At 34.5% G+C, this 144,179-nt stretch overlaps 1 long non-coding RNA gene across 1 annotated transcript; it reads left to right on the plus strand.

Annotated features, from left to right (window-relative positions):
* The first annotated feature begins 11,585 nt into the window (after positions 1-11,585).
* Positions 11,586-105,640, plus strand: LOC110470575 (uncharacterized). The gene is made up of 3 exons (XR_002465440.2): positions 11,586-13,085; positions 24,898-24,967; positions 87,188-105,640. It is a non-coding gene; the product is annotated as an uncharacterized LOC110470575 (long non-coding RNA).
* The last annotated feature ends 38,539 nt before the right edge of the window (positions 105,641-144,179 follow it).

Below are 144,179 nucleotides of genomic sequence, written 5' to 3' on the forward strand. Positions count from 1 at the left end.
ATGCTGGAAAATGTGTTACTTAATTCTCAGCTTTGTTATAGCTCCAGTAGTATAGTAAAAACAGAAATCAAAGTAGATTTCCAGGCCTGCATTGTAAATCTGAAATTAGGCCACCTGCATAAGAAATCTTAGCTATCTAGAAAGTCAGTGAGTCTTTTGCTCAGACCAACAGCATATGCTTTTCCAAGTGCTTTCACTTATCAGAATAAATGAACTTGTTTATCCAAAGAGTTCAGGAAATTAACTATATCATTTGATATGGATTTTCAGATGACCACAACCCAGCACTGACACTGGAGATCAGAGATATTTAATGAAGCAGACCAAAGGGTAGAAACCCACTTGATGGAGGCTGTTGCATTGTAGTGATGGCTTTTGCCAAGTGAGAAAAGTCCATGACTGTGTTTGAAAAAGAGCTGTATTTATCAAAAGTAATTTTTAAAAATGAGAACACAATCCTCTTGTTATTTATATTTTGCTTGTATAGCTGTTAAGTATGTATGGCTATTAATTGTACAAACAAACCTTACAGAGAGGGTGCAATGAGGAACCACCACAAAGAAAGCTTCTTGCTGGAATCTTGCTGGAATTCCATAGGCTTCTGGGAACTAAGTTCTGTAGTTCAGAGTCCCATAAGACGGATGTTTCAATTTGCTATCCTATGGAAATATTTTATTGCACTAATTTTTTTTTTTTTTAAGTATTCTTATTTTAAATATTCACAGCTGAAAGAGATGAAAACAGAAGAAAAAAAAGAACTCAAAAAGGTCAGAAGCAGGAAATAATTCAAACACTTAATAGAAAATTCTGAATTTGGAAACCTGTGTTGTTTATATAGTCAGTGGAATTTTTATAGAGAGATTTGGAGTATCTAAAGGTTAGAAATCAATCTCTGGAGGCTATAAGTAAAGAGCCTAATATTAAGGTGCCCACATTGATATTATCATCTCATATTACTCTTGCTCATCTTTTAGGCTGAGCATTATAAGTACCTTTATAAAACCATTGATTTCTCATTTCTAAATAGCAGGTTGATTTGAATATTTCATGGTTCATGGATGTTGAGAAAAGCCAGCCAAGGGTAAGGAAGATCTGGGATTAACAACACAATGCACTGCTTAAGGAAAGTTAATGCAGCTAAAAGGGTAATATCTTTCCTGAAGGTATCTCCTGGATTATGATTACCTCCTCTGAGAATTTTATGAAAATATTTTTGTCAGTCATTACATTTCCATGCCTTCAAATCCAGAGGATAATTAAAAATTAGTTTGTATTGGAGGTATTTTCTATTATCTATCGGCTGAGAAATTATTTAAGAAGCAAAAAGCAGGCAAAAAAAAGGTGCTTTGCTGCATCTTAGAAGAAAACAATCCTACAAAATTTGAGAAAAGATGAAAAGCTTTTATCTCAACAAGCTTCAATAATATAAGAACTAATGGAAATAACATACCAATACCTGCAATTTTTACTTGAAATATCTATGGCAACAACATGTAGGATACATTGATTTAGCAAGGGCATAACATGGAGACATGGAATATCCATCTCCATGAGATTCTGCATGAACTGCAATCAATCAGCAACAACAGGTCAAAGCTGCAGCATGTTCTCTTTGTCTATACAAAGATATTGCTGTTGCTGTCACCTTAAACCTCTCTTCTCCATCTATGGATTTATTTCATCCTTATATGCCATCTAGTCATTATCAGCATAAGATTTCTGCAGAATGGAGATTGCATTTTTTTAACTAGAAACCTGGATGCATTCCTGAGGCTGAATAGGGCCCCTGGTTATTCTTGTGATATAGGCAAAAAAAAAAAAAAAAAAAAAAAAGAAGGACAACATGCTTTCTTCAAGGTTAAGCTGTAAATTTCCATAGACATAATTTCACATATAAGTGGGGATATTTAAGAATCTAATGGTTTTACAAGATGCAGAAGTGACTGTGGGAAATCCAGACATCCTTTCCAGTTTCCATGCAGAAACAGCCACTGTCACTAGCATGATCACATTTCCACCTCCTCAGCGAAGCACCTGGTATCAATAGTAAAAGGTGAATCCTGTTTATCAAGGAAACCATACACTGTTCATGCAAAGGCATAAAAAAGTCCACTGGCTATTTCAAACTTTCTTAAATAAAATATTATTTGTAGTAAGTGGCAGGTATGACTTTATGGAGTAGCTAACAATTCTGCCTAAGCAAAGTATATGAGCGACTGAGAAAAAAAGATGTTAATAGATTTTTTCATTTATCAACAAATAATAAAAAGATTGTCTGCAAAAATGTAAGCTAGTTGAAGAAAAATGCTGGATTTTTTCAATTTTATTTCCTCCACCTTTTTCCCTCTCTTCCTTTCCCAATCCCACCACAGGATAAGATTGCTCATGATAAGACTGCTCAGACACTTTTAAAATAAATAAATTTTTATTTATCAGTTTGGATAGAACATTGCAAAAAGAGGATTTAAAAACATCAAATACCCTTTTAAAATCTAATTTCACCTCTTATTTGGCTGCAAAGCTTTCATTTTGACTTTTGGAAACCAGTAGCAGTCTTCTTAATGGCATAAGATTATTGAGAATAGTTAAATCTAAATGTGGCTGTAAAGACTTGTGCAAAGAGCACTGAATAAGGAGGTCATCAAATGAAGAGGTGACACATTTGTAAATGAAATTACTTTTGCATGAAGTAAAAAATAAAAATAATACTAACAATATATGTCAAACAGGAGACTCTAAATTACTTCTAATTGCCAAGAAGTTCTGCAAGTCATTTCAGATCTCTGAAACTGTCAGCAATGGTCAGAAAAAGACCTTGTAGAAATGCCAGAAGAATGGCAAGTATGACCAGCTATTTCTGGGAAGGCTAAATAGATTAAAACTTTTTGTTTAGAAAAGAACAGCTGAAGAAAGGAAGAAATGCATTAATAGTTTCTAAAAATAATATTCCAGACATTATTCATTTGGTGAAGAACTGAAATCTGAAACTTGGCACAAAGTGACACAAGGGCAGTTAAGTATCAGCAGGTGTGGGCAACGCAGTATGAGTAAAGAGCACCACTCATCTGTATATTAAAATGGTGTAATCCAAATTCAATGTTCAGTAAAATATCCAAGTATTCTACCTACCAGAGACTGAAAGAGTTATTCAATCAGTTCCCTCTCTGTTTTTGTTTCTTTCTTAGTTATTTCCTTGGCTGTTTGGGGTTTTGTTTTGTTTTGTTTTGGTTTTGGTTTTGTTTATTTATTTTCTTTTTTTTTTATTTTGTAATTTTTGCCTTAGGTATCTCTCACTGATAATTAACATCAGAGATATGATGCTTGTATGTGGGGTTCCTTGTTCTGATCAAGCATGTCAGTTCTTATCCTTTTCAGATTTTTGTGCATAGCATTTAGAAGTTCTGAAAAAATATAAAATTCAAAAAATATAAAATTCAAAAAATCAGAAAGAAATCAGAAAAATATACGTAAAATACATTTTTTTTCTATGCCATTTCAGCCTTAACTGTCTCTGGGAAGTTTATAAAAAATACTTAAGTTTAGATTGACTCATCATTTTCTAATTTTTGTTCAAATTTTTCTACTCAGACTAATTTCATAATCACTTTGATGTATAAATACAGATGTATGCACTTTGTGCATAATGTGTATGTATATGAATGGGTATTTATGGAATGTATGAATGTGTGCATGAAAAATAGGTTTGATTTCACTGTTAGTGAAATATCTTTTAAATTAATAGATATGGAAAAAACGTCTATAGGTATCACAGTTAGTCAAAATAAACCTGAAATATTTCTAAACAAACTCAATTTGAAAGGTATTTGCCAGAAAATTAGGCTCATGTTTATGAATAAGTACTAAACTGAGCTATAAATTCATATCTAATGCTAAAAGAAAATTAAAATCAGTGTGCCATTAATTGCATTACATTTTCAGGTTTGACTTGCTGATAGTTTGCATTAAACAGTTCTAAAATTCCTTTTCTGTGGAGCTCAAAAAACAAGCCAGAAATTCTCTGGATTCATCACAGCTTATCATGTTACAGTTCCTTTCTGGAATCTGAAACATGATTTGACTCTAATATTTGGTGTTAACATTTCAAATTTAGCGTTTTGGAAAAGTCCAAACTAGTTTTATCTTCCAGTGCAACAGTATATTTGCCTCTGAATCTTTCAGAATTACCACGTTCTCCAACAGTAGTTAATTTCAAAGAATGTAATTTTCAAAATGCTAATGCATGAATATTGCAGCTTTTCAGGAAGTGCTTTCCTTTTAGAATGATATTTCTGGGACTCCTACAGTATTTTATAGCAGTAATTGCAGGTTAAGCCTGTGAGAGGAGGAGGGGAATACCCTATAGAGAGATAACATTTCACTAATAAAGAAAAAATACTACAATATCTTTTCATAAAAAACTTTACCACAGGTGTATTTTCTGTAAGAGAACACATACTTCCAAATTAGAATCATATTATTTTCCTGCATCCATAAAATTATACTTGTTAGTCTTGGCATCTATGACCTTAAAGAAAACATGCTTCTCAGAAATACTATAGAGTAGCTAGTGGTTCTGGAAAAAGTAAAACATCAAGGGAACTTTCAACTTAATATATATTGGCACCTCATGACATTTTAGGCAGTACTGCTTATTCAAGGAGGTAAGGGGATTTTGAAAGACCATTTAGCAAAAATCAGACTGGTGGTGGATTTATAAACACAGTATGTTATAACTGTCTGGCAGAAAGATAGAAATAATATCCCATTTGCCATCAAAGCTGCTCCAAGAAAGAGAAAAGGAACAATTCTGTCTGGGCATGGTCAGTTTTAATTTTGACAAATTCTCAGAGCTCATCAGATTGCCAAATGACACTGAGAAAGAACAGATACACCCCCTTACTACCCCTCCTTTCCCTTCTTGGTTCCTTAACATATTGGACCTTTTCCACCAGTCAATTACACTGCAGAACATTGTTGTTGTTGGCAATACTCTCAAAGGGAAGGATTAAACAATTTGGGTTCAGAAGCATGTTGCACTGTAAAAATCAGACTTCCATGAAGCTTTTGACTTTCAATATTTAGTGTGCTCAGACACCATTGGAGATGGAGCTCAATCATTTCATTCACTAATAAGAGGATATGGAGTCAGACCTAACTGGACAGGCATCTGTTGCAGAATCAATTTGGAATTCTTTTTACGTATTAAGCAGTTCAACGGAAATAAAACTAATGGGTGTTGGGATCGAAAAGCTGAAATAACTACAAATGGGCTCTGTCTTTTCTTTACTAGCTAAGTTTATCTAATGTGCTCCTTTTTACTTTCTATACTTTGCATTTTGATTGTCATGGAGATGACAAAACTATCAGCTGGAATGAAGAAGTAGTATTAACATTTTACCATATATTGAAATATTAGTTAGTAAATCAAAATGCATTTTCATTAGTAGAGATATTTCACCAAAGCAAGGTAATTTAGGGAAAAGCCCAATGTTTTTTTTTTTTTTTCAATTCCTTTTTCCTGGAAGACAAGGCAATTTGTTTCAGTTCATTTTATATTGTTCTGCAAGCATTATCTTCCCCCTCTTTTAAAGAAATGGGCAAAGAATTCTCTTGGAAACAGATTTAGAGACAAATATTATAACATATTTTGCTACTTTTTTTCCAGGTTTCACATAACTATAAATAGCAATTGCATTTAACAGTTTTAGAAAATCCATGTATTAAGAGTTAAATTTCCACAGACATTGTCACACAGTTGATTTTGTACCTTGGATGAATAATTTTGTAACAATTTTACAACAGCAAATTTAAAATCAGTGTTTTCCAGAACTCTTATTCATAAGTCCCCTCAAAATTTCAGTTTATGACTTTTAGTCACAAGGATTCAGACACAAAGAATTTAGGTCAGAGTTGAAACCTGGAAGAATCTGTAAGTTCAGAACAGATTTTCAAGAGACAGTCTCCTCTAGTTGTGCCAAAATTCCTCTCCCAGCAGTGGATTGATTATGCCCTGCTGAATAAGTGTCTCTTTTTATTGTCAGGTCCATGAAAAGCAGCAGCAATATTTCAAAACCAGGGGAAAAAAGGACAAAAAAGAGGAAAAAAAAGAAGGAAAAGTCTCAGTTAAACTTCACATCCGATATTTTTTTCTTTTTTTTTTCATCACGTACTATATAATTAAGTTATTTTTATTTACTCTTCTGGATTAGTTTTAAAGCATAAATGTGAAAGTATAATGGGAATAGCTGCTAACAATTAAAAATCCAAGCTAAAATGCATTAATCTCTAGAATGGTAACACCAAGTGAAGCACATCTTTATTTTGCCTTGGTAACATTAGAAACAAGTTCATGTAAAGGTAGTTATCCAAACTACAACCAAAAAAAATAATAAGAGGATGACTGAAATTACTTCTGTGTTGAGTTGTGTAGGCAGTGGCATAATTCATGACATTTAAATATCACTATTTATTTAATTATATTGTATTGTGTGGGTTTTTTTGGTCAGGAGCTACAGTCTGGTTGCCAGTTTTTGAGGTTTTGTTTGTTTGTTTTCCTTTCAAGGAAGCAAAATATCTTTTTGAATTATGCATTCATTTATATTCAGAGCCTCTCTTTTCTGGATGGCTAGTACAAAATTATTCAGTGTCTCTTTTCAGAAGTTTGATCTGGAGACTTCTGCTAAAATTTTATCTTGTATGAATGACAGCAAAGAAGATAAATGGGGAGAGATTTGGTAAGGCAATATTGGTAGAATATTTTTACAATAATGTGTAGAATACTGCTCACTTTTGTCTTAAATAACTAAGTACAAATATTTGAAATAAGTGTCGTATTCCTTTTTCTTTTTTAAACCAAAACAGCTGCTATAGTTAGAAAAAATACAAATATAATAGGCAATGGAACAAAAAAGAGGCTCTCATTTGCTGAAGGATAGTCAGAGAGCATGTTTTGTACTTGACTACAGAATATTATTACTGTAAATCAGGATCAATATCCCACATGATATGATCTCCATTTAATATATCTTTTTCTGATGTCATGCCTGTGCTATTACACTGGGTTAGCCATGTTGGTCTGGAGACCTATATTTGTAATTGCAAAAAAGCCATAGGAAAGCAAGATCATGGTCAATGCTACAGTGCAATTACATTTCTGGAAAAGGTTTATTTTTTAATTTTTCCAACAGTTTGATTACACTCCTTTATTAATTTTTATTCTAGTATTGTCACTTGTGAAAAGATTCTTTACTCCAATCTATGTTAGGACACAGCTGAAAAGATTGAATCAAATTCACTCCTGAGACAACTCTGTTAATTTCAAAGGAGATAAATTGCGAGTGAGTTTGTCTAATGAAGATTTGCTCAACATCTGTTAACAAAAATAAAATATTTCCACAATTATAGGTCCTGGCAAAAAGCTATTTGAATTATATAGAAAAAATTGTAACATATTTGAAAGAAAAACCACATATAAGTAACATATGCACACATCCTTTCCAGTGCTCTTATATTCTTTAATTTTTGCTTTCACTAATTGACATCTGACTTTAGAAGTACTCTTGCAGCTTGAAGCTATGTTTCCCATCATTCAGGCTAAGAGCACTGGTCCATGAATTTATCCACTACTTAATTCCTCCTTGCTTTTTTTCCCCCTGTTTTTGCCTGTCCTAACCCAGCACAGTATGGGAGAAAGCAAGGTCAGGAATTGTCCATCACAGCCTGTGTGGGCCAGACCACCCCATTCTGAGGGGAGAAGAGATACTGCCTTCAGGACCAGAGAAAAGGCACCCTCATCCATTTTTATATTAATACACATGTGATTTTTATGGCCATGGAGAACCACCACTGGGTAGAAGCCTGCTCATCATTAGCAAAGGTCAGTTTGTTGTCATGATACCTAAAATAGTTTTTTAAAAAATATTCTCTCATGTTCACTGATGGAGGTTGTGAAAACTCCCTTAGGCTTTCCAGTTTGCCTTCTTTTTTCTTTCTTTTACAGAATTTTGATGGTCTAATAGCAAAGTTTGAGCTGGCAGGTCCTTATTTGGCTTTCTGTGAGAATGATTGCCCTTTGTTTAAAAAGGAATCTTAATTGATGATAGAATATATACCTACAATATGTTCTCAGTCTGTTCACATATAACAGTGTGTATGTCCTGGAGAAATGTAAATGACAGAACCTCTGTTTCAGTGAAGTAATTACTGTCTTCATAGAGATTGGTAAATGTAAAACTCTGTACAAATGATAATAGTTATTGCTACTATTATTTGCTTCCAAAGCACATGGTATATGTCCTTGGAGAGAAAGTTGTACTGCGTGTTCAGATTAAGAAGAAAGAAGCAATATTTCCTTTTACCTTTCTCTTGACTATCCGAAATTCAGACCTCCATTAGTAGATATTTTCTGGTTATTTATGTCTTGGCTAAAAGGGGAAGATGGATAAAAATATGGGTGGAATTAAGATTCTAGTTCTTGACTTATGTAGCTGAGATAGTTTTGATCAACAAATCCCTGTATTCACTTTAAAAGAAATGAGAGGCAAAAAATATTTTCTCAGAAAAGTACCTTCTCTCCTTCTTCTTCTTCTAAGATAAGAAACTTAGATTGTTCATTAACTTTTTCTAAGAAATTTTGTTTGCTGTTCAAAAAAAAGTGTGATCTTTGGTAAACACCTGTTATCTTTTATCTATCTTTTCTTCTGTACATTTTTGTAGTTATTTTGACAATTTAATAATTTTTCTAATAGTTTTTCAGTTATCTAGTAGTGGGTGGAAATGCAAATAGGTACTGTATTTCAGGGTTATATTTCTACTGTAGTGCTGGAAATAATTGATCCCTCTCAGATCTGGTCAATGAGAGACAAAGCTATATTAAAAAATTCTGCACTGCATACCAACAGTCTTTCCCTCTCTTTGTTATGTTGTTGCCTCTAATATTGTGACATTGATTTCAGCAATGCATGGGCGTTTTCATAGAATCATACAACCACAAATTGGAAAAGGTCCTTAAGATCATCAAGTCCAAGTGTAAACATTACATTGCCAAATTCAGCACTGAACCATGTCCCTAAATTTAATTTCATTTGTCCCATTATCTTTCCTTAGGCATACCTCCTAGAAGAATTGTCACAGAATCACAGAATAAGGTGAGTTGGAAGGAACCCACAATGATCATCGAGTCCAACCCCTGGCCCAGCTCAGGACTGCCGCAAGAACATTGTCCAAATGTTTCTTGAGCTCTGTCAGGCTGGTGCTGTGATCACTTTTCTGGGAAGCCTCCTCCAGTGCACAGCCACCTGCTGGATGAAGAGCCTTTTCCTAATATCTAAACTAAGCTCACCCCCACCTGACACAACTTCAGGACCTTCCCTCACTGATCCTGTCACTGGTCACCATAGAGAAGGCATCAGTGCCTGCCCCTCCTGTGACCCTTTCAAGAAAGTTGCAGACTGCAATGAGGTCTCCCCTCAGTCTCCTCCAGGCTGAACCAACCAAGTGACCTCAGCTGCTCCTCATAAGCTTCCCCTCAAGGTCCTTTGCCATCTTTGTTGCCCTCCTCTGGGCACTCTCTAATAGTTTAATGTCTTTCTTCCATTGTGGCACCCAAAACTGCACACAGTATTCAAGGTGAGGCCATTGTAGTGCAGAGCAGAGGGGGACAATCCCCTCCCTTGCCCAGATGGAGTTGCTGTGCCTGATGCACCCAGGACACACTTGGCTCTCCTGGCTGCCAGGACACTGCTGGCTCATAACTTTTGCAAAACTGTCATGTGCATAAAACAATGATATCAAAGCTGCTGTTAAAGTTGCCGTTTTATGGAAGTAAAACTGGCATTAGCAACATTTTCAATATAAAAATAGGCTTACTCTTTAATCTTGCATATAATCTATTAATTAATACTTTAAGTGCCTCACTGGAGAAAGTATTGCAGTAGTTTTATATGGATAGCACTGGCAACCTCTCTCCTTTTAATAATAAAGATAATTAAAAATATATGTAACAACTGCTATAGAAATTCTGTAAAATTTAATCAAATTTGACACAAAACCCCTATTGCTCTACTGAATAAAATGAAAATATAGATATGATCATTTCAGCTTGATCATGACATGGAGTTTTATACCTCTCTCACCCCAAACAAAAAGCTGTCAAGTGTTTTTCTTTGTCTGGGTAAGTCTCAGGCACAGATGAGAGCAAGCTGGCCAAGTCTCGTACAATTCAGATTTAAATGATTAGTGAGGGATGTGGAAAGCAACAGGAGGCTTTGGATGGGGTTATATCATCTCCTCTGCTTTGAGTGTATGTGCCTGGTTTTTGTTCATGAAGTTCTCAACATAGGGATCTGATTAGATTTGCAGTTTCTTCTAGATGATCAAACAGTGCAATAGTACTAAGCCTTCTTGCTCCACCTGCATCTGTTTAAGAGCTTGTGTGATTTCCTCTCTGAGCAGAGTCCTTCTCTGGTGACTTAAAATTTTATTACGATAATGGTGGAATACAGCAAAAATAGAAAGACACTTTAAATTCATGCTGAGGATGTAAGTGACAGAATACATCTGGCCACTAAATAGAAAGGAGCATTTTATAGTGAGCAAAATGATGTTTGTATATAAGGATATATATATTGATGGCCATTTGACTTTGTCAAATTCTGAGGTCAGTTTTCACTCAAAAAATACACAGCAAACTTGGCAATGATCCATATGGGACACATTTGCTCACAGTTCAATGTGCAACCAAACCAAAGACAGAAGTATAGTCTGGAATTCATGGATATTTCTATCTGGATTGCCCTGAAATAATCAGATATTTTACTTTTCAGTTTTACAGTATAAGGATTGCAACACGTGTTTATAATCTAATGCACTTGTACTGATTTTGGCTGGGATAGAGTTATTTTTTTGCTAGGAACTTGTATGTCTTTATGCTTTGAATTTGTGATGAAAAGAGCGTTGATAACACAGGGATGTTTTAGATGTTGCTGAATGGCACTAACACAGAGTCAAGAACTTTTCTGCCTCTCACCCCACCCCATCAGTGAGCAGGCTGGGGGTGCACAAGAAGTTGGGAAGGGCACAGCTGAGACAACCAACACCAAATGGCCAAAGGACGTTGTTCTTCATCCCATGCCATATGGTGGCACACTCAGCACGTAATACAGGGGAAAGAAGGGGGACATTTGGAGAGATTATATTTGTCTCCCCAAGTCACCACTACATGTAGTGGGTACCTGATTTCTTGGAGGTGGCTGAACACCTTTATGTCCACAGGAAGTGACAAAGGATTTCCCTTTTTTGCTTTGCATGTAGCTGTCAGCAAAAGCATCTTTTGCTTTACCTATTAAACTCTATTTCGATCCATGAATTTTCTCACTTGTACACTTCTGATTCTTTTCCCATCCTAGCAGTGGGGAGTAAATGAGAAGTTCTGTGGGGCTCAGCTGCTGACTGGGATAAAAAAAATGACAGTAGTCTATGTAGAATAGTAAATGTGTCACTTCTCTGGATTTTAATACAGAAAGTGTATAATACACAAAGTATATTATAATAGAGTGTATTATAATAGAGTGTATTATAATACACTTTTAATACAGTATATTCATAGTGTATTTTTTTTAACCCATACTAACTTATTAATAGAAAATACGGCAGAATTAAATAAGGTCACCTATTTTTAATTTAATTTGCTTTTAGATCTGAATGAAAATATTCTAAGTTTCCACATTATTGTCTTCCTCCTGTTCCCTTTGCCTGTATTTAATATCTGCTTAGTATGGGAAAATGATAGAGTTTTAAATAATACCTACACATTCATCGACAGATGAATCTACCCTTGAGTCAGAGGAACAAGGCAGAGGTAGGTCCTTCAAATGGTGCAAACCACCAACAAATTTAGTCAAATATTGCCCCAACATCATAATTTTTACATTATATATACACAAGCTTAAGAAAAGAGATGATCCTTAGCTGAATTCACAAATGTGCCTTAGAAGATGTCCCTTGTATACAGAGTAGTGCTTCTTTTATAGTTGTTCTTTGCACTCACAGATGTTGATTTTATTTCTGTGGAATTTCCCCATCTCAGGTATGTAATATACCTACTTTTGTATAGTCTGAAGTCCAGTGATTATGTCCTTTGACTAAGGATTCAATAAAATATAGATTGTTTTAATTTTTCAGTCTCCATATCATAGCTAAACTATGATTGATCTATCTACTCTTTTGTCCATTTTTAAAGTATAAAACCAGTTCCAGCTGCAGTTTTGGAACATCCCAACACCTGGAGCTTGCTGTGCACCCTTTGCAAATTATTTTACCTCAAGTGCTTACTCTGTGTTCATTCATTGTACAGGAAGCAAAAATGGATCTTCTATACCCGACACAGTTTAGCAAGGAAAATGCAGACACATAGAAAAATTTCAAGCACCTGGAAATATACAATATGAGGGCAACCTGCAACTGGTGTCTCATTCTTCTTTTGGATATGGCCTTAAATAAATTGTATTTGCTTTACTCACCAGTTCAAAACAATTTCAAGCTCATCATATTTAGTGTTGTTAGTTTCAGTTCAGTGTTCTTCTTATTAAGAGCTGTGATGTTAAAATTATGTTGTGATTATTTAAGGTATTTTTTAAGACTTTTCAAGGAGTTATTTTTTATTTTTATTGATCATTTCATGTAGAAGGCAAAACCAAACTTTTCTGCTTGGTAGGGCATAAAAATTGGTTCATTCTGCCATTTCCCCCACTTATTATTAGCAGTGCAGCCACTAAGTCAGTTAGAGGATGCTATCCTAGCAGTAAAAATTGCAATTTTGCAAAAAAAAGGAAGTTAAGCATTGAAGGCTTTTGTGAGAATTGCATTGGATAATAAAATGCTGTTGGAATTTTTGACTAACTAAGCAGCAATGTAATTATGTGGTCCTTACAAGAAGTATCAGAAGCAAATGAATGCAGTAGTTTTATGTTGCTTTTTTGGTTTAGTTTCTGTTGGTTTTTATTTTTTTTTTTTTCTGCAGAGAACAAACACGTGAGAACTGGCTGCAGATTTATTCGATTTAAAGAATAATGAGCATCATGTATCAGGTACTGGAAACAAGAAATGTGTTGCAGTTGGAAATATGAGTCTGTTAATTCACATAAGTATTGCTACTTAGGCGGAGGGGTTTCTTTAGGTTGGATAGAAAATGGTTTTTCTTTCATAATTTCTTGACAAGGAGTCTAATTGTAATTGTTACCAGATGGGTAGTCTCAGGTGAGTTTAAAATAGGCAGCCTTCAAGCAACACTTTAATAATCTGACCTTCTCATTGGGAAAATTTCATCTATAGACCCTCTAGGAAGTTGGTTTCCACAAATAATATATTGGGGGTAGAAGGAAAATCCTCCCTCAGATTCTAGTAAGTTAGTAAGGCTAGAATTACATAGCTTGCCTTAATAGCACTAAACTTTATTCATGTCTGATATACCAAACTATTTAGAGTCCTTTTCAAAACCAAATTTGTAATTGCCATTTTCTTGTAATCTGCCTGTCTAGCATAGCGGTAGAGAAGGAATTGCAGTGATCTCCTTAATTCTTTCTGCAGTGGATTGATACCAGTCAAAAACATCACATCCTTTAAATCTTACTAGCATAGGCAAGCTTGCTTCTTAGACTTGTGGAATATCTACACTTTCACATGGAAAAGACCAATCTTTAATTATTTTATGGAACATAAGTTTCAAATGAACTAAAGCAACATTTTCTACACATTTGAGCTACCTCAGATGTCTAACCAGCTGCCTGGCTACACAGACATTATGAATTCTTCCACACTAAATCATAGTTCCAAGCGGAATCTAGTTCTTTCTGATAGCTGGTGAATTTGTGACTTCCCTGGAACAGTTGGAGCTGTAAACCACTGAATGGATAAATGATGCATAACAGTAGTTTCTTCATCTATGACAGATGCAAGAATGGCCTGAGCACATGTTTCAGGTAATATGAGTGAAAACTTTTTCCATTCTTCTAACCCAGAAGTCTTACTTTTTGGACTTTTGTGCTAGAAGTAGCTTGTACTCTCTGCTTTTAGAAGCCCTTAAGAATATATCTACAATGGCCATTTCAAAAAGTATAAAACCTCATTTAGCCTTATGGTAATATTAAGATCATTCTTATTTTCAGGTTTTTTTAGCATGTTATACATATTAATTATATAATACCCCGTGACAGAAATTCATTTAGACATATTTTAGAAGAATCTCTTTTTCAAATTTTAAAATGTTTGCTATACTAACAATGCTTTGAGTATTTTTATGTTTTCACACTTAATTTATATGACAGACATATAAAGCCTTTTATCTATGACTGAAATATCTCCTACTGTGAACAGTGCTAGTTGTATTGCCAAGTTTGAAACTAGGACTCAAGCAGAGTATTCAGTTTTCACTATTTATTTACTTTGATTTACTTGTTTTCATATAGTATTTCTCTTGAAGTTTTTTAGTTTTGTTTTTGGTGGGGTTTTTTTTGACATTTAATTGAAAGCGTTTTATAGGTTGAAGAGATTTCATTCCTTTAGACAACCTAGAAGGTCTTTCCAGTTACAGGCATAAATTCATGCCTGCTTCTGCCCTGCCTCCACAAGGGGGCAAGGTCTTGATGTAGAACCTCCTCTTCCCCATACCTATGGAAATCCAGGAAAGGGATTTGGACAGATTTATACAAAGTCTTGAGTCCTACGGCATCCTTATTTAATGGTCTTAATCCGTGCTGGTAGGTTTGACATAGATACATTCGAATATTTACTTTTAAATTGATGTTTATCTGCCAGCAACATTATTTACTGTAATTGGCACAAAGTTTAAGGACAGAAGAAGATAGCTAGAAATTAATTTAACTTTAGTTTAAATGCCTGTTGACATTAAGGCCTGTCACACAGGAACTCTTTCACTAGCAGGAGATACCAACGGGCATATAACCCCATGAATTTTTCCTTTTCTTGTCTGCATATAGAGGACGGGTTATATAGTAATTTTTATAATATAACCAAAGGAGTCCTATTTATCAAAAAAATATTGTCTAATTATTGTCCAATTATTATGCAATAATTATTTTGCATTATAAAATGTAGGATTTTTTGCAGATTGGTCTATTCACATTTAGTTAGTTATTTGAATATATAATTTTATGTGTTTTATTTGGTCGGGTTTTTCTTTTCAATATACATTGAAATAAAAAAAAAGTAAAATTCTTGTAGGAAATGAACACGTACTCATAGAGAATGCTAGAGCACTAAAAATCCTAGAATATCATCATCTGCTGATGTCTACATCATCTGCTGTATTTAGGCAATGCTTGAGAATCCAAATAATAATGAGTTATGATCCTTCTCAACCATGTGGTGTGAGGTAGAACTAAAGTATTTTCTTGCTCTGGTTGAGGCGACAGTCTTTGTACTGAATGCAGATGAAAAGAGAGCACTGCAAAAAGACCATGAGACAAACACTGCTTAGCAATATAGACTATGTTTTACTGCACCAATTGCTTAGGGGCTTTGGTTTCTTTTATGCATCATAGCCAATAACAGCTTTAGGAAGAGAATTGATGGTGGATTACAAGATAGCTCTAGGGGTTTTTTAAAGGAGATCTTCCCAGGCATGAAAGGAAGTATGAAAGTAAGCCTGAAATTACATGCTGCAAAATGTAGCAAGAGTGATGAAGGTATGCAGGCTTGGGCTCATAGAAAACAGAAACTAGGTGTGTAGTGTGAGGATTGGCCATTAGGGTCCCTGTTAATAAAGAAAAATAGTGTATATTTGATGAGATAGAAAAACCAGTGAAAGGGCATAAAGGGAAGAGAAGTGAGCTAGGAAAATTCCTTATGGTAGCATTCTGAATAGATTTGACTGAGGCAAGATCATCTCTCAAAGCTGAAAAGACTTTCCAATAAGCAAGATATGAGATGATGAGGATCTTGGGAGAGATTTAACTGCACAGACAGAGAGGATTATGGTATCTTATAGCCATTATGCAGAATGAATCAACAAAAATTAGATGTAGCTGGGCTATGAGGCTCTGGAGAACAGACTGAGTCAAAGATGATGCTTACATTATTGTCCTTGCTCTTATGCTGAGCCTAATAGGTTCTTTATCATTAAATTTGTTGTTCATCACAATTTTAGAGTAATCATGTAAAAATATTTCAGTAGAATAAGAAAAGGACAAATGTCTTTTTCAAAGTAGGAAAGGAAACTGCCTAGAAGTGTGGACAGACCAAGGGAAAAATCTCCCAAAATGCCTATGCTAAGTAAAACATATAATCATCTTCAACCATTTGTGACAACGGAGTTCTGGGACAACTAAGGTAAATTTGAAAACATGAACAATAACTCAACTTCACAAACTCAGTTCAGCAGTTCAGCACTGACTTTGAAATTTTTGTTCTCTGTCATGTTCACTATCAGGAACATTTTATTAATTCCCTGCTTCCCATCCCAAGCTGGGAAGTAGCTTACCTTTTCTCATACACCAATTCAGACCCTGAAATATGCAGCATCATATAGAAACTTCTGTGCTTGCTTTTTGCATTGATGATTTGGAATGGCTGTGCCATAACATGGTCACTGAAGGACACTTTGATGGGAGGCTGATTGAAACTTACCATCTAAAATGGTAGGACAATTCTAACTGTGGACAAAAATGAATACAGTTTTTTTTAGATATAAGCAAACTCAGACTTGTTTTTCACTTTTTTCCCCAACCCTTATCTATCTAAGTTTCACTTCTTAATTTTTACTTTTATGTTATCTATGTGTTTTATTCCTCATTAATTCGGGTTATCTTGCTAACATGTATCTTTACTGTCAGAGCCATGGATTTTCTTTCTCAGTATGCACAAATGAAATAGGAACCCTTTTTTGATATAAATCTGGCAATGTCTACACCTACCTTTCAGACTAGAAAATTGTAAAATTCTATTGCTGCTTGGGATTATATCTCCCTTTATTTCTTAATATCATGTTACATAACCTTAATTAAACTAGAAGTTAAAATGTCTGGGTAGATCTTTGATAGGAATTTTATTTATTTATTTAGTCCCAGAATTTTGACACAGAAAATACCTAGGTCTAAGTGTGAAAAGACAGGTCTAAACCATGTACCAGGTACAGTTCCTTTGTCAAAAGGAGGTTTTGAATCCATATGATAATTCTCATCAGTAGAAACTATTAAATGGGCAAGTGACCTTTTTAAGAAAAACAAAACAAAACTAATCCTCCCAAAACTTCTTGAAAACCCACCTCCAAAACACAAAAAAAAAAAAATCTAAAACAGTCAAAAGCATGATGCACAGTAACTCAAGTCCATTAACTGGTTTGATTTATTTGAGAGGAATGGTGCACAGTTCTGTGTGCACAGTATGATTCCAGATACTTACTTCTTGATTTGTTTTTCTATCATTTTCCCTGTTGCTTTCCATTAGAAATCAGATTATAAAGGCTCACATAAAAAAAAAAAAAAGTTTTCAATCAAGTCAGCCAAAATACTAAAATAGCAATGACAAATAAAAATCCTTCAGACACATTAGGACCAGTGTGTATTGGTTTGTATTATTTATTCACTCCTTATTTAAAATATTCTCACAATGCTGCTTGTACTTACTCCTGAAAATAATGAACTGTTACATGGATTTTACATGCTGGCCCTCCCATGAGTGCTTTTAGCAAGCTTTGCCTTTTGAGCAGACTGTTTTAATGGAGATTGAGTCAGTGGAGAGAAGAAAGCAACAGAAAAAGGTTACAAGTTAGGAAAAAAGGTTGTGATTAACTACCACTTCAGTACAAAGTGGGGAAAAAATGTTTCCTGTGAAATAGCTGCAGTATTTAGAGCTGTTCATATTTGTTGTAAGCTATTCTTCTTTGCTTTTTATCTACTATTTTTGTATTGAACATTAAAGTGCTAAATATAATTCATAATAATTGACTAATATTTTAAATAGAAATAATCTTTTTTTCTAAAGTTCTTTGAGTTAAGAGCCTTTCCTTCATCTTCATAATTCTGATTTTTACTATTTCAAGTCTATATTCACTCCACATAAACTTTACAAAGGGTAACTTCTTTTCATAAACTGTGGATAAGGAAAATGACTTATTGAATACAATTCACAAAATAACCATACAGGTAAATACTAAGGTAACATTTGTGGTGTAAACTTATGAAAAGACTGATTTAAGTCACATGATTTAAATAGAGTGGAACTCAACCTCCAGGTAAGGGAGGAATTGCTTTTTACAGACGTGAGTCTAAATTTGCTATCTCAATTAGCCATATTTAGCACTCAACATCTAAGAAAATCTGACTAAAATTAGGTCTTTGACTAGTTTTTAACAGGAAAATTTAGGAGACCTTAAGTTATGTCATTGTTGAAGGTGCTCATTAATGTTGCCTTCAGGGAAGGCAAGGCGACCTGGTTGCAAGGAACAGCACAGTAGCCCGGTCTTTCCCGGGCTACTCGGGCTAACAACACACGCAGGCACCAGTGTGGTGGACGGTCAAAAGCCTTTATTATCTTATCTCATGGGTTTAAATAGTCTTGGGGGACTTTGCTACGTCAGGGGGGGGTTTGGTAGGGTCCCTAGGGTTAGTCAGGAGTGGAAAACTACTGGGTTAGGTGTGGTTACATTCTTTGGGGTAATGGATAATGTGCTGCAGGAGGAGAGGGGGAAGGGGGTCTTTCTTTCCGTCACATCCCGAGATTTTCCATTCGCCTGCCCCTATCTACTACATCTCCCCCCTCCTTTTCATAAATAAAATGAGGTAGTCGTAGATATAGGCACTGGAGTGAGGTACAAACTTGTAACTTGGTAAGGAAAAAGGGGTTTGGTAAACCTGAGTAATTCTCGCAAGGTGAGTTTCTAAGGCTTTTGCGACTGACTGTGTTCTCTGTGGTGACCTCTTTGAGCACCTTGTCACTTGAGAGATGCATGACCTACCTAAATGGCTGATGAGGGTAGTGGCCTGGGTCGGCTTGCCCCCCAGCCACAAGCCCTAACAGCGAAATCGCACAAAGACACTGTGCATGTCTGGGTCTCACCGGTGTGGGAATCTTGGGTTTTGTCTGGCAGCTTGGTGGTTCGTCATTTCTCTCTGGAACAGGGGTGTACGCGTCACGGGGACGGTTCATGAACATGCCCTGCAAACAGAAACTCACAGTTTTTCGTTAGTTTCATTCTGAAGGTCAGATTCGATTGACCTGAGTGGACACCACCTGATTCTGCCCTCTTTTTTGACTGCCGCATACTCTCATCCCATAGGCACCAGTCTCTAGCCCCGTTCCCGTTCGCCTAGCTTGTTTTTGATCATGACCTGTGGGCCCTCCTCTAGTGTCTGGGTGGCCCAGTGCTTTCGAATGGGACTGTTTGTCTCATCTCCCCTAGGGAATTGGTTCAGTGCTAGCAACGCGGTTGCCAGCATGCGTGTTTGGTCTCTTGAGGGAATGGAATTGGCAAAGCCCTCTGCCTTTGCCAATACTTCTAACTTGGTTTATAGGGTCTGATTTGCTCGCTCAACAATGGCCTGTCCGGTGCTGTTATATGGGATTCCCTGTACTAAGGTGATGCCCCACACCAAGGCGAATTCCTGCACTGATTTGGAGATAAAATTGGAAGCATTGTCAGTTTTAATCTGCTTGGGGATACCAAGCCGTGCCATAACTGTCAGCCAGTACTGGATTGTGGCTTTAGAGTTGGATTTGAGGTGCTGTTTTGCTATGATTACTCCGCTGGAAGTGTCTACTGTCACTGCAAGCCATGCTCGTGGCTTCAGCAGTTCGCAGAAAGTGAAGTCTGACTGCCAGATTTCTGAGGCCTTGAGACCTCTCGGGTTGACCCCACCGGTCCATAGGGGTGACTTCTGGCAGTGAGGGCAAGTGGCCACCACGTGCCTCGCGTCAGATGCTTGGGCTAATAGCTTTGTACAATTATCCTCCCGTTCATGTCTAAACACAATCATTCCTGCACCATCAAGTATCATGCGACCTATTCGTTCTATACCAAAGGGAAGCAAGTCGTCATTACCAAAAAGACCATCAATTAAAGTGGAAACCATGGCCAAATTGATTCCTTTTTCTGCAATGGCTTTGACAATTGACTGTACATCTTTTGGGTTTACCAGGGTATATACCCTTTGTTGGTTTCCTTCTGGGCCGGTGATCCTCACCGGGAAGGTTTGTATGGCAGCCGCTGGGGACCATTCAGCACAGGCTATTTTTATTTCTCTCCAGTCGGTAAACTGGGCTTGTTCGTATTGTGGCTGCTTTTCGGTGCGGCTTAAAGCTTTACTCGGTTTTGTTTCAAATCGCATTGGCTCCGTTTCCTCTGTTTCAGAGTCCCAGCTGGCTTCCGTCAGCTCTTCCAAGCTGGCGGAGCTGCTGCCGGACTCCGAGTCGGAAGTCGAATGCCAGCGAACTTCCGGGGCTCGGTGCCTTTTTGTCCGGCTCCAACCCTGCTCCTCCCCCTGGGGGTGGCACCGCTCCCGCCCCCTGGGCTTGCCCTGCCTCCTGCAGGGGGGGTTTTCTCCCTTACATGGTAGCAGCGTCTGGCATGGCTGCTGATTAGCTCCGAGCCCTCTGCCGCTCTCCTCCTCTTTTTCCCGCATACGCTCATTCGTAATACCCCGTGCCTCCAGACTTTTCGCGCCAAGACCGCCCACGCCCCGCCCCTCTCCTCGGCTGCCAGAGCCATTTTCAACGGAGTAGGGTGGCAGCGTGGTTAGGATCTTTTCCCGAGCTGCGGTTTCTGTGTCTCTGGCTTCCCTCGCCAGTCCCTGCCAAAAGGATTCTGAGCGTTGCTGCACCTCCGGCAACGGGTCACCGATTGGTGGCGGCAGGAGGGATGGGGAAGCTGCAGATTTTCGGGAGGTTTCCGCGGGGGGGTTTGGGCTCTGGCCTGGGGAGGGGGGTGACGTGCCGGGCCCCCCCGGATCCCCGCTCCCGGGCGGATCACCCTCAGGGGCGGTTTGCGTTGCCGCTCCTACGCCTAGTTTGGGTGTAACCAATAAACATTTGCCCGCCGCGCTCCATGCCTTCTGCTCTTCTATTGCTCTGTGTAGGTCTTTCTTGACTTTGCCCCATGCCTTAAGGCTTCTGCCACTGCCTGAGGATTTCGTGTCCTCGGCCAGCGTGGCTGTGCATTTCTCCCATATCTCCAGATGCAAAACATCCACAGGACGTTCAATTGCCCCAAGCTCAAGCAGCCTTGTTATAGCAAGATAAAAGTCTTTGAGCCTACACTCAATACCCCATTGCTTATGCATCGCACTTAGGACCCTGGCGATGGCATCCATGACGATCGCGGGTCCCGGGACGTCTCCCTCGCCGAGAACACGGTTTCACCGGTTTGGCCGTTGTTCTTGTCCAGGTGACACCCACTACCCGAGCGAATTTTTCCCGGGTTTCGGCATCAGATATGTTGCCTTCAAGGAAGGCAAGGTGACCTGGTTGCAAGGAACAGCACGGCAGCCCGGCTTCACCTGGGCTACTCGGGCTAACAACACACTCTGAGAGAGGGGGAAGGGGGTCTTTCTTTCCGTCACACCCGAGATTTTCCGTTTGCCTGTCCCTATCTACTACACATTAACCACCAGTATTCACGTTGTTAGAAGACAGAACTTTCTAATGTTATCTGAATTAATAAATCTAGAGAAAAATATTGATAGAAAGAACTAACACTGGTATTTGTCTTTTCCTAAATATGTTACTGTAATACTGAATAATGTCTAATTTCCTTCTCTATATCTCCCCAGTGAGTATTTACATATTCAGTACTCATGCTTATACATACCACACAAAATTAAGATCACCTTCACAGGACCATTCTGTAAATTACAATATCACTTTCACCAGATCTCTTTGCCACCACTCAAACTGTTACCTTTCCCTTTATTCTTGCTAAGCAAAGAAACAATTTATTTCACAAACCTGAAAACCTCTGTTTTCTATATAACAGTGGGTTGATCCCATCAGGCACCTAAAAATCACACAGCCAACTGCTTTTTCCCCCTGCACCTGCTGGACAAGGCAGTAAGCAAGAAAAGTGAAACTAAAAAATTCCTGGGTCTAGATGAATACAATTTAAAGGGGGGAGGAATGAAGGAAATAACACCAAACAAGCAAGTAATACAAAGGTAATCCCATACCACTTCCCACAGGCATGACAAGCTATTCTCTGAGCAATGACTGTTTCCCCACAGTTTTTAATGAGGAGCATAAATTATGTTATGTTACTTCAAATATCCTTTTGATTGGTTTGGGTCATCTGCTAAGGTTGTGTCACCTCCCAGATTCTTTTGCATCCTCAGCAAAATTATCCTCAGCACACTCATTGTAGGGAGCAGATTGGAAAAAAAAGAAATTATCCAAAAAATCCAAAACTGCCACAACCTTAGAGTTATACAAGAAATGATCAGAAATAGTCACAATACTGTTTTTATCAACAGTGCTTTAGTGAGAAATCCAAACCACAGTACAATACTGGCTACTATGAAGAAAATCAACTCCAACCCAGGCAGACCCATAAAGTGAATATATTTATAAACATATTTAAGTTATATAAATTTAAGTTTGTTCATATTACCTGACTGACTGAGAGACACCTATTCAAGTATTTCCCTTTCCCTTTCAGTTTTCACTTTCCCTTCCCTTCTCCCTTCCCTTTTTCCCATTTCCCATTACTTTGTTCAGATCTGGATGAGTGGTACAGTACACATGATACAAAACTGGCAAGGTGTTATTCCTACACTTACATTTGCTGCAGAATTTCTATCAAATTCAAGAAGCATAAAATTTGTCTGTAGGTAATTACATGTATTATGGTGATGTTTTTGGTTTTCTTATTTGGTTTTTTCAATATGCTTTCTCTCTCTTGTAGGAGAAAAAATAGGCAAGTACTGGGAAGATGAATCATGACAGTGTATTAAAATTTTCACTTTTGCTGTCTATCAAGAAAGGATAGTCCTCTGGAGCCATAAAATAATAATAAAAACATCATTCTGAAGAACTGAGTCTCAGTGCTTAACACTGTTTCTCTAATGGCATTTCACCTTTCATTTCTATTCAACTGAAAGCATCTCCTGCAGTAAAGCAAACTGTGATACTGATGAACACTGACATTTGCTAACAGTATCAAGTAGTAAAACAAAGGCTGAGAATATAATAGACCCAACAGGAGAATACCCACAGATTAGAAGAGAAAGAATACCAATACCTCTTAATTGTTAATTCAGCCTGCTAATCTTGGATTAAAAAAGAATAATTAAAATTGGTTTATTATTCTTTTCTTTTGAAGTTAGCACCTTTGGCCAAAATAGGAGTCAGAGGAAGAGTGGCAGAAGTACTTTGAGTATTGTAAGACACAGAGAATACGAGGCCCAGGGATAGGGAACAACAGGAAGAAAGACAGCTCAGTTTTCAGAAGTCCTTGATTTGTTACAGTGTTAAACCCTTGATTTGTCACAGTTTTAAACCCTGAGCTGTACTGTAAAGCCAATCATAAGTAAACTACAAATCTTAAATTGAAAACCAAATAAAACTCTGGATTTCTTTGCAATTAAAATAATACAATTAATTTTCCTGATCTATGACGAGTCCTTATTTTTTGGTCTGTTAACAAAACATAAGTAGGGGCTTTAGTTAAGCTGTGTAAAAATTTGGACAGCAGCTATTATAAGACTCTTTCAGGTCTCAAGCTTGTTTTGTATTCATAAATGTCAACTTCAGCATTCTTTGAGAACCAATTTAAAGTTAAAAATACTGTTTCTGTACACTTTTTATAAAAACTTCATTTATTGAGTAACTATTAGACGTTAAATATATTTGCAATAATAAATGTGGGCTCCAAAACTCTGTTTGCACCCACCTGTGCAAGTACAGGACACATTTATGTGGAATTGAATATTTTTTTTAAATGTCAATGACTTTTTTTACTGCACAAGGTTGTATAAAAAAGCTAATTTGTGAAGCATTCTTTAAAAAAACCCCAGAAATCAAAAAATAGAGACATGTGAAAAAATGTCTTAGAGGTACAAATATCTGCTATGGAAAGGCAAAATAAAAAACATTAATATGTGTTTTAAGTTTCCATTCTTCTGGCTTCTCAAACTCAACTCTCAATTTTCTCTATTATGATGTTATATCCGAGGATAAAGTGAATCTCTGTTCAAGGAGGGATACTGTTAAGTTTCATCTTTGTATTATGTTGCATTCTAGTTTATTTTATAAAAAAAGGTTTTAGTGTGCCTCTAAGATTGCTGTATAAATAAACGGAAATAATTTTCAGACACAAATATTTTCCCTAACATTTCACTTGAAGGAAAATTCAATGTAAAAAAGGGAAATGTCAGTCACAGAAGGAAATGTTATCACCTGAAATGAAACCCTGCTGCTGTAAGATAATATGTGAAGATGTAGCATAGATGACTAAGATTATGTTGAGCTAGAGGTATCATAAGGAAGAGCATGTGGGAGAAAGGACAGAAAACCAGAAAGCAGAGATAATAAGCATCTAGAAGAAAGTAAATTGAGCAGTTACAAGTGTGAAGGCAAGAAATCTCCATGTGGGATGGAGAGGTGAGAAAAAAAGTAAAAAACAACTAGAAAGACAAAGAACCAATTGGGCCAGAATGTGTAGTCACCAGATCCCTCTACCACCAGTGAAGGTTCCATGGAGTGAGGCAGACACTGAACCTACTGCTGCCTCAAGGGAGAAGGCAGCTACTCCTCCCTGCCACTGCTGGGAGGTGATGAGTAGTGCATACCTCAGAATCCAGAGCAGTGATACATGGCCTGTTCATCATAGCCAAGGAATGGTATGAAATCCACTCATGTAGGAAAAATGGATGCTGATTTTTTCATTTATTATTTCAGAATATCCATTCTTCATTATTCAGATGAGAAATAATCATGGGAGGAGTCAGTAAAATCCTTTACATAATAAGTAAGTAATTTCTTTGGAAGACTTTTACATCAAATATGTTCATCAGTTTTTTCTTCAATATACTCTGAATATAGATGCTGGGTACTAATTATTTAATTAGGAATACTAGTGGTCCTTTGCAGTGGGAGATAAAACCATACTTCTAGTCTTCAGTATTTTGAAAAACAGCATATTACACTGACTGCTCCACAATTTCAACTTTCTGATCAGCTAAACTTAGCAGTCGATTCTATTTAGTCAGATGACATTAGTACAATATGTTTTCTTCTTTTGTCTTTAATTTTTTGACTTTTATTTTTCAGCCGCTCATTCTGTTAGAAAGAGGAAGCAATTGAGTAGTTGCTGCAGTATCAGCATTAGGATTTGACTGGGATCCCAGTGTTCTCTTGCAATAATTTACAATTAAGCCTTCAGAATTCAATGTATTTACATACTGGATATCCTAAAGAATTCACATGCATATGCCCTAATGCAATCTGATTTTCTCATGAAAATGGACTCACTGAAGCAAAACACAATTCCCTCTTAGAGCAATGTTTCTCTGCATCTCCTTCACCCCATGGCCTGGTCATTCTTTAAGGAAAAGAAACCAATACTTCCCAGATGATAAGCATTTTTAGACAATTAGTAGTGCTTGCCATCTCAATATACCATATTATTTGTAAAGGTAACTAAAAGATGTGCTTGCATCAGCAAGCAGTGCCCACATATGATTAGTAGAGGTATTTACACTTTCAGGGTCTGCAAAGGCGTTTAAGTGCACAGTTCAGTGAACCAAATGCTGTAAGTCAAACAAATTGCTGTAAGAAGGATTTTTATATCAATTTTGTACCTTATTTATAACTTCTGACTGCAGAGTTCTAGCAGAAGTATTGCTATTATATTGAAATTTGTATTTCATTAATCTTCACCATCACAAAGCTTCTGCGATTTCAATTTACAGTAAAAATACTACCAGTTCCACCACATAAACAAGCTTTTAATGTGTAGAAGGTCTCCTCCTATAATTATAAATTCATATGATGTGAATGTTGGATTTAATATTTTTCATTGTTAGATACTTGTGCAATTTGGAAAATGAGTGGAAGTCATTTGGGTTAAGTAAACTCGGTGTTTTTTCTCTGTTTTACTTCTGTTCTCATATCCAAGGAGCAGCAGTGCACATGTCATAATGGAGTGGGGAGACCTTGAAGAGCCCTGCTATTAAACAGTGCATTAAGCAAAGCCTCTTCAGACAGTCCATTCTGAGGAGAGATCTGCTCCACACAAACAAAGCTCTTGAGATGCACTTTGTTGTGTTCTTGCCATTCAGAAAGTGCTATTATCCTCTGCCTGTGACTCTGTGCTCAATATTTCAATTGGTTCCATTTCATTGGTTTTACAGGGAACAATAAAAGAGGCCTCTTGTTCCTGGCCATTCAGCATGAGAATAGACCATGCTGAATCTCTATCATCAAGCATTTAAAAGCCTCGTAAAATATTTAATGTATTCATTCCTTTTAGAAATCATAGACAAACAATCTTGCACCACGAAACCATTTTTTTTTTAATTACAGCAGTACTAGTAATTTACAATAAACCTAAACAAAAGTTTTTAGGAATTAGTTCACTTAAATTTCCATATTAAACATCAGAGGAAAATATCCATGATATTTTCTCAAAGTTGTTTATGTTGCAAACATGAGTAGCTGCTTTCTGACTAACTTGAGAAATTAGGAAAATAAGTCCCTGAGTCTCTTTTCAAGGAAAGCTGTCTTAAAAGTACAGAAAAGGCTCTATGGTGTAATGTTAGAACTCTTGCTAGTTTCAGATGTAATTAGAAAAGAAATTATTCTCATTAGTATGATGCAAAATCATACAAGAGTATTTTTATTTTATAATACCAGTGCATTTCAGATTTCCATAAGGTTATTAGGCTGATAATCCCCAAATATACTGCATTCAGTTTGGAAAGAGATGCCAAGGGAAAGCTCAGGTGACGAGGCCTGGTTTTGGTACTCAAAATGTCTTCAGTGCAATGTGAGGTGCATCTGGACAAGCAGGCATTTACAGCCTGGGGTGATGGGGCAACCCCTCTGCAGAGTTGGCTGACTTGCTTCCTCCCACAGCTGGAGGCTGAGACTTTTCAGCAGCTTTCCTGTCAGACACATGGTGCTGTCTCAGCATGGGGAGGCACTGGAACTGCTTAAGAGCCACATGCTGCTCAAAAGACTTTTGCCAACTATCTTGCTTCAATGATAATCTATATTTTGCTTCACAAGTAACATGTCCAGTCAGGAGGAAATCTCTCTGTCCTGCTCTTGTTTTATAGAATTTTCTGCTTTTTAATGAGGAAAGGAAATATGTTTTTAAGAACAAGTATTCTCATAAAAAAAAAAAAAAACAAAAAAAAAAAAACAAAACAAAAGCAAAAACAAAAAGAGAGACAGATAGAGGCGAAGAAAGCTGTGCCTTCTTTCCTACAGTATTATCTTTCTGAAGTGCTACATGTTAGAACAGGTTTACACAGCTATGCAGGATTGTTTTATTCAGTCACTAGTGTTATAAATTATGGAACATAAATGTCAAATACATTCTCTAGTTTCATGTAATTACATGGTAACTGTTGCAGAACACATAACTATTTTTTGTTCTCAACAAAAGTGCAGGCTGGGCAGTTTCCACTGAGGTCTGCTAAATGCAGCATCTAAGTCAACTGCATGAACATGTATAAAACTGTATTTTTTAATTTTTTTTTTGTAAATCTGTGTGGTCATTAGCAGTGAAAACATCTCAATTTATTTTTCAAAATCTTAATTTTCAATTTGCCTTCAATGCCAAATTATTCTGTAAAAATCCCGTTCAGTAAACTAACAGCATTCTTTCTTCTAACAAGTTCAGTCACATCAAAATGGATGTCCTGAGTTCTTGTCAAGAACTCCACTAACAGGGCAAAGCAAGGTATGAGAGATATGAAATATATTTGAGAAGCAGGATTATGTTTCAGACTTAATTTTTTTCTGCCAAAGACAGTGCAAAGCAGCTAATCTGCCATATTTCATAATTTCAATTAACCCCAACAGGATATGCCTCTTTAGAGATCCAGCAAAGGGCCATATTTTAATTTTTTAAGTAGCAATGCTTTTATCATGTGGGAGGTGATCAGGGTTAATTACTACTAGCAGCTGATCAGGTTGTGTTAGAAATTCATAAGGTGCTTATGGTATATGTGTTGCTCTTTAAATGCATTCTTCACACTGTGGGGTGTGAGCACAGAAGTTATGTACTTTTTCTTGAAAATTAATGTGTTTCTATGTATGAGTTTTCCATGTCTATCTACATCTATCTATATGCATAATTTGGTTGATTCCATATAGAAAAACCTATAGAGACTTAAAAAGTTTATTTTTCCAGTCATAGAACCTAACTGGTTAACTTTCACATGAAAATAGTATATAGTGTCTCTAAACAAGACCATTATCCCCACCTTAACTGCAGAGAGTATTTTGCATAATAATTAATCCATAACAAACAAAGGCCATCGTGAAGCTTCTCTATTGTAAATACAGTGGTTTCCCAGACACTCATAGCTACCTTGGGAATGGATCTTTCAATTTAAAAGAACAGAGTAATCCCCCACTCCTTAAAAGATAATAAAATAAAATAAAATAAAATAAAATAAAATAAAATAAAATAAAATAAAACAAATCTGATATTGTAGAGATAGAATGATTTAGTGTTTTGCTTTTGTTCTTTATTTTCTATTTTCTTTGCTGTATTAATCAGTTTTGCTGTTCAAAGTATAAGCAAAAAAAAGAAGTAATTATATAGAAGTATTATCTGGTTTCAAATAATAGTTGTATTTGTTTACCTATAGTAATTTTGTCTGGAATACTTAATTTCTATATTTAGTAGGCTAGAATAAGACTCATCATGTTGATATTTCTGAAAGATTGTTTTAAGTACAAGAAAAAAAATAAATTAAAAAATTAAATAGGTGCTATTTCTTATTTTGCCTGGCTCCACTAAAAAGACTTCTGATTAATTCTGAGAAAAAGACTTGGACAGACTTTTACAATGCATTGCTTGACCTACATACCATGGAAACCATTTGCTCTTCTATCTTAGAGAGGGTAGTACAGCTTACTCTGGAGACACACAAGGACAGACTGTTCTTCCTGACATAACCCAGAAGTGCTTCAAGCAGGACTTGAGATATGGCTGTAAGTAATCAAAGAGGATTGGTTGGTTTTGAATCATTCTGTGAATGTCTAAGCAGTTCGCCTTCCATTCCTGAGCTCTGAAATGCTTAGGGCAAGCTGATACTTCCGAATTCAATGAGCACAGCGACATAGATGAATATGTGAGTACTCAGATTAGATTTATTTAGAGGAAGCTATCATTTTTAACAGATGGAATAAATAAAACCATGATGCAAACTGATCCACATAGCAGAAGAATGGGTTCTGGTTGTAAAAGAAAAAAACCCAGAAAAAAAGTAGAACATGCTGCTAATTTAGTCAAGTTTTCTTGACTAATCTAAAGCTATGGCAGTCAAGGATTTAGCATGGCAATGAGAAATCATATCTCTCTACTACACTGTAGATAGAGTAAATAAATCCTTCAGAAATCCATGAGAAATGCCTGGTCTAAAAGCTTTGAACTTTACAAAGCCAGCCAGCCAGCTTGTCGGTCTGTCTGTCCTGTTCTTCTCATTATGTTGTATGGTCTGTAAACTAAATTTCCAAAGTCCTGAACAGTGTTGTGTGAAGACATATAACTAATCTAAGGGATATCAGCTACAGACCAGATTCACCAGGATGATCTCACTGCTTTGTGTCATGATGGCAGCAAAAAGCAGCTGCAAATCCAACAAGCTCAGAGAACTTAGAGCTGCTTTACTGTGTCAGAGAGATGCAAAACAGCAACAACTCATTGATGGATCCTTCATATAATCTCCAAATAAAATTTGCTATCATAAATATAACAGTTTAAGATAATCTTTTGAATAATTCCTTGGCCTAAAAAGAAAAATTATATATACAAAAAAAAGGCTGCTGTTTCTGTTATGACCATTTACACATGGAAATTCTTTGGAGAATGTCAAATAATAAGAAATGCCATATAACATAGTCAATCTCACAACCATTTTGAGGTAGCACTGAGACTTACAGATGAAATGAGAATGAAAATAATTGTAATTTAAATTAAGTTTTATGGGAGGCTTTCTCTGACAAAAAAAGTTACAAAAGGCAAGGGGAGAGAAAAGAAGATAATAATTCTATTTTTCTAGCAAATACAAACACATTTAAAATTTTGAAAATATTTCTTTTGGAATTATGTTTTTTATTTTCTAACTAACATCACAACCAAACTAAGCTAAAAGATAACTTACAAAGAAAACGTACAGGAAAAATTATTAAAGCTCATGAAATGGCATATCTCTGCATTATCATCTGTTTTATTTACAGATCATAGATGCACATGAATGTTCTTTTCCCTTTTCTCTACATTTTATGATTTAGATTGACATTTTGGAAACATGAATTTTCTGACACATTTTTGTGGCACTTGTTATGAGTATAGTGTCTCATAAACTTGTGCTAGTGTTGAAGGTGGTACCTCATGACTATGTTCAGATTTTACAGTTATGTGTGACAGAAACAAATGATTAATTCAGAAGAAGGTCTTGCTTTGGAGTTAGAAATTTTTTTTTCATATCTTATTTCTCATTAAGCATTAAAACCATTTTAGTACTTACATCTAAGTAACAACATTGATAATGTCCATAATTTTGTGATGATAACTTATCAGAGTTTCCATTGGAAATTAGAAACATTTTGATAATTTTTTACAGACAGAAAAGACACTTATGCATCTTCAGGCTGTGAAGCTGTGTTAAAGAGTACGCATCAGACTATTCCAGTCTATATTTTTGCTAACTTCCCCAACTGAAGACTGTATCATATAATGGTAGAAATGTAATTTTGGTGCAAAAGACTTAACTGATCAAGGTTTTAGTCTCAAAACAGTAACAAATATGGGATAGTTATGTTTTACAATTAAAAAAAAAGAACAAGTGTCACTTTTTAAAAGTTGTGGATTTGGTGGGGGTTTTGGTGGGGTTTTTTTGTTTGTTTGTTTCATTATTATATTTTATTTATAAGAATTTGGTACATGTGTTACTGTCCAGCCTTAGGTGCAATGGCATAATTAATCCTATCACAACTTTTAACATTGTCTTAAAAGAAGAAAACTATTGGGTTTTGAAAAGATTGTTTAAACAACTAGAGTTCAATAAGGCTTTGACATCCATGCAGACATGAAGAAATTCCAGGAGAGAATTTCTGTGTGTTTCTATGAGAAAGCTGATCTTAAATATTCATCAAATCTACATCACTCATCTAGCTTGCCATGCCCTGTTTGTCTGAACAAAGAGGCTATGTTGAAACAGAACTAAGGTACAGCTAGGGCTTCTGGATATTAATCCTTTCTGTAGAGGTTCACACTATTTGCTGCAAAACTTAAGCATGGGACTGCTTTCTCTTTCACCATTCTTTATTCTTCTATTGCCATTCCTCAAAGCTGCACCAGATGGAGGATCCAGAAGCCCATAAGTGACATTGCCTGTGCTGGGTTCCCAGTGAGTCAGAGCAACTCTGCTTCAGCTGTGGAGATGTCTCTGGTCACCTGGGAAGCCAGCAGAATACTCAATCTCTTTACTACCTATGAATCTAGTGTATATATTCATGGAAGCTTGTGAGTGGTCCCAAGGCTCATCATTTTCTTGGTTTAACATAGGTTTGTAATCTCCTCCTCTGTCAGAAGCAAGCCATAAAATAATGTTTGATGGCAATCTGTGAGCTGAAACAACAGAGCTCTTTCATTATTCTTTTTTTTTTTTGCCAAATAACATGGCAGTCACCTCTAAGATTTCTTCACAAAAGAATGTTCCAGTTGATATAATTCTGGATTACACTCAATGTATCACAGTCTGCCAGCAGAAAAATATAATGACTTGCTACTTTTTGAACCTTTTCAAGAAAAGAAGAATGAAAAATAATACTGTGAAAGTTGAGTGACTTTAACAAATGTAAACAAGGTTATGTTAAAATTCAAAGATGTAGAGCTGCACAAATTTGTAGATATTTGATCTGCAATGAAGTCCGTGCTTCTGTTGCAGTATAGAAAATACAACCTCTTCTCCAGTGTGAAAAGGTTTAGTGAAAACCATGCTTTTTAAAAAGTCATAAAAGATCTGTAGAAAACTAAATTCCACTTCTTCAGAATAAGAACTGTGATGGTCCGAGCAATATACCTTATAATGACTTTTAACTCCATTCTCCTTAGTTAAGCAAATAAATATTTACGGAATCAAATCTGTAAGATTTGCTTTCAATTTTTTTTTGTCATTTCAGGGTATGAAAATGTTGAGTGCTAATTAATGCATATTTTTACAGATGGATAATGATATAAAAGTTAATTGCTTTAACTTTTATAAACCTGGTGCATACAGTGAAAGTAAGTTTGATCAAAATGTTTGCACCTTCATTGTCTTATTTGTGTTGGAGCTTCCTTAAGACTGTGGTAATACTTGTGGGTGGGCAACATTTAAAAAAAAAAGATAATAAAAAAGTATAACTATTTTAGAAAGATATTAAAATTGTGGACACAGTTGTAACTTAATTTATTGAAATACAGTCGGGCAGTATAAAATAATCCATGTTAGCATCCAGCTGTCAGTGATAAAAGTGCCTGAATAATCATTCCCTGGGCTCGATTTCATAATGTTATAATAATTAACACAAAAGAACTTCAAAAAAAATGCAATTGTGCTACACTTATTAGCAGGAGGCCATTGTGTGTATTCTCAAGAGTTTTCTTTAAATAATATTAGTGTATCCATATCCATGATGGCTCTCACTGGGATAAAAAAATCTCTCTCCCTGAAAACATTTACAAAGAGGATTCAGATCTGATTTTTAAATGTGTTTTAAAGCAGCTGAAGCTAAGATCGCAGATAATAAAATAAATAACAAATAATAATCCATCTAATTCTCTGTCTGCAGACATTCCCAACATTCAAAACAACTAGTTTTTCTTCAAGTTTTTATATTGTAAGTCCTCTGTATGTAGTTGAATATTTTACTGTACTCTTGACAAGCTTTAAGAAATATTCTCCCTGATATTTGCATAACAGCAACATGGATGAAAGACTTTGTGAACAATTTATATAATTATTTAATACAACCTTGAATGTTCCTCATATTTCTAGATAGAAACATTATTAAAGTTTGGAGATGGACAAGATCACAACAAATGCTAAGATTCATTAAAAAATAAAATTATGTAGTAGAATTCCTGGAAAAAGCATGTCCTAAAGTAAGTGTTGACAATAATAAAAGTCAACTTTCATATGAATAAATCCAACATCACTCTATGGTTAACAAACATCACAAAACTGATATATCGTGTTATATATGTTAATTTCCTTTGAGATACATATGTAATTTTAAATAATAGCAAAAGTAAATATTTTTAAGTCTTTATAAACAGGAATATCATTGTTTGTAATTGTCTGGCATAAGAGATTGCAATGAGGAGGAGTTTTATTATGAAAAGTTAAATAAGTGTAATCTATCATTAATGTGAATAACTGTAAATGACTTTAGAAATGTTTGAAACTATATCTGCTCAGGTTTGTGGTGGTTGTCAGATGATTAGGTAACATGTTAAAGCTGCTACAGGTACACATCCTGAATTTTTATTTTTCAACAAGGACATTAACTTTTTTCCTCCATAGTACCATGTCAATACTGTCTTACCTGTCAAAACAAATAGATAAAATGTTATTGTCAATCACATACTGCATATGGCCTGAGGCTAAAAGATCAAAGTTCTGTGAAACAAGTCTGTTTGAGGGAAAAATACTGAAAATGACAATGCATGATCTCATTAATTCATGACATCACTGTAAGTAAGCAGCAATGGTGAATTACAGAGCTAGCACATTTCCACACTAAATAGGATGGAACACTGAGTTCAGAAAGTTGGGAGGGCTTATTTTTATTTACTTGTTTCTTTTAATGAATGGAAGAACACTCATAAGCTGCACTTCCAAAAGTCAAGCTAAATTTGGTGTCTTTTTTCTATTCACCCTCAAGGTTAATAATATGAAACATTGATAATTGTTACTCATGTTTTGAAAGGACATGCAGAGAGCAATCCAATGACAGAATCTTTAGAAACAGGATATTTAAGGCACTGAAGTTGTTACATTATGATTAGCTGCATGAGGATATTTTTATAACAGCCTTCAATGGAGTTGTAGATTGGAACATAATAGCTTAGTGCTAGAAAGAGGCATAAAATAGAATTATTCTCCAAAAGAGTCTTGTACTTGCCACATTGACTAATTTGTCACCATTAGCTCCCTTTATTGATGATGAGGATAGATTTTTTTCCTTGTGGCTTAAGTGTTTGAAAAAATAAGATTTTCAGGTAATTCACTAGGTCAGCATGGAACATGCTGATAGTTGATGTCTTTAGAACCCCAAGCTGCCAAGCTAAAATTTAACATCTTATTTCATTTATCAAGGCAGATTATTTTAGTGAAAAATGCATCAAATTGCCAATGTAGGTAAGCAGGTGGGATCACACATATAAAATATCTTTAGAGCTGGGAGCTCTGAATGGAGGTGCAGCAGCATGACATTATCTTATTTCCAGTTGACCACTGTACATAAAATGTTTGACTAGCACAGTCAGAACTTTCAAATTTGTGCTGTATTATGCTAATGGAATTGTAGTTTCTTACCTTTTGTCTTCAATAGCTTTCTGTCTCTTTCTAACTGAAAGTTCATTCTTAGTTCATCACAAATATATGCCTGGATGGTAACACCATATCCATTTATCCTTCCCATGGCAGTCTGTCTCTCATACTTTTGCGGGGATGGAGTGGCTGAGTTGAGGGACTGGGTCCCTTGCCCAGGGTAGAACATGCCTTTCAATGAGAACAGACACTCCTTTATTTCCAGCAGTGGCAGCCTAGCTGTACAAGCAGCAGCATATCCTGCTTCCCCAGGAAAGCCTTGGGTTTTTGTGGAAGCAGTTGTATCTTTTCAGCCATCCTGCAAAACCACCGCCACTTTCTGGTTTTCCCTCAGTAGCTCTCCTGCAGTGCCTGGCAAGTTTCTGAGCAGGAAAGGAGGTAGCAAACCAGAGTGGGCCAAGGTATATTTGCTGCAGCCAAATACAGTAGATTTCCTGTGGGTGCTGAGAGTAACAAAGTGCTGGCACTTTCATCCTGTCCCTCTCCCTTCACAACCTCCTGCCAGTTTCATCAGATGGTTCAATTGTTGCCTTCTGATCTTGCTCTTTTTTCTCTCTCTTCAAGGCTGATCCCATTGGTAAAATTCAGCACCTAATTTCAGGCAGAAATTTTTCTTTTGAATATAGCTGTGATTATGGTACAGCATTCAGAATTTGCTGTAACTGCTCACTTCATTGGCAGAATGAAATTGAAAGCAGTTTAGTCCTAGATCCACAAATGTATGCAAATATCTAATATCTGCTTAATTTGCTTGAAGTCAGATACTTAAGTACTTTTTGGAGTCTGGATCTCAGTATTTGCTTTCTTCTGAGTATGTGTGATTTTCTGTAATTGAATTACAGGGGAAGTGGAGTTTCATGATCTTTAGACATCAGAATGAGACATTTTGTGATTGGCTTTGAATGCTGATACCTTATACTAATGCAGAGACTTTTATTCATATGATTATGAATTCATAGGTTTACTTGGTATCTCCATAGTCTGAATATACACAATAAAATCACAGACAGAGCAAATGAAATAAAAACCTTAAATGCCAATTTACTGGTAAGACTTTATTACCATAAAATTGATTAATGTTTACATTTAATGTGAAGTTTTGGTTCTTACTATTAAATTGGATAGGGATGGCTTAAAGTTCTGATTAGCTCAATGAAAAGTGTTAGTCAGTTTTGCCTTAGAAATCTGAAATGGTAAACATTTATTTGCTTCAATATGTGAGTATAATAACCAAACAGATCACCACTGAGCTGCTGAGATAAGTTAAAGAGGACCAGATAAATATTATAAGAACAGAATCTTTTCATTCAATTAGATCTTTGCATTTTGAAGACACTCAATTACTCAGTTTTGCATTGCTTAGTTATTTCATAAGAGACACCAATCCGATAATTACAGTTTCAGGTTTTTACTGATTCTGTTGAATCACATGGCTATAGAAGAGTGTTGTCAGGATCATCAATGGCAACATGGTAAATAAATTGGTAATATGAGAGACAGATCAGAACAGGTACTATGCAACACTAGTTCCATTAAATTAATCCTTTGCCAGTTTCCAATTGAAGAATTATTATGCTTCTCAAAAAGACTGGGACATAAACCACATGAGACCTCTTTTCAAGCCACTTTCACTCTCATACCTCCTATCTTCACACCGATCAGCATGGAGGACGGATGGATTGATCTTGAGATGATTTTATTTGTTCACTCTTTCCGCAATTTTAGAGACTCCTAAGACTTTGAAGCAAGGCCTAAGGTAGGCCTTAGAATTAATACACAGGGAAAGAGGATTAGGCAAGGACTGTCCCTGTAAGTCAAAATACTGTGTACAAAATTACTGAGGCTCAAATCTTGGGTAGATTACCCCAGAGACGCTCTTCTTTCTTTGGCTGTGATATGTGGTAGCATATAACTTCAATATTCTGTCAACACCTTTAGATTAAATCTCTACCCTTTTTTCACTTACAATTGCAGTGGGCTGAATGGGATTCTCCAATTATCCTTTCCCTGTGTTTTGATCCAATTTACATATGTAGACATATACTTGCCAGTCAAGACAGCACAAGAAGTTTCAGCAGTATGAAACTTTTTCACTCCCAAGTAAATTGGGCAGTGAGAGACTGGCAATAACATTTGGCTTTTAGATCTATGATAAAGGCATGTTATCAACCTTATTCAAGTTTAATTTCAAGGTGACTTTGGCCAATAGGGCAATAATTGCTTTTGCATTCATTCTGGTGGTTGTTTGACCCAAAACCAGTCATCTGAATTAGTAAACAAATAGCAGCCACATTTCACAACAGAGACTTTTCTGCTCTCAGCAGTTGAAAACATTAAAAAGATAGTGTCCTTTCTTTTTTGACTTCATTGATTGGGCTACTTTCAATTCATTATGTCCTAATTATTTAATTTGATAGATTAGGTGAATGGATAAAGTGCTGATATTCATTAAGTCAATTGGGAGTATGATACTTAGGAATCAGCTGTGGTTTAATTTGCTCACTTCTGCTGACAAGAAGGGTATGGTGGGATGTCAAAATTGAGTGGACAAGATCTATATAAATGTAATTATGAATTTCCCAGGTATTTACATACATGAGAAGGGAGTCCCTTCTCATGTATGTAAATATCAAGCAGTGTGAAATAGGTGGAATTACACTGGAATGCCAAAGTGAGATACAGAAGCCAAGGACAAAAGTTTGAAGTGGCTGGATGGGTTTGGAGCAGAAAAAGCTTCAGGCTCTTTGGTAATGGGATCCTTAATCCTAACCAGAATAAAAACTCAGTGCTACACCTGAGGTCCCCATCACCTTGGGTGACTCAGATCTGATAAGTGTTGAGGCAGCTATGTAGATGTGCTGCTGTGATCCTGTTGGCATGTCTTTTCCAGTAGCAGTACCCCAGGAGCTGTAGGCTCTGAGGCTAACTCAACCCCAAACAAACCCAAAAATGCTCTTGAGCTCCCAGCCTCCATGGGTATTCTAGACTTGAAAGACATGAAGGCAGCATGTTGGTGCCATGAAATGACACACTGAGCATACATTTACCAGCTGCATTTTCTCTGGGATTGTGGAATTTCTGGCTGTCAAAAACCCTAACCATAAATAAGTCTGTTCTGTTCCACCAGAGGTGTTCCAGATTAGAAAGCTGTAGATGCAGCAGTGTTGGCGTTCTTTCACTGTTTTTCTGCATTTGTATTCCAGCCTTACTGTTGCTGGAGGTGTAGGCTCAATGACCCTCTGAACCCTAACTGATCCTAGCCACAGTGGAATTATGACACTGCAGGTGAGGTCCCCATTACAGCAAGTGGCCTAGAATGGAAAAACATGGATGCAGCATTGTTGGTGATTCCCGTGGCATGCCTTTTTTGGTGCCAGTGTTCCTGCAGCTGTAGGCTCTGTGGCTAGCTGAACCCCAACTCTAACCCTAATGGGATCTTGGTGTTGCTATTAAGTTTCCAGTCTCCATGGGTGTTCTAGATTTGAAAGGTGTTGATGCCCAAAAATGATGCACTGGGCACATTTTCCAATCCCAGTATCCCTGGAAATGGGAGCTTTCTGGCTGGCAGTATTGTTAGAGGTCAGTGAATATTTTTGAAGCACAAGGAATGTTTTTAATATTCCTTGTTTCTGTAAATGCCAAATACACAGTGTAATACCAGTGCCTATTCTGGAAGACAGTCTTAAGCTCAAAATTTATTCTTCATAACATGGCTTTCAATATGTAAGGCAGAATGAAATAGGGTGCAAAGTAGCCCCTCATTCTGAGTTCACTATATTGCAGTGATGTGTAAAGCTCTATTTAATTATGAGTAACTTGTGAGCTAAGCTATTTAAAGTGGACTGATTTAGATCAGGAAAGGCTAGTAAGGTTAAAATTGAAACAAAAAATACCACAAACCAACAATAAAGTAAAACCAACAATACCCAATTAATAAAAAAAAAAAAACAAACTCAAAACCAAACCCAGCCAAACAACCACACAAAAAACCCAAAAAGAAACCCCAATCCACAGTGCTGTGGGCATTGTAGCAGCTGAACTGATCTTTCCTTCTGGCTAGAAAAACTCCCTAATCATATGTATACATTAGGGATGGTCTTGGGATTGTCCCATAGGATAGACCACAATGTGGAAGCACAGCTGTTGATATGCTGTGAATGTATTAACTAAGTTTTAGATGCTGTAGATCTCTGTGTCCTGCAGGACAGAAAATGCAAAGCATGCCAAGGAAATTCCAAGGAAATGAAACGGAGCTGAAAGTCTGCAGTACCTATAATGGTTAATGAAATCAAATTTTTAGGCTTCTAAATAGAGATATAACATGAGTCATCTGTATTGCTTTCTGAATATTTTAAAGTTATTACTTATCAGTGGCCATTATTGCCCATAACATGATGAAAATTTATCTGTGATTTTAGTAGGATTATTTATACTGAAGACCTACTATCAACTTTCTTGCTGATAAAAATTAAAAATTGAAAAGTGAATTAAAAAGTTAGTATTATATTCTAAAGACTTATTTTCTGATTTTTTTCTTAAATTTTCAAATATCTTGTCATACATCTGATTTTGCAACTATGAGCTTGTATTCACTTGCTCTCCTCTTCCTCTTTAATAGGAAAAGTACCTTTTTTTTTAATTATCTCTTTGGGAGAGGTTTAAAATTTTCACAATGTCACATTCAATTGCATTACACTTCCTTGATGAATAGAAATAAATGAAATTGTAATTGTCTTAATTTTTTTTTGTTCTGAAAAATATTTCACAAAATGTGAAATAACATTCTGTATCAATTTTTTAAAATTTAAAATGTATGTGATCACCTCCTTTTCATGCAATATTGAAAGTGTCAAACATTGAGACTAGAATAGCAAACTGCAAATACAACTTTGTGCAAAACACACAAAATATATATAAAATAAAACTAATTGGTATTTCCTAAAATTGAAAGCAAGTGCTTGAGATGCCATAAAATAAATCCTATAAAAATTGTTAGAAGTTCCTATAAAATCCAGGTCATTATCTGAATATATTTTGGGGAAAAATATCACATATTAGCCTAAGTTTCAATTATAGTATGCAGACATATACACTTGTATCTAATGAGCTCATAGAATCATAGAAAGGTTTGGGTAGAAAGGGACCTTTAAAGGCCATCTTGTCCAACCCCTGTGCAATAAGCAGGGACGTCTTCCACTAGATCAGGTTGTGCAGAGCCTCAGCCAATCTGACCTTGAAAGTTTCCAAGGACTATGAATCTACCACTTTTCTGGGCAGCCTGTTCCAGTGTTTCACCACCCTCATTGCAAAAAAAACTTCTTTACATCTAATCTAAATTGGCTCTCTTTTCATGTAAAGCTATTACCTCCTGTTCTTCTGCAATAGGTCCTGCTAAAAAGTTTGTCTCCATCTTTCCCTTTAGGTACTAAAGGAATCTCTATAATGAATCTTCAAGATCTTCAATCACAAGTATAGATAAAGGTGACTAATTCTACTTTCCTATAGAACCATTCCAAATACTGGAAGGCTGCTATAAAATTTCCCTGAAACTCTTCTCCAGTTTGAACAGCCCCAAGTGTCTCAACCTGCCTTCATGGGAGAGGTGTGCCATTCCCCTGATCATTACTGCAGCCCTTTCCACACAGTCTCCAACAGGTCAATGTCCTTTCTGTGATGAGGATGTCTCACCAAATGCAGTGCCCCAGGTGGGGTCTTACAAGAAGAGAGCTGAAGGGCAGAATCCCCTCCCTTGACCTCCTAGCCCTACTCCTTTTGTTGCAGCCTAGGATTAATTCATTCATCTTGCTTATTTAGATTTTTTACTTACAAGACTTTCCTGAATTGGAACACTGAATTGTGAGGTTTAAAAAAAAAAAGAAAACCACTTTAATTGAATTGACTTTAGAAACATCTGAGAAATATTTTTCAAGTTGTCAGCAGTAGTAGCTGCTGTTTATTAAATCAAGTCTTTTAAGCCATGATATATCAAATATGTAATGCAACAATAGTGTTTTTCTACATTCTGGAATTCTAGCTTTCATCTGTGGAAGATCTCAGGAATTTTAAAAATTAATAAATTAATAGGTAGGGATTTTTGTTTGGTTGGATGTTTTGGGTTTTGTTTTTGGTTTGTTTTTTTAATTTTTTTTTGGTTTTTTTTGTGGGGTTTTTTGTTTTTTTTTTTTTCTTTTTAATGGTAAAATTACTTTAGAAGAGGTGAATTCAGCCTGAGTAGAGCTCAATTTCTAATTTCTAGAGCTATTCAATTATTCTGAAGTGCTGAGGCAATGATTTCTTTTAGTTAATTCTTATGATTATTTTTCAGGATATCTAAAAGCATAGATAAAAGAAGGTACAAATATTTTTAAGATTTCTTTATTTCCAATTCCATAAAAAATGAAAATAATACATTTTTATAGATTTGGAAGGGAAGGAAATTTTTCAAAACTTCTCACTTTTAAAAAGTGAATTGCCAAACTTGGTTAGCTTGTTGCCTAGAGTAAAATACAAAATCTTTCCAGTGTTAAAATCATAACATAAAAGCAAATCTTTAATTGAAAGTCTTCAAAGTGCACAATATGGTGATTTGCACATGTGATATATTGCATTTCTACAATTTTTGAAAGGTTAGTTAATTAGTATATCTATCAAATATTGTCCAATTAGAAGAGCAGTTGGTTAGGTCATTTTCCCCTGATTTCTGCCCTATTGGAGTCCTCCCTCCTGATCCTCCACCCCTCCTCCACCTCCCCGATAAAGTAGCCCTGAACTTTACTGTGTTTACAATGTATACTGCAAAACAAATATCCTTGCTAGACTAATGGAAAGACTAAACAGAGTTTCAAGAACTGATTAGTAACGGTTTGTTAAAATATGGGAAAAGGCATGAGAAGTACTACAAGTTATAACTATGTATTACCAATCGACAAAGCTGCAAGTGTATGAAAAATATTTAAAAAGCTAAAAATCTTTAGGCATCAAACTGAGTAAATTTTATAATTTCATTTTTGTTTCATCTTGAATTTTCATGGAAGAATAAAGACATTACTTTTTGTCCTAACTATTTGCAAATAATCACACACATTAAAGATTTTCATAACAAATATGGTGTTTTCGAGTAAAACTTGCTAGGAGAAGACATTTGTACTTTCCTCAAAATTTTAATGATCTAAATTGTTCTTCAGTATTCTTATATGATCAACTGAGGAAAGATTTTACAGGTATGATGCTTCTGTCTAGATATTAAAGACTTTGACATATTTCCTTGCTTATATAGTTTTAGGGACAAAGATTTTACAATACAGTGTGTAGGGAGAGTGGATTTATACTGCAGATGGAGGATGCAATGTAAAATAAAGCAGTTACAGCAGTAGGCTTGTTTAAACTGGTTTCTTGCACAGCTGTTTCTGGGTTGGTACAGACAAATTTGATTTTAAGGCTCAGCTCAAGCTCAAGAGCTATACTTTATGCTTTTTCTGCCAGGTTAAGACTTGCTTGATTTAGAGACCAGAATGTGGAGGAATCTCTGTAGGCAGAATCTTGGCAAGAGTCTCAGACAGACACTATGTAGGAAGGAAATAAGGGCCTGTATAAATACAGTCTGGCTGTAGAGGACTAAGGTTCATTAAAGAAAATAATTATGGAAAAAAAAATTTGTTGCTTTAATAACAAAAAAATTAGAAGAGATTATCAGAGATAAAAACTGTAAAATATGGTTCAAAACTTGAGATATTAGAACCTTGATCTTTACATCAGTGTTCCATGATGCCACAAGTGCTCTTTATGTGCTTATTATGTCACAATTCACTAGCTTACCTTTTTGGGGTAGGATTCACTCAGATGAGTGCAGTGGAGCACAAGATGTAGTCCAACCAGGGTCTTCAACTCACACAGACAAGAGGAATCATATGGGATCACTGAGCTGACACTGCTGCTTATTGCATCTTTTTTTGTTTTTCTTTTTCAATTTTCTGCAAAGGAATTTTTTTAAAAGCATATCTCATTTATTGTCAGAATGACTAACAGGTGCCACTTTCAGGTGGTCTCTTTTGGAAGACACAGGAAAGTACATTTGTTTTCTTTATCTTATAATAACTTCTGTGAGGATATTTCAGAGGAATGTTTGGTCTAGCACATGAGACACTGTAGTTTTTTGATTTCTCTTGAATCAGATTAGAGTAAAAGCAAACAAACATGGGCAATTCCTCTTTAAGCCTGTTCCAAGAATTTACCATTCCAGTGTTCCATTATGCAAGATACATAAACACTTTGATGGCTCCATTTCTTTTTAATTAAAGTTTCATTATCTGCCATTGAGTTGCTAGAGATGAAAGTACATATGTAGGGCTTTTAGGATTTTCATATACAAAGGTTTGAGAAAAGAGTATGCCCATATAGCCATTAAGGGAAAGCACTCAAAGAGCAGGAAAGCAATCTGTAGAATTGGAAAAAGAGGCAGTGGTGGCCAGCTTTATGATGTAAGAACACTAAAGCTTGAGTATACAAGGAAGACAAAAACAAACAGCAAATAGACAATGCTTTGAGGGCAGCATAACCAACATAACTGTAGTGCTGTGTTGCTGTGGTTAGGAGTAGAATGCCCTCCAGAGAAAGAGAATATTTTTGAACTAGCAGAAAAAAAGATTATTTTGGTTTCTGTCTTTGATATGAAAGATTTGAAAGCAATATAAAAAAGCAGAGGAAGAAACTGAGAATATAGATGAAGGCATCCTTAATCTTAATGCCTTTATTTTTTGTTTTACTTATTTTTTCCAGTCTTATGGAGGAAGAGCAAACATATTTGACTGAGGTTTTCCTATTTAGGTGAAGAAACATTAAGACATTCTTGAAAAAAATGACAACCCTTTATACTAAAAGATTACTGAGACCTTGCTGCCTGGGAAACATAACTTTATGATTTTGTACACAAAGATAATAAGTATTAAAAGAAAAGAAACAACAATGTGCATATTAAACTAAACAGAAAGCAGTGGAAAATTATAGAGAATAACTATTTTTTTTTTTTTTTTCCTGCAGTATAAGTAAAACCATGTTCCATAATACATTATGAATACAGTGTGTTGACCAGGGGAATGTGGCATGAATATTGTCATGTATTTATGATCTGTTTTCAAATTTTAAAATAAACCAAGATTTAAGTGACATAAATGACTTAACAATTATGCCTGCTAGAAACTGCAGCCTGATCAGCTAAGAAAAAAAAATCTGCATTGACTGTTAATTGCTGAAGAGTTATGAACCAGGTGGGTCGATTCAAAGCCTTCAGATAAAGTACTTCCCGTAATAGGGGAACTATAAAAAATAAGAATAGAAAAGCCTTAAGTTAAAGTATAATACTATGCAAGGTAGAACAGAAATGAAGTTCTAGTGTTTTGTGGCCCAAACTAGCATCACAGAACTTCATGGATAATCTAGGTATCCTAGGAGCTTGGCAGACTGCCAGAGTTGATCAGTCTTGCTTCCTAATCTGGCATAGCACAAAAAGTCATAGCACTCCGTATTCCAAAGTATGCCTTTTGATGCAAATCTTTATTCTCTGATGCATACAGAATAAGTGAGTCATGAGAGAGGGTGGATTTGCTAGAAAAGCCAAGTGGTGCCTGTGACAGAATACAGCTACTCTCTACATCCTCTACATAAAGAAGCAGGAAGGAAAACTACTGTGCTAAATAGCAGACAGTGCTGGCATAGGAAAAAATCATTTATTGGTGGAAAACTCCCTTTGAGAACATTGGACAACTGTGATTTATTTGAAGCATTGGGAAGCAATAATCACAACTAACTTTTGCAGGATACTTTCTTACCAGAGGAAGAAAGCAGGCTTAATTCTTTCCTCTAAATCTATACCATTTTTTTTCCCTAAAAATTCCCAAACAACTCTTATCTTGAGATAGCTTGTCATTTCATTTAATTTTGTTATATTCCTACTCCTAAAATCCCTTTCTCAGTCTCTGCTTTTTCCATAATGCTTTATTTATAATCTGTTTCAGGAAGACACTGATTTGTAACAAGGAAAAAATATGCACTGGGAGTCAGGTTTGGACTCCAATGAATAGCAATAAACACTGCTTATAAAAAAAGGAAGGAGAAGACAGATTGCATTAGGTATCACAGAATAGGTCATTGAATGCCTAAGAAATCAGTAATATGATTTTGAGAACTACAGGATTGACTGTGGCCAGATGCCAGACACCCAGCAAAACCTCTCTATCATTCTACTCAACAGCTGGACAGAGAAGAGAATATATTATGAAGGATTTGTGAGTTGAAGTAAGGACAGAGAAAGATCATACACCAAATATTGCCACAGGCAAAACAGACTCAAATTACAGATATTAATTGAATTTATTACTAAAAAAATAATAGCAGGATAGTAAGAAGTAAATTAAGTCTTCAAAAACACCTTACCCCCACCCCTGCCTCCTTCCTAGCTCTACCTCCTAGCACTCAGTGGTGCAGGGAGATGGAGAATAGGGGTTATGGTCAGTTCATTACATGTTTCTGCCATTGCTCAGGGAGAGGAGTCCTACCCCTGCTCCAGTGTGGGACATTCTTCCATGCAGTGCACTCCAAGAACAGGCTGCTCCTGAGTGGTCCCACAGAGGGTTGGAAGACCTTCCAGGAAACCGGCCCATGAATTCCTGTCTCCACAGGTTGCAGGTCTCTGCCAGGACCTTGCTCCATTGTGAATTTCCCATGGACTTGCCGGCATCCACCTGCTCCAGTGTGGGTCTCCTCTAGAGGCTGCAGGTGGATTTCTGCATCCCTGTGGTTTCCTATGGGCTGCAGGGGAGCAAACTTCTTCACCATGTACTCATGGTATCTCAGCTTGGGCACCTGGAGCACCTCCTCCTTCTCCTTCTCCTTCTCCTTCTCCTTCTCCTTCTCCTTCTCCTTCTCCTTCTCCTTCTCCTTCTCCTTCTCCTTCTCCTTCTCCTTCTCCTTCTCCTTCTCCTTCTCCTTCTCCTTCTCCTTCTCCTTCTCCTTCTCCTTCTCCTTCTCCTTCTCCTTCTCCTTCTCCTTCTCCTTCTCCTTCTCCTTCTCCTTCTCCTTCTCCTTCTCCTTCTCCTTCTCCTTCTCCTTCTCCTTCTCCACTGACCTTGGTGTCTGCAGAGCTCTTCCTCTCACATTCTCACCCCTCTCTTCTCTGGCCAGGAACAGATCTTCAAAATAGCTTTTTTTTTCCTTCTTCTTCTTTTTTTTTCCTTTTCCTAAATATGTGTCATCACAGAGGAATTATAACAATTTTTGACCGACCTAGCCTTGGCCAGCAGCATGTCTGTCATGGAGCTGACTAACACTGGACATGGTTCTACTGGACACAGAGGAAGTTTCTGACAGCTTCTCACAAAAACCACATCTGTAGCACCTGGCGACCAAAATCTGGCCATGCAAATCCAGTACAAGGATAAATAGGATTTGGAGAACAAGAAAGGGCTAGAGAATAAAACTATAATTTAAGAGGAAACACAGAGATTTGGTGACTAATTTTCAGTCCTGATGTTTGCAGCTCATCTTTGACAGAAGTTTAGATTAAGTCAAATGATGCCATTCCTTTCCGAAGAAGATTATTTACTTTAGAATTTTGCTCCAAATCAGTTTGAAACTGTTATCCTGTTGATGCTATCATTTACCTAGTGTGTGTGCAGAAATATTGTCCTATTTGATTTCAGCAAATTTGGTCAGTGAACTAAAGTTATGACACTTGTCTAAACAAAGCAACTGTCAACTCATATCACAAACTCCTTCTAAATAAAGACCTGCACAGCTCCAAAATTTGTTTTTCTTTAATGAATCCAAGCCTTTCCACTGACATTATTCATTCTTTCTAAAAACACTAGGAAATGCAATACATTACTCAACTGTGACCCAGCATGTCCTAAGGTGCATATTTAATTGATGTAAATAAATGAGATTCTAGTCTACTCAAATGCTGATGTTTTGATTTAATAGAAACACTGTTTACCTTAAAAGTTGTCATTACTGCAACGATTATTTTCCCTGGAGGCCCTGACGATAATCTGGAGGACAACTGCTAGAAGCCTGCTTAGTATCTACAGATTCACTGGGCAATTAAACTATTTGATTATGGAGTAAAAGGAGAAAATAGTTAACATGCTTACAGCTTTCTGTGGTTTACTATAATATATATTTTACCTAATGTTTAAAGAAAGACTTTTTAAAGTTCATTAGTTTCATGCTTGCATAAATGCAAAACTTTTTAGATAAAATTACAGTGTTAAACTCTAGTATTGCTAGGTATTAAATTAAAATCAACCAGACATTGTGAACTTGCTATTATTTCAAATTAAAATCAAGTATAAATGTATATTTTGCAGTTCTGAGAGCTAGAATAACTGTTGTAGATATTTTCTCGTGCTTTTGATGTCAGCTGTCGTTCTAGTTTTCTTCCTGGATATCAATCTTGAAAACCAATACACATATAAATTCTATTTCCCTTCTTTCTGCCTTTAGGTGGTATCCAGTTTTATCAACAGGAATTCATTTTATAAAGGTCACTGACTTAATGAAATAGTTTTCAATGTTTATGCCCATACATTCCTTTGAAAAATAGATTTACCTTAACTAGGTATTCATCAATACAAATTAACTGGATATATTAAATGCCATATCATTGCATGGAAAAAAATAAATGAAAAATGTGCTGTTATTGCTCTGGGAAAAAAAAAAAAAAGAAAAAAAAAAGAGGAAAAGAGGTAATATGCTGCATCAAATAAAAGGAAAAACTAAAATCTTTTATGGGTTGGACATCCAAGGAGCGTATCTTACTCCTAATGGACAATTCTTCCTGTGGTTGCTGGAAGCTAAACAGTAGGATAAATTTTGACAAAAGTTCCATTTCTCTTTAAAATATAGCTTTAAAATACATGTGGCATATAATGTTGGAAAATTTGAGGCAAATTAAAAAAAAAAAGGGTCATACCACCATCAGTTTTCCCCACAGTTAAATCCATCCCAGCAAGAATTGTGGGTGACACTAGGCTTCTAGCAAAGGCATAAAATAGGAGATAAAAGGGAATTGATTTCTGAAATTATTATCCATTCAGAAGTTGAAATTAATTATTATAAGTCTTACAGTTATTTCAGTATTTTTGAGAGTTTGGATAGGAAATAAACACATAGACCAATCAAACTGTCTGTCATTTAAAAAATCAAATGTGATCAAAAGAGCAAAAATTCTAGAGTTTCTTCTTAAAGACCCTCTCTTAGTACCGAAGTACAATAGAGTAAATATAATCTTGATGATTAAAGTACATATCAGACCCATAGGTCTGATAGCATAGGATGATAAAATCCATCAACAAATTTTTTGTTTCACAGTCTGTGAATATTTAATTCTTTCATATGGAATTAACTTTTTGTGTACCTCATATTTACAGTAAAAATAATGGTCTCTGCTAGTAAAAAGTAATCTTTATGACAAGATATCAGATTCTAATATTCTTCAATAAGGATATTTTAGATATTCCATACAGGAAGGGTATAAAATTCAATATGAAATGCACTTAAGATATTTTGTATTACATGAGATCTTTGATTTAGCAATGATACCAAATATGCAAAAAATACAATATAAATTTAAGTTGCACTTTATAAAGTACATGAATTACAATATACAATTCAATCTCAACACCAATGTGATTCACAGAATGTTTGAAATTGGAAGGGTTCTCTGGTGGTCATCTGGTCTGAGCCCCTAACTGAGCACAGACACCTAAAGGCAGGTATCCAGAACCGTGCCCAGGTAGCTTTTGAATATCTCTAAGGATGGAGAAGGCATAACTTCTCTGGGCAACCTGTTCCAGTGCTTAGTCAAATAGTGTTTCCCAATGTTCAGGACAAATCTCTCGTGTTTCAGTTTGTGCCCATTGTCTCTTGTCCTCTTACTGGACATCAGTGAAAAGAATTTGCTCTGACCTCTCCGCAACTTCCTTTTCTTCTCTAGGCTAAGCAGTCACAACTCTCTCCATCACCAGGTGAGACTGATTGACAGATGATTCCTTGGGGCCTTATTCTTGCCCTCCTTTAAAATATGAGTTGCTTTTCTCCAGCCTTTGAACACTTCCTCCTGTTGCCAGGATTGATCAAACATTACCAAAAATGACTTGGCAATGACATCTGTCAGCTCTTTCGGCACTCATGGGAGCATCCCACAGAGGGCCCATGGACTTCCCAGGCAACCAGTGACAGGACAAGAGGACACAGTCTTAAGATATGCCAGAAGTAGTTTAGGCTAAGCATTGGGGAAAAAATTCTTCACAGAAATAGTGACTTGCCATTGGAATGTGCTGGCCAGGTAGGTTGTGGAGTCACTGTCCTAGATGTGTTTAAAAAAAGACTGGACATGGCTCTCAGTGCCATGGTTTAGTTGATAAAGTGGTGTTAGGTCATAGGTTGGACTCAATGGTTTCAAAGCTTTTTTCCCAAACTAGTGAACTCTGTGATTCCATTACTTAGGTATGACCATCCCTAAACAACAACAGTCATATTTGTCTATCTCTATTGACCCTTCATGCAATTCTGGGGAGTTATTAGTCAGTCATAAAAGAAGGAAGCAGTTTCTATACATTTGTCAAATAGAAAATCTTTGTTAGATTACAGTACTAAAAATTGCCAGATTATATACATTCAGAAAAAAAAAGAAATTGCCAATAAAGGCTTTGCCACTTTGAAACTTGATGTTTCTGGAGTAAAAGCTGTTTTTCCTCTTTGAAAATTCTTTATTTCACTGGTTTGATTATAGTACTAAGTATTTGTTACCACAGGAACAGAACAAGACAGCAGCTATTTTTGCTGACTTTTACTAAAACTTGAAAACATTGCTAATGCACAGCAATTGCTGAGATTTAAAACACATCTAATTTGCAGGTGATACAAAATGCTTTCAGCAATTTAGTATTACGAAGTTTATTATACAAGTCAGATATATAGCTCAAGTGAGAGAAACCCATGGAAAATGCATATAGGTTAGAGATAAAAGACTTATTTAATTAAGCCCTCATCATGAAAAAAAAAACCCAACCAACCAGCCAAAAAAGAAAACAGACCCAGCACAATCCCAAAAATCTCCAAAGCCAAACCAACCAACAAAACAAAAAATATCCGGAACAAATAAGCTTAATTTGTACTTGAGAAATCAATTCTTATACACGTAGGGCATGATCACAGCAGCAAGTAGGGAGATAACAGATCATGGGATGTGCCTTTCTGTGGCATTCATTTTGCATAAATTTACTAGATCTCCTTAGATGGTTTTAATTGTTTTGACCCTAGGTCAAGAATGAAGAACTAAATAATTGGTCTGTGCTCATTTGCAGCTTGATTGGTGTAATGCCATGCAGCTGTGCAACACCATATAGGTTGAGATTTCTAACTGTTCCAATGGGTAGTATTAAGACAAGCTAAGCCTGAAAAAGTAGACTTACCTCTTGCCCTTCTATTACTGCTCACCCTAGAAAATTAAGCATAATCTGACCTCAAGATAATTAAGTAAAGAGATTTAAATGTATCATATACTTTGAGTCATGATCTCTTTTACATATTATTTTTACATCTGACTTCAGAATAATTACTGTCAATTCACCATGGTATAGAAGCAGATTGAAATCTAAATTGATTTGCGTGTAGAAAAATGGTCTTCCTGGAGGAGACTGTGTGCTGCTAACTTTGACTTATGTTTTTGCCAGAAGTATTGTCATGTTGGTCACTCCAATTTGCACAGCTAAATTTCTGTTTTCACTTGGCCATGCTGCTACCATTGTAGAGCAAACATATTGACGAAATAGTGTTTGTTTCTTTAACTCATATTTGAAACAATTGGGTTTTGGGTGTCCAAGCAGTAACTGAAATGCATCAAGGCTGGGTGCCAAGGCTGCTAAAGAATTCTTAAAGTTAAGGCTGATTAATTAATCTTTTGCCAAAACAAGAATGAAATTCCGCTGGAGTTTTCTTCTTATAATATTGTAAACAATGTAAGTTGATATAATATATTTCATTCTTCCTTATAAATTGCTGAAACTATTTTGTATTTCTAACTAAATTATGCTTTACTGTACATTTATTACTTTAGAGCAAAATTTAAGCCATTTCCAGACCACAACAGACAAAAGCTGCTAGCTAAAGATCAGAAAAGGTTTATTTAACAGCAAAACAAATCTGTATTTTCCTAGATACATCTAAGTATCTAGTGTAAAAAGAAATAAATAATCAAATCATTATTCTGCAGAAGTATTTTTTCCTTTACCTAGTTCTCTGTCAGTTCATGATCTGTAAGATGTGTTTTGATTCTAGAAAGAGTTTTACATGTTTTTATGCACTTACATGAGTAACATCATTTGGACTCCTGTGTTTAGAGTAAAATGAGTGGAAAAATATTTTAGGCTTTAGTTTAGTAAAAGGTGTGAGAAAGTAAGACTCTCCTGGCTAAAATGAAACTGGAGACTTCTGAAAAATAATTAAGTTGATGAAAAATTGGATAGCTAGATAAAGATTGATTGACTAATTTACGTTTTCAAAAATTCAAATAAAAGAAGTTTTGCTTTTAAGAGATTATAATATACTGTTGCTTATTTCTAACTTCCTTAAACTAGTGTAGACAAATCTATCTCACACAGTTGTTCTTCTTATCCACAAATTATAAAAAAGATATTCAGAAACACATTTTTAATGTAACTTTGGCTCTTTTTGCCATTAATATTAGAATCATGTTTGGTTCTCACCTTGTGAGCACATATGCATAGGTAGAGCAGGTTGTACAGTATCACCTTAGTAACTCCAAGAAATTTTGCAACTTCCAGCTGCTAGTCTGGGACATAAAAACTTCCCTTGAGGTTTTACATCATATATCAGTCTGGTGCAGATGTCTCAGATACTTGGATGTCTCTGATGGAATTAGCTGCCTCTGTTTAGGCTCCTGAAATCTCACTTGACAAATCACAGCAGATGAAATCTTAGCTGCAGGTGTGTGGGCTAAGGATTCACACTACATTACTGTATTTCCCTATCCAAGTCTGCAAGATTTCAAATGGGAAATAAGTTGTCCAATTCTTCACATAGGCAGGAAAAGGACTTGTAATAATGAGAAACAGGACAGCAAATGAGATTTTGGAACAGGGAATAGGAAAGAATGAAAGATTCTGGGGCAGGAGCCAAAAATCATCAACTGGTTATTAATATTGTTCGATATGGAATTTAACACAAATGTTATAATCAGTAATGAATTAGCAAGATCTTTGGCAGGGAAGGTAAAAAACTTGGCATAGGGAGACAATAAGATGGAAACTAATGACCTCTCAATTCCTTTTACCTTTTTTCCAAAAATATGATTTCAATTATGAGAGGTGTTTGTTTGTTTCTTTGTTTTTTTTTTTTTTTAAATTAAAAAAAAAATTCTACCAGGATTTTTCCTACATTGCTAAATTCCATTTTTTCAATACGTTGACTGAGATAATAGCTCATATGTTATATCTGAGCTGTTCATATTTTTTATATTTGGGCTATAAGAGTTATTTTACAAAAAGATGCTAGCATTTCCTAAGTCTCAACTGTGTGTTTTGTACAGAGTTCTTGCCCAGAGGAGTCTAGATTCTAGTTGGGCTTAGACAAAACAATTTGAAGATCAAAGTAAAAGACCTACTTGCAGCAGAAGCCTAGGGATCTGGAAATTTGCCTCCATCAGTAACACAAATGCCTAGGGGCTGATTTAAAGACAAGAAAATAAAAGGTTTATAAAAAATTTACTCCACAAGGAAAAAAAAAAGAGGCAAGAATTAGAAAAAAAAAAAAAAAATGTGCTGGTTCTACTGATTATTGCACATTTGCAACAACTGCATTAATTCACAACAGTCTCCCATCAGTTGACCTGCTTAAATGCATGCTTGTTGAATTTTTCACCATTACATTTTCCATCATGTGTGAAAAAACATTTCTTTTTTCTTCATTTCTTCTTTGAAATCTCTTTAAAAGTTTATAGAAACCTTGACCACCTGTAGATAGAGGTGTGATAATGATTAATGTAGTGTTCCATGGTCTCTGTACTGCCTATAACATTCTTGCTATAATCATGTGATCTGCACATCTGGTTTCAGTAGCTATTGGTTGACCCTACCTCTTTAAGCCAACAATTTGTCATCTTTAAAAAGAAAAAATGTGAATTCATTAATTCATGACAGTCTATCAATGTTTCTACCCAACAAAGTACCAATAATAATCAAAACAGAAACTAAAACCAAAATATTTTGGGTGTGTACTTTTTCCCAGAAAAGAACCTAACAGGAAATATTAAAAGAAATTAAAAAACCTAAGAATAGTAGTAAATCTAAAGAATGAAACTGATTGCTGAAAAATAAGAGGAGTTTGGGGGTTTTTTAAAGACCAGAGGTGCAACTGGAAAATGCAATAGCATTTCACAGATACTTTTATTAAAATTATAATCTAAAGCAGGGAACTCAGACATGATCTTGAATAACTAAACATCATCGTAGTGATATAACATTTCTTTTTGATATATTCCTATTTGTAGATATGTTCCTAAAAGTATTTTTTTCAGAATTAAAAATACTATACGAATTGTTTCCCAATGTATAAAAAGTTTCTGGAGGAATGATTAATCACAGTAGCATGAAGGCAAAGGGGAAGGGGAAGGGGAGAAAAAGGAAAGGAAAGGAAAGGAAAGGAAAGGAAAGGAAAGGAAAGGAAAGGAAAGGAAAGGAAAGGAAAGGAAAGGAAAGGAAAGGAAAGGAAAGGAAAGGAAAGGAAAGGAAAGGAAAGGAAAGGAAAGGAAAGGAAAGGAAAGGAAAGGAAAGGAAAGGAAAGGAAAGGAAAGGAAAGGAAAGTTCTATATCTGTTCAAGTGATACCTACAACATGTAAGTAAATAGTGGGATTTTTTTTAGAATAGTAATTGCAGTAAATACAATAAGTGATATCTGTTCATGCATGTTTTTCTTGCTGTTACCTGCAACATCATTCAGATTTGATTACTCTAAACCATGTAATAAAATCAAAATTAAATCTATGACAAAATGGGGTACATAGGAGTGGACATTATAATCTTCATTTCTATACGGTAGTTTTGGGGCAGATACGTCAAAGAAATTTAAGAAGCAAGAAAACATCAATAATTCAGTTTTCATATTGTAATTTGTCTTTCAGTGAGGGAAGTAATTGCCTTGAGATTAGTCTATAATCCAATATACAAATGGCAGGTCAAATGCAGGTCTCTCAACCTTTCTCTATGGGTGTATGATTGCATATCTCAAATTATTAGCTAGACTGCAAAATCATCCTGTGCCAATTAGTATCTTTTAAGGGCGGATCTGTCTTCTGATCCTTGTTTTGGAAAAGATCATGCCAGGTGGTTTTGTGTAATTGACTAATGTAAATCTATATTCAAGTAGCTGCATAAGATGCTTTGTGTTCTAACACTAATGCATAATAACTGCATTCTCTGAAAACACTTGAGAGCAGTTCACTGTTCAAGATGACTTCCATATGAAACAGCACCAATGGAATCCTAGCTGAATTTACAAAATTCCCTTAGAAAAACACTTACCCAGGTAAACATGCCCTCACACAAATTCAGTATATAGAAACTAAATTGTATTGTGCAGCAGAGAGGTCGTAATGCAAGTTTTGAATGGTTTCTAGCCATTACAAATACACGGGGTATAGCTATAGTGGCCTGTAGTTTCATAGGTACCAGCTGAAGGACCTGTATTCCACTATAGTCAATTTATTTGAAAAACAAGTTTCAGATCACTGTGGACATATTCATCCTTTGTGCTGGACAACCAGTGTTGCCAAGAGAAAAAAAATAACTCAATTTGTTCTCTTCAGTTTATAAAAGAGTTAAAAAACAGTTGTTCTAAGACTTTCACACATTATGCAAAAGTAACTCTGAATCAATCTAATAGTAAAATTTTAATTTAAAGATAGTAATTTAAACAAAAATTTGGCTTATTCCAGGCAAGGATAGGAGGACATGGGGTCAAGCTGTGGCAGGGAAAATTCAGGTTGGACATGGGAACAGACTGCTCAGAAAAATGGTGGACTCATCATCCCTGGAAATTTTTAAGAAACAACTGGATGTGGTACTTAGTGCTATGGTTCAGTTTAAGCTGTTCAGTCAAAGGTTGGACTTGATGATCTTGAGGTCTTTTCCAACTTTAATGATTATATGATTCTATGATTATATTTTATGGTTATTGCCAATGTATCTAAAAATTCATTTGGATGAAATTTTTCTTTCAGTAATACCACTGTAATTCTAATTCTACTGACATCAGCCCAATTGACTCATGCCGGAATTGACTATTAGGCTCACACCTTGTTAAAAATCTGTTTACACCCTTTTATGTATTATAATGAAATTGCCACTAGAAACCTGACACAGTATAAATTATAAACTCAAATGTCAGAAAAGAGAAGCACAATAGTTAAAGCCACTAAAAAAAGGCAGTGTGACTGTGTGAGTGGTAAAGAGATCTATTCTTAATTTAATTGCACTTCCCTGTATAAGATTAGGATGCACTTGACCAATGTAGAATTGTGTCAGTAAAGAGGTCAAAGTTTGCAGCTCACAGAGCCTAAGTGAATGCAATGGTGCTTAATTGTGTCCATTTTCTGAGTCTCTCAGCAGAATTTTGTGGTATTTTTGTTTTTTCTAATGCACAAGGTATAAAGTGCCGATGTCTTTACATTTCCCTTCAAGTGCTGTTTTATGCAGTGAAAAGGATTTTTTGCCTCTGCATGTACTGCTTACTTACATTTATGATAACTGAACCACCTGTGTTCTCAACCCTTGCTCTTCTCTCAGTTGTCACATCACACACTTGTTCAGTGGCCCAGAAAATCCACTGCCATGTGTTGTACAAGAGAAATGTTAATGGGAAGAACCACAGATTTTAAAGTAACAGCATGTCTGTTTGGAAAATGGGATTAATTCAGAACTTCAATTTTGAATTCTGCAGTTGGCTTCTCTGGGCTATGAGGACATGAAAAAGCTGCACAAGAGCAGCGCTGGCAGACTCTGCTATTTTTACCTGGAGTCAATACAACAGATGACCTTTCTTTTTAAGAAAATGCCATTTTTGTGATATGCTCCAGCTTCTATTGCACATCACCAAGGTGACTTTTAATGCAGTCCCTCACAGAGTTTGGTTATACTCTGAAAAGAGTAGCTCCTTACAACATTCCTCAATAGTGGGGCAGTATTTTCTCACCTGTCAGGGAAGCTACATAAATTTGTTTTTAACTTAAGGCTCTAAAACGAGGAATCTTCTATAATAGAACTCATGGTATGTGGGAATCTGGTTAGCAGAATCACTTTTCTCTCTTATTTCTGCACTCAGGATGAAAAGTGAAATGTGACCTAATAAAACCTAGTGGTAGCTCAACTGGAAAGTCTGAGGGCTGATTTAGGTCAGGAATCAGGATTCATCACCTCAGAGTGTGCAGTTCAGTAGAGTCTGAAGTTTTGATACAGATTTAGCCAAGTTTATGTGCTGTTTTGATAAATGTATAATAGCTGAAGAAACTAAGTAATGGATGTGGCTGGTTTTTTGTTCATTTTTGGGTTGGTGGTGGGTTTTTTTTATTTTATTTTTGTTTTGTTGGGTTTTTTTTTGTTATTTTCTACTCTTGTGGTTGTGTATAGAACTTTAGAAATAGAAGATACACCTGAAGTTTATGCATTTTACTTGGACATAATACCAAAACAAGTAGTCATAATATAATATAATTCTGTATGGGTTAGCTGTCTTATAATTTTTATTAATCTTTTCTTCTAGTTCCCAGAGCATTAGAGTTTTATATTTGTGTTGTCATATGAAGAAGCATTTTCACTGTGTTATAATATTACAGTTATAATAGTTATAATATAGTTAATCTTACAAGTTCCAGGTTAGGTGAGGCATGTTATTAAGAGAATGATGTTTTGGTGGGGCAAGTAAATAAGTGTACATTAGTAAAGAAGTTTCGAATTTCACTGGAATCTTCAACCAATTTTCTTTACTGATTCCCTCTAATCCTCCATCTCAATACCAGACACTCCTATTTGGATTGATCAAGAGACAATATGGAGGTATATTGAGAGACAAATTGTGGACATACTACTAGTCATTATTAAGTCATTATGAAAGGGTGAGTGAGGGAGGAGAAAAATAAACAACAAAAGCCCAGAATATGCTAAGCCATAATTTTTTTTCTTTCAGAAGATTCCAAAATAATTTACATGGAGACATAAGGGGAAACTGATGAAGTGCAATGACTACCAGTTTTCTGTACTTCTGTTTGTTGCTCCATTTGCAAGTATTTCATTAGCAGTAGAAAATGAAGGAAAACCAGAACTGAAATCCTAGACAATTAAATGAAGAATGAAAGAGGAAAGGATATCCCAGAGGGAAAATTGTGACTCCAGATGTTTACACTGGACTCCTATAAAATGTGTAACAGTGACTTAGGCTAGTGCAACTGTTCTTAACCATGCAGAAGAAACAAATTTCAGGAAAGCAAGTGGGAAATAAAAATTTCCATAACATAGCAAAAAAAATAAAAGTGTACTTGTAACTACCACAGAACTAGTGGAATTTTAGAGAAGAAAAACAAGGAAAAGCATCTGAAATGAGAATAACATCAAAGTTTACTGTAAAATAGACAATATGTTTATTTAATTTGTCTTAATTTCTGTCTGGAAAAGACCAAATTTAATGATATTTTTAATTAGATTTAGAAGGGATTTCTGTTCTGTCACTACTAGTCTCATTACCTGTAAATTTTGTCATTAGCAGGCAAGCAAAAGCTAAGTTTTAAGCTTACTTGAACTTAGCTGGTGCTGTAAGCTCAGAACTTGTAAGAATAAAAACGAAGTTTAATTTTTGCTGGCAGAAAGTTGGAAAGTGAGATGCTGAGTGCTGGAGAGAAAGTGACCTGGGAAAATGATTATTTTGACTTCTGCTGGACTGTGGATAGAAACAAACTGCTGTACATTAACATGCCCCCAAAAATATAAATTATCCAAAGTCTCTTCTTTGAAGGTACAGAACTTTACTCATATCTAATACAAGGCTGGGTGTAAAAGCACCATTGTTGTCTTGGTGTCTTTAGGCATCTGCTTCTTCAATAACTTCCTACTGTGCCTGCTGTGATATTGGACCTGACTGATCATCCAGGTGTCTGGGGATAATAAAGAAAAGAAACGTAACGGGAAAATTGGCAGTGTCTCTGGCTTCCTTCTCGAGACAGCCTTCTAGGAGTCTATTAAATGTGCAAAGCCGCATGTTGCTTTTTCAGTAATCAGCCTAAATGTCTGGCGTATGACACAGACTAGGTTGAAGAAACTGCACTAGGGTTTCTTAGACCAGATAAATATAGGGGCTTTGTAAACAATTTCTGTTCACTCAACACTTCTTAGAATCTTTCTTTCTAAATAAATGTGAGAATTTTCTGCATTAACTATTATTTTCAGTGTAATTGAAAGTTTTTATAATATCAGTATTCACTCTGAAAGTTCTTGTAATAACACATAGCCCAAGAACAGAAAAATACTTTTTGATTTGTACATCTGAACAAACCTTCCACAATTTGAATACTTGAAATGAAAGGTGAGTCACAAGCCAGGATTTTTAGAAAGAAAGGCTCTTTTAGTCTTTTAGTTTTTATTGTTGTTATAGGTGGGTTTTTTTAATAATGCAATAAAAATAAAAATAGCAATAAGAATTGCTTTCAGATATTAAGAAAAACATATTTACTGTCATAGAGACATTATATACTAATGTCTTCTTCTAACTAACTACTGATAGATTTGAGCAAGTTATTGAATACTCTGACAGAGACTAGGAAAAGTATCATGCACAATTACTTAACTCTTACATTTGTAGAGGAGTGGTATCTACATGCCTAGTAGAATAGGCATGAAACCAGCTCTAGAAAATTGTTTTTAACTGATGCAGTCTTGTTCAAATCACTGTCATTATTTTAGTTTCTTGAGTAAGTCTCTCCTCTTCTATACTTCACGGGAGTAATGTGAGAGTTAAATTATCAGCCTCAAGTGTACAGATTTTACAGAAGAAGAGGAGAGCTCAGTTAGGGCTAAATTAACCCTGCAATTAGGTAGATGATCTGTCTTGCCACAAAATATTCCTCAATATTTTCAGAATTCTTGTCTGCTATTTCTATCCAAACCATTTCACCAGGCCTAAATAACCTAATAGATCTTGCAGCCAAAGGAACCAAGCACTTGTTTTCCCATATCTAATCTGCTTTTCCTTTTTATTTTGGCTTATTTTTTTCTACAGAGTAAACTGAGGCTCAAGTCCTCACCCACCTACTTTGTACATCTCTTAAATTTAGTTCCAAACCTCAGGCTCTACATTTTGTTACCAAGCCAATATATATTTTGATCTGCCAGAACATGCATTATAACATAATGAGAGCAAAGTTTTATTTTGAAACATGATCCTGCTTAAAAGAAGATTTAATGTGAGTCAATAAAGTAACCTATGACGTACATGAGATTAGTTTACTTAATCTAATGGCCTTACAATCTCTATCAAACACCAAAACGATCCTGAAGATTTCAGGATATAATTCTATGGACATCATCATATGATTCACCAAGAATCAATGTCATATTTACTTACAGTAATACAATCATAGGATTGTTAAGTTTGAAAAAGACCTCTAAGGTCATCAAGTTCAGCTGTTCACCCTGTACTGCCACATTTGCAACTAAACCATATCCTCAAGTGCCACATCCATAGGTTACACAAACATTTCCAGGGATGGTGACTCAACCAGTTCCCTGGACAATGTGTTCCAATGTCCAGTGACTGTTTCAGTATGAAAAGTTTTCCTAATATCAAATTTTAAACCCCCCTTTTTCAACTTGTGGTCATTTCCTTTCATTTTATTGCTTGTTACTTGGGAGAAGAGACTGCATCCTCTCTTCCCGCCTTGTGGTTGTTGAGAGTAATAAGGTCACCCTTGAGCTTCTTTTTCTCCAGGCTGAACACAACCAGCTCCCTCAGCTGCTGCTCATAAGACTTGTGCTCCAAACCCTTCCCGAACTCCACTGTCCTCCACTGGACTCATTTCAGCACCTTAATGTCTCTCCCAGTGAGGGGCACAAAACCAAACATGGGATTTGATGCATCCTCTCCTCACTAGGATATGCAGGTTTTTTAGCTGTAGAGAAGCTTCAGAGTTTAGTTTTCTACAAGGCTTACCTCAAGACATCATTCTGAACTACAATATGTGTTTTTCAGTTAGATCAGATTAGACTAAACTACATTTTACCTTGTCTAGTTGTATAATGAATCATACAATTGCTGCTTCATACAATTTTTTTAATACAAAAATCAAGAAGTTCATGATCTTCATTGCAAAATTTAATGTTTATCTTTAGCATTGCTTGACAGAAACTGTACCATAATATCCATTAGTGGGACTTCTCAGGAGAGAAGGAACTACTCTTACAATATTTCTTATACCTTTTATCTGTTTATTTTTTCAGTGCTCCCCAGCTTTATGTATAAAGGCTGATTCCTGTAGCTTGCAGCAAGAAAATGTCTTAAATTGATGCCAGAATATAGTGTTTTACCAAGCTTGCAGAAAAACCAGCATTACTGTATTTGATTTATATATTTCTGCATTATCAAGAAAAACAATGCTAACAAGCACTGAAAAAATGTAAAACTTTATAATTTAAAATAGTATGCTTTTATTTTTTATTCTGAATCAACAAATAAGATAAATTTCATTTTTTGAAGGATATTATTTCAACAACTTTTAATTTATTAATATCAAGTTTCATTTCTTCATCCTTCATTTTTCTGATTGAATTTTTGCGGAACTAAATTATCTCCTGTGGCAATACCATATTTTTAAAAAGCGTGGTTCCTGTGTCTGATAAAACCCCAGAATTATCTAAACCCCACAAGGATCCTAAATCCTCTATGCAAAGTTTTTGTCTCTACCTTTAGATATCTACTCAAGTGAATTATTTTTCCTACACATGAGAACCCCTGGCTACTCTTTTCAAAATTGGTCTCCAACTAATAGCCTACATATGGAAAACCTGTGAAAAAAAAATCTGTTTTTAGATACTACTGTTCTTTAGCCAGCCTCCCTTCTGCTTTCTGTGGACCCATTCAAATGTGATATTAATCATCTAGGTACCTTTGTGTCTAAAAAGGCAGACAGTTCATTGCTGTAAATACATGTTAATGTCATTCTTGGTTGGTGACCTTTCAGTTACCATGAAGATAAATAAAATGTCTGAAAGTCTTTCTGTAGAGTCCTTTTATTATGTGAACTGCACACCCACAATTATATCTTTAGTGCATATTTTTAGCATTACAAAGTGCATTGTAATTGTTAGCAGCAATGCTTTACTGTGGAGTGACTTGACTTTATGAAAATAAACCAAAGGCAAATCTCAGTTTTACATGAAATGGAGATTGATGGTTTTGAAGAGGAAGATATTGTAAAGCTTTTGTAGTTTTGTACTAAGTTGCAGTGAATTAGCTGGAACTCTATGCTTTGTGATTTGCATCATGAAAGATGAAAATGTGGGAGACATTGATACACTCCATCTTTGCTTGAAGTGGTTTTTTTCTGACCTATTCATACTTCTGGGCATATATCAGGCAAGTGTGTTTCACCATGTTTCTTGAAAATAGTAGAACTTTATACTAAACTTTACTTTTGTTTAGCGGGAAGTTTATATAAACAGAATAAATACTTATCCATTTGGGAAGTTTTTTCAAACACTAGGGCCTTGTACCTCACCGAGGTCTCAAGTTTTTAATAGAATATTTTCAAAAGAAGTTTGTCCTGTATCCCATGATTTTGTTTAGGGATTTTTTAATATAAATCTCATTGTTGGGGGTTGGAGTGTTTTTACTTTTGTTTTTTGCAAATGTCTGGTTTGTTGTAAACAAGACATTTAAAAAGGTAAATATTACAGCTAAATTTTACTCTTATCAGTTTCTAGATTTTATCAGAGAAATTCTCTTCACAAAAAGATGAGGTCCAAACTTAGCCGAGTGAATAGATACTTAAAGTTATGTTTTGAGTTAATTTTACCAAAAGAAATGGGAAATTTTACATAATTGGGTAAGAATGAAGAAAAATGCAATGCAGTTTTTAATTGTAGAAGAGGAAATACAGGTACGATTAATGCCATATATTTTCTTTGGGTGTAAAGATGGCTCTGTTTGTACTTGACACACAGACATTTTCAATGTCAGTATCATTTTAAACTTGCATAGTTTTTATGAAACCTTTACAGTATAGCCCAATTCTTGAACTTGTCCAGGTCTCTCTGGATTGCATGCCCTCCTTCAGGTGTTTCAACAGCATCACTCAACTTGGTGTTATCTGCAAATTTGTTGACAGTGCACTTGATCTATGTCACTAAGAAGATATGAAATAATACCAGTCTCAATAGAGACTCCCAGGGGACACCACTTATCAGTGATTTCTACAGGGACTCAGCCCAATCAACAAAGTTGTATTTCCAGTTGCAATTTTATGGCTGAAAATGACAGACTGAATTAGTTTTACATTTTTAACTTTTGTTTTTACATTTCTGTTACTGATAGGTAAGGCTTTATAAAAGAGAGGTCTGGTAAAATCATGGCTCAGGCCTGTTACTTTGGCTAAGTAGAGAAGGACTATGGGGAAGAGAATCAGCTGAATTAGGGGTAGAAAAACAAGTTATATAACCATCACGTGTTCACACCGTGGTGTATGGTGGTTGGTAGAATTATGTTATGATTTAAACTTGTGTAGCTGATAACCGGCTAACTGCTTAAAAAGGCTGTTTTTTTCAATAAAGCATCTCTCCTTTGCACCTGCCTGGGGACTCTGTGTCATTACAGACCCTCACCTCCCACATTTCTATGTAGCTATTCAGTAATTTTTTATAATCTGTAAACATTAGTCACTTAGTCTTATTCTGCCGCAGAAGGAAGAGGGACTTTAAAGAGGAGCTGTACACAGACATGGTCACCTTACTGTAGGAGGGGAATGAAGAAGTAAGGTTGACATAAGACTTAAATGTATGGTTTACATATCAGTAATAAGCATTTTCAGACATATATATTGATTAGATATTAATAGCTTTCTCAAAAGTCTATGTTCTTTATGCATCAGAGCTTATGCAGTTCCTTATGTGTTAGTGACATAGATGTGAGAAATGTTGTTTTCTACCCTGAAAGAGCTGTTACACACTTTAATTTTCAACTATATATAGTTGAGGTAAGCTAAAACTGAGGTTTATGGCTTCACCATAATTCTTACAGGAAAAGATGTGAAATTTAGTGTTTTGAAAATGGTAGCACTTTAGTAAATATACGTCAAGAGCCACAACTCAAGTGTCTTTTCTAAGTTTATAATACCTTAAACCACTCATTTCCTCATTTCTTACATTGAAACTTCAGAATTGTAAGGAATGTTATGACGTCTGGTCATGTCTTGTACAAATAAAACAATATGTGACTAGAGAAAAATGATTAGGAGGAAAAAGAAGCCATATGCCAGCTGCAGTGGCTGATGTGTTGATATACATACTAAATGAGGGGCAACATGTGGCACAGGTTGTGCTGCTTTTATGATATACAGAACTATTTTATTCCCTAGCTTCTTTTTTGTTTCTTCAAAACAATCTTCAAAATCCAAAACTTAATAAACAGCATTACCTTTTTGCCATGAAGGAAATTTCCTGAATGGGAGTTTAAGTAAAACTGAAAAGCTGTAACAGTTGTTTATTGTTATAAAATAACTTGCTCAACTCCTCTAATTCAATGTGTCATAAGAATTGTGGTTAAATAACCATGGCTTATTTTGAAACACAAATTAATTATCTATTACAAGCATGCTATTGCTTATCTCTTTCAAAGTCTCATTAGTATGCAAATGACTCTAATTAGGTCACCGTCAGACAATATTTGTGTAGAGTCACTTTCCAAGGTTTTATGTGATGGTTTTGGTTCTTAACTATTCATAAACAGTTCTCCTAAAATCAGCTTTACTTAATAGAGAGTCTTATTAGATCAGTGGAATTAATCTCAGATGACAAAGAAGGAAAAACATTTTTTTTCTTTTTTTTTTTCCAGAAGATGATATCTTCCAATTTCCACACATAGTATTAACAGATTAGAGAAAGAGTATTATATTTTTAATAGGAATTAAATTTTAGAAGTCTTGTCATAAAAACTGGATGTGTTGCCTTTGATCTCTTGCTCGCCTTGATAAAGAGGTGAAGAGAAGAAATGGAAAACTTTGTGAGTTTGGAAGGAATTCTACTGCATTGAAAAATAAGTATTGCAGACTAGAATAGGCAGGTGGAGTTGCAAATATATACTTATTGTTTTAATGTGCATAATGTTTAGCATATGGAACTTTTATGACTTTTTAAAAATCTTGTACAAAGACAGGGAAACAGGATATAAAACATTTAGGAATCAAAGAAAATTGCCCCCAAAAAATAAAGTTTTGAAAGTTAAAACTTTGTGATAATACCTTGCAAAAATAGAAAGCAGACATTTTTCCTGTCCTTCAGGAAAGGGAGAAGGCAAGGGGAAGAGAAGGATTCTTTCTTTGAGGAAGTCAGTCTCTGGATATGCCATGATTATGAATAAAGTAAAAATTAATTTAGAAAAATTACAAATAAAAGAGAATTTTTCACCATCTGTAGAATTTCATTTTAATGGTCTACATATATGCACCATAACTAATTTTTTTAACTGATAGAATGGATATCTTGATAGCAGAATTTTTTTTTTTAAGAAGTAACAAACTATGCTGATTTTGGCTGGGGTAGAGTAAGTTTCTTCACAGTGGCTGGTGTGGAATTGTGCATTTTGGATTTGGGCTGAACACAGGGTTGATTAATAAAGAGATATTTCTGTTACTGCTGAGCTGGGCTGACACAGAGACAAGGCCTTTTCTGCTTCTTGTACTGCCACGCCTGTGGGAAAGTTGGGGATTCATGGAATGCTGGGAGGAGACACAGCCAGGACAGGTGACCCCAACTGACCAAAGGGATATTCCAGACCATGTGGCATCAGGCTCAGTGTATAAAGTGAGGGGAAGAAGGAGGAAGGGCATCACTCCACACTACTTCTCCAAATATTTTGGGCTCAGTATCATCCAGAAACAAAATCCTTCTTCCTATAAAATAAATGGACAGTTTCTACTATCCCTTCAGAATTCATAACAGGATAAAATTTGCAGATAGAGAATTTGTATTGAAATAGTACAGTGATATACTTCACTAAATTTTAAAGATAATTTGAAGAAAGAAAACTACCTTTGATGCTAAGTGCCATGGTAAAATAAAACATAAAGTACTATTTGAAGATGAATACTTCTTCCACAGGATGTTGCAAAACTGTAAATAGAAGTAATTTGAAATATCTTGCTGTATTCATGATAAGATCTGTAATTTAGATGCTGTAGTAAAGAAATCACAAAATAGTTCCAATTGTGTTATATTTACTGTTTTTTTTGTGGTCTACTGTCAATTGTTAAGCACAGTGAAAATATTCTGCATAGTTTGTTCACAGTCATGGAGCTGTAAAGGTTCATTTCTTTCTCCCTCTCTCTCTTACTCTCTTACCTAAAGAGTACTTTGGTGTTCCTCTAGGAGATGGATCTGCCCCTCTGAAAATAAAACAAATCTTTAGACAGCTGAGAATGGAGCAACACTGCTGCATTAGTGCCTCATTACTAAAACAAATAGGGTTTGAATACTGTGAATGAACAGTCTGTCATTGAAGTTAGGATTCCAAAGGGAAAAGCTTAGAGGATTAACAGAAAGAAATTTAATCTTAAAACCCTTCTTGAAATCCTACATCAACTCCCAGAAGAATCAATGAAAGATAGGGGCAAAGAAACCATGAAGGAAATGTGGACAACAGAACTACTTTATTTCACTGTTGGGTTTTGTTTGTTTCTTTCTTTGATTTTTTTAAACGATGTTTTTATTCTTATGCCAGGAAAGTGTTTACTTTTTAATATATTACATATCCATGGTCTCTGGGAACCAGCAGACCTTAATGATATGTAACATTTAGAAACATTTGTGTGGTATTTCTACAGCATGTATAGCCAGCATTTCCCCATAAAGAGAAAATTTGACAGCAGGTTTTGCTTGGTCCATTTCTTAGACACTTTTGTCTTTGTCCATATTGGAAAGATGTTACAAATATTTCTCTAGTGTCAGTGTTTTTACATGTGAAAGGTACACACAATTGAATAGGTGTCCTTTTCTTATACTAACACCATATTTGAGACAGGAATGTCCTAGTGATTAATATTTCCTTCCCTTCCCTTCCCTTCCCTTCCCTTCCCTTCCCTTCCCTTCCCTTCCCTTCCCTTCCCTTCCCTTCCCTTCCCTTCCCTTCCCTTCCCTTCCCTTCCCTTCCCTTCCCTTCCCTTCCCTTCCCTTCCCTTCCCTTCCCTTCCCTTCCCTTCCCTTCCCTTCCCTTCCCTTCCCTTCCCTTCCCTTCCCTCCCCCTCCCTCTCCCCCTCCCCCTCCCCCTCTCCCTCCCCCTCCCCCTCCCCCTCCCCCTCCCCCTCTCCTTTTTTTTCCTTTTCCTTTTCCTTTTCCTTTTCCTTTTCCTTTTCCTTTTCCTTTTCCTTTTCCTTTTCCTTTTCCTTTTCCTTTTCCTTTTCCTTTTCCTTTTCCTTTTCCTTTTCCTTTTCCTTTTCCTTTTCCTTTTCCTTTTCCTTTTCCTTTTCCTTTTTTTTTCCCTTTTTTTTTTTCTTTTCCCTAAGTGGCATCTATTTTAAACTGTGTTCCAGTCTAAATGGTCAAAGTATTATTGTGGGAATTAACAGTCATCAATTTAGCTGCCTATATTCAGGATTAAAATGGAATTTGGAAAAAATATTAATCATTATTATAAATGCAAGCAATTAAGTTGGAAGATTTTCAAAGTTAGACAACACCCCATTTTGACATGGCATGAAACTATAATGTATTTCTGTCTTTCATCTGAATGAAATGAGTCTATAACCCGAAATCTCATTCCATACTTACAGTGTTGATTGCAGAAATAAATTTTTCTGCCTGAGTTACCTTCCTATCTTTTATTCTTTCTTTGCCCCTGTCATTCTTTCTCCCTGCTCTCGTCTTTCCTTCTGAGGTACTTACACAGAACAAAATATTTCCAGACTGGGACTTGTGGAAAAAGTTTAGGAACATTGAAATGCTTTCCAGTTTTCCCTAGATGACATTTTAATGCAACATTCTCATTTATTAAAAGAAGTGGTATGAAGACACAGTCCAATAGCTACTGAATTGTACATTTTCAAACTGTGCAGTTTAGATGCTGAGTTTGAAATGTTCAGGATTCACAACTGTTTTCTCAGACATTTTGGTGATATCTGGCATTGTAATATTACTTCTCTTAGAAGTGGTGATTTTGTGAACTTTACTATGTATTAATTGTATGTTAGCTGACTGTATTGCAAATTAATTGCTAGATTTTTTTTACAGAAAATATATTCAATATGAGAATTCTGTAAAAAGTCACAGAGCACCTTAACTTTATTTCCATTACATTTTTTTCATATAATTTCAACATTTACTTAGAGTGCATTTACTTAAATGGTCAATGTTAAATCAGGGCAAAGTGTGACTTACCTTGCATTTCACTTGGAAATTGCTCCTAAAGGAAGGAAGGAAAAGACAGAGAAGTAAGAGAATATGAGTAAGTAGAAATAAGAAAGTACATTTAAGAATGTAGCAAATTCTTTACAAAGACTGTGGCCCCAATTTGAAATACTCTCTAATTTGATTTGCATATTAAGAAATTTAAAAAAACTTGCAAATTTACTTTTTTCCATTTTTTTTTTTTTACAGCTAATATCTGGGTTTTGTACTTTTTAGAAAGATATTATAACAACATGCAGAACAAAAGTAGGTAAGCCCTTTATACTGAAAGTGTAAATAAATTTTCATGTTCATAATACATGATTGATCCAGCCTCAGGAAAGATTAGGGTGATGTTCTTCCTTTTAATTCCTGGAACAACAACCCTGTCTCTGCTTCTTTCACATTTTTCTGTTACTTTTTCTCACAGGCTCTAAAGAGCTGCACTGCAACTTTTATTCACTGTGTCTGGACAAAAAAAAATCCCAAAACATTTGAGGGCACAAAGGACAGTTTTCTAGTCAAGAAATCCTCTGTAGATATTATTTCTAATCATTCAAAGATAGCCTTATTTTTTGTAATATGCAGTGTAAATTCTTATAGATTGGCATTTTTTATAAATTTAATTTAGTTTTAAATAATCAAAATTTATTAAATATAACTACTGTAATGACTGCTATGCAGATATGGACTGGTTTCTGCATTTGATACAAGATTTCTTATTCTCCTAAACTTTAATTGCAAGAACATTTTATTCCCTGCAACTAATTGACTTGTCTGTTCCAACTGCCCTACTTGTTCTTTCATAAATAAATAAATAAATAAAATATCCTCCCACTTTCCCTCTCTCTGTAAACTACACTCCTATATACTTGCCAGCCTATTTTGTGCTAGATAATGAACTCAGCATGAGTTGTCAACAGTGTTTTGAACTGCTCCATTGTTCACATGTGTTATGCAGATGCCATGGGTCAATATCAGGCATTATGTTCATTAACTTGCTGCCTGTCCTTTAGATGTTTAGCTCAGAGTTCCTGCTCAGCCAAAGCCAGAGTTAGACTCATCTTACATGGGCAAGAGGAGAAAATACAAGGAGATACATGTCATTTCACAATCAGAAAAAGTTCTTACCAATGCAAATGAAATCACCCCAAAGATCTTAGTTGTTGAGAAAAATATATGCTTGAGTAGGTATTAATATCTGGAAAACATCCCTATGACTATGGAAAAAACAGTGAAAATTGCTTAAACATGGCAAAAATAGCTGCAAATTTTTTATATAATTTTTTTTTCAGTTTTGTAAGCAATTTTATTGTGATTTTAATTGTTTTATGCTTAAATTGATTTTGTAAAAAAGCCTGTTTGTTTCTGAAATTGCTACTATACGTGGAGTATGACAGTGTGATGAGGTCTAAAAGTGCACAGTGAAGACTACCTAATTTTTGAATATAATATGCACCTAAATTTTACTTACCTCTTGAGAGCCTGATTGCTTGCACTCATTTGCTTGTCAGTGAAGATGAGTGGAAGTCACACAAAGCTTCCAGCACGAGACAGTGTATGTAAATGAGGTCTTTCTTTATGAGAGTTAGGTTAGAAGCATTTTGGTTTGGCTTGTTCTGACTACCTATTATAAAACCATGGCTTGTGTTCAGTGTTCATTATCAAGTGCTCCCTTCACCAGCAAAAAGAGCCCATAAAGCTCCACTGGGTTTGGCTTCAAGGACTGTTCTTCATTCTCTTCCTTTGCCTGATTAGCTTGGATTCAAAAATGCTTTCTGAAAAAGCCATTCTGGGGATATTGTGAAAGAGAAGGAGAAAAATCCATTTTCAAAGGACATATTTTAGCTGATAATGGAGAGTCAACACCTAGCTCTATGCAAGACCTAAGCAAAACAAGACACAATACTCACATTCCTACAGTGTGCAATATTTCATAAAATGAGGACCAGGAAAAAATAAATCCTAATATTTTAGAATACCCAGGGATTTATTTGGAATTTTTTTACTTTTGTGTATGATGCTTCACCTTTATAGCAATGCTTTGAGCTTCACAGAAAAGGACTGTAGCATCCCATGAACTCTCCCACCTCAGTCAATTCCCAAGTCCTTGGCTCTGGCAATGGCAGTAATTGCTTACCATAGAGTCAGTTCTCTGGAGGGCAAAAGGGCAAAAACAGACTCCCAGATGGAGTTCTGGGCCACAGCTTCCCCTGGTTTCTCCTTTCCCCGTGCCCTCACTGGATAGGTATCCCTAGTGGCCACCCCCCTTTCCCTGGAGACCAAACCCTTGTGCCCAGCCTTAGCTCCACCCCCACCCCCTACCCTCTATTAAAATGCCTTCTCCACCTTGTCACCCCCTTCTGCCTTGCTGGGCTCCTTTCAGCTGAATGTGACATCCTTTGCTGGAATAAAACCCTGCAAAAAGAGCCTTTCTTGCCTCTATTACTGAGCCAGCTGTGGTGAGTGTTGAGTGAGGGTCTGACTGCGTTGCCTGGAGGTTATCTCAACTTGCTTTTCTACAGGAGAGGCTTGTTGGGAACAGACAATAGTCAGCAGCAACCACTACTCCAACACTCCCATTTTTAAAGGATTCTCAAAGAGCACTATAAACATCTGTTAAAATTAGAGATATTTTTTCAGTACATAAAAATGTCACAATGCTAAAGTTCGTTATCTCTAGTCCTGTAGGACTAGAAGTGAGAACTAGCTCGTATTTGAAAAATGTTTTTCCTTCTACAGTGAAATTGCTACCCATAGGTGGGAAAATCTAAAATGTCTTTTTGAATATACTGCACCCATATTTTTATATGACATTTGAAACAAACAAACAAACAATAGTTAAACATCTTATATTCATGTCTAACACCAAAGTAAATTATGGGTTAGAGTAATTTGCTTCTGTACCATGAAACTCCAGCTTTTCAAATTTGTTGTCTTTTACAGACATATTGCAGTCTTGTAATAGTACATGATTATACATGGACCAGTGTAGAAATCAGCACTAATATCTGAACAGAAGAGTTCCAGGATTTTCTGGCTGTCAAGAAATTTTATTTTGGAAAAAAAAAAAGATAAATATTTCATAACTAAAACACAGCTTAGGAAAGAAATCTTGTTGAAAATGGCCTTCTGATACCAAAATAAAAAGAGAAAAGTAAATTCTGAATGTAGAGGAAAGTAAAAGCAATGATTCAGAAGAATAAAAATAATTAGATAAAATTAAATGTTAGGTAAAATAAACTGAGGATAAGCTGTATTTCCCCAAGGAATAAATTATCAGTGATAACTCATTAATACATTAAAATTAAATGTACATGTTAGGAATGTCTAAATTATTGATCAATTCTTCAATAGCAGTAAAATGAAACAGTGATTTATTAGACATTTTCCATCACCCATTTTTATACTATGAAAAGTCACTTAAGTAATGGAACCATTTTGCATCATGAAATTACTTTTATCTTACTGAATTTTTCAGTGATTACTGAGGGAAACAGTCTTTGCAGTCTGTTAGGAGGGTGGCATGTGCATATGATAGAGTCATGCTCATCTTGTGTCTTACCAAAATAATATGAAATATCAAAACTCATATTATATTATATGTTTGACTGTCTTTTCTATTTTACTGCCTCACCTCCTGCTTTTTGTAGTTGCCTTGATATTTCTGAAGGCTTTGTATTGAAAATGTGGTTTCCTACTCTTTGTTTCTTGTTCTTTTTTAATCCAGTTGGCCTTTGCAAGGTGGCCCTCCCACTCAACATGGAAACTGAATCATCTGGCTGACAAAAGGCAAAGACTTTTGATCTCTAACAGAAACTACTGAACCTATAAAAACAATCAAAACCAAAGAATCAGCAAAAATAAGCGTACCATAGTAGACTTACACATTAACCATTATTTAGGCAGTAATAATAATATTCGTAGTTGAGAAAAGAACAGCAAGTACCGGAGTTCATAAAGATAAGAGAATGAAACCAGCATTCAAATTCAATAATGCAGAATACTTAGAGAAACATAGAATTTGGTTTAGTTTGAAAGGGCCCTTCAAAATGCCCTAGTTCAAAAGCCCTTGCCATGGCCAGGGACACCTTCCACTATGAGACATGATTAATTAAAAGATATATTAAAAATAGATCTATACTATTTTCCATAAAGATTTTTATGAGATGGTTTTAAAATTCTTGTAACTAAATTTTTTATTTTTGAAATCTTAAATAGAATAATGGGAGAAGACTAGTTTTAATAAGTTTACATTTTGGGACAGATTCCTTTTCTATAAAATATATTATTTTAAGAGTTACATATGATTAAGAAACATGTTTTTGAGTTAGGAAAGTACTGGAGCTAGGTAGTCCTGATGTTCTATTTCATAAAACTTCTAGGCTTCACATGTGTAGCTACAGATATTTAATATGAAATTTAGAATATTACTATACATAGATATTTATGAGTAAAGATATGCTGATCAGATGAGCTTTTAACTCAGAAGAAATCTGTATATATCTTTTCCTGTTCTATGTTTTGTATAAATTTTGAGTGCTTTTTTTTCCCAATAATTTGAAAACTATCTTAATTGTATACTTCTGATTTCATAATATTTTAATTGATAACTTAATGGTAATTTCAGTACGTTACATTCTGATTGGATAATTTGTTTTTTAAGTTGAAGGAAGGAATGCTCAATTAATTAGTGACTGCATTTTTTTCAATGAAAGTTTATTACTCTTTTGGTTTTTAAAAATGAGAATGACATAAAACTGGTTCAGGTATTCAAATCTCTCACTCCTTTACAGTGTATATGCAGATGTGAGAACCATCTGTACACTAAGTATGCCCTATCTTTTAGTGGTAAATCCTACTTCTGCTGGCATAGAATTCTCTAGGAGTTTAATGGACCACATTTAAGAGGAGAAAAGTTGTATTATTTCAATAGGAACTATTATTCAAGAATTATCTTCAAGTTCTTGGGTGTACTGAATGCTACATTTGTCATTACTTTTCACAGGTACTGTCCATGGGCTCTACTGAAGTCTGTTTGTAATTCCTTTGCTATCCATTATACTTCACTAGACTCTGTAGGGTTATACATTATCTGTGCAAATCTGCAAAATACTTTTCTTGCCCCTTGACTCCTCTAAAGGAATTCAGAGTTATGTTTTGCCCTTTGACAAGTATTTGTATTCTATTCATGCAAATAGATACAGAAAATTGTGTGGAAGTTTTAAAGAAAATGTATGAAAGCCTGAGAAACATAACCATTTAAGTGAATCAGCTGATGGTTGGCTGGTTTTAAAGGTGACTCTACATATTTATTGCAAATTTTACAGACACAGACTATAAACTATCAACCCAATGTATAAACATGATAAATCTTTCCACTTGAACATATGTCTCTCACCACAACTATATCGTTAGCTAAAGTGGTGGTACCTCCTTCCTGTGACAAAGTAATCAGAGCTGAACCAATTTAAACAAATTTGACCTTGAAAAACATAAAGCTCATTTATTCTAGGGAGTGAAGAAACCATATTTAGTTTAAGTTAGTTGACAGATGCATATAGATTATCATCAGAGGCAGAAATCCTGGCTGTACTGAAGTCAATGTAAAATTCAGTGACTTCAGTGGAACCAGGGTTTTGTGCACAGTGTTGTAAGCAAGTGGTCTGGTGACACCCAGCTCTGAGATGCACTTGTGAAGATTTGTGAGTGTGTTTGATTTCAGTTGCCCTTGCAGCACTGCAAGATAATCTGTCATCTACTCAGTTAACATTCCTTTGATAAACAGTTTCTACAGCAATTATTATGAAGGAGTGTGTTCTTTGACGTGGAGAACAATAATGCTCAAAGTATACTTTGAAAGCTAATTAGACACCTTTTTTTTTCCTCCAAGATGTATTTGTCCTTCCTTGTCTCAAAAGAACTAAAAAACATTCCAGCACGACAGAAAATAACAGGGAGATATGATTCAGTTTTTCTTGTCAACCTACAATTTTTACTAATGGGCATATTGTCCTGGGGTTTCTTTCATGTGTGATGTAACAGCAAAATATATTTTAGCAGTAATTTCTAACTGAGGACAAGATTCTGCTGTGTCTGACATCCAACCAGCCATGAAGAGAGCTAAATACAGTGGCTGCCCTGGAGAGAATCCAGCAGCCACCCCACATGAGAGCAGTATATAACAGATGGGACTAGGATGACTGATTTAATTAGAATATTTTAATAGAAGAATGGAGAAACATTACACAGCTCTATCAGTTAGTGAAAAACTCCATTAAATTCCCCAAATTAATTGTTCCATAGGGAGAATATGTCAAATAAAGCATATCTCACTGTAATCTCTCTCTCTTTTTTCCCTCTTTCTCTCTCTCTACTTCTCCACCCTCGACATGTTTTTGGTGGAGATTTTTTTTGCTTTTTTAGGGGAATTCCAACTGCTCATCATGGAAATGAATCTGTTATGTGCCACTTATGGCACACCTAAAACTCTAAAGCAGAAACAAGCATTTGGATATGCTTAAATAAAATGCTGAATGGCTGAAAGGATTTTAATTTTTCTTATGCTTTCTGTTATAAAGGTTTTTTAATTGTAAAAGTATCTTTCTTAATCATAACATCAAGAAAAATATTTCTTACATTTCAGATATGATGTGACATTTGTCCAAAAGACAATTAATTTAGGTTTTTTTTGGGAAGTTGTTTTTTTTTAGTTAATAGAAAATAGGTAATACTATGTACATTAGTGCCTATTAGGATCAAAAGAATTAAAATAAATGGATTATTTTAAACTTTTTTTTTTGAAGAAATTCTAAAATAATTTAATGCAAATCCTTGCAAATCTCCAAGTAACTTCCCATTATATTGTCCCAGGAAAGAGAATTCTTTAAACTATCTTTCCAGTTCTTAAGAGAATATGTATTAAATAATTTTAGCCAGATACAAATTTCATTTAGGGGTTTTAAAAAAAAGTTATATATTAGGAAATAAAGCAAATCTGCTAATGCTAATGGAAGCATGACATAACATAAAACTTAGCAACACAATGCTTGATGATAATTCAGTTGCTGGAATAATGGAATCTATATCAATTGAGCATGACAGAATCTCCAATTCAGTAATTGTTCAAGTGCTAAGAAGAACAAATAGTATAGCTAAGAGCACAAGAGCAGAATCTCAGTATTATTTTACAGGACCTTCCTATTAAATCAAATTATAAAGGTTCAGAAACTACTTTAATGAACATTTAAAGAACACAAACAGAATATTTAATAATAATAATCATTATTGTTCAAAGTGGGGACAAGGTTCTTTGTACTTAAAGAAAAGCTTTGCTTGCTGAAAATGATTAGTCACCATAGGTTGTATTTTTATCTTTCCTATTAAAAATAATGATTTTGCATTACTTGAATGTGAAATTTAGTAAATCAAGATTTTTTGTAAAGAAAATAAAGATGACATGTATGGTTGTCAGGTTTGTTTGCATATGATGCACAGTCATTTTAATTTTCACTATGATTTCACTGAAACAACCATTTTCGGATTGGATTTTTCATTTTTATTTTCTTGCAAGATTTTTATATTAGAATTTAATTCCACAGTTTTGTAGCTTTTTAATCTATATTACTCTTAGCCTTCATGAATGGTACCTAACAAAAGCATACATAGTCATTCCCCATTCAGAAGTAGCTCATGACTGACCTTGGATTTGTTTTTTCTAAAGAATATTTGGAAGGGTCCTTATTACAAATAAAAAACCCACCCCAAAACTGAAAAAAAAAAAAAAAAAAAAAAAAGAAAATATACACTTGCTTAATTATGTGGCCTGTAAGTTTGAACTCCTACATTTTTCATTGCAGAGTGATTCAATGGGACCTATACTACTTTACTTCCTTTTCTATGTAGTTACTATTTCAGCAGGAGTCGATCAGAATCTTGCAAACCTTAAAACTATCACCTCTGTTATGTCATTCTGACATTCAGAGTGTCCTAGTAAAGAAATTACTGTAACATGGAGAATGTAATTATGGTACAATTGATGCCTCAGTCAGAGCAACTGTTCAGGTTAGAATTTGCAACATCTTAAGCATCACTAAATAGAAGTTGTTCCTTTAATTCTCTGAGTTTTGGAAAAGAATTAACTTTGTCTTAATTATATATTAATAACTTCATATTCTGGCTTTTCTTGCATGTACCCAAGCTCAGGAACACAGCTCTGGTTGCAATGAGGTTGCTTGTCAAATTTGATAAAGCCGCTGAACATTGATCCTTTTCTTCTTTTAGAAGATTTTCTTCTTGGGAAAGATAATTATGTCTTCTTCATATGTGTATTACTTTTGGATTAATCCATTGCTACCTACCTGCTACTGGACTTTGAAGGCCAATGGAAGGCTCACAGCTCAAGGAGAATAGGAGGAAACCTGAATGTTAAGTACAAGATAAATGAGTTGGCCTTCAGAAAATTTGGTCATGATTGTTATTGAGATCAAGTAAAATAGGCTTAAGAACTGTCACACATAGAGTGGGTGAGAAATGATAGCATGAAGGGTGACATTGGTTCATTAGTCAACCTCTTTCTTGGAGTTAATTTTGATTACCCCTTTAACATGGCCTTTTCTTATGATATGCAGCAATATTATAAATCTAAATTGTACAGAATAATCAATGAAAGATATCTTTCATTACAGATTTGAAACTACAGATGATATGTTATTAAGAAAATGCATATGAAGACTACTACAAGCTCCTAGACCACCTATTGTGCAGGTTATTTTTCTTCACTGCAATTCAATCACTTAGAAACCTCACAGTTTGGAGACAAAAAAAAAAAAATATTTGGTAGGAGAGAAAAAGAAAGGGTTTTTTATTTGCTTGTTTTGGTTTGGGGGGGCTTTAATATCTCTAGAGAATAACTAGGGTCACTGTTGTGATTACAGATTTTGGGAGTGTTTTTATATACTTAAAATAATGTATTTATGATTAAAAAATACTATATTTTAGAATTCAAAATTAAATTAAATCTTTTTTTAACTGTGAAAATTTGAGGTATGAAACAATATATACTTTATGGAACAAAAGCAGAGATTGGCGTTTTCTTTTAACTTGTAACCACAAGCTGTAATTTCTGTGGTTTTTCAATTCTTGCTCTTATTCTGAGTAACAAAAACTATGAAGAAATATAAAAAATATAATTAAAATTTTGTTCATATTGTACAAAAATGCCTGTAATTTTGAAATAAAAAAGGCAAGCATTTCATATCTAGAACTATTTTTATATGGAATATATAAGTGAACCTACACTAAATATTTCAACTATTTCTTATAGTTGAAAATACAAAAATCAATCACTAATAGGCAGAAACCTATGTTGGAACAAAACCTTCAAAATATTAAATGTTGAAATTTGGTATTTGACATTAGCATAAGATCACAGGATCATTCACATGTGGAGGGACTTTGAGATCTCCTCAGTCCAAACTTGTGTACAAAGAGGATCAGCTGTGAGATCAAACCAGGTTGTGCAGTAGTTTTTGAAACATCTCATGAGAAACTCTGGGAATGAAGACTGCTCAACTCCTCTAGGCAAATCTGTCCCACTGCCTGACTTTTCTCACTGTGCTGAAACTCACTTCAGATCATGTCCATTGTCGTTTCCCATCCCACTTGCCCCAGTTCATGCTTGTCTGTGAGAAGCACAGCCCTGTTCTCCTTTTTCAGAGACTCTTAGGTGTTCCTGAAGCCATTTCTACTCCTGGTTGGACAAGTCCCTCATTCCTAGTATTTCCTCATGAATCTCAGAACAATTTTCTCTGACTATATTAAGATAAATTTTCCTAAGGGAAAAGACCTCTTAATGAAAAGCTTGATTCAAAACTTTCACATTACCTTGGTCAATATATAAATGATAAGATATACTGTGAAGCAGTCTATTTAGACTGATCAAAGTTTTAAATAAGATACATAAATTTAGCAAAATCTCTTGTAAACTTCTCAGTATAAAATGATTTATGACCAGGGAGAAGGGAGAACTGTTGTTAATCTTGTAGTTTGCTCTTCCAATACCTGGATATACTGTTACTCTGCATCTTACTCCATACTCAACTTCCCATGGAGGTGATGTTTAGACATTTATTGACCTTGACCCAGATTTTTATTATTCTACATTATTTATATTTTCAAACAAACGTAAAAAATGCATGCAGGTCTACTTAAGTACACTACATTGAGCAACAGTGAAGATAATTTAAAGAAACTGAGAGAATATTAAGTGGCTCACTCAAATTTTCAATTGACCCCCTACCACTATACACAATTTTTGAGGAAAGTATATGACAGTCTGATTTCTCATATTTGTGATCTTATAGCTCATAGCTTTGTTCTTCCATGTAATATAGAAAAATAAATCATTGAAGACCTGTTCCTGTAGTATGGAATTTGCTGAATGTCATACTGAAAAATACTTTCTTTTGCTTTTACTTTGAGATTGATTGTTCGTTTATGCACACTATTTTTTAACTGGCAGTAAATTCACTGGCAGGATATGTCCAAGTGTGTTTAGTCTGAGGCACTGGAAGAAGTTCAAGACCACAGTATCATATAAAGATCTTTCCTTTTCTTCTATTAATCAAAAGACAGATTAATTTCTCGGTAATATGGGGCAACAGGAAACACACATGTTGGACAATAACTCACTATCTCTCTTAATTTCTTTATTAATGTACCTTTTTAATCCACCAGACAGACTTTGTATGACTGATCATTACATATATCAATATACAGATCACACCAAGAAAAGCATAACATTTTTTTCTTCAGTTGTATCACACAAATTTAATTCCATTTCATGTTTTACACATGGCACTGTAAAATATTTCAAAATTCAATTTATGAACATTTTAATGCTCAGCCCCCATTTCTATATCTCCTCAAAATAAATTACAAATGTTTCCCACTTCACAAGAGGTTCTGACAATTCAAAAAAGCAAAATCTATGCAGTGACCTAATTTAAAGTTTAAACTTTTCAAGGGTCATAATGTGTATTGTGGTCATGGCTGTAGAAGTCTAGAGAAGAAAGGGTTTTTTGTGTCTGTGCAGACTGTGTAGTGCTTGCATACTTATAAATGGGGAATGCAGAATTATTATAATTAATTTATTTATCGGGTGATTTATAATTTAGCCTTTGTTCTCATTTTGAATTATGCATTAGCCATGACAATTTAGAAAAAAACCTGTTTATTTGTAACTTTGCTAATTTTAACCTAGAGTTTGTTCAGTTACTGGTAGCTGCATTTGCTTATGAAGTGGGAAAATAACTATGTAGAAAAACATTCCCAATATATTTTATTATTACTGTTTCTTAGTATAAAAGGATTTATTTTGAGAGTGATTTTACATTGTCAGATTTGTTCAATGAGAATAGAATTATTACCTGACAGTGACAATCTTGTCATCAAACTATACAGGGCTTTTCACATCCCTAGCAAGGAGCAGCTTTCTTCATTATTAGGTATTTTAAACCAAAAAAGTGACTTTATACAATTAATGAAGTACATATTGCCTTTAGTGCATTAAATGAAACATTCCCAAACACCCTGTAGCTTGTTGTATTTCTTGTTTGCACAGTGATATTCTGCACTGATGGCTTCTGAAGCCTTTTTTTCTCTTGGTCTGCAGAGTTAATAACATTCAACAATAAGAGTCAAAAAAGTGTATTGAAAGTATGAAAATCAGATATAATTTAGGGCTGGTTTGTGAGCTATTTCTAATTAGAACACATTTATTCCATTGGAATAAAATACACAAAAATATCAGTGAATTCAAAAATGTGAATTTATGGTTTTATGGAGGCTTTTTGTTTAATTCTTTAATTTTATATCTCAGCTTACACACCTATTCAGCAACATGCTAAAGTTTGGGCTTAAAACTAAATATTTGATAAATCTCACTCAAGTCAATCCCAAATTTGCTGTGCTTTCTCACTAATTATACCTTAGACCTCAAAGCAGTTATGTCAGCTCGACAAGTGCTGTGTGACATTATAAGCTGCTAAAATTACTGTAAAACATTTCATTTAAAAATAAGCATTCTCATGATGGATAAAATTACATCCCTGAGCTTCCTCATTTGAATGTTCAGGTAAGTGATGTGAATAGTGAATTAACAATGTTTGGCACTGTTACAAATTGCTAAAGATGGTTCAATAAAGCAAGCCTAGTCACAAAAGACTTGGATAGTAGTAAAAAACCAGGCAAAAATTCTGGATGTAAATTTAAGGTTGATAAAACATAAACAATCTACACATGGAAACACACTGATAATGATGACTTCCAAATTAGTTATTGCTGCTCAGAAAAGAAATTTTAACAATACTGTGAATACAAGAAGCAATATAGCATATTAGAATTTACTAGGGAAATTGCAGGAAGTTTACGCCAATAAATGGCTGTGCATTTGTCTTGGGGCAAGTGAGGAAACCAAGGGTGTGAAATTCTGAAAAAGGTGAAGACCATATCATCCAGAGCTTGAGTGTTCTCCTTGTCCTCCTTCTATAAATAGAAGAATAGATGTACTCCCAGCGTCAGAGCCACGGTGTAGAAATTTTGTACTGAAGAACTTCAGCTGTTCAGACATTCTTGTGCCTACTGGTGACACAAAAGGAGAGTTTGTATATGAAGGAAAATATCAACCAAAATTGCAGATTGTTTTAGATTAGCTTTTAGAGGATGTTTTTGGTTGTATATATGTTTTTTGTGAAAAAAATATGCAGAGAAATTACCTTTTTTTTCTATCAGAGGTATTTTCAGATTCTAGTTTGAACAAAGAGCTTTTTTGACTGATCTTTTAGGAGAGAAAGCCCTTTCACATAAATATATTGCTTTGAAAACAGGTTGAAAGGACAAGATAGCAGTCTACCAGGGATGGGAGACAGGATCAGTCAGACTGGTTTGCATTTATTTCTAGTGATTTTGGGGACTTTTTATTGTATCAGAAGCAGACAAAGGTGATGAACCAAGAATAAAAGCATCCATCACTTTCCTGTTCTCATGAATCAGCCAAAGGGAGGTTTTAGCAGGATTGTAGGTAATTTAATGTTGTAATGTTATGCAGGGGAACATCAAAATGATCTTGTAATGTGGTGTTTTTTTCTTTCCTTTCTTTCCTTCATTTTGACTTTGTTTTCCAATTAATTTTTTAAATGTATTCATTGTATTTTATTGGTCTTTAATCTAATGAAAAAGAGAGAAATGACTTCCAGTAATTACAAAAGCTTGATAAGTGATGCTGATAAGTGGATAACAGCACTATGTGGATTTATGTTTTACTTGGTATTTTGCTCTAGAGACAGGGTGTTCTGAAAGCATGTAAGTTTCACAAGAAAGCACTGTTCAAGAATTGCACTGGAAGAAGGCTAAAGTGCATTGGCATTTTCTTTTATATTTTTAATTTGGAGTCCTAACTGGGTGGGATTTTTTTTTTGTTTTATTTGATTTTTGTTTTGATGTTTTTTTTTTTTTTTTGCAATTCTAGAGAGTCCATGAGATTACTAGTTGGCAAAGTCATTGCAGAATATTGCAATATCATCATCATCCACATTTCTGCTGAATGTGGATGATTTTGTCTTTGAATTTGGCTTTGGTGTATTAAGGAGAAGTGATAAAGTTGCAAATAGAAGTAGAACTGCAGTGTATATTTCAAATTAAGAACAGATTGAGGACATTGCTTTTTCAGACTCATAGACCTTTTTTCTGTGTTTTTTTTCCAGCTGATTGCTTATTTTGAAATATGTTGTTAAATTCTTAGCATCTGTTTCTTTTGCAACAACTTGTTACCTTTCCAGTGTTCCAAATATGACATTTATTTTCCCATTTTCTAATTCTGAGGTTTTGAATGGAGGCTTTAGTATCATTCAAGGAGAACCACAGAAACCAATTTTGTGCCTTATTATGATCTACCCAACTGAACAACAATGATTTGTGCATTTACTACAATTAAAAAAAAAACATAATTACAATGGAATAAATCTTTAGTTTATCCAGGTCTCTGCTTCTCAGCTGGGCTGGAACTGCTTCCAGCAAAAATACCATAAATTTAGGAAAATTTAATATTAGTTTCTGGGATCAAGCACATATCTAAAAGTTACTTTACCTTGTTTAAAAAAAACGGTAATTTTTTTTTTTCCTGGTGTGTCTCCTTTGCATTTTTGCTCCTATTTTTTCAAATTTTTATTCCTTCATGATGATCATTGTATAATTTTATTTACTGTTTGAAAGAAATATGTAAGCAACAATTGTTTAGATTTAAGATACTTTCTGCAACATTTTTAACTGATCTATTACCTGTAGGATTTTTGCTGTATTCAAATTCTTTGCAACTTAATAAAAATTCAATTTCTATTCAAAATAAAAATTTCACCTCCGCTATAAAACTAATAATTTTACAGACAACTGATAGCTGCCTGCAAGAAATAATCCAAGCTCACCCTCATACTGGTTTACAAGTTAGCTCAATTCTGCAAGAGTTAAGGTCAAGATCCTTTCTACACCATAGTTACCAGAGTACATCTCCCATTGTGTACAGTAATAATTCAGTGCAGGCTGTTTCAAAGCAGAGGAAATCTGCTTCATAAATTGAACAAGGAAGTCAGTTAATAGAAAAAATACCAGAACTAGAAGACAATGGAAAATGTCAGGAAATGACTGACAGCTTCTATAAAGCATCTTTGAGTTTTCAGCGGACATTTAATCCCTGGTTTTAACTAAACAGACAAATATACCAAAACTGCCAGCTCACAACTTTAAATATAGGGTACTATAATGAAAATATTTTTGACATATTATATACACATATTATCCATTTGGCTACAAAAATAAACTTTTTTGAGATTTTTTTAGTCTATTTCTGTAATTTCTATCCTTGTTCAATTTCAAAAATTAGGTAACTTAATAACATGGCAGACCCTGTTTTCTAGTCCTATGCACTGTTATCATTGTTATCATATGTATTGTTGACTTTCTTGAGTTACAGAATCATCTGAACATTTCACAAGGAAAAAATCTTACAGGTTTTCAATTTCCTGTTTAAAGCAGAGTGAAAACAATCAGGAAACTTAGCATGTGGAATTACATGCTAGCTGTTGGAAAAAATGCTCCCAGATCATCTAAACAGAAGTCCCACTGGGATTTCAATAACAGTCTTCTCTATAGTTAAACAATTTAATGGATTTGGCAGCTTAATAAAATATATTGCTTTCTAATAGTCATGATTTTAAGTTTTTTTTCTTTTTTTTAAACACATATTATGCACGCTCTCCTCACATAGAGGGCAGTTTATACTTCCTTATAGCAGATCCATATGCTGCTTGAATCAACCTTTCCCCACACAGACAAAACTGACTGATGTCCAAAATACTATAATTACATTTGTAGCTGTAGCTGAGAAGGGTCAGGACATATTAATTTGTCATTTGGTGCATATTTATCAATGAGATTGTGCACACTTGCCATACTTAGGCTGTTAAAAACCAAAGCAGATTATTGCTGAAATCAAGTGGTCTTCAGTAGTTTAAGTGTACACATATTTTTATTAATAGTTTATTATATGTGTTATAGTGTGAGTGTTTCTAAAAGCAGGTTTTGAAAAGCTTATAAAAATTAATCACTGTGTGATCAAATAAGTATTTTCCTTTTCTTTGTTGCATTACAGTTCCAGCATATCCTTAAAAAAACTGTATCATTGGTGGAACTGGTGCAACAGCAGCTGGTAGTTACCATGACAATCATAATTTAAAAATTTCTTTTTGGCAATAATCTTTCTGATACTGGATCTACTGAAGTAAATGTACTCAATGTCAGGCACGTTTATAGTTTAATAAACATTTTAATATTTCTTTCTTTGCAATGGGTTACATCTAGAAAAATAGAGGAAACATGCATGTTGGACTATCTTCATCTTTGTGATAATTCTTCCTTGATAAGAATGAGTTGGTATGCATTTATACAATGAATGTGATTACGGGGAAAAATGTAATATAAGTATTGAAGGTCCTACTATACTTTAGCTAGATGCAGTATGTCCTCACTGCATTTTATCACATTTGCTTTTACATACCAAAAGGGTACCTTGTCTTGAAAGTGTTGTTAGGGAATGCAAAAAGATTTTTAAAAGGCGAAAAAAAAAAAAAGTTATCTATATGATCCAAGTTGTTGCATATGAATTTCTATTTCACAGTACAATGTGCTTCTCCATTTTATCTCGCCCAAAATAGTTCCTGACTAAAAATACAAATTCAGTAAATATTAAAAAAAGTTTATTGACAAATCAGATGAATTATTGAATTTGCTTTCTTCTGTGAAGAAACATCAAGTAGACTATTTGTCTTTTAACTGTTTTGGAAAGTGACAGTACAAAATATTTTCAACTCTCCACCATACAGCACTTACATACTTTGGATTTTTCTTCTAGAATTATTTCCAAGAATGTAGATTCAACTAAGCCTGGTTTGATTTTTTGCTGCTCTTGGTCAACCATTTCAGAGAATACATCTTGACGTGTCCAGCTCTGTACACTGCCATGATTTCAAAAAACCTTTCTTGTTGAGAAACTCTTGAAAACTTTCTATTTGAGGTTATAGTAGATTTTAAAAGATATTTAATAGAAGACTTCTTTTTTGCAGCTAGGTTGTGGCTGCTCATTTTGTTATGTTTTTGCATGTGCAAAATTTTCCATCACCTGCAGTGATGAATACTTCACAAAGTCAATCTGTTGGTTACACAGCTTCCTGTATACACTACGCCTCCATCGCACATGCATTTTCTAGAATCTTTTATGTCTGGAAAAATATAAACAGAAGAAAAGAATTTGTGCTTCTTAAAGTAGAGGATAGCTGGGTTTTTTTGTATTTTTACAGACAGGGACAACTGTGGTGCATGACCAGGTGGAAAAAGTTAAATCTAAAACACATCTCTGTTATACTGAGCAAGGATTGTAAAGTATGTTGTTTTAAAATGACCAGGGAAGCAATATTTTAAATTCAGCTAATAGGACTGGCATTTACAATGGTCACCTAACACACAGAAGGTGACAATCAAGAGTCCATCTGAAGTCACCTACAACCTATATCCCCACTTGCACTTTATATCTCCAGATGTAGAGATATAGATGTTCCAGAAAGTATCACAATCTTTTTGTGCATAGTACTGACACAAAACTGTGACTTGTGCTGAATCTTATGTTCTTTCTGGAAATTTGACTCTGTTCAGATGGTATTTTCACATAATATGAGTGGCACACTAGCTAAAAAGCTCATGAGAAAGATCATAGGAAAACACTGTCTGGAAAGAATAACTGGGTTTCAGATGACTGTTGTACTGTGCCCTAATTCATAAACAATTCCCTATACTCTTGTCATCACCTTTTTTTTTTTAAAATCAGTAATAGATATAGGGTTAAATAGTATGCATTTCTAGCAGATCTTGAGCAGACTCTTAGTGGCACTTCACCAAGACTTTTGCTGAAGTAAGAGCCTGTTGCAGTTAAAATGACAATGGCTTTGCAACACTTTCATCTTGGGTATAATTTTATGGAGTAAAAAGGAATTCTAGTATAAAATGACTCCTCCGTGTAAGTTGCATGGCACCAAATTATGCCAAGAGCTTTAGAATTGCTTCAGAGCACCCACAGTGATTTCCAAAGCTGTTTGCATTACCTGTGAAGTGTTTAGAATATATCCTCAGGAAGGCTTTCAGTATTTATTGGAGATAAATTTCTGGTCCAGAAATTCAGAGGATAAGCCTGTGTGTGGATCATATCTTCCCTTACTTGTCAAAGACAAAGTTGTTTCTACTCTGCATTTCAGTCTCAGGCATGTTAAATAACTTTCTGCTGTGTAGAAATCAAACAAGAAACATCAGAGATATTTGCCTTGAATTCTGAGGGGTCAGTGTACCATTTCCTTTGGAAGAGAAATGAAAGGGTGAAGACATATAATGCTTTCCTGAGTCTGCTTTCATGTACAATATACACAACCTCCCTGATGACTGTGTTTTTGAGCAGAGGTATGAAATAATCAGAACAGACTTCAGAAATAATTTGTGTTCAAATTCCCAGCGAAGCTCTCTTAAATCAAGAAGCTTCTACAAAACACAATTCTATGGCCTAATGTACTGTCCTTTTTTAATAACTATGTGCTTTTGTTATCAGTAAATAACCATAGAGATAGCGTACCAGATGGACAGAAGTTAAAACCTATGCTGATGGATTTGAACTTGTGCTTCTACATGTCTTTTGTGTCTTCTGTAACTACAGCAGCTTTCAGTAAATAATTTAGAATATGTATTTCCAGATTAATCTAATGAGAGAATTGTCTTCTATGGATGTGTGGCATTGATATTTATATTCAAGTGTGATATTCTGCATAAGAATATTACCCACAAATTGATGAATAGCAAATTTAACCATTAAAATAATTCATTTGATTAATCAAGTAAAAGCATTACCTAAGAATTTTTGTATGAGCTATAATAATATAATATTTTCTTTTTATTTACAGGGAATTGAGTTAAAATTTTTTATCAAGTATTTTTTAGGCTCATTAAAAATACTGTTTTTATTGTGATTTTGGATTCTGGTTCTTGAATAAAAAAATGCATATCCTTGGAAATTAGAATAGTTAATGTAAAATTAAATATAAAATACTTAAATATTTTTGTAATAGGAAGGTGGTACTAAATAAATGTTGATCTTAACAAGCAGCCAAATCACACAGGATGATTTATTCTTTCAGTCAAAACAAATTGAATTCCAAATATGAAATGTTATTATGAAACCACAATCGCTCCACACCATAAATTTTATAAAATTTTATTGTAAATTATATGAGGAATAAATTAATTTAAAAGTTTAATTTATTGACAATATATGTCTAAATATTCTTTTTTGTTCAAAATTATTTCTACTATAAAATTATAGTTCTAATCTATGCTATGTTGAATAAATTTCATATTCACTAGTATATAATTAACATTTTATTTTATGATAATCTGGATACCTGGATACTTGCAGCCACAATCAGAGAAAAAAAAAGTATTTTTCACATGGTAGGATTTCTTTGCAAACATCAGAAGAGAAATATTCTTAATATATAATTGAATTAACATGATTCTAGTTAAAATAGGTGTCCTAGCTTTAATTGACATTTTACTTTAGTATTTCCATCACTACCATGTAGATCTTAGAATTACATTAAACGCAGGCATATGGATCTACTTAACATGGTTTCACACTAAATTTGTACAGTGCTTGATCTTTCTACTCTATAATGGCACTTTTTTGTTATCAACACATTCATGGCCTACAGCTGACTGCTTTTATAGCTTTTAATTAAAATTTCAGTAGAAAATGTCTATTGGTCGTTGTGTGAAACCAGTCATAAAGAAGAGGTTGTACAAACCCTGCACAAGATGGATTTACATTACCTTTCTCACCTTTGTCTTCATGGTGAAGAGAAGTTCATTCAAGATAATGACTGCAAAGTGGGAGGTCTGGGAGGCAGAACCTATTTTGTCAAGCACCCTCAATTATTAAGGACTTACAAATAAATTTGCAAGCCAGAAGTCTTATCAATATTTTATTTGATTTCAGTCTTGATAGAGAATCTCTCTTACAGTTTGAGGACTCATTTTTATTCATGTGGTTCATTTTCTTTTAGATTGGCAGCTGACCTTCTATATCATGTTGCATCTTTGGATATTAAATTTTTCTCTAAAAGGTATGTTTTCAGAATGCCTGGAATCTACACACACATTTCCACTCATGTATTTGAAGAATGTTAATTTGTCACACACTCTGTAATTCATTTCCATGAGTTTCTTTACCTTATATTCATGTTTGACCACTAGTCAGTCAGTTTCAGACTCAAAACAAATTTGAAATAATTTAAAAAAAACTCTAAATGCAATGCCTTTCTTAAGTACATTTTTGTATTCCTTTATGGAAAGAAACAAAACAAAACAAAAAAAAATGCAAAAACCCAACAGCAAGAAAACCTTAATCTGACAATTGCTTTGATATTCAGACATTCAGATTCATACCACTGTCTTTCCTTCTCTCTCCTTAGACTGAAAATACCTTTCTGCTTTCTAAATCCTTTTCTCCTTTTCTTCCAGAAATAGTCTTTGCTGCCTTCCCTCTGCTATGTTACTCCCCTTGCATGTCCTTTCACCTCTGACGATATTTTGTTAGCTTTTTTCACTTTCTTCTCTGAATGTATTTGTCATTAATGTAGTTGGTTGGGTTTGTGTCACTGGCAATAGACTGATTTATTTAAAAGGTTTTTTTACTGCTTATGGAATCTGGCTTTATTTTTTGTAGTAAAATAAGTGGTTGTCAAGAAAGAAATCAATATCATCTGATGAATTCCTTATAAAAATTAGAATATTTTTAAAAGACTTCAAAAAGAGGGTCATATAAACTGAAGAGATTTTAATACAATGCTCACAACCTTGAATATCATATTTAAACCAAAAGTTGATCATATTATATTATATCAAAGTAAATAATGTAAATGTTAATAAGAAAATTTAATATTACTATGAATTTATAAATATATGAGATTATATGACATATGAATATAAGTATATGATGTAAATGACATTAATTCACCAATTTTAATTGAGTAAAACAGAAATCAGATGTAATTATATTTTTCCAATAAAAAAGCATGGTTTAGTCTTTTGAATTTATCAAACAAGGGTCCAACTTAAGGATATCTGGCACTGAATGCCAAACAGTATGTGGTAGTGAGTACAAGACGTGGAGAAATCATTACACTAAAAAGGTCACATGGTATTTAACTTGATGTTTTTCATCTTGGCATAGAAGATGAACTCTCAGTTACTTCATTCTAAGTAACAGAGGACACTTGAGTGCTAGAACTTTTAAATATAAATCAATATTTAATTTCAATTCTTTTTTATGTCTTTTTCCTAGGATTTTAGTTGTTTCCAATCTTCAGGTAAGGAAATTATGGAAAATTATGGAAGTGCATAAACCTCTCCATTATTCTTCATCTGGCACAAAAGCAGATTTCAATGTCCAGCATGAGGAATGAGTATATATTTATATCAGGAGTTAAATAGAGTAAATCCATCTAAGAGGACAATGTGGCTGTGTGTAAAACATCTTAAAAGCCTGCAGAATCAGTACAGAGCAGGACTGTCACGGAAGGTTATTATCAAGATAAGCCTATTGTGTATGTAAGTACAAAGAGGCAACTGTACTGGCAACTCAAGTGGGATTTGAGGATTGCACCTCTTTGAATAGTTGGGGATTTTTTTATCAGCTTCCTTCTATACACTACATATTTCAAAAGAGTGTGTTTTGTGGAAGGTGCTGCAATGACTGCAAAGTGAGTACTTTGTGTCCATTCACACAGAATATAGAATTAAAACAAGTAGTTGCAGCCATGCAGACATTCCTCAAATTACAGAGTATCATCAGTAATTGTGGTGGAGAAGGCCAGAAAATAAAACGGATGCCAGCAAAGCGCATTTGATGAAAAAGCAGTCAGGGAACTGTTTTTCTACAGAAATTAAGCTATACTTTTCTTTCTATATTTTTAAATATTTTTTTTCATCTAAATGGCATGGTAGAGAGCAATATTTTTCTTTTTTTTAAATTACTTAGAGAAAAACAATACCTATCTGTTTAGGTCTTTAAATTGTATGTTCTCTTTACATTATTGACTGCTTAAAAATGTGTTTCCCAACTGAAAGTTCTAACTGAAAATTGAGTACTATGTTGTCACATGCATAGATTTAAGTCTGAAATAATAGGAGAATATATTTATTTATTTGTTTCAGTTGTAGACTTGTAGTTAGTGTATGAGGTATTCTAAACTTGACATTTGCAGACAAAGGCATAACATTAACTGACAGTGTCCCTTTATATTGTGAAATGGGAACCACAGGTAAAGGCCAAAAGAAAATTGTTTTTGTGTAACAGACAGGCCATTTACCAGCAATAGCTTTCATTTCATATATTATGTGTGTGACCTGTCATGTAAAATTGCGTTGTTCTCTGAAGAATCTGTGCTAGACTGCTGAAGAGAGATGGATTATTGTTTTATGCATTTTTTATTGTTATTTTTTCATCCTAGGTGGGTTTGGTGCCAAATGGCAAACTTTAGGAGCACACATGGGACAAATCTGGTCACTATTACTTTTTTTTCTCCTCCCCCATCCTCTCAAAGTGTATCATCCAGTTCAAAATAAGCACTAAATTTTCTTCCACTTTTTTTTTGTTTTAAGATAACATTGCAAAGAAAAAGTTGCAGAAAACACTTTCCCAGCTTTCTATGCATTTGTATATGACAGATAATATGATAGCTTTATTAGATTCTCTTCTATATCGTATACTTCCAGGTCTCTGGTGACAAATGGATGTCAATGGGCTTGGCATAGTGGTTGTGGAGATTTCAGGATTTATCATACACTGGGTTTGAGGAAACAACCATCCATCTGCTTCATTTTATGAAGTGTCTCTGCAAGCCCCGGAGCCAAGTATTTTTCATACTTGTCACTTTCCAGCAGGAGACACTACAGGTAAGTGATAGGGGCAGCTCTGTCATGCAGCAGGAATGTCCAGTGATCACAGGCAAGCCTGAGAAAAAATATATTGACTGGGACACTTGTGGTAGTACAGCATCCAGACCTTTTGTGGAATTTGTCCTGGGTCGGTGCTGCATATAGCAGATCTACAGCAAACAGTATTGGCAAGTGTCCAGCAGGCTGATTGATATGGCATTTATTATTTCTATGGGATTACTTCAGTTTTTTGAGATATGGAGGTTTTAGTGTATTGTGGATTGTTCTTTTTGTTTGTTTGTTTTTAATTCCCCTAACGACCATTGCCTTTTTACCAGTTTTCTCTGAAAGGCAATTTGACTGTTTTTTTTTTCCCGAGATGAAAACTTCAATCTGAAATTTTAATTACAATTCTATGGGGCATACACAACAAACTATGTCCAAAATTGGCTGAAGTACTCCATAATCTACCCATTATGCATTTTCAGTTAGTCATTTGTGCTGACTGTCATGAAAATGGAATTAAATACAATTGGTTGTTTTATCATTTAAGCATTGTTCTCATATTCTCACGTAAGCCTTACTCTCAGCAGAAAATGAATGATAATTTACATTAATGTACATTAATGCATCAGATTGCCATGGCAACATTTGCATAAACATTATCTGTGGCATCAGATGGTCATATGACAGTTGTGCCCTGAATAATTATGTCTTTTAATAGACCACTAATAAAGCTATCCAGACCTTTGCCCTTTTCATTCCATGAGCAGATTTGCAATTATAGATGTTGTGTGCATACAAAGTATTTCCTGGCGGACAGTGAGTTTTTAGAAACTGTATCAAACCCAGGTCTGCATCATATTGAATGATTAGGATCTAAAATAATCTTTTTTTCTTTAAAAAGTACATATGCAATTGTGGGATCTTAATCTATGCAAATGGTATCCAGAAGTCACAGCCAAAGTTCTGTCATTCTCTTTCACTACTGTGGCATTAAAATTGTGTCAGAAAATATGTGTCCTTTGCACTTTCCCAGTTCAAGATTCTGCCTCCAAATTAATATTCATCTTAATGTTTAGGGGCTTAGCTATTGTAATTAATCATGTTGTAACTGTAGAAAGATACCTAATACCCCATCCCTATGCATTATTTAGATTATTTCCTTAGTGAAAGGAACAGGCAAGAGATTAATTAAATCAAACACTTTTGGGTCTGTTTTCTTGCTGATGAACAAAGGATTTATATGCAAAACTCAGGTTAGCATTAATGCAAGCTTGTTGCATAAATCATCTAGGAATTGATAGGAGCAGTGAGACTTTTAGTGGCCTCCTTAAACACTTTCGTCCATCACTGCTGTTTAGATCGTCATTGTTATTAGTGAAGGAAAACTATTAAAATGTTTTATGAGACAATACACCAAGTAATTATAGTCATGAACTGTAGCTGAAAGCTCAATATACAGGCAAACTATACAAACTTACAATAAATACAGGCACAAGCAACCTTTCAATGACATTATAATTGCGAATGGTTTCTCAAAAAAAAACACAGGTTATTTTTTATGTTTTCCTCAGAAAGATGCTATATTTTCATATTACCTAAAAGAGTAGAAAGCAATTAATCATCTAAAGAATCTTGTTGATATGTAGCCTTTTTTCATACATTGAACAGCATAATTTGCAAGATGAATCACAGTGAAAAGAAACACTAGACTATTTTCTGCAGGTGTTGGAAACTTCTAACATCAAAGTCATTGCTGATGGTGAGTTGTTTACTATTACACTTCCTCATTTCTTTCTTTTACTGAGGTGAAACCTCTGCCCTGGGTCATTATTTCTTGCTGGCTCCATTTAATAAGAACTTTTTTCACTGTTCTCCAGGCTGATAGTTTACTCACTCTAAGGATTTTGTCTGATTATTCCAGTTAGGATTGATAAAAGCAGTAAGTTTTCCTTTAATACTGGCAATAGCAATTAGAAATTCAACACGAATGAGCAGTGTTTTCCCACTTATTTCATTTGTCTGTCTTTCTATTCTTTGAAGAAAAGCTTCCCTAATTTTGTAGTGATATTTCTAATGTGCTTTGTAGAAAAGTCATCTTTTGTTATGCATCTGGGCATGCCTGTAGCCAGGGTTGGGCCATGTCGCTCACATTCTCATAAGTGAACATGTTTCTCAGCTGCAGTAAATCAGCCTACTCAGCTACCATCTTCATAATGTAATTATTTTAAAATATTGTATTTTTTTAAAGGCTAAAGTTATATGGGTCTATGAGTAACTGACTACCAAAGTACAGTATTCTTTGGACAGTTCTTTTACTACACATCTGAAATATTATAAGTGATGCTATTCAGGATAAACCTCATGTTTTTATGTCATTTTAAACAGAAAACCTGTCTCTAGTTCACTTTTTTTTCTCATAAAGCAGGTGAAAAATAAAGATTGATACTGTACAGGGTATTTTCACTAGCAGGGGTTGTTAATGTGTCAAAGGGCATTGTATAGCTAACATTATTTTAGGAAGGAAATGTTCCATTTTTTACTCTTTATTGAGATAGTTTTGTGCTTTGTAAACATTATTTATTTGAATGCAAGCTGGTAGCCAGGGCAAGAATCTGCACGAGGAAAACTTACCCATTAGAAATTTTCCCTATTTCCTATGCCATTATAATGTTATTCTCCAGTCTGTAATAATGACCTTCAATGTGGCTCCTTCTCTTGCCATGCAGATGAAGAATAGCTACTTAAACAATTGTGAAACTAGCACCACTCAGCTCCTGTGGCTCATTGCTGCATTTGCATATGATGTCAGAAATTCACTCACATATAATTCATTGTTACCACCAGTAGTTTCATCTCCTGATTGTTGGTTCATGATATTTAAAAAACAAGAATCATTCTTTAATGAAAATGTACAAATGAAGTATCATAAGCTATTAAAACAAAAGTGATTATTATGCAAAGTGAAAACAAATGACTTAGTAGTGGAAGTGTACAGTTTTGAATCCTGAATTGCTTGGGGGCTTGTGGGAACGCAGCAATGAATGCAAAATGTGAAAGCAGAAAAAAAACCTTAGCATTTTTGAAAGATGGATGACAGTAATTATCATAAGCAATGACTAACTATTGGTCTCCACTTTGTCTCCCCATAATTCTTTCTCTTTTCTTTTCCTTTTGTGAAGCATTAACTACAGGCAGTCAGTTATAAAATGTTAGCATCTTTCAATAGCCTAAAAGATAGTCTTCACTAATGCTTCTAAAACTTACTCTATTTTCTGTATATCAGAAAACATATATGAATATGTAATTTACCACATTGATAGTAGCTCGTACTTTAATTACCGCCTGGTAAAGCATAGCTTACAAGTATTTTTTTTCCTCATACATTCGAATTGTTTTAACCATTAACTTTAGCTGAGTTCTATTGTTTGTTTGAAATAAATGTTTGCATAAACATATATAAATGCTGAACAATTTTGTCCCTAAGTGATAAAGTCAACATAGCCGTGTTTGCTCTTGTCCTAGTCATATCTATGAAAACAATTTAAATTCATCCTTTAATTAAAAAGAGAACAGTTAAAAATGAGTTGAAAATGGGGAGTTTGCTCAGAAGAATACGTCATGGAAATATCTGTGGGTAATGCATATATGGAAAAAGTCTAGCAACAACTGCTTCTGAATCCATTGCCAGCAAAACTTCTCTGAACCAGCTATGCACTGTAACAAATGGGGGGGGGGAGGGGAACTAAGCTGGGAGTGGGAAAAGAAAAGATACAGTGCAGAGAAGAGACAGAGTGATAGCAAGAACATAGATCAGAGAATTTTGTGGAAGAACAATAGCTTAAAACAAAAAAAAACAACAACACAACAGAAAAAACCCCAAATCCAACAACAAACCTCAAAATTAACCAGCAATCCCTGATAGCATAAAACCAAACAAACAAACAAAAAAACCCCAAAAAACCAAAAAAACACCAACAACTTTGTTTTTTTTTAGTTTGGAGTCAAAGAGAAAACTCAGGGAGGACAGCTGTGATAGGAGTAACAGCAAGAAGAAAGAAGACTCCATGAGATAGAGCAAGGGCTGGAAAGAAGGGAAATAAGACCTCAGCAAACAAAAAGGTACAAGAAAAAAACACCTAAATGGAGGAACATAGCACCAAAAGAGCATACAGAGCAGTAATGCAATGGGAACTGATCAGCTTCGAAGATATTAATTCCTTTCAAACCATGACACAGTTTTATGTAGGGAAGAATTTTCAGGCAAGTGGTGTGAAAAGTATTTTTTTCTTTAGAAAGCTATACAGACTCTGGGAAAATAAAATAACTAGGAGACTGAATTGAGAGATAGAAACAACATTAAGTACAGAACACACTTTGCTGTTAGAAGACTGGATATGGAGGGATGACAGGGAAAACCTGGTGTGAAATATAAGAGTAAAGGTGTTTGGGAAGACCGAGTAAAAGAATAAGGCAATAAAAAAGTGCAAGTGACATTTTCAAGGAGCGAGAAAGAAAACAAAATTAAGAGATAGGAACAGCATTTAAAATTATAAAAATCATCAAAAGGAAGAAGACACAAATATAAACAGAGTAGGAAATTAACAGTAACACAAAAGTAAAAAAATTGGAGAAAATGTACCTTCACATACAGATTCATATAATCTAATATTTTAAGAATACAGCAAACCCACAGATTATTGTGTTTTACTTAGAAATCAGTGATTTAAGCCTATTGGAAGTTGCAGACAGTTAAATGCTCTGGTTATTCCCTGACTGCAGAGATTAACAAGGCTAGGGGAGTTTTTCTGAATGAAACAGTTCCCCTGTTTTCTCTAGTGTGTTTCAGCAGAGAGCTGTGAGTAGGTAATGTTGGCAACCAGTCTCTTTGTTGAGATATGGAAGGCAATTTAAGCTGCAAGTTGCTTTTTATGTTCAGTGCTTACATCCTGGGAGAGAATATATTGCTCTTTGCTCTGAAATACTTAGCACCCTTCTGAGTCCTGAAAGCCAATTAATAATTATATAATAAAAAACTGTGTGAATTCGTTTTATGGATGTCTATAATGCACCTATTAAAATCAATCTTTGAATATTTAAAAATCTGTTTAGATTAAGCATTAGATGCTTCCCAGATTCTCAAGTTGTAATTGATTATGTTTAATGCACTAACCTCTAAAAATAAGGAAACATCTTTCAAAATTGTCTTCACTTCATCCACACATGAGAACAGAATGAAAATAAATTAAACAGTGGCAAGCCATTGATTCCAACCTTATAGCTTAATTTATTCCAACAAGAAACAGATAAATGCAGAAGTCTAACACAGACTTTTTTCCATTTATTTTTTTATCCTCCAGGCTTGGCTGCCACAAATACTTTAGTAGTTGCCTCTTTCCTCAGTCACCAGAGCTTCTAATAGCCTCTGTCTATTTCTAAGATTATGATAGTTATTATTAGGAAGGCAGTGTGGCATGACTTCTAGTTGAAAATTATTGATGTTCTCTTCCTAGTTTGTTTTGTCAGGAGTAAAAAATCAAAAGTTACAGACTGTTCATGAGGATAACTCTTGTTTTACTTTTAATGTAGTAGTACTTATTATATTAAGTAATGGCTGTATTAATTAATGGTGCTGTATTAATTAATGGTACTGTATTAATTAATGGCTCCTCAAAATTGAGCATATTTTTCAGAAAATTTTCAGCACTTTAAAGATGAAAAATATTGTGTTGTGTCTGATGGGATGGATTTTCATAGCAGCCTCTATGGTGTCTTTAAGTTTTTTGCCGTGAACCATGTTGATAGCACACCAATATTAAAACAGGCTGCCCAGGGAAGTGGTGAAATCACTGCCTGTGGAAGTGTTCAAAAGGCACACAGTGGTAATGCCTGCGGGTATGGTTTAGTGATGAACACTCTGGTCCCAGCCTATATCTTGGACTTGATGATTTTAGAGGTTTTCTTCCAAACTTATCTTCTATGATTCTATGATTTTACTTTTTTCTGAAATACTGAGTAAGCTGAGCTGTGCTGAAGGTGCGCAACTGTAGTAGATGACTTCTTCAGGCTTGGAGAAGAAAAAAGAATAGGTTTTAATGGCTGATTTGTCTGAATTCATCTTCAAATTATTATTGTCTGGCTTTGCTAAGGTTTCCTTGTCCCAGGCTGGTGCACTGCCTCATTCATATTTTTATTATTGCTAGCAGAGCACTGTATAATATGTGTTTGCATATTATATTGTAGAGATCTGATTTGCTTGTGGCTGTTCCTTGAAAAAGGTGACAGTAAGATCAGTCTAACTGGAAAACAAAGATGCTGTGCAGAAATACTCAGAGCTATCTCTCTGCAGAGGTCTGTATTAGCTAATAGAGACCATTTATCGGCGGGGGAAAAAGGGAGGGAAAAGGGAAATTTTAGACATGAGACTGAAGCAGTGTAGGTTTTACTGTGGGGTGACCGAGCACTGGAACAGGATGTGCAGTGACACTGTGGAATCTTCTCTGGAGATGTTTAACAACCTGTCTGGACACAAATCTGAGTAATGTGCGCCGGGGAGCCCGTCTAGGCAGGACGGCTGAACAAGATGACCTCTAGTGGTCTCTCCCAATCTTACCCTTTCTGTGACCGTGGCTTGGCTAAGAGGTATCACATAGTACTTCTCCTTCTGTGTCAACAACTTGCTTTTTCCCCCTTTGTGATAAACTGTATTGTCATGTAGTTGGAGAGTGGTGCTTGCAGTCCAGACAGCTAAGATATTATATCACTGACTATATGGAATAATTCATTTTCTGCATGTGGACACACATAGATTTTCCATAATTTGATTTCAGCTCATATAGACTCAGTTTCCTGTATAGAAAACAGATAACATTCTTCTCATAAACAATTTTTTTTAATGTGGTTATTATACAGAAGAGAAGGGTCGACTATTCACTAGTATCTAAATTTACTTCCTGTTTAACTTTGTTCTGATGTTGGCAGTGGTTTGTTTTATTTCTTTGCTTTTACAAGTGTGTTATGTTCAGTTTTTGAAATTTTTATTATTAAGTATGGACTTAACAAATTGTTTCAGCAGTGTGAGACAAAACACTGGGCATATTATCACTTATCTTTGTTTAATACTTTACAGTACTGCAAAAAGTACAAGCTATTAAATAAGAATATAAGAAAGAAACAAGAATGGAATTAATTTAGAAAAAAAATAATAATTACATCATTTGGCATTTGAATCTAATTCCTAGGCTCTGCAATTATGCAAAATGAGTCTCCTATGCCTAGCTTATCACACATCATCAAAAAACTGAAGTGTGTTTAAAATTTAGGAACTAAGATTCTTATAGGAATATTGTTTTCAAATGTCTATAAAACTATAAAAAAGTATGTTTTCAATATACTGAAATATCTAAATTAGATGTTTACAGTAGCTGCAATGCTACTTCAGAAATATAATTAAGAAAATACCTTTTGTAGCAGCTGTATTTTTGATTTTTCTATAGTGCAGCCTGTTCTTAGATATAAAAAAAGGTATTGAAAGTCAGAGATTAGACATAACTCAATAATTCAGTTCAAAGATTAACATGTATTTATAATTACATCATTTTTAGTGATTTTTCTTTTTTAAACCTTTTATTTAACTATGGTAACATAACAAATACCCCAAGTACTTCATGTCATGGTGAAAAAATTCTCAGCAGATTTATTCTATTCCTTCCTCCTCTTCCTCTTTTTTTTAGGCAGAGCAGAAATCCAAATTTCAAGGAAAGATAGGGTTGCACTTCTTCAGTATATTCTGCATGTTCAATCTGTCTTAATTTTTTTTCTTTATTACGTGGTTTCTTACAACTTGTCATCCAGTAGCTTTAATTTCTCTGTCATTCTGTTCATTATCTGTTTGTGTTCATTTATTTTTTTCTATATCTAGGATATTTCCATGTACCTCTGCAGTTGAAACACTCATCTTCCCAAATTTTTTGTCCATCTTATTTTCCAGCATGCTGAATTTTGAGTGCAGAAAAGTAGTAGAATTAATGTTGAATGCTGTGGCACTTCATTTGCTTGTGTATCTTGGAAATAAAGGACTTATCCTGAACCAATCCTGTATCCTGTGAAAATTATATATATATAAAAAACGTGATGTCAGTGATACTCACAGCATCCTGAAGGCACTGAAAGCCCAGAGCCTTTTCCTCTCAACTCATGTAACAATTTTCAGATATTATTCAATATGAGAAAATATTGACTCTTTTTAAAGGCTTCTGAAGGGTTTTATAGGGGTGACAGAGCAAGCAGGTCAATCAGTCTTGCAGCAGCTAATGAAGTATATTTTGGGAGTTCCTTAAAGTCAGCTGATAAAAAGACATAATTATACATGTGATTCATGTGTGGATGGTCATAAATGAATTGCATAATTAGTGGCAGCATGAACAGCAAACCTGAAGCTTTATATATCATTCAAGGCTGATGCATAATGGAGTGTAAATATTGGCTGATGTAAAATTGACTAGGAATTTACAACTTCATTGTTACTGGAAACAATTCACAAATTCTTTTTTGCATGTCAATATCAGGCCAGTGTTATAGCTACAATAGTATGTCACACCTAAAAAATAAAATTGTGAGAAGTAAACTGAATTAAGTGTACTATTTTTGTTTGGTTGTTTGGTGGTTTTTTTACCATTATAGAAACCAGTTTTTAAATTTTAGTGGTGATGCTGGAGGAACTACTTTCCATTAAATGAAACTTTGATCCAAACACTCAGTTGATATCAATCAGTGCAGTTCATTGAAGAGGACAGCACAGCCCCAATGTATTTGAAGTTTTCCCTTTAGCTGGTTAGACTTAGGTGTTAGGCTGCCTCTCTGAATGGAAAGTCATGTAAGATACTTATTACACAACTGAAATGCTTTTTTTAACAGCCAGTAGTACAGTAAGATCTGTCTGTAGAAAATGAAAGGAAATGAAAGAAGAAGCAGTCACATGAAACTACCTGTGACCAAATCTATTTTCTCCTAGTGAATCAGTTTCCACATACTTACTCAAAACTACTGTGCTTGTAGCTCACACCTATTGCTGGTGCCAAGAACACTTGAACCTGACTGTGATTTCTCCAGACAAATAATAGGGATATTAGGTACTTCTTGAAAGTTATTATGACTCTGTCTAGACAAGTGCTTACCCATGAAGTAATAAGTGTCTTCTTTGAAGTCAAAGAGATTCCTTATCTTTTTAAGGTTAACCAGGTGGTGAGGTGTCTGTGACATCTAGAGCATTATGGCTTCTTGTTCTCAGCACTTAGGCTGCCTTTCCAGATCAAGGCAGTTTTGCAGAATGTCCTTTGAAGACGTGCAAATTAAGAAGGAGGATGTATTCCTGAAATCACGACCGAATGATATACATTTCGCAACTTCCAGAAGGAAACCATTTTAAACAAATAGAAATAGTTTTTGAGTTTTCCATTGGCTTTCTATTTGGAGTTTAGTGCTACTATCCTATTAATGGAGTGCAGAAAAAAGAGATTCAAGCAAAAACCATAATCATTTTCTGGCATTTATCCTATTCAGAAAGGTATAAAAGTGTGTGAGGTTACACTTTGCTCAGAATGTTTATCTGTTTTGAATTTGTTTTGTTAGAATATGAGAGTACGTCTGGTTGTCTACCATTCCTGTCTAGCCAATGGGAAGTTATATGTACATTTATAAGGATATTTTTCTCATTCATTCTATGAGAGATGTCTAAAATCAGGAGATTATCCATGATCTGAGTCTATCCTCCTTTCCTCTTCATTAACTATAGTAGGTTCATGAAGTAAGCTGAGAGAAATCCAAACCAATATATGCATAGTTTAAGGTTTCAATTTTAAAACCCAAAATAGAGTACAAATAATCTTTTAAATCTCTAGTATTTAAATGGACTATCTTAAACTGAATTCTTCTCAATCATATTGTATGCCAGAAAATGGAGAATGCATGTTCTGTATTATGTTAGTGTAGGACTGGTAAATATTTGTATTGTTTCTCATGCTTCTCCATGAGAGAAACATTTGAATAAGGCATAAAATGTAGTAGACCTCTTATTAAATATATATTTTACTTATATATTTTGGATTCATCTATTGGATCAAACTCACTCATCAGCCAATTAATCCAGAATTATCATTTTATAAAGCTTTGTGGAATCATCTGTGCATAATTATCCATACATTTTATAGATCAAAAAATATGCCGTTCTTGTAGACAGACAAATATTTGGTGTATGTTTGTTTGGTGTATGAGGAGTATTTGTTTTATTTTTTTAAATATTTGTATACATAATTCTTTCTAATAAATGAAATTGAAAATTGGTTTAGTTCAAAACATATATAAAGAAAAATTCTTAATTAGACCTTTTAAGCATCTTTTGTGTTGAAGCTATGTTAGTTTGAAATTATACCAAGAAAGAATTTTTCAAAAACAGTCCTTATCTTTCACTTTAAAATAACTGAATACATCCATCATTAGTCAGGAATAATTCAATCCCAAACATAGATATTGTAAACAAACCTGTGGCAAATTTGACCGAGTTAAAAACTTCTGAATCCACACCTCAATGTAAATTCTATTTCAGTCTAAAATGTAGAGAATCTGAAGTTATTTCTGTAGCTGTTTAAATCAAATAACTATTTAAGGTGAAGGAATGAAAAACATCCACCTCTAAAAGCTTTCCACAAAGGAACAGTTAAAGGTAGTGACTGAAATACAATGTTGAAGAAAATCCCAGTAATGAATGTAAATCTCAGCTTCTCTCTGGGACACACACACATGCACACGCACACACACACAGACACACTCACCTACACAGTCCCCAGCATTAGTTACTGTACTTATATTCTGAAGAACTGTAAGCCTCTCTACAGCTATTGATCTGCAGACTTTCTGAAATTAAACTGCCTAGTATCACTGTGTTCTTGATATGTTATTGATTTTCTTTGGAATGTTTTGAGGAAAAAAATATGACAGAGCTGTAGGACAAAGAGAAGGTCTCAGTTTTATTTAGTAGACAACTTGATTATGCAGCAGCTGACCACAACATTTTTGTTTCTTTCCCCAGCTTTCCTTTGAGAATTGCTGCTAAAATAATGGTATTTTTAGGGGTTAAAGTGTCCTCCTGAATCATCAAATCTTTATTGATCTGATTCACAAAGGTTCTGAGCCCCTCAGGTGGCAAAACATTCACCTGCTGCTTTAAGGCAGCTTTGACTTTGCTTTGTATCCTTCAGAGACTGGTGTTTGTGGAAAGAACATTCAACACATCATAGACCTACCTCTTGTTTATAGGCATTGTTCAATTCACAGCCCTGATACTGCATTAAGTTGCACTCATCTCTAGCTTTCAGGGTCACCTTTATAAAAAGAAAAAGTTTGTTCACAGTCAGTTTGCTGCTGCAGTATTTTTGATTCAGTATATGGAATAGGGAAAGAGAAGATTTTTACTGTTGTAGATTAGACTGGCTTTTTTTGCAGTTACACTAAAGAATTTACTTTTTGCCTTCTTATCAATAATTCCTGACCAAAAAGCTCTTTGTTGCTTTCAATCTTGCAGCATTAACTCATTATGTTCACCATCGCAGCTGATACCTGTGTTTCGATACTGGCTCCAGCTAGGACAGGGTAAATTTTCTTCATAGTAGGCAATAAAGTATGAGGCAATTCAATGTCTTGCTTTTATAAAGTGTTGACAACACATTGAGGTTTTTAGCTAAGCAGTGTTTGCACAGCCCAGGGCTTTTCTGCTTCTCACTCTGCTCTGTCAGTGAACAGGCTGGGGGTGCCCAAGGAATTGGGAGAGGACACAGCCAGAGCTGACTCTAGCAGACCAAAGGACTATCTTATATATATATACCATATCTTATATATGGTGTCATGCCCAGCAACAGAAGTTGCAGAAAAGATAAAGGAAAGAGGGGAGGGATGTTGAGGACTGGGATGTCCCTCAAGTAACAACTGCATATGACAGAGCCTATTTTTCCTGGAGATGGCTGAGCACCTGTCTGCCCATGGCAAATGATGAATTAATTCCTTCTTTTGTTTTGGGGGTGTGCACAGCTTTTGCTTTACCTATTAAACCATCTTTATTTCAAGCCATGGATTTTTGTGTTTTTCTTATTCTCTTCCCATTCCACTATGGGACAGTGAGAAAATGGCTTTGTGAGGTTGAATTGCCTGCACTTACCTCACCTAATTGTTGCTGTCCAAATATTAAGAATGGTGAAGGAAAGAAACACTCCTCAAACCTGTTCCAGCTCTCTGCAGTCCTCTCTACCATAAATCATTTATGGTCCTCACCATACTATACAGAAAATATAGGATGAAGTTAGGTGGTTGAGGTAACCATTATATTAAAGGTTCCTTCCAACCCAGGCCAGTCTATGATTCTGATATCTGTACTGTACACAGAGCAGAGGTCACCACCTCCCTTTTCTTTCCCCAAAGAGCTGCTGTCCAAGCCATTTAATAATACCTACCTCTAATCTTTTCCTTGAGTATAAAATTACTTAACAGCTTCAAAGTCTTTGGACAGTGTTGCAGTACACAGTATACTAAATCATTTATCAGTAAGAAAGGACCATTTCAACTCCTCTGCCAGTATAAAAAATCATGGTCTCATACCACATAAATGTACATACACACCTGCATCCTATATATATTTGTAAGAGTCCTCCATGAACATCACAATCACTCACCTGTGATATGTGTGCTTTTTTTTTTTTTTCAAAATTATTTTAGTTAAGATTTTGACCCAAAATAATATGATTTTCTCTCAGGTAAGAAAACATAAAAATCAATTATGATTCCATGGTGAGTGAGTGTCTAGGAGAACTCTCTTTTATGAAACAAGATATGCTGTTATTGTGATTACAGAGAAAGACTGCCAACAACTGAGTTATTAATAAAAGTATAAGACAACTTTAAATTCAATATTTTAAAAATAGTCAATATGAATTGAATTAATGAATTCAATATTTTAAAAATTGGTCAAAAGGAAAAGATAAAATTAAATATAAATCTTTTACTATTACTTTACATTTCTAGCAGATATATTGTTAGTAATACATGTTGAAGAACAATGTAACTTTTTGTTTTCTTCCTGAGAGCATCTCTCTTTTATGGCATTTTATTGTTGTAACTCTTGGTTAGTGTTTCAAAACATTTTCCCTGAATTATCACCATGTAAAAAATTCCATTACAATTTGGGTTAATATTCTTTGATTTAAAAAATTCTGACATAGTTGAAGAAATTACTGTACTTTGCTTGAAAAGAAATCTTAAACCCAGAGGGTCAATACTTAAAATACTTTTTTAAAAAGGTTGCATTGTTTTCAGACTAAGTAATAACAGCTGTATCTGTTTTACAAGAATTGTATGGCATCACTGCCCACAGAAGCGTTTTTTAATATCTAGACTGAACTTGAACTGTATCAAAAATGCAATTTCACTTGATTATTAAGCAAGATAATTGCTTGCTGATACAACCATGGTGTCCTGTGTTTTCAAACTGAAAGTTGCAATACTGGAATGCAGCAGAGCCCTCAGACTCAGGTATCAGAATGGTAAATCTACACCTACAGTAAAATGTTGGAAATTTTAGTTTCTGGCAGAAATTAAAATTATATTGTTTTCAGTATTGTCTGTCAGTATGTGACAGAATTTCATACTTTCTGAGGCTTTATATGGTGGCAGAAATTGCTAATGGAATGTTTTCTAAATGGGGAGGAAGTGCCTTAAGTCTGTCTAAACTCGCCTTGCATTTTCCACAGAAAAATCATTACATCCACTTATTACATCTTGAATTTCTCCACCCACAGATCCCACATAAAGACTTAGGAAATTTTCAAATGATAGCATACTTGTGGTCAAAGAGAAATTTTAAGCTTCCTGAAGCAAAGGTTAAACTTTGACTTCGAAATTAACACAACACACATCTCAATAGATAGAAAAATCATAGTATACAGAAAGAATGGAAAAAAAATAAATAAGCATTGTAGAATTCTGGAAAAGTGCTTGAAAATGTATTTGGAGTAGTACATGTGTTATAATCTCATTTTTTTCCCCCTTGCATATGAAAAACCTTTGGTTTGAATATCCATTCTTGTGTAGAGAGATACTATTTTTTCTTGTTATTTGTCTTCACCTCTTACCCTCGTCATAGGGATTTGCCCACTGTGCTGTTTCCTGAAGATTATTTTTTAATTAAAGTGGCTGATCAATCTGTTTTACTAGAGTAATATTTTTATCAATCCAAACAGTGATTTCTGAAGACAAGTCAAGAATACTAAGTAAATATCTGCTAATATGACCTGGCAAATCAGACTGAAAAAATAACTTAATCAAAATGCTATCTCTAAATAGGGCATGTTAAAATTTCTGAACATACTTACAGATTTGAACTCTGAGTTGGATTTGTTTTGATTTAAAGAGCTAGTTGCTCACATATTTCTACATGAAATATATCTATTTTTGCCTTTCTTGCAAAGGAAATGTGATAGATTGTTTATCTTGGGATACTTTGTCTCTTGCTTCCCACTCCACACAGTAGAGTTTTATGAATAAATGTCAGGTAAACCATTTTCACACATAAATTTAAATGTGTCTAAGCACCTTGTTGAAACAAAATCAGTTTTAGAATTTTAGAGGTCAGTAAAATGACTTCATAATATAAATCCATTCTAACCAATTAGCCTTTGTATATTTTATTTTCTTTCATTGGTGGATGTTTCTAGTAATATTTTTAAAATTTTAGAAATATGAAACATTAAGAGCATACAATGTCGCTTTTTAAGCTATATCTAATTATTTAAATAGCTGTCTTACATGAAGACTACAGTTATTTATGTAATAATAATATGCCTTGTGATCCACCTGAGTTAGTGTTGAAATTGTTTAGGTAGAAGTGTTACTTAACTGTGTTCCACTTAGCCTTGGTATGTACAGTTAATTTGTAACAGCTAACACATGCTCTTCCAATCCCTTCAATTCAGCCATGTAGTCTCTCCCAAGCTCATACTCTCTTGCTACCAGCTAATTAATCCTTATCATGCATTTTTAAAAGGCCAGTTTGTGAATTCAGATAAGGAAAATAAGGTCAGCAAAGTGTATGTGGGTTGTTTTTGGTTTCTTTTTTACCCTTCTATTAGCATTAGCAAAAAGGACAATTACTGTCATAGAATTGCAGATACATTTAGATAATTTCTACATGGTTGCATCAAAGACATTCCATTCTCTAATTACCAGAGTCTTCAAAGAAAAACACCAAGGAGAAAAATACCCTGTCTTTCAACCATCATTAAACTTCTCATTCTAGTAGAAGTATAAGGCCAAAGCTTACAAGTGCAAATATTGAAATACAGAAGCAGTACATGATCCCTTCTCCTTTTACTATTTAGATGATAAAAGTCTAAACCATCAGCCAATATCCTGACACCCCACTTATTCATTTTATTCTTTTGCTCTTCAGATGTGAAAGTTCTCTTTTAATCCAAGTGATTTTATGATTCCATGCTTGAACTATTTTTAAATAGTAGAATAATTTCTTATAACACTTGTTACATGTTACTAATTCAAGTGTTTCAGAGGGACTGAAATTATTCTTTCAAAACCAAGAAGATCAAAAAGGTAGAAAAGTGCAATGAGGAGAGATGGGCCATGAAGGGAGATTACATTGACTTTTAGTTTGGTGGCCAATTTATAAATAATTCTACTTAGAAAAAGGAATGTAGCTACAGTTTATGTCTATTTTAAAAGGCCACATTTAAAAAATCCTACTATTTAAAATGAAAGCTGAAATTTAAACTAAACATAGAACAATTTGCTTTGTAAATAGTCTCACTTCCCACTAATAATCAGACTGTACCTCTTTTTCAAAAAAAAAAAATACTCAGAATTGAAAACTGTAAGAAAGCATTGTTTTGCAAGTAAAGAATTATTTGAAATTTTTAAATCAGCAAAACTTATTTACTGTAAGGGAGTATGTAGGGAGCATATTTAATGTAGGAAGTATTTATATTACATATATAACAGTATGTCATATAAAAAATGGAGGAGTACAGTATTTCTAATATAAAGGAGAGGATGATGACCAGGTTCTGTAATTACGAGACAAAACCATTTAAAGACAAGCTTAGCGACATTAATGACATATTTATACAGAGATAGGAAAGGTTAGATTAAAACCATTTTATCATATACAAAGTGCTCAAGATTTTAAGTAATGACAGTCTGCCCTAAATAGTATTAAAGTCAATTTATCTGAATACTCAGATTTCTTTCCTAAATTGATAAAAGGGTTGACAGTGACTGCAGGTAAGATCAATCAAATAATACAGTGATATTGTTAGTTGTTTGATACATGTATGATTTCAATATTTCAGCTTTTTAAAATGTGTGGTAGGAATACCAGCACAGTTTATTGACACACAATTCAAAATATTACATTTCCCACTGCTGTAGTGGGGAAAAAAAAATCAACCCCCAAATACCAGTCCTTCACACCATAAAAAAAAAAAACCAAAAAACCAAACCCACCCCAACTTGTCCCCACGATATTTCTTTCTCTTTGATATTTGTAAAGTGACTAAATTCTCCTTGATTACAAGAGTGAAAATTTCCTTTGAGTTCATTTATACTCATGGTATCTCCCATGTATAGTGTAATTGTGAAAAAAAAGGTTTTTCCAAAAATGAGAGTCAATATTTTGTTTTAATTAGTTGAAAATTTATTCCATTCCCTACCCACTTGAAAGAGAAAATAATACTTTCTGTGGTGAAAGGCTTACACAAGTATAGCTGACCTAAATATAATTAATAAGCACTGAAGTGAAGAAGGCATTAAAGATGAAGCTTGTTGATGACAGAAAAAATTTGTTACCGATTAATAATCTTCAGTTGATTGGGTTATTGATGCTATTCCCAAGATGTGACCATGGCAATTTACAGGAAAATGAATACTTCTTTGTTTCCACTCTTAAATAGCAGTACGTCATGACATAACAAAAGAAGTGGTTGACATGCCACATAGGTAATTTAGTTGCAGCTCCAGTCCTATGAAACAGAGCCAAGTAATTAATCTTTTACCTAGGAGACAGTACTCGAGATATTAATAAAATGTGGGGAACAATAATAATTTTTATATAAGGAAAAGAAATTACATGGTTTAAGGGGGATTGATACGTTGCCCAAATATGAAGAAATTGAATTTTAGTGTCAGTGTAAGAAAGGTCTAATTGACGAATATTGCTACCATACAACAACATACCATAGTACAGAGGAAGGAACCTTGATATCTGCATATGAAATTTATAACTTTTACAACAGTAAAATTTGTAGGACATTTTCTACTTTGTATGCAGCATGTACTGTTTTCAGTCTAATTGGTTTTTCATGGATTTGAAGACAAATTCTACAGATAGGAGTGCATCTGTTTTCCCCAAGACACACATTATTCTGATTAAATATTTGAAATTAAGATGGAGTGATTTCATGTGTTATTTTTGATAATGGTGGTTGGTTAAATGAAAAAAAAAAATTGGCAGTCTCTTATAAATGTTTCAAAATCTGAAGTAGCATGACTTTATGATTAAAATTGTTTAATTAGCATTTCCTGAAATACTAGGAATTAACTAAAGAACAGAACTGCTGTAAGAATCATCTGAAAGATTTGCACTATAAAAGTGTTTTTTTTAATTTTTGCTTGATTTTTTAAAATTGAATCAGTGTGAGATCAAAGTAGCCAATTCTATTCTAGCTGTAGGTAAATTTTTCTGTTAATTTGCAATGTGTACTGACTCCTAAATAGAAAGGTAAAAAGTAGCCTTGTATTCTCTACAGCCTTTCTGCTGGGAGTTTTTATTTAAAAAAAATTACTGCTGGCATCAGGACCTATTAATAAAGCCAAAGAATAAAATACTCAAATTGTTCTACTTTCAAAAATAGATTCATAGAATAATTTGGGTTAGAAGGGACCTTTAAAGGTCATCTAGTCCAGCCTTCCTGGAATGAGCAGGGGCATCTTCAATGAGATCAGGTTGCTCAGAGACCTATCCAATCTGATTTTGAATATTTCCAGAGTTTGAACATCTGCAACCTTTCTGGGCAACTTGTTCCAGTGTTTCACCATCCTCATAGCAAAAATATTTCTTATACCTAGTCTGGTTCTACTTTTTAGCTTAAAGCCACTACATCTTGTTCTCTCATAAGAGATCCTGCTTAATAATCTGTTCCCATCTTTCTTATATGATAAATATTAAATATTGAAAGGCTGCAATAATGTCTTTTTAGAGCTTTCTCCAGAATGAACAGCTCCAGCTCTCTCAGTCTGTCTTCAGAGGAGAGGTTCTCCAGCCCTCTGATTATCTTTGTGGCCTTCCTGTGGACTTGCTTCAACAGGTCCATGTCTTTCCTGTGCTGAGGACACCAGAGCTGCATGCAGCACTTCAGGGAGGCTCCTATAAGGGTAGAGGGGCAGAATCCCCTTTCTTAACCTGTTGGCCACATAGAGCAAAGGAAAGAAAAAGTTATTATGCCTATTAGAAAAATCAATAGAAAAAGAGATTACTGCCCTTTCCGTTGAGCAGTGCTAGAACCTCCCTACTTGAAAGTAGGAAACAACATTTTCCAGTTATTATTCTTACATTTGGTGCATATTTTACTGATCTTATAAAAATGTACAAAATATTGGTCAAATGAAGATGTGATATAAAATGAGTTAGCTGGAGGCTTCTTAAATTTTTGCATTAAAAAGTCTCCAAACACTGCAATGAGGTGAGCTGGGTTTTCTTCCACTGTTCTCAGAGGCTTCAAGGTACATAGCATACAAACACTGAAAACATAGGAAGTAAATTTTATTATTTGCACCCTCCTGTATCTGCAGAATCCAAGAATCAGAAACTGGTTTGAATAAAGATAAAAAAGGAGCCAACATCGAATTAAAGTATATCATATAGAGGCTGTATGAGCATCTAGCATAGGTGATCAAGTATGAGAAGGTGAGGGAGAATGCTTGGAGAATTAAACTGAGAAGCAACAGAAATATTGAATAAGAAAATAACAACATACATATGAATGTTGCAAAAGGACATATATGGTAATGGACAGCAGACTGGAGGTAGGACTGTGGACGGATTTTTGATAAGCCAGAATGTTAGTTCTTTCTCACAAAGTTTTTGAGACAGTTCAGCCACATTAACCAAGGATCATATTAGGTGAAGACCTCTGTTTTTGTGTTCTGCCTGGTGCTTTCTAAATTTTTGTCTGGTAATATGGTCCACTGTGCTGTTGGCAGGTAATCACATTTAAAAATAGATCCTTTTCCATCTCATCAGCATTATTTTGAATAATTTTCTTAATAAATACTTGGATATTTTTAGTGCAAATTTGCTGAATCACCTCACATCTTAAAAATAAAACTGTGAAGCGAATAAAACTGTGTAGTGAAATGTTTCATAAAGAATACATAAATTCTGAGAATTCAGACCGTCTGCATTTTCAGAAGTGTTTTCTCCTTGCTTGTTATCTGTCTGATACTCTTTGTGTTTTGGATTGGAACATCTGGACAAAAAAAAAAATCTTGACAAATGTAACCTACAGACTTGTTACATTACTTATTTAGTATTTCAGCTAGCATCAGAAGTAGCCTGCTGTTGAAATTCCATAATATATTCTGTCTGGTTTAGATGGCTGGCTGTTACTGAACTTTACTAAATTTTGAGCTTTTCTGAGACAGAAAAATTGGATAAAGATATGAATATGTTGTTAATCCTGATTTTAAACATTTTTATTTTTAAAAAATTGAAAATCATTTTTATGATTTTATAAATTCATATTACAGCTCTTTTTGCTAGTACCTTTGATGGTGATTCTTTAAGGGACCCTAAGCTACTCACTCACAAAGTTTATTGTAAATGATAACAAAGAGAGTATATTGATCTCATCTATCTTTAGCTACTTAAAAATTAAGAATTTTATCTGCTCTTTAGTTAGTAGGATGAAATAAGCATTTTTCAAGAGTAAAATATTCCATATAAAGTCAATCATTCACTCTAAGATTGCAGGAATCATTGCTTGGATGTGATTTGAACTTTTCCTTCTCCATTGCCACAAAAATCAGAGTAAAGTATATTAACATAAAGTAGAATATTCATTAGGAAAGGCACATTTAACACTAGCTGTGCTCAATGTTTCCAGAGAATTTACATTTTGAAAGAGACTATTTTGCTGATTGTAGTAAAATAAAATCAAATGTCTTGCAGTAGTAGTAAAAGTATTAATGTCAATTACATTGTATATACTACACAGAGAACACTTGAAATGTGTTAACGATGAAGAGACAGAGGTCACTTCTCTAACTGCTAATTCAGGATTATTCATTTTGGCAGAAGGTGAATGACATAATTCAACAGAAATTTCAAACACTACATTAGGTAGAGCTAAGTGCTTCTGCCATAGAATTTGCTTTATAGTTGTAATATTTCTTCTAGAGGGAGAGAGAACCAAGTCACATTCCTTTAATCTTAACTATATGTATATGAAAAACAAAAGCACTGCACTTGTTTGATTCCTAAAAGAAATATCATTTGTTTGGTTTCATGCTCTATTTAATTATTATTTTTGATTATTTTTATATTTTTATATTAATATATTTTATCTCTTATTGAGGAAGATAAAAGAATTTGAATCCTACTTAGAACTCTCTTTTTTCTCACCATGCACATTAATTTTTAAGTTTCTTTTGCAAATAAAGATATTACGACTGCTTACAAGCTTCTAGCTGATCATTATCAAAAACTTTGGGGGGCATGGGGTACCCCAGGGGATTATCAAGACATTAAACATTTGTCTACCTAGAGGTCTGACAATAAGGAAAAAGAAAAAAATAAAATTCCTGAAAATTTTATTGTTTTATACTAATGACTTGCTATTTTACCACAAAGAGGAAAAGCCAATCCTCTTTTGAAAACATTCATTAAGTCATTCTGTAAATATCTTCTTGTTTGCTTCCTGTTTAATTCCTGTCTTGTCATAAATTCAGAGAATTATTAAGGTTAGAAAAAGCCTCCAAGATCCTCAGTCCAACCTTTGACTGAACACCACCTTGTTATCTAAAACATAGCACTAAATGCCACATTCAGTGTTTCTTGAACACTTCCAGGGATGATGACCCCACCACTTCCTTGGGAAGTATGTTCTAGTGTGTTACAACCCTTTCAGTGAAGAAATTCTTCCTATTATCCAACCTCAACCTCCCTTGGTACAGCATTTTCTCTAATTTAAATGAACAATTGGAAGTCAATGTGTATGATGATAAGCAGGTGATGCATGCATCAAGGGTAGGGGGGAGGGGAAGGAAAGAAAAGACATTGAAATATGCAAAGCACCCTGAGCAACTGGGCACTGACAACAGAACTTTCAAAATTTTCACTAAAAATAAAAAAGATGAAAAAGGTGTGAGCTATGCAGTACAGATGCTAAATGCATATTTTAATTAATCTTTATACTATTCTAGTTATTTTTTTAAATCAAAAATTTGTTTTTTGTGCTGTTACTTATCTATAATTTCCTAACACAATTTCTATCTTAAGTTATCTAAGACCTTATAATTCTTTCTGTGAACCAGAATATCTTCAGATAGTGAAATAGTAATTCAAAGCAGAAAACCCCAGAAAAACATTAATTTCTTAGAACATGTCTGTGCGTTTTCAAGCTTTATGCCACTAGACAGCAGCAAGGCAACCACATGTGCTGGAAGTCCCAGTAAAAATGAGCTGCGAAGGTGTTCAGGGATCTGGCTCCACAGTCTGATGATGTGATAGCCTGTTGACCACATCTGGATTGAATTGAGCATCCAGATGGAATACAGCCAGATGGTGGTGGGGAGGTCTGGCTCTCACACAGACCTACCAAAGGGAAATCTCGAATCCAGGTTACCACAAATCTGGGGTTCTCATATTTTGCTAAGTTGTTGGAAGAACCAGCTTGGTTTTATGATTCAGCATTTCTGTCCCTCAGTCCCTAGTGACAATCTTCCATTTGTCTAGTTAAACTGTCAAGATTTTTTTTTCCTTTGATTGTGTTTTGCTTCTGATTATCCAGTCAGGTGGGGTCATTTTTAGGTATTTGTGGTAATTATTCAGTCAAACAGGAAAATATCATCTTCACTTACATTTCATAGAATAACATAAAACAATAATTCATCTATATGGGACTTTCCTGTCTTCTTATCCTTTCCCTCTTTCATATCCTGAAAATAAGAGTAAGGAGCTAAAAGCTCAGCTCTCTCCAAGCATGCAGTCATAGCAATTTTAATGTAAATGGTTTCAAAGTATGTCTTTGCACATTCCAATTCATAGCAATCCCATTGGAACACATGGTCAGTTCTAATTTATGTCAAGCTGCTGTGGTCACAGAGTTAAAAAAAAAACAACAAGTACTTATCATTAACAGAAAAGATTTTTCTTTATTTTTATGGAAAAAAAAGTAGAAGGAAAAAAAATGGTATGAGAGTCTTTGTGGGAGGTCTATAGGGTATTTTTCCTTGTTCCTAGGAAGATCTTTGCTAGTAACCCAATGTCCATCTAAATGTAAAATATGTTTCTCAATTTTCAAAATAAATTTCTACCAAAAGTGGCTACTAAATTCATCTCTCAAACTCAGCAGATAATATACTTCTTTGAATATTACTTTCTGTAATGCTAGTCACAGAAGACATCATATCCTGTGCCCTGCACGTTGAATTGGGCTATTAATTGTAAAAAAAGAAAACATAATAAGAGCAGCTCACAGAGCTGATATACAACTTTATGAAAGACAGTGGATCTTTTTTTTTGTTTGTTTTTACTAATCTTGATAATGGTTTGAATTACTTGACCATCAGTTGACAAGTGAGTGTATTAGCTGTGTAGATGGGATAATGTCCACTCTGTCTTTAGTGTGTAGATGTTTTATTCTGCACCACATTTATTATGCAAAACTGTCATATCCTCATCTTTATTATCAGCCTGGGTATGGTAGTTGCATGTCTGTTTGTCATTGCTCAGTATAATTCCCCACTGATTAAAATCACTTTGGAAAATTAAAGCCTTTCCTCAAACTTGGACAAAAATATCTTCAGTTCCTGAAAAGTTTTTTCACTATGGCAGGAAGTTTTAAGAAGTACTACATATTTATGTTACTTTCAGAAAAATATTCTTGAGAAATGACATGTACTATGGTACTGGAAACTTTATCTTCCCGTCAGAGCTGATGTGGTAGAGTCAACTGAACAAGATAATAACATATCTCTTGTAAAGGTGGAAGGTGAGTCAGTGCACAGAAAAAGAAAGCTGAAAGAAGCTTTCAATCTCAAATTATTTTGGAACAAGAAGTGATGTGCTAGCCAGTCTTAGCTGGCTAACATTATGAGTGTTAGGCCTAAGAATATTGGATATGTAAGTAAATTTAAATAAGTTCGGAACTGAAACATAGACAAATCTCCCCAGACATTTAAACTAGGGTGCTTTGGTACTAGGAGGAACATTTTCATTTTAAGACTGGTGCTTGATTATTGTTAAATTATATTATCAGTGGAATAAGTTGAAAATAATGGGGGAAAAGAGAATTAGTAAGTTTGATTTTTATTTTAATAGCAAAAGGGAAAATAATTAAATACATTGGGGAGATTTAAAAATATCTTAAATAATTAAAACTCTCACTATAGGCATTCTATATGTTGTATACTTTTGCAAGTAAAGGTTTGTCTTGGAAAGCTTATATGTAAGTTTGGTAAGCTTTCTGAGCAAGTGATTTCCTTAATGTTTCCTGACTAATGTAGGTAAAATGTAGGAAAAATTGCTGTGGTTAAAGTGGAACAGTATAGGAAATTAGATGCTCTTATTGCACTCTGCTGTGCATTTTCTTGATCAATAATATACTTCTCCAGTGACCTCATTACTCAAGGCTGTGTGTAGGCTGGTTTGTGAGAATTTACACCAGAAGTCTAGAGTTGATTTTTAGTTTCTTCTTCCTCTGTGCTATTCTTCAGTAAACAGAAATCATTTCAGAAGTTGCAGATATACCCTACTCTTTAAAATAAACCTGCTCTTATTTTTTCCTAATGTGACTTTGAACTCATTCAATAGACCAATTCATCTAGAATGCACCTTCAAGTTTTAAATAATCCAAATATACCCCCATATAGGATCTTATAATCTATATGGATAATAAAAAGCACTGTCAATTCTCAAGGACAAGTTTACCTTTGAGAAACCTAATGAGCAAAATGGAATATCAACTACTACTATTAGATGTCTGTAATATGTTTTTGTTGTGGTTAAAGAAAAAAGCTATATGATACTTGTATATTGAGTAAGCATGTAATACATGGCACCACAATTAATTTCTTCTTCTACTGTCATTTGAAACAAAAATTTTATAAGTGTGTGTGATTTGTTTCTCTCTCATCAGAAATAATGTCTTCTTCTATGATATAGTTTTTATTTTTCTAAATGGTTTTCTAAAGTTGAGTTTAGGTTACATTTCTTTTTCCTTGTTTCCTAATGCGTGATATAGGTGAAAGCATTTGTTTTCTTGGGGGGAAAGTACACTCTTTATGAACCATTTTTAAAAAATGTTGTTCTTCAATCTGAAGCTGCATAGCTCTACTTGTTGCTTTAAATGAAAAATGAAATCTGACAGTCATTTTCAAAGCAGCTCATCCAAGCTATCTTGAGGAACCCAGCCCAGAGCTGACTCCCAGCAAAACAGCAGCCAGGATAGGGCTGGATAAAAAAGTATGGCAGCAACAAGATCTTCCAAGTTCTGATTTTTCATAGAAGATCCAATCAGGATTGTAAGAAAAAGTAAGAATTCATTTATGAAACAGAAGATACAATACAAATGTAAGATTTTGTACACTTTATCTTATGTACAGACATATTTTGGAAAGGAAAGTAAGGCACAACCTTTGGAATCCATAAGCCACTAAAATAAGCTGTGTTGCCTTGACTTGTATCGAGAGAATTATATTTGTATAATTTCATTGTAAACAAATGCTTTATCTTCTCTGAGTGGAAAATAGAAAGCATACTGCAAAGTTGAGGAAGCACTATTTTTTCTTTTGTTATAAGTTGTTCTTGTCTTTTTCTGAGGTGTTTTAAAGTAACTAGAGTATTAGGCCTCTGTGGAAATCTGCAGGCAATAAATGTTTAAAGGGTTTTTTTGGATACATTATTTTATTAATATTCAAGTGCTAGGAAAAAAATATAAAACTGACATTTTCTCACTGTCTTGTTTTTGATGTCTAACATGAAGGGAAACAGAAGATGCCATAGTCTAGTAGAAGAAATTAAAAGGACAGTGGTTGTTCATGAATCTGATGATTTGGAATTATAACTACACATAATGCTGTGATAGATGAGCACCATGAAGAATATTTTATTTTCTTATTTGAAAGAAAAATGTTGAAATTTTGGAAGCTGGTTTTGTATCCTCTCTGTGATGCCTCTGCCTATCTAAACCTATGTATTTATATTTAGTTCTTTGCATCTATAAAGGTTTGAGACTTATTTCACATTCAAGACTTTCAAATAGTCCATTGTCTCCTCTACATAATTTGACCATTCTCATATTTAAACAGGTTCATATAAAGATACAACATTCTGGAAAATTTTAGGAAGATCCACAAAAGCAAAATTGCTATTTTTTCTTCCATATATAGATAATTTGGATTAATAATTTCAACTTCTAAGTACTTAGAATTAAAGCAAAAAATAAGTCAGACCCCTTTTTCCATATTTCAAAATCACTATGTAACATAAAATTCAGAAGAAATTATCCCAATTTTCTGAGCTTTTATCATTAATCTAAATAGTAAAAAAAAAAATCTAATAATAGATTGGCTTCCTGATGTGACAGCAAAAGGTAAAAAGCAATAATTCTATTTCTTGAGAAAACATGAAAGTTTCTGTTATTCAAATACTGAGAAAAATATCAAAGCTAAAGTTAATTAGTAAAGAAGTCTTATGGCACTAGAGAAATCCACCAAGTTTCAATGTTCAGAGGACTCAGTGAGAAGTGAAAGACATATTATTCCTTGGTCTGTCTGATGCTGAAGAAAATCTTGCATTTGTCTCTGCCATATCTCATCTAAGTCTCCCAGCTACTAAAAAAATAATGTCTTTATGGGCACAGGGGTTTATGTCTCAGTTTGACTAAAAAGCTTGGATATGAGTGGCAATATTTGGTGTCAGAATTTGACATTTTTAAGAAAATGGTCTGTTCAAAGCTCCTGAGAACTCTGGTTTCTAGCACAGCACTTTGTTTTGTTTTATTTTGAAATTTTATACTGAAGTAGTGGACCTATTTAATAATGGCAATCATACAATTCAGTGTTAATTTAGAAATATGTTCTCATTTCAAAGTGACTGTTCTTTTCCATGTGTTAATTCCCCTCTGCAAGGGAGGGTATTGTTGGTCATTTAGATGATATGGTTTTTGTCCTCTCTTGGATCAGTGACTTAGCCATAGGATTTCATTTTAAAGAGGACTCACAGGTCCACTACCACCAACAATAAGATGACCTGGTAATATTCAGAGTTCAAAGTTTAATTGCAATAGATCAATCATTACAAAGTTCAAAGAGCATTATTAAGCAAGCTGCATATTTTAGGTCTTGAAGCAATATAGAATTAATTGTCAGGAAAACAGTGGAAAAGGAAAGCTCTTTAATCTTCTTGTCCTCAGTGTGACATATGTCAAACTTCCATATATGCAACACAATATCATAGCTGCAGCAAGAGTGTCCAATTTAGCCAAGGAGAAGGTGCAAAGTAACCTAGTGGAGTTTTTTTTAATTATTAGTATTTTGATGTTACTAAACTAAGTAATATTTAAAGGTGCAGTACTCAAGTTTTCTTACAGTTTTTTGTTTGTTTGGTTGTTTATTTCCTGCAAACTCTGAAGGTATTTACTGATAGTAATTCTTTTATTTTTCCTCATGGTCAAGTAATTGAGTATCTTAGAATATAAGTTTAGTTTGAAGGCTCATAATAATAATGCATATTAAGGTAGTAAGGTAATCTCAGTATTAGAAAAGAAAAAATAATATTTCTTACAATGAATCACATCTCACACACCTGGAAATACTCTGATGCATATTTACGCAAGCATTTAAGCTGATCATGCTATATATACACATGAAACAAAGCTAGTTAGTAAAAGAGATGAAAGCTTAAAGTCAACAGTTTTGTAATACAATGACTCCTCTTGAAAGTGGAAAACTCTGAGAAATAGATGTGATGACATTTAAATCAAACTTTCTCTTGTTTACTTTTACTTTGTTTTGTTTTCTTCATCTGGTATTATCCATTTTGTGTTAAACAAGCAATATGGTTTTCCCAGGTAAAATCATGTTAATGATAGCCACACAAAATGAAAATTAGATGGAAATTTCAGATTCTTGGGTAAAAAATAAAATAAAATAAGAGTTATACATAGTTCCTATGTCTTATGCCATCTCATGCAGAAATAGGAATAATTTTCCAGTCTACTAAAAAAGTTTCAGCAGCTCTAATATGTTGACTTTCAAAGAATGATGGAGACAGTCCAAAAGAAAGGAATATGAATGATCAGTGATACAGAACACTTCATACCTAAAGTATACCTGAAAAAAACAAAAGTTTTATTATTTTTTAGTGAAATATAAATAAATCTATGACTTAATCATACTTGGAAATCAGTTGAGAACTGCATTCATATTTGAATATATTTTGAAGAAATATATTTTTCACCCTAGCATGTATGAAATCTCATACAGATGGAAGCTGGGGCATACAAAATGCAAATCAAAACTTTACTCTGAATACACTGACCATGTTAATCCATGCTCATGTGTACAAAATTCAGCAGTCTTCTAATAGTTTTGGTTTTTTAATTGAAAATGTATGTAATCACTGTATTAACACTTTCAGCCATGGAGTAGAATATCTCTAATATCTCCCAATAAAGTCAGAGCAGACTGGTTTAAAACATCTCTGGATTAGGTTCAATCTAGTGTATTTGCCTTTGCATTAAAATGAGTTTTCATCATGCACTACACATGAGAAAAAAGGTTCAAGGAAAAAAAATGTCAATTTGTTGATGACTTCCTTTCAGATGAAATGGGGTATCTGGCTTCATATGTATTTTTAGTCCCGTGAGAGTGGTTTAAATTAAATGGTTCAAGGCAATTTGCTTGACTTCATCTGGAGGCTAACTAGAAGCATGCAGAGGAGAATATATCTTCTCTGACTCTTCGGAGGTTACAGCAAATCATTAGATTCTTAAACAATTCTTAAGAGAAAAGTATTTAAGTCCACTGGGTTATGAAGAGTGAACTCAAAGTTTAGAAATTTATATACAGTGTGGAAAAAAGAAGAAATATTCAAGTGCTACAGTAAAAATAGACAAACTATGAAAACCAATGGGAGAATGACAATGGTATTTTGGTTGCAGTGACTGACTTCAGGATTGAGTTTATCAGGGCTGTTATATGGCCTGAAATCACATGCAAACACAGAATCATAGAATAATTCAAGCTGGAAGGGACCTTCAAGACCATCCAGTTCAAGCCCCCTTCCATGGGCAAGGATACCCCTTACTAGACCAAGTTGCTCAAAACATCATCCAGTCGTTCCTTGAACACTTCTAGGAATGGGGCATCAACAAAGCTTCTCTGGGCAGCCTATTCCTGTGCCTCACCATGCTCAAAGTGAATAATTTTTTCCTATTTTCTTTCTAAACTTGCCCTTCTTCAGTTTAAAGCCATTCCTCATTGTCCTGTCATTACATGCCCTTCTAAAAAGGCCATTCCTTTTCCACTTTTCTCATAGGCCGATGAAATCCCCCATATATATATAAGCTTCCTGCAATAAATAGGACGACAAATAGGTGGCATTTGTTTCATCAAGTGGAAAATATAACTCCCGTTTTTTCAATTGGAAGATATTTGTGAAGATTCCTACTCCTGCTGTATGCTTGAAAAGTCTACAGTATGAGAATTAGGAAATCTTTCAAAGGGTCTCTACAAAATTGCTGGGGTTCACTGCATGCTCCATAGTGACATTTACCCTGATGTTGAGAAGATCTCACAGGTCACATGTAGTGTTATAAATATTGGAGGAAATTCCAGTGGGTTGCAAGGAAGACAATGACATACCCATTGTCAAGGCTGTCTTTGCTTGTGCATTGGAGGTACATATATAACATATATAACATATATGGAGGTACATATATACATATATAACAATATGCTATAGAAATGAAGCCAGTTTGCATCTAATCTAAGCTAGTTTATTGTTATGAATGTTCTCAAGAACAGCTTGTTATGTCAGTAGATGTAGCTCTCTTCCCTTGTGTCAACCCTTAAGAAGCAGCCACTTATTAGAGAAACTTTAAACAGTAATGGATCGTGAATGAGCCACTGGAGACATAAACGGCTATAAAAGACCTTTGCACATGGTCTGTATTATCATTTAAACAGTAAATGCACATCTTTCGTGGCACATTGCCCTTAAATTAGTAAAAATCTTGTATCAGCATAACTGTCTAAACAGAAGTCAATAATCAATATTTCTCTGGAAATATGTCTTCAGTTATTTATACAGTACATTTCATCCATATAGTGTGAAACTACAGTTTGATTTGACTTCTCTCAACACCATAAATCAAAGCAAGCAAACACACAAACATACACCCTTAGAGTAAGAGAAATAGACTTTCTTTACTCATACTCTATAAGACCAAATTAATTTAAGACTAGAGTAATTTAACTTTTAATATTGTTTTAAAAGCCCAAACACACATTGGGAAAAATATTCTTTTGATAGTATTATTTTAAACCTGAACTCTTCATTCATTTCTGAGAACTAACATACTTAAGTAAGAAATCTTTTCCAGCTGAGTACTCTCTTTAAGCTTCTTTAGTCAGAACATGTTTTGCAATAAAGTTAGAAACCCTCTTCTCTTAAAATTTAGATTTACAATGGTAAAGTTAATGTAAAGCTAACTCTAAACTAATGATGTGTCTGTAGAAGGTTCTTTAAATGTCTTTATACACTGTATCTGTTGTTTGAAAGTGGTTTTTCAAATTATGGCTCATTTCTGCAGTTTAGAAGCTTGTAAAAAAGCCCAAGAAGACCCAAACTCAAACCTGTTTTTGTTTTTAACTCTGATCTAATCATTAATTAGGGTAGTTTGAAGTTTCAGTAGGGCACACAGAGACCATTTTAGAGAGTGCTTTAAATGTTGTAATTAAATTGTAGGAGCAGTATTCTCAAAAATAAAAATCTTAATGGAAAAAAAATCTTGCTATAACTATTTGGCCAAATGCCTTCTTGTTTTACCTCCCATTTTCACAGCTCTGACATGTAGCAGTGCATATTTTAACATAAAATAGCAAGTCTGAAACTCTGACATGCTGTATATTTATTCTTGTGTGAAGTAAAACTTTTTTTAATAGTACAGATGATTGTATCTATTTTTTTCAAATGAAGTGTTTCTTTTAAAGTGTAAGGTTTATTTTCACACTTCTGATTACCAGAGATCCAGGAAAAAGAGTGCTGTACATCAGACATTTAAATCCAGACATTATGCAATCATGATAACAAGGATTAATAAAGATTAATTTAGGTCCCACTTAAAACCCTAGTGTTTCAGAAGTACAATTGTCTAGCTTGTATGACAGGAATAAATATAATTTCCTTTTAAAATGTGGCTCTTTGTTGCACAGTCAACGGTTGTCCATGGTTTGAAGAACTTTTGTGTCAAGCAATTCTTTAGCAAGTTTAAGATATGGCTATTCAAAACAAATGACTGTTAAAAAAAACTCAAGAAAAAAAAACAACAACAAATACTCTGAATGGCTCATTGCAATTTATTAGTTGCATGGAACAGGTTTTATTTAACTGAAGTGCAAAAATCTTCATTTACTTCATTGATCAAAACTGTAAATTATAAAGACATAATTTCCAAGGACTTTCATTTTAAGAGTACAGCCCTTTTGAAGATGATAGATATTGTTGAATACAATAATTGTGTTACATTAAACTACTCTAAAAAACAGGATTTCTGTACAACTGGGTACTCTGTGAGAATGTAAGAGGTGACCACAAAAATAACATTGTGAGACCTATATATGCTTGCAAATTGGAACAAAATATTTCAACTTAAATTCTTTTATCTTTTTTTATCTTTCAACATAATTTCTTTGGACTATATGCTACTACCTATATTATCTATCTTTACCTATTTTCCATTTAAAAACTATTACTGCAGTATGTATCTTCTCCCCACAAGGGTTATATTAATATTTATTTTTATTTAAAGGAATTTTGCAGAGATGGTCACGTTTCTTTTAAGAACAAGAATGAAGAAATTATCACACCAACTGCTGAGATTTGAGGTTGGCAATGGTAAAAAAAAAAGAAGAAATAAAATATCAGGAACAACAAATAACAAATTCATGTCTTAACAAATTTAAAATAGAACACCAAACACACAATAAAAGTTATACAAAAGAAAATGTGTATCAATGGTAGCAAGAGAGAGCAAGAAGTATACACTACAGAAGACATGAAAACAGGTATAATCCTGTTGTAGGTATAATGTAGCAGAACAGAAAACAAAGCCAGAAATTCACATTCATATCAAGAGTCAAATCTCCATTAGTAAGACCTGCTTTTTAGCAAAAATTTGAAAACTGACCCTAGAGTTGATTCAGGAAATTGAAGCTTCTGCTGCTTGCCAGGAACACATTGATGAATCTTGCTAAACTACACCTGAGGCTGAAATGGACATAACAGCAGGGAAAATGCTACGGAGCTGAATTGTCAATGGAATAACCAGCACTATGAAGAAAGTATGACTACACTCAGCTGCAGAAATGGAAGCTCAGCAGACTTCCTAGGGGCACAGAAGAGATTTTAATGATTAGAAGACAGACCATATTAAAGCTACAGTTTAGGGATATTTTATTATTGAGATGCATGAGCTAAAAAAAATAATTATTTTTTAATAGTGGACTCAATTAATGTTCCAGGGAAATAACTTCCTTGACTGAAGATTTAAATGAAGACCCTGACACTAAGGCATGACAGAAATCAGGGGAGAAAGGTACTGAAGGATTTTGAGGATTCTTGTGTTGCTTTCAGCTGGGGTAGATCTAATATTATTTGCTGCTATAGGATTGTGTTTTGGATTTGTGCTGAACATAGGGGTGATAATACAGAGATTTTTCTGTTATTGCTGAGCAGGGCTTGCACAGAGCCAAGTCCTTTTCTGCTTTTCATATTGCCACACTGGTGAGGGGACTGGGGGTGCAGGGGTGGTTGGGAGGAGTCACAGCCAGGACAGGGGACTCAAATTGACCAAAGGGATATTCTAAACCATGTGGCATCTTGAACAGTATGTAAAGAGGGGGGAAGAAGGAGGAAGGGGTATCATGTTTGGAGTGATGGTGCTTGTCTTCTGAAGTCACCATTACATGTGATGGGGCCCAGCTCTGCTGGAGATGACTGAACACCTGCCTGACCATGGAAGCAGTGAATTAAATTGTTGGTTTGCTTTGCTTGTATGCGGCTGTTGCTTTCCCTATGAAATTGTCTTTATCTCAACCCATGAGTTCTCCATATTTTACCCTTACGATTCTCTACCTGATTCTACTGGTGGGGCAGTGATTGGATGTGGAGCTTGGCTGCTGGCTGGGGTTAAACCATGATAGAAGTCCATAAGGCTTCGGTTGTGGTTACAGTCTGGTTTATTACAATTAACAAACTGTGTTGAAATTTAAGAGCTCACAGGGAAAGGATGACTAATAAGAATTTTTGTTATAAGCTTAGGAGAAAGAAATTGTATATTTGTAGTAATCACAGGATGACTATGACATAAAGCTGAAAATTAATGTGATTCTGAAATATATGATCTGAGTGGGATCTTGTAACCATAGGAATTATTAGTGATATTAAGACCCTAGTCCTAAATTGATTAGCATATAATGCAGCAAGCAGCATCATCTCCTTCCCTTCACAAAAGCCAGTGAATTAAACGGATGACATTCATCTGATCCTGTAGTCAGAAACTCTTATACTTGGTTGGTACTGGGTAGCAGAGGGTGAGAGGGACCCTAAATTATTGCTAATTCTGTCTCTACTGTATTTTGTCTTAAGGATAGGTATTCTGAACAGAAATTGTACATGGAGGAGTCACACACCAGCTGAAGCCAGTAACCTAGAATTTGAGATGTGGCTAGATTTTGATAATAAAGACCCTAGACTTAATTCTGTATGTCGGTAGTATTAGAGGGAATTCACAGATATGATTAAGTTAATCAGCAGTCTTGTGACATCCTACAGAAAAACATCTGGAACTCATTTATTCTGTATTATTTTTTTTGTAGTTGCTATACAGTTTTCTTTAAGCCTAAGATATTACTATTCCAGCTCTAGAGATAAATGCACTGTTTTCATAGTAAAAGACAAGTACTGCGAACGTGTGATGTTGAAGACAGAAAAACAATGAAAAAATAGTCTGAGTCTAATCGAGTATGAATATATTTGTATTATTTCTGTTTCTGTTCTGTAAACTGGAGTTGTCCATCTGTGTAATCTGAAAACCTGGTTCATTTAACTGAGTTCAAAGAATGTGACTATTTCATTTTTATTTTTAAAGTAAATTACATAAACCTGTATGTGTGTGTGTAACATTTATATAAGAGAAGCATGTTTTCCTGACTATCAAATGTTGCTCCAAATGGCATAGGTCTCTTGTAGTTCTTGTGTCCTATCTGACAGCCTCATGAGCTCTCCAGAGGGACATGTTAGAATGCCACTAGATGTATATGACTAGTTATATTAAGTTCACTGTCACTCTCTTCAGTTAATGAGCTTCTTTTTTTTCCTTTGATGACATCACTGGCCTGACTTTTATTTACCAGAAAGCAGCTTTTCAAAACTGGATGGATTTTTGTTCTTGTTGCTTTTTGTCATTTTTTATTATTTTCCTAGCTCAACATATCTTTAACTCCTGAGTAATAAGTATTTGTTGCACTTAGTTTTGTATTTTGGGGCTGTGTACAACTCTTTCTGTAAGCTAATGGCAACTAATTCCAGTGTGAATGTTTATCCATTTCTGTATGCCTGTGATAGTCTGGAAGCACAGACTCTGCCTGATAATGGCTTATATAATTTCAAACTCTTTGTGGCATAAGCAACTAAAAGCAACACAAGTTCTTGTCTTTTTATGAGCCCGTAGCAGCTAGATAAAAGTCCTGGAGTGCTTTAATGCCAATGTTTTCATCACCACTACTTGATCCCCTAGTTCTAAATTTAATGTGAGGTTATAAATAGACCACTTTTAAAATCCCTTTTATAATGGAAGATGGAAGCTTAACTGCTCTTGCTTTTCATTAAAATTGTTAGCTTTGTACATGTTGTCAGGAATCTGGGTATTATGGCTAAATATTCACAATATTTACTGCAACCAATGAAAAAAGCCCTACTGAACTCCTGGTGATCAAGATGGTCTTTCACTATATCTTTTGTCTCATAAATTTAGAGACATCTGCCTACAAAAGATAGACTTATTCATCAAAATTACCTGTCTACAATTCAAAATAGGCTCTACAAAATATTTAAACATATGACTTGAAACTGGCTATTTTTAAAAAGAAAAACTAACATCGTTCCTCTCCCTTTTAATAAATGTTTCAAGTAATGAGAATTCCATATTTTGACATGTCATAACATTGTCTACAAGGAAATCACCATTATCATGCATCTATGACTGGTTCCTGGACTTGATGTAAGACAGTAAAAAGCTGTGGCTACACTGACGCCTTGGGAAGTTCAGCACAGGCAGAATAGCCAGTCAGAAGGACCTTAACTCCTGTATGCAACAAATATTTAGTTTATCTTACTTTCACCCAGTCTATCCTGAAATCCCAGACTTTGAGAAGTAACTATGAATAGGGTTTTAGGACCAGGAAGGAGTAAGTACTTTCATTTCTGCTCATCTGTTGGAAAGAAAAATTACTCTAGATGACGAGCTCTACATTACAGCTTTTAAGCCACACAAATTGTAACTTGACATTCATTGTTACTAAGAGTTAGTTATCATGGTCATAATTAACTTTGCAATTACACAGAATGGAAAAAGCTCAGATAAGTGGGCTGTTTAATAGTCATTGTGTTAACTACAAAAAAAAAAAGTCATCATGTCACATATTTAATGATGGAGGTACTTCTGATTATGAAGGTACCTCAGTAATCACTATTAGGAAGTGACTACTGGATGACATAATATTTTCAGAATAATCACCTTTGAAGCATTATATTTGTCTTATTATTTTTATAACACTCTAAAGGTAGTCAGTGGTTTGCAATAACTATGAAAATAAGCTCACTGTGAGAAAATCTGGCAATTAAGTAGATAAAATGAAGATAAAGCATATACTGGGTGTCATTCCCTAAAATCCGTTCTTCTTTCAAGCTCTCAAGTTTTATAAGAATTCAGTTTTCTAGGTCTAAAAGAAAAATTAGGAATAAAAACCAAGGTCCTATTCTTATTGACGAGGAAGAGCAGAAAAAAATAATCCTTTTATTATCAACTAGTAAAAGAAATGCATGTCTTATAAATGTTAGCTTTGCCATTCAAAGACATACCTTACATATAGCTAGAACAAACCTCTAGATATTTTAGAAGGAAAAATAATGTGGAAAAAATAATCAACCTTTATACATATTTCCTACTGCGTGAGAAAATGTGTTTTTATCTTTAGAATATTAAGAAGAAAAGCTTTTCAGTGCAAATGTTTTGGTTATCAAAGGGTATAGTAATATTTTTTCTTCACTAAGCTTATACTTTCATGTATAAAAGGGTGTGAATCAAAACAGCGCATTTAATACCCTAAACTCTGAGGTATACAAAATCTGACTTTTGAAGCTTGATTGTACCTCTTTAACTAATGTAACAAAGTTACACACACAGTTTTTTAGGTTTTGGAATGCATTTTACTTTCCTTTTTTCCTTTCTGTCTGATTTTCTGTAGGTCATTTCTCTCTCTTTTGATCTGTGATGTATTTGCTCAGGTGTTTCCCATTTTTATGGCAGTGTCAATTAACTCCCTTAAGTTTGCCCCTGTTGCTCTCAAAATGTCTTGATGTTCCCTTTGAAGCTTTCCTCTCCATTAGCCACCATTTTCAGCATCAGAGACTGACCTCTGTGAGAGGAAAGTTTGCTGCCAATAAGCCCTGCCCTGCTAGTAGATGTGTGTTTAGATGAAAGAAATGAACAGTGATTTAGAAGTATGAAATGAACCTAGAAAGCAGCACTATTGCAGTCTAAATACTCTAGACAAGAGTCAGAAATTACTCAGATCCACACTTGCCCTTCCAGTATTCAGGAGTGCTTGCAAGTGGGGTTCATATTCCAGTGTAGTAATTAAATTTATCGTTATGAACATTTACCGTTACTTCCCTTGTACATTTTTGAATTAAGAAAGAGGGGTGAGGAAGTAAAAAAAACTGAACATTTTTAGTTGGTTTTTTTTTTTTTTTAGTTTTAAAGGCTTTTTAAAATCCTTAGTTCAATCTTGTAAAAGAAAATAATAAGGAGAAAAATGTGAAAAAAAATCATCTTTAATAAAAGTTTTCTGTAAACAAGTTAAGACATATATGACTCATTTAGGATTGGCTTGTTTATTTTTTTAACTAACCCATAGAAGTTTGAGTTGAAGAATTGACATAAAGTTGAGTGCAGTTGTGTCTAATCTGACTTTTTCCTCCTGAAATGACAAATGTCTTACTATCTAGTAAATTTTAAAGGTGTGTTTTCTGCCACAATTTCTTTAACATGCCTTTTTTTTATTTCTGAGGTATCCTGATGGTGAACTATTTGCAAACACTAGGTTATACCTGATTGATTGTGGAATATTTCCTATATAAAACATGTCATTTAAATGAGATCATCACCATATTGTTTCTAAAATAAATATTCTTTTCCTGTCCTACTTTTTACTATATATATCATCTATATACTATAACTATATTTTACTATGTATGTATACTAAAGACATATAAGGTATGATGTCACATTAAAACCCTCTATGGCACACAGCTGTACAGTAAAACATGGCACATATAAAGTGGCACACTTCAGATTTTATTACTGAGGGGAACAGAAGTCATGTTGTTAAAGAGGGAGTATCAGAACAAAGCTCTTCTGTTTTAGTTTTTATTGCTCTCTAACATACTTGTTGCGTGATCTTAACTGTATCACTCATTGCAAAAATTAAGCAGGTCTAGTAGCTTCTCACTACTAAAAGTTTTGATTCCTAACACCCTCCTCCTCCTTCCTCTTGAGTACAACATATTGCCATATACCATGGACCAGCTTTTAGAGCCTTCCAACAGCTGATTTAACCTCTTGGCCTTGGAGAACACTTGTTGCAAATTCAGCCTGAGAGATGGTATTACAGGCTTGCAGAAAGCACCAGTCAAAGCACATGGGAATGTGCACAACCGTGGCACTCACAACAGATAGAAAATGTGTCTCAAGCTGTGTTTGTTGTGTCCTTCCAGACTTTTTTTCCTTACTAAATACGTTTCCAGAGGACAGCTACTGATTGCTGAAAGTTTGTAGGGGAATGGCAATCTGACAAAGATTCAGTGATTAATAAATATCTGAAATTGTTTTCTTTATCCTGGAATAATCTTATTTAAAATTCCATACTTAAATTAAAGTATTGAATATTGAAAAAATTTTAACACCATTTATATTAATGTATGGAAACATCTTTTATTGAGGAAAATAAGTTTATACTCTTAAAAGCTGTATGCATCTCCTTCTGAATACTTAGTTTATCTTGCAGTGTAATTTAGGTATCACAGAGATTGTGCTATGTGTTTAGAAGAGAAGGGATTAAAAAGCACAGACAAAACCAAAGCCTTTAGACCACGTACCCAGACCTGTTTTCATAATTGTCTGAAAACAGGGGGAAAAAGGTTTGCATGCCTACCTGACTTCTATTGCAATTCTGTTGTAAATTTAACATTTGCCTTTGGAATTTTTCCACAGACCAGGGCAACTGGGATGCAGTGCTGGCTTGATACTCATCATCCTCCCATCAGTCTTATCTGAGGATGTGGCTGCCATACTTTACTGTCAAAATGGAGAGCCATAAGGTTCCTTCTTCTCCTTCCTGTACTTTAAATAAAATCTAATGTCAAGGTCTGACTTTCTGACTTTACCTAAATTTTGACATGTCATTGGAATAAAGGTTTCTTTTCTGGGACTTCAACAGACTTTTATGTTTTGCAGTAAAATAGTCAAAATAAATTGGTCACTTGGCAAAGGCATCACTTGTTTGACATTTAAGAGGGAGTAGTTTTAGATGTAACTCAAATTCTCAGGTACATATTTGTTCCATCTCCTGGAATATACTGATAATTTACTTGAACAACAATTAATCTTTACAGAAAATCATAGAATAATTTGGGTTGGAAGGGGTCTCTAAAGATCAACTAGACCACACCACTCCTGTCCTTCCCCTGCTGCCCCTTCTCCCTAGGAAACAACTGTTAGAACTGATATCAATAGGATATCAGAATAGCTTATTTCATAGGATAAAACGTGTAAGCAAAAAGATAGAAAATATCCTCTGTACAAAAAGAAATACACAGGAAAAAAGACTGCCATTATCTTTTAAGTGAAGATATTGAGAAAAATATCTTTACACTGTTTATCAATTTTACCTTAAAATATGTAATTCTATTATGTCATAATTTTTAATTGTATTTTTTCTTTATTTGAACTTCAGTCTTCAAAATTAAATTATATTCATTGAATGGAGATATGTCATTCTACCCTAGTACAGTGACAGAATTATAAAGAATGTATTTCATTTTGATGAACAGCTGTAACATATATTTCTTTCAGACAAGGATAAGGTCACCTGTCATAAAGGTGTATTTGCCATCCAAAAATTGATATGTAAATATTGAAAATTGTGCATTACTTTAAAAGTTAAGATATGCAATAGAGTGTTTAACCTTTACTTTGCTAGAGGTAATACAGATTACTATCATCAATGCATTTCTTATTTTCTTAGAATATATGCAACATTTCTTTTGTCAAGTTGATATCTTTTTTTTAAATTTAGACTTTATATTTAGTGTACATTTAGAATAAGCATATCCTACCATGGTGCTATTTTGCTGGCTTTTTTCATAAGTCAATTGGAAAAAAAGGGTTTGTTTCCTTAAGAGACAATGTCTAAGACCTCAGGTCAATATGGAAAATTAAGGAAGACTTCAGGTTTTTTTTTAAGTATGTTGGTTTTTTTGAAGTTGAACAGAGCAAATCTGAGCCATACAATACAAGGAATGTGTAGGTTGGAAAATGTAAATAACATTTAATTCTTTTTCCTAAAATAAGAAGACACAGTAAAAGTATTAAAAGACAAATTTAAATTTGATAAAAGGAGATGGCTGTTTTAGCCTTTATTATTTTCTAACTCAAGTTAGCATTAAGCTTAGGATAAGACTAGTTGAAAATAGTAGAAACTCATATAGAAAATAAGATCATCCATACTCTACTTGAGACAAAACTCTGTTTCAGGAACTGAGGTAACTCAGTTTTGTGACTAGGAAGAAATTTTCTGTAAATATCATGTTCTCTATATTTGTTACCTGTGGGTTTTATTTTATTTTTACTGTTAATACATACTAGGAAATGAATGTCAGATTAAAAGGACTTCTCTTTTAATCCTCTTTATGGTGAATAATCATAATGCCTATGGTTTTATTTTTTCTGTACAGCTGAAATAAGGAAATTTTACTATTGGTTTTATTGAAAGTAGGACAGAATTTCAAATAAGCATATAGAAAATTTAGAACTACCTCCCAGATGCAAATACTTCCTATATTTAGGTATCCCCTTGGTATTATCACATTGTTCTATTTTTGAATACTGACAAGTTCAAATCAAATTTGATTCATTACGTACAACACCAAAAATCTCCCAGTGTTACTTCTCAAAAGTGTAAAGGGAAAGAACTTCAATCATCAATACGAAAAAGTTTTTCTTATGAAAAATCTTTTTTTTCCATACATGAAGTGACTACGGGAAAATACGCTTAAGATTCTAGTACATGGTCATGAGGTTGATCATCTCACTAACATGTAGATGCAGGCAATGTCATTCCTCTTTACTGTTTTCTTTGAATTCATCTTGGAGATGGAGAATTATTGAAGGAACAGGTGGAGCAGTTCACCTTTGTAAGACATTCATCACTGATCAGAGACTATGCAGAAAATGACTACAAATAGGGTAAAAAAAAGGGGGGGGGGGCATAGCTGAGGAGGAATTTATTGAGTATTTAGTATTAGGATCATGTTTGAATAAAGAATAAGGATAATATTGGGAAGAGTCACCAAAGCCCTATATCTCCTACATACTGCATTAATGCATTAAGTAAACCCCAGTATGGAATTAATCATTGTCCCAGAGGGTAACATTTTTTTAGACTTGCCTACACATAAAATGATAAATAATAATAATAATAATAATAATAATAATAATAATAATAATAATAATAATGATAACAACAACAACAATAATAATGATAATAATAATTTTTTTTTTTTGAGATGGTAAGTACAGGAATGTCCATCAGATAGCAATAATTAGTAGTCTACATTTAAATACATGTTTAAATATAGATTCCTAAGTAAACATTTCAGGATATCTGAAGAAGCAAAGGATATTGATTCATACATATTTTTCAGGCTTTGCTGCATGAATAAACTTGGTGCTGAAAATGGTGATGATATTAGTGAATCTTTGTAGAGGAAAGAAGCCTGTGCAAGTGGGAGTTACCAACGCTGGCAGCAGTTAGTATAGGGGAACCTTGAAGAACTTAGAAACGCAGGTCTGGAGGCTGTCTGGCATCCCAAACACTTTAAAAGATATATTTTTGAAGTGATATCCTTTAAACCTCATAGATTTCTTAAGGAATATGCATGAGCTCATGCTTTCAAATGCTTTTATATGGGCAGTTTTTAGTTACTCTAGTGTTTCCATGTTCCTTTTTCTGTCAGCTTATCAAGAGTCATTGTCTCCATGGAAGGAAGAATCCAGTCAAGTAAACAATTAATGCAAGTAATTTTAAGATTGGTTCATATACATTCTGAATATTCCTACATAGGATAGCAGCCTATACATAAGGATGCATATATTATCTTCATATAACTTGTGTCTCTAAAGACCCATTGTTGGATCTGATTGCTTCTAATTCTCCACCTTTGATTTCTTGATAGTAGCAAATCTAAGAAGCAGTCATTCCTTGGACATCTTTGCTATCCTTCATGCTTTAGAAGGGTTAAGGAGAATGTTCAGCAGGTGTGATCCTTCAGCAGCAGTTTTGGTATTTATCTTGTTTAACTCTGTGCAACCACAAATACATTTTTAGTCTCCATTGCTACTTGTCTATAATTAGGCTAGAGGTATGGACCAAAATAAAGAGTAAAAGCAGTAGCAATGCAAAGAGTAATTGAAAATATCTGATTAATGTAACAAAGAATGTCACATAACAACTGAAGGAAAATAACTCAACTAAAAGCCCATAAAAGTGCCACTATTTCTGGACATTTGTAGGTATCCAATATACTTGTACATAAAAGTTTACAGTTGTATTAAACTCCAGCAGAGAATGAATTTAGCTACTTTATGTCACAGCAGCATTTATCTGAAAGCAATGAATGCATTCTGAAATAGAAACTTGCATGTCTGAAGTTTTTATTTTATTTTTATTGGTTATGTTAAACTTGTGTTTCATTTTTATTTATGGCCATAAGGTTTTGATTTTGGGTTTTTCTTTTTTTTTCTTATTTTTCCTTTTTCACCCTGAAACATTTATGTATCAAAAGAAAAATTAATTGGTTACTTAAAACCTGCTCTACTTAATTTGAAGTATCATCAAGATGCATTTTTAACTTATTACTGGTAATCAGTAATAGCTAATTGTCTATTATAGTTAAATATTCAGTTTTGTTAAATATTCCCTACTAGTATATAACATAAAAGGAGGGGGAAAATAGCTTTTTTTTTTTTTTTGAAGATAAAAATATTTACTAACCATTCAATCCACAAAAGAAAGGGATCTAAATGAAATATAAACCACATACAGGTCTCCACTAATGGGCATTAACAAATCCAGACGTCTTTATCTTTTTATGGAAATAGACTCTTTACTTCCAGCTGACCCAGCACATCAGCCAAAATTGTTCCAGTGATGTTTATTACTTCTCTTGCAGCATTTATTGGGTTAATTAAAAAAACCCTAAAAGCAAACCAACAGAAGCCTAAAAGTTAGTTGCAATGAAAATCTTTAGGTCATGATTCCATCTGGTTTAAATGCATGTTGTTAGTTACACAAAGAATCAAAAGACTGCCAAAACTCCAGCTATGACCTCTATTACAATATCTGCAAAATAAATTATCCTGGCTTATTTGAACAAAGAATATACTTGTGCTTTCTCCTTTATTAATTCAGAAGCTGCCACAATACACACCATGATGACAGATTTTCTGACTCTAGGCTCCAATAACAATCTTTTCACTGATTATGATGGCAGCAAATCTCATTTTACCAGCTAAGAATACCATTCTATAAATTGTGAACTATATAGATGCTAAGAAGAAAGAACTCTAAATATACTAGAATAAATTCTTCAATCACTACAGTAAACACAATGGTAACTGTAAAACACTTCAAGATTTTCTGAAATATGCAGATAGGGATTCGATTCTTAATTAAATTAAACATGAAGACAAGATGCAAGAATCTTGATAAAAATGGACATAAATTAACAAAAGTTAAGGAGCTGGTGGAAGCATTCACCCACCACTTTACATCATTTACCATCAGTCCTGGCTCACTGGGAGGTCCTAGTTGATTGGAGCTGAGTAAATGTGAGACCCATGTAAAGGAAGGGTCAGAAGGAGGATCTGGTGAACTACAGGCCTGTCAATCTGATCTTGGTGCCTGAAAGATCATGGAGCAGCTCAAGTGCCATCACAGGCAGGCACATGACAACCAAGGAATCAGGTGCAGCCAACAGGGGTTTAGAGAAGGCAGGTCCTGTTTTACCAACTTGATCTCATACTATGACCAGGTGACCTGCTTAGTGAATGGGACAAAAGTTTCGGGTGTTGTTTGCCTGGAATTTACCAAAGATTTTGGCATTGTCTCCCATAGAATTTTCCTGGAGAAACTGGTTGCTTGTGGCTTGGATGGGTACACTATTCACTGGGTTGAAACTGGCTGGACAGTTGAGCTCAGAGAGTTGTGGTGGCTGGAGTTACATCCAGCTGGAGCTGGTCACCAGTGGTGTCCCCTGGGGCTCAGTACTGGGGCCAGACCTGTTTCATATTTTGATTGATGATCTGGATGGAGGATCAAGTGCACCCTCTCTGTCCATTTGGTGACAACATCAAGTTGGACTGCAGTGTGGATCTCCTGGAAGGCAAAAAGGCCCTGTAGAGGGGATCTGAACAGGCTGGATCAATGGGTCGAGGCCGGTGGTACAAGGTTCAACAAGACCAAGTACCAGATTCTGCACTTGGATCACAGATCCAATATAGTTCTACAGGCTGGGTGGCTGGGAAGCTACCCAGTGTAAAAGGACATGAGTGTGCTGGTTGACAGTCACTGAACATGAGCCAGTTGCCAAGAAGGTCAAAGGTATTCTGATCTGTACCAGAAGTAGTGTGGCAAACAGGACTAAAGCCATGATCATCCCCTTGTAATCAGCACTGGTAAGGCCACACACTGAATTCTGTGCTCAGTTTTGGGTGTCTCTACCAAAAAGACACCTTATTGCTCTCTACAATCACTTGAAAGGAGGTTTTGGTGATGTGAGGTATTATGCTAAACAAGTGTTTTAAGATGAAATTTCCTGAAGTTGCATCATAGAACATTTAGATTAGATATTATGAAAAATTTCTTTCCATGAGAAAGTTTTCAAAGGTTGAAAGAGACTGCTCAGGTGGAGTCAGCATCCTTGGAGGTATTTAAATTACATTTAGATGTGGCACCTGGGGACATGGTTTATTGGTAAACAGGGCAGTGCTAGGTTAATACTTGGACTCGATGGTCTGAAGGGTCTTTTAAACCCTAAAAATGTTATGATTCTATGAACTGTAGGACCTGCAGTTTGCCTCAATAGTATAAAAAGATCTGAAATCCTGAAAGCAATCATAGCATGAAATTTATTTTGAAATATTGACAGTTGACTTTAATGAATATAAATATTGGCCATTAAATGTTGTTTTGTGTTGGAGCAAAAATGCATATTTCATAATGAGGAGATTGGCATCTAACAGTGATTCCTCTGAATAATAAAAGAAAATTTTGGATCATGTCTGCTGACAAACCTAATCTCCTTTCTTTCTAGGAGAAAAGTCTGAGATATTTTATAACTGCTAACACTAACCTCAAGGTATCAAATATTATATAACACTTATGTAAATCTGTCTCATATCCAGTTAACATGGAATAGCTGAGATTCAGTTAACATAGAATAGCTGAGATTTTATTGTGACTGCCTAAAAGTGACTTAAACACGCATGGCCTGAAAAGACTGCATGTGAATAAAAATGAATTTTGTAAAAATATCTTCCATTTGGTAGTACTTAGTTATTTTTAATTAGTACAGTGTTTTTTCAAGGCTTCCCTCCCTCCCCTTCTCTATGTCTGTTAGGAGTAGCATATCTAATTAAATTATCCATTTTTTATGTGTATTTCAAAGCATTCCTTAGTATATCAATAGAAGGGGTGGATTTCCTGTTCACCACAAGAAAAATCCCAAACCTGTTTTAATATTTCCTGGAAGCTCCACATATTTCCATATGCCATATTTTTAACACAAGTAATTTAATTATCTCTGCTCTCCTATCTAAGTATATATCAGAAAAAATATTTTGAATTTTTGACTACAGCTTTAGTAGACTGCATTGTGGCAGTGCTTGAGATCATAAAAATACTTACTGTGTTTTGTTGGTAGAATAAGGTCTCTACCACCTTTCTGTCTAATGCAAAGCCTCCACTCAGAGCTCTGTGTGACATCCAGGATCCACATAAAATGTCTGTTAATAACTTTGAATGTCCCCTGGCTGACCCATTCCTTCCCTTGAACTCAATATTCTTCAACAGACACTGTGCATGTACATCTTTTAATCAACAGAAAAACAGTTGGAAGAAGGGAAGAAGAGAGGGTTTTCATATAAAGGTACAAAGAGAAATGCTCTCTTCCATGTGTACTTTGCTAAGAAAAAATGGTGTTTCAATTATACAAGCAATAGGACCAATTGAAAATTTCTTATTTAATTTTCAGTAGAAAATTGAAGTTCTCTAAAATTAAAAATATGTAATTTCCACTGAGCTTGTAAAAAATACCTTTAAACTCCCACAAACTCAAATCTACAGAATCCTTCTGTATCGATTTAAGATTTTAATTTAAAATTACTTTCTTGATAACAAATGAAAAATTCAGAACAATGCAAAAAATAAAATCTTACTAATAAATAAGTGTATGCATCTATAACAATTTCAAAACCAATAAGCTCTTGCACAATTTTTCATTAAATTGAATATAACATAAGGAAATTTGTACATTTGTACATGTACAAATTACTGATTTTGTACTTTCCAATCAGGCACATGATATAACATGAACATTTACTACCAGGAAGAAAAACAGTTGCAAGACCTGATATTTGCAAGTCTCAGGCAGCATAATTGTTTATATAACTGTTGTTACATATTGTGAGTGGCCTAATGAATAAACAGCAAATTTAGGAATGGCTGAATAGAAGAAGTTTTCTAATTAAATCTCTAATTTTCAGTTTTATAAGAAGAAGATTTAGATATCAAATATTACTGGAATTAAATCCATTCTTTTTTATCTTGAGGTAAGGAAGACATCAGTGCAGGAAGTTATATAAAGACTAGTTTTATGTTACAAGAATTATTACCATGACCATTCTCTTCACTCTTGTCATCATACATTTCAGAGTAAAAAATCTGTTTTGATTATTTTTTTAATATCTTTTTTTTAAAAAAAACCTTTGACTTATTGGTGGCACTTAAGTGCTGCAACAGAAATAAGCAAAATTTCTTTGAAGCACTGACATTTGTATTTAATATGAACATATCATTACAGCATTTTCTGACCACTGAGCTTCGTTCCTGTAGAGAATACATGCAGCAACACTAGAATTGGAAGACATTATTCAACATTATTTGTGTGTGACTGATTTATAATTGCAGAATTAGCTAGAGTATGAAGATGACTGCTGTGCAATAAAAGTATTTGCTAGTCAATGTATATTGTGTAGCATGACTGTTTCTCAAAGTTTTATATGAGTTTGCTTCAGAGTGAAATTAGCATGTAAAAAGAGGATTTACCTTTCCATTGGCACTATTTGTATCTTACACTTATCCTTAAGAAGCACATAAACCATCTAAATGTGTCAGTTTAAGTACTTTCATAGCTCTCACTAAATTTTCCTGACCTGCTGTTTTCATTACATTTGCAAGTGGCTTACTATGTGGTATATAACAGATTGCTGAATTCAAATGATCCACACCCTCTTGAAATGTTTACACTATTTTCTTTATAAAGAGAGACATGCTACTCAAGATCATGAAGATTCTTCATTTTTACCATTTTGGTACCACAGATCTAAGAGTTCTTGCACTACTTTTCTTTATCAAAGAAATAAGAAGTACAGTATCCAATTCTTCTACTTGGCTACTTGTGATATCCAGAAATCATGACTGGAGACACACTGAGCTCATAAAAGTTCACCATAACCACACATTTCAAATTGGAATTCTTTATTAATCTAGATTTTTCACATCAACGTCACTATCTATTCTCAAATGGAGACTGTGATAATTAATTGGGCAAAGATAAAAACTCATTAGGAATTTGCCAGAAACAGTTAAGTGACAAGATAGGATTTTTTCACATATTATAGCTGAACTTTATCGTGTGAGAGAAATTACAGGACCAGAGGAAGGAAGAATTAAATAAGGGTAATTTTTTTTACTGGCATTTGAGCAATCAGTAAAAATTACAGGAGTATAGTGAATTTTCTGAGTCCTTTAATAGTGTAGTAAAGTTGCTTCTTGAGTAGGTGGTATTCATTTTATAAAAATAGACAGTTCAGTTTGTGGTAGAACTGTCAAGAAACAGCCATGGAGGAAATTATTGAGGCTGACCTACAGTCACCAACAAGTACTTGATTGACTTAGCCCTCTTCAGTGTTCCTGAAGTCTGGCCTGTTAAATAGGAATGCTTGAAGACTAAGAGTTAAAGGCATACAGCCTGAAGGAAACAGCTTCTTTTTGGGTTTTTTTTTATTTTTTTGTTGGCTTTTTTTTGTTTGTTTGTTTTTTGTTTGTTTGTTTTTCATTTTTGAGAGTAAGAAGACAATATAGGATCTTATATAAGACTGCGGGGCAATGTTTTCATTCCACACTACTGCTATCTGAGAAACTTTTTCCTGATGGTATAAATTTATCTGAGTTTATAGGTTTTATTGTTGAGAAGGATGTGAAGAGTTAAAGAGCCTTCCTCTGGGGAAAGCACACCTTGAAATGAATTGCCTTATAAGGTTCTCCTATAAATGGGTCATTATTCTGTCACAGGTACAGGGTTTTCCTTCTCTGCAATATACTGCAATGTTTTGGAAGCATCATGTTTATTTGTCTGTGAAGTATCCTTGTAAAGACCTCCAAGATCCAATCTTTGACAAACTGCCACCTTGTCAGGTAAACTAAAACTTGGCACCAAAGTATCATACCCAATAATTTCTTGAATGCTTCCAGGGATGGTGACTCCATCCTTTTCCTGGTAGTCCATTGCAATGATTCACAACCCTTTCAGTAAAGAAATTCTTCCTGATATCTAACCCGGATTTCCCCTGGCACAGTTTGAGGAAATTTCCTCTTATCCCATCGCTGGTTGCCTGAGAAAAGAGACCGAGTCCCAGTTTGCCCAATCACAAGAGAGTGATACGGTCACCCCTGAGCCTCCTTACCCTCAGGCTAAACACCCCCAGCTCCCTCAGCTGCTCCTCTCAGGACCTGTGTTCCAGACCTTTCACCAGCTCTGCTGCTCTTCTCTGGATTCGCTCCAGCTTTTCAGTGTCTTTCTTGTAATGAAGGGCCCAGAACTGCAGACAGGATTTGAGATATGGCCTCACCAGTGCTGACTACCAGAGAAATATCTTTGCCCTGGTCCTGCTGGCCATGCTATTGCTGATCTAGGCCAGGATGCCATTGGCCTTCTTGGCCACGTGGACACACACTGGCTCATGTCCAGCCACTGTTGCCAAGTATCCCCAAGTCTTCTTTTGCTGGGTTGCTTTCCAGTCACTTTGCCCCCAGCCTGTAGTGCTCCAGGGGGTTGTTGTGACCCTAGTGCAGGACCTATTTTTTTCCTAATTCTGTCTTTATTATTCAACACTGTTTAGATAATTGTCATTTAATACTGGTTGCAATTTTTGTATAGGTTGTACAAAAGACATTTTCATTGATAGCCATGTTTTTGTGTTTCATCACAGCACAGTACAGTTTATTATTTCTGGATAAAAGCCTGTATGATCCTCAAGATTTCTATGCTGCCTTTTGCAATTCCCATAGAGTGTATTATCTGATATTAGTCTCATTTCATATAATCCTTATTATGGGACATTCTTTCATCATGAAGATTATTTTATTCAGTCATAACAGAAGTGGCTTACATTTAGCAGGACAAAATTAAAGACTTCAATGAAAAAAACTAGTCTAATTAGGTAAGCCTAGAAGCCAGAAATTTTTGAAAATCAAGCACTGTTCAACCAGACAATTCTATCCTCCATTCTCAGAGAAAACTGTAACAGTACTATCTTTTGATAATCAAGCCTGTTGAGAACAAAATTTTTATCTGCAGACACAGAAGCAAAAAAAAAAAAAAGCGTTTATTTATAAAAAGTTCTGTGGAGGAAAGAAGTGGAATGCGTTAGAAATAACTAGAATTTGGAAGGATAATATCTGAAAGGGGACAATAAAGTTTTATACCTAAACCATTTCTAATAGAAAGATATTTTCCAACCAGATAAATACATAGAATACTGGAAAATGCGTGCCTTTCTCTTTCTTTTAACAAGAAGAGATACTGTTGAGAATGGAAAGGTTTGTATATGAAAAATACTGTTATGATGTTTCCTGAGAGCTACATTTTTTTGAAATAAGCTTAGTCCACTTTATATTTATTTTATACATGTTAGTTTCTGAACTATAAATAATATTGCATATTTGATTTGTATTTTTTTATCATGCTTTGCATTTCTTTCTTATAAACAGAAATAGGGAGGAGAACAATAGTGAATAATGTTGTTGGGTGAATTGAGAAGGACTATGGAAATTTATACTGACAATTTAAGAAAAAGGTGATCCTTCACATTTCCAATTAGTATAATCAGAGGTGAATAAAAGTCATATCCCTTTTGTGAAAATATAAAATTATTTTCAATGTACAAAAATAGTGGCTTTGGTAAATATCTGGTGCAAGATTTCTACATATCTATAATTCATAACTATGGATTATGAAACTCATGCTGGAGATGTAGCGACACGATTTTCAATGAACATGCAAATTCTTCAGCAACATTTTTTACCCAGAGCTTAATTGATTATTACAGAATGCCTCCAGGGAGACACATTCATAATTCACAAAGGACAGGAGGTAATTAGTTTCTTCTGAATCAACTCTTTTCTGTCCCCATCCTGTTTCAACTGTGTAGCTAATTTCCCATTTCTGGGAGGAGCAAGGAAGAGGCAGAAACTCCTTTGGAAAGGGCAGTGGTAGCAACAGGAACCGCCTTTCCCACTGCAGAACTGTTTGATGCTAATGGAGTGATGTCAGCTTGAAGACGAACTAGACAGTGCAAAAAAAGTCTCCTCTTTCAATTTTTTGTTAATTTTTATACTTTTAAGAAAGATTTATCCTTTGTGACTGTTTTAATGGCAATTTCTAAATAGGGACAGGTCATCAGCAAGAGATATCATCAGCTCTTAATTTTGGATGGATGGCTAAAATGAGCACCTGAAAATACTTACACTGCTGGCAAGTGAACCTCTAAAGTGTTTAAAAAGTAGATCAAATTCATATATCCAGAGGAATGAGGCATAGAAACAAAGCTGAAACAAAGAACCAAACAAAAGATAACAGCATACATATAAACATAATAATATAACTAAAATATCTTTAGTATTTTTCAAGGTGAAAAGGCTTTTAACCACTTTGCCTGACTGCTTCCATAAGAGAAGTAGGAGCTCAGCAAAACATTCCTATTATTACTTTCATGAGTTCACAGAAGCATCAGTCAGCCTTAGTGGAGGTGCTCAGGCTTTAGTGCAAAACTTCTAATGAGGGAGACTGAACTGTTTTTAATTTGCGCTGGTAGCTAATTATTAAGCCTGGCTGATTTTTTTTTTTTTTTTTATTAAAACAGATTTGCCAGGCTCTTGGATTTTCCACTCAATTAAATACTTTGAGAAACATTTACTTCAGCCAAATCTCTCCCCACCTCCTTTCCCCAATGTGGATATAAACTTTTCTTACAGAACTGTCTAGAAAAAGTTGTTCAACCTTCTGTATTTTGTTTCTAATCTAACATTTTTAGAGTCAAATTTCAAACTTGGCTTCCTTGGTATGTTTTTCTATCATGATCTCTCTCTCACTTAAATGTATTTAAATTGTGTCTGCTCCTTTGATCTATCAGTAAAACATCAGCATCCTTACAACTCAAAGCTGACAGGTCAATCTTAAAAGTGAGACAAGAAGAGTCCAGATTCTGAAGCAAAAATTATTAATAAAATTTATGAATAACCACTAAATGTTAAGGAGGGAAACAGAGGCAGCTTTTACCTGAAATCAGAGAAGACCTGGAGAGGTCCAAATGAAAACACAGTTGGAGCAAGAAATATTAAGGACAGCAGCATTAAAAGTGTCAGGAGAGATTAAGAGGATGTTTTAGGATTTTAGTGTTTTAGGAGGTAACAGTCAATGTGTGAAATGTCAATAAATCTGTGAAAAGCCATAAGGAGGAGGACACAATGATAATGTTGTAAATAACAAATACAGCAAAAACTCCTTCTAAAAGTAAATACAATGGTATTAAAATATTGTTTTCCCACATGCCAAGGTAATGATTACTGTTCCTGAGACCTTTAGCAGAGGATATTATGGGCAGATATGTATTGGGTAAAACTGAAGCTAAAGTGCAGTGATCACATGGTTACTCAACTGGCCACTCACAGGAGTCACTATCCTGTTATATTTACTGTCCCTTGGACAGAGGGAAAATAAGTATTGCAATAATTACTGATGCTTAATATGAACAATAAAGATATTTTAAGACTGAAAGTAAAAAAAAAGGTACTGAGAAGTGTATTCTGAAACCTATTTTATACCCTAAACTATTATTAATCTAAGGTTATACCCTAAACTATTAATAATCTAAGGTTTAGAGGGTTTAGCAAGATAATGCTGGTTGGTAGCCTGTGAATAGTTTTAGAATGTGAATTTTCTTCCTCAAAATCCTGTTCCCATCACAACTATCTCACCAGGAGAAACAGAGTCAGGGTTCATAAGTTGAGAAAAGTGACCATGTAAAGACCCTTGACTTCTTCCTGCAAATAATCATAGGGTGTATTTTCATGGACAGGTGCAGATTGACTCAAGGTGTCTGGAAGCACTTCTAGTTTGGTAGCAATGCACTTGTTTTACTCCATTTCTATGCCTAGATTATTCTGTTCAGATCTCAGTAAGACATATTTCCTTATGTTCCAGTGAACTGACTAAAATAATAAAGTACTAGCTGTTTTTCTAGCCCATCTAAAAGAGAAACAGCAAACAGAAACAGCAAATGGTAATATGGATCCATAACAAAATCAATATATATAAGTGACACAAAACCCCAAAAGGCATATAACAAAAAGTCAATAGGTAATATATATGAAAATATGCATCTAACTTATTTATGTTACTTTCAAATAAATAATCATATAAGATGCATTCATACATTAAAATATTTTTGCCAATTTTAAATTCTAAGTGATCTATACTTTGAAAGTTACACATTTCTATTTATTATTAAGTTGTTAAAGGGATTTGCATAATATGATTGGATAGCAGAAGCATTTTTTTCATAAATATTAATAATGACGCCTTATAATGGACATATCTGTTGTCTGGGTGGATGTTTCTGGATGTTTCCACTTTGTACAAACACTGAATCATCTCTGAAGGACACTGTAATTTAATCATAATGAACTCATAACAATGTTTCTTTACTTTGAACATTATATTCTTTTTCTACAGATGTAATAATTAGAACACAATTAGCTTAATTATGTGATTTTGTAAATATAACAGTTGAAGCATGTTGTTGAAGAATGAAGTTTTGAAGCTTTTTCCTTCATATATTTTGAAGTAGTATTGACATAGTGGAATTTATTATACTAAATGATAACATCTCCACAGTCGATGCATATTTTGTAGTTGCCTGATGCTGCTAGAGAGAACATCACAAATTATAAACACTTGTAGAAAACACAACTGACTCCAAGTAAATGCCTAGTATGTGTCAACGATGAAGTAGTATATCTAATATAAAATACATAGTAAAGTTGTAAACTGTATGTACTCTGTGGGGATTCTAGGGTGTCATATGTAGAAAAACAGATTTAATCTCATGAATTCATTGAACAGATGTGCAAGTGATATGCTAATTTGACTGTCAAATCTGATCACCCTCCCTAGCACTTAAGAAATATTTTTTTAGAAGAAAATTAAAAATAAACAAAAAAAACCCCAGGATTGCCAAATAAACAAACAACCAGGGAATAAGCGCTCAGTTCTGTTTTCACCTCTCTTTAAGAAATAACCAAGAGAAAATGCAGAAGTAATGCCAGGGATTATCAATAAAGAATTCTAGAAAACCTAGCTTAATTGAGCAAAATCAATGAAGTGTTGAGTACCTATAAAACCATAATGGAGGTTTAGTACTGCTCCTTAATTTACCAGATTTACCCTCAGCAAACATGTCCAAATATTGTGGTCCAAATTTGGTAAAATTCACACAGAATCTGAAATAACAATATATCTACCAATAATAAAGTCTCCTTTGTCTTTTCACTTATCCCAGTTCAAAAGGTCAGCAGATAATAAAATGCCACTCACCACAAATTCAAATAAAGTCTTCCATCTTAAAGAAAGCCCAGCCCTTAGAAATTTCCATCCCACAGAGTTATAAGGTACAAATTAAGTAAGTAACAAGTCCAAGCCATTTACAGAGAAATAAATCTTGGAAACTAGGAGCTAATAGTTATAAAAATGACTAAAAGCTAAAACTATGGTACTGCCCATCAAAGAAACAAAGAGCTTGATGTGAAAACTGAAAATTCTCTGAAGTTCATTTCTTTCAAATGGACCTCCAAAGTAAAATTAGATGTTTAGTCTCATTTTCACATTTGATTTATTAATATAGCTGAAATCAGGCAAACATGACAGACATGGTCAAAACCAGGCATATTATAAATTGCTTTCCAGTAAAACAAGCAGTTTTAGCAGCTAAGCTTTCATCATTTCAGAGCAGTGTGGTACAGAAGACCCCAGAGTATGGCATATTTGGAAAAATGAGCAAAAGATAGTAGTTTAGATCAGTGAACTTGGTAGAGAGGCACCCGTATTTGTTCTGTACTCTGTCATTATCTTTGCATGTGGCCTTGTTAAACTAGTGCCTCTCTCCCTCCTCCAGTTTTTATGTGCAAATATGAAGAGTAATACTCTCTTGATACCACATTGTCATCTCCTAAAATCCCGCTTTTTAGCTACACTGACAGAATTAAAACAAAATCTCTCCTATATGGATAGAGTTTACTGTTATTATGAGTGTTTTATGCAGTTCTAATCTGCATCCATTCAAGGAAGGTAGCATGAGTATACAGATGTAAAATACCTTCTTG

This window comes from Lonchura striata, chromosome 1, assembly GCF_050655825.1.
Source record: "Lonchura striata isolate lonStrDom1 chromosome 1, ASM5065582v1, whole genome shotgun sequence".
In the NCBI taxonomy this organism is placed as follows: domain Eukaryota; kingdom Metazoa; phylum Chordata; class Aves; order Passeriformes; family Estrildidae; genus Lonchura; species Lonchura striata.